General features: G+C 37.0%; 11 protein-coding genes, 1 long non-coding RNA gene and 2 pseudogenes across 16 annotated transcripts; 4 read left to right on the top strand and 10 right to left on the bottom strand.

The window, feature by feature from the left end:
• Window positions 1-3,459: 3,459 nt before the first annotated feature.
• Window positions 3,460-5,101, bottom strand: LOC137749458 (putative 2-oxoglutarate-dependent dioxygenase AOP1.2). Its single transcript, XM_068489548.2, has 3 exons — window positions 4,652-5,101; window positions 4,101-4,425; window positions 3,460-3,916 (listed from the first exon to the last, which is right to left on the bottom strand). Exons 1-3 carry the CDS (start codon window positions 5,023-5,025, stop codon window positions 3,674-3,676), a joined length of 942 nt encoding a protein of 313 aa, XP_068345649.2. The 5' UTR covers window positions 5,026-5,101; the 3' UTR covers window positions 3,460-3,673.
• Window positions 5,102-25,650: 20,549 nt separating this feature from the next.
• Window positions 25,651-33,113, top strand: LOC137708245 (pleiotropic drug resistance protein 1-like). The gene is made up of 23 exons (XM_068447279.2): window positions 25,651-26,170; window positions 26,562-26,682; window positions 26,794-26,882; window positions 27,001-27,085; window positions 27,187-27,346; window positions 27,465-27,541; window positions 28,083-28,136; window positions 28,223-28,313; window positions 28,411-28,712; window positions 28,797-29,078; window positions 29,169-29,485; window positions 29,568-29,728; window positions 29,808-29,911; window positions 30,002-30,158; window positions 30,234-30,421; window positions 30,522-30,854; window positions 30,977-31,267; window positions 31,347-31,430; window positions 31,520-31,653; window positions 31,798-32,025; window positions 32,115-32,286; window positions 32,366-32,620; window positions 32,714-33,113. The coding sequence occupies exons 1-23, from the start codon at window positions 25,833-25,835 to the stop codon at window positions 32,969-32,971; spliced, it is 4,281 nt and encodes a 1,426-aa protein (XP_068303380.2). The 5' UTR covers window positions 25,651-25,832; the 3' UTR covers window positions 32,972-33,113.
• Window positions 33,114-35,078: 1,965 nt separating this feature from the next.
• Window positions 35,079-39,087, bottom strand: LOC137707601 (PII, uridylyltransferase (DUF2921)). Its single transcript, XM_068446507.2, has one exon. It carries the CDS (start codon window positions 38,448-38,450, stop codon window positions 35,229-35,231), a length of 3,222 nt encoding a protein of 1,073 aa, XP_068302608.2. The 5' UTR covers window positions 38,451-39,087; the 3' UTR covers window positions 35,079-35,228.
• A 972-nt stretch (window positions 39,088-40,059) lies between these two features.
• LOC137709417 (heat shock 70 kDa protein, mitochondrial) lies at window positions 40,060-43,490 on the bottom strand. Its single transcript, XM_068448508.2, has 6 exons — window positions 43,287-43,490; window positions 42,552-42,616; window positions 42,352-42,430; window positions 41,683-42,249; window positions 40,979-41,599; window positions 40,060-40,876 (listed from the first exon to the last, which is right to left on the bottom strand). The coding sequence occupies exons 1-6, from the start codon at window positions 43,359-43,361 to the stop codon at window positions 40,244-40,246; spliced, it is 2,040 nt and encodes a 679-aa protein (XP_068304609.1). The 5' UTR covers window positions 43,362-43,490; the 3' UTR covers window positions 40,060-40,243.
• A 9,115-nt stretch (window positions 43,491-52,605) lies between these two features.
• Window positions 52,606-53,472, top strand: LOC148689602 (uncharacterized; annotated as a pseudogene).
• Window positions 53,473-53,743: 271 nt separating this feature from the next.
• Window positions 53,744-55,658, bottom strand: LOC148689603 (uncharacterized). Its single transcript, XM_088688793.1, has 2 exons — window positions 55,285-55,658; window positions 53,744-55,178 (listed from the first exon to the last, which is right to left on the bottom strand). Exons 1-2 carry the CDS (start codon window positions 55,552-55,554, stop codon window positions 54,771-54,773), a joined length of 678 nt encoding a protein of 225 aa, XP_088544919.1. The 5' UTR covers window positions 55,555-55,658; the 3' UTR covers window positions 53,744-54,770.
• Window positions 55,659-57,189: 1,531 nt separating this feature from the next.
• LOC137707724 (ARM repeat superfamily protein) lies at window positions 57,190-74,982 on the bottom strand. 4 transcript variants are annotated; one of them, XM_088689192.1, is made up of 31 exons: window positions 74,601-74,982; window positions 74,366-74,488; window positions 74,090-74,247; window positions 73,926-73,970; window positions 73,657-73,735; window positions 73,477-73,550; window positions 73,021-73,127; window positions 72,322-72,504; window positions 71,560-71,763; window positions 71,075-71,276; window positions 70,900-70,974; window positions 70,468-70,814; window positions 69,911-70,103; window positions 69,537-69,789; window positions 69,112-69,451; window positions 68,240-68,420; window positions 67,981-68,121; window positions 67,628-67,889; window positions 66,779-67,255; window positions 65,458-65,921; window positions 64,366-64,502; window positions 64,099-64,280; window positions 63,614-64,000; window positions 63,149-63,274; window positions 62,896-62,961; window positions 60,975-62,776; window positions 60,618-60,897; window positions 59,689-59,973; window positions 58,450-58,971; window positions 58,124-58,256; window positions 57,190-57,707 (listed from the first exon to the last, which is right to left on the bottom strand). In XM_088689192.1, exons 1-31 carry the CDS (start codon window positions 74,667-74,669, stop codon window positions 57,439-57,441), a joined length of 8,166 nt encoding a protein of 2,721 aa, XP_088545318.1. In that variant the 5' UTR covers window positions 74,670-74,982; the 3' UTR covers window positions 57,190-57,438. The 4 variants fall into 4 exon arrangements, with proteins under 4 accessions (XP_088545318.1, XP_088545316.1, XP_088545317.1 ...); XM_088689190.1 differs by having other exon boundaries at window positions 67,981-68,127; XM_088689191.1 differs by having other exon boundaries at window positions 69,537-69,792.
• Window positions 74,983-75,257: 275 nt separating this feature from the next.
• Window positions 75,258-77,280, bottom strand: LOC148689604 (uncharacterized). Of its 2 annotated transcripts, XR_015958471.1 has the most exons (6): window positions 77,140-77,280; window positions 76,980-77,040; window positions 76,873-76,917; window positions 76,669-76,749; window positions 75,884-75,968; window positions 75,258-75,437 (listed from the first exon to the last, which is right to left on the bottom strand). It is a non-coding gene; the product is annotated as an uncharacterized LOC148689604 (long non-coding RNA). The 2 variants fall into 2 exon arrangements; XR_015958470.1 differs by lacking the exon at window positions 75,258-75,437 and having other exon boundaries at window positions 75,741-75,968.
• An 8,215-nt stretch (window positions 77,281-85,495) lies between these two features.
• LOC137708817 (trichohyalin) lies at window positions 85,496-88,694 on the top strand. The gene is made up of 7 exons (XM_068447969.2): window positions 85,496-85,742; window positions 85,880-85,995; window positions 86,095-86,213; window positions 86,309-86,471; window positions 86,565-86,791; window positions 86,895-87,216; window positions 87,327-88,694. The coding sequence occupies exons 1-7, from the start codon at window positions 85,584-85,586 to the stop codon at window positions 88,456-88,458; spliced, it is 2,238 nt and encodes a 745-aa protein (XP_068304070.2). The 5' UTR covers window positions 85,496-85,583; the 3' UTR covers window positions 88,459-88,694.
• Window positions 88,695-88,824: 130 nt separating this feature from the next.
• Window positions 88,825-92,361, bottom strand: ECB2 (Tetratricopeptide repeat (TPR)-like superfamily protein). The gene is made up of 2 exons (XM_088689193.1): window positions 89,457-92,361; window positions 88,825-88,964 (listed from the first exon to the last, which is right to left on the bottom strand). Exon 1 carries the CDS (start codon window positions 92,213-92,215, stop codon window positions 89,549-89,551), a length of 2,667 nt encoding a protein of 888 aa, XP_088545319.1. The 5' UTR covers window positions 92,216-92,361; the 3' UTR covers window positions 88,825-88,964; window positions 89,457-89,548.
• A 4,625-nt stretch (window positions 92,362-96,986) lies between these two features.
• LOC137708713 (root phototropism protein 3) lies at window positions 96,987-100,409 on the bottom strand. Its single transcript, XM_068447845.2, has 2 exons — window positions 99,101-100,409; window positions 96,987-97,720 (listed from the first exon to the last, which is right to left on the bottom strand). Exons 1-2 carry the CDS (start codon window positions 99,839-99,841, stop codon window positions 97,178-97,180), a joined length of 1,284 nt encoding a protein of 427 aa, XP_068303946.2. The 5' UTR covers window positions 99,842-100,409; the 3' UTR covers window positions 96,987-97,177.
• Window positions 100,410-105,298: 4,889 nt separating this feature from the next.
• On the top strand, window positions 105,299-109,968 carry LOC137708242 (U2 small nuclear ribonucleoprotein auxiliary factor-like protein). Its single transcript, XM_068447277.2, has 7 exons — window positions 105,299-105,966; window positions 106,062-106,158; window positions 107,931-108,092; window positions 108,315-108,361; window positions 108,865-108,991; window positions 109,579-109,642; window positions 109,775-109,968. Exons 1-7 carry the CDS (start codon window positions 105,763-105,765, stop codon window positions 109,824-109,826), a joined length of 753 nt encoding a protein of 250 aa, XP_068303378.2. The 5' UTR covers window positions 105,299-105,762; the 3' UTR covers window positions 109,827-109,968.
• A 2,587-nt stretch (window positions 109,969-112,555) lies between these two features.
• Window positions 112,556-116,268, bottom strand: LOC137707955 (plastidic ATP/ADP-transporter). Its single transcript, XM_068446906.2, has 5 exons — window positions 115,224-116,268; window positions 114,443-114,697; window positions 113,845-113,988; window positions 113,410-113,757; window positions 112,556-113,164 (listed from the first exon to the last, which is right to left on the bottom strand). The coding sequence occupies exons 1-5, from the start codon at window positions 115,989-115,991 to the stop codon at window positions 112,808-112,810; spliced, it is 1,872 nt and encodes a 623-aa protein (XP_068303007.2). The 5' UTR covers window positions 115,992-116,268; the 3' UTR covers window positions 112,556-112,807.
• Window positions 116,269-141,965: 25,697 nt separating this feature from the next.
• LOC137708958 (caffeoylshikimate esterase pseudogene) lies at window positions 141,966-143,152 on the bottom strand (annotated as a pseudogene).
• Window positions 143,153-143,215: the final 63 nt, after the last annotated feature.

Genomic DNA, 143,215 nt, shown 5'->3' on the forward strand with positions numbered 1-143,215 from the left:
ATAGGATATTTGTACTTTGTAGGCAGTATTAGAAATTTGTCAAGTAATAGGGAATATTAGAAATGTTTTGTAAATTTTTTGAAATAATGTCATTCAATAAAATATTTAGAAATCACTGTGATTTATTAGAATTAAGTTAATTTTTTGTAAGTTAGTACTTCTTTATTGTGATTATGTTCTATAGATGACATTGCAGTTGGTCGCCAATGGACGCCGCTTTGACTCTTATTAGAGAGGGTGGATATTCCACTGGCAGGGACCAGCAGTACCCAGGCGACCATAACTGAGTTGGTGACCGGGTCTACTTCATTAGCTTCATCAGTCTGGGAGCCCCGATCTGTCTGCCGTATTCATAGCCAGAAACGGCCCTGCTCTATGCCAGCCCCAACACCCACTTATGACGTTGCGGAGACGATGCCAATTCGGCGGCAATGCCCCCTAAGGGAAACGAAGAACTCCCAGCCGGAGGTGAGAAGAAGGTAAAAGCACATGAAATCTATAAAGGCTTGTCCTCAAACCGAACCACCGCATAATGCAAGCCAAGATCGTGATCATTTATGACCCATGACATCGGCGAGCGGACCTCAAAGTCAACAATATGTTGGCTCTGTTAGAAGATTTAGTGGTTTACCCAATTGGAGTGGTTTTCCCAATTGAACTTGTTTACCCAATTGAAGTTTGTTTACTGAATTTAAATTGTTTTCTCAATTGGACAAGGATTCATAACTAGATTCCAATTAGGATTAGTAATCCTTATTAAAGAACACCTTTATTATGTCTATATAAAGGGGTTATTGCACTAGTTTTGAATTTGGAGCAAAAAAATATTTTGTATAGCACTCAAGGGATTAGTGTGAGAGAAAATTGTAAGGCAAATTGTGTGGGAGAAAACAAAAGAGATAAGAGTGTATTTCTTGTTCTTGTTCTTTCAGGTTTTTTGTCAAGTCTTAATTATAGAGACTTGGCAAGATTATTCACTATACTCATTGTTGATATAGTGAAAGATTGTTGTTGATGTCCCATAGACGTAGGCACTTATAGGCAAACCATGTTCATTCTTGGTGTGATTTATCTTGGTTTTTTTTTTTTTTTTTTTTTTTTTCAAATTTCCGAGATTATTTTGTTTTTTCACAACAAGCTCATGACATGGGAGCCATCATTCGCATCAAGTGCCCCATGCTCCCCCTACATGGAGGAAGCTCGCCCTCGAGGTGCAGGGGGCAATGAAGAAAGAGACATGGGTAAGTGTTTTTTTTTTTTTTTTGTTATAATTATTATTTTTATACATAAACTTATTTAGTGTATTCTTAAACTAATACACTTGTTTCTTTTGTCTATTTCAGGTCAACTTCGAGATTGACATAGAAGTGTCGGGTATGTCTGAGTACACAAACCGGGTGTCGTCTGAGCAGTAAAAGGAGTGGAAGTACGAGCTACTCATATACTACCAGACTTGTGCACTTCTTGCTGAAGTTCTCACCGATCCACTTCTAGAGTTTGGGGAAATGAAAGACGAGTGCTACTAGCTCTACATCCATTTCAAAGCCTACAATTTTTGGTAAGTTTTAAATTTCATTTCTATTTTCAGTTTTTTAATTTAATTTTTTTTATTCTCAACAGAAATCGAAGGCAAATAAGGGTAATTGGGAAGCAAAGTAGTATCTCCATCACTTTGGTTCTCAGGCCCTCACATTTTAGGTCAAGGAACGGCGTGAGAAGGGTTCGTTTTTCACGGAAGTCGACGTTGGGGTGATACGCATGCCAATTCTGGCAACCAGGTAGCTGACAACATTTATGTAATTATTCCATTCAAATTTTAATTTCAAATTCATTACAATTCAGTTTTAAAAAATTATCGATTTTAAAAAATTATGATCGATAATTTTAATTGATTTCCTATTTTTGTAGGCATGTATGTTGCAAAAGAAGGACGAGTATTTCACTAACCTCTTCCAGCAACAACCGAATACGCCAATGGTGTAACTAACACCAGATCCAGATGTGTTTCTACAATTGCCAATGGACAAGGTTGGGTGACGGAAAGGCCGAGAGCTTTGTGGCCCTAAGAGCAGGTCAGGTCCAAGATCTCAGATGATTTTCTTCATCTAGCTCTCAACCTCCAAGTACGACGTCTTCCAGACTACAGCATGTGGAGATGGAGTTAGAGGCCATGCGCCAACGAGGAGAATAAGCATGCCAATGAGACAAGCTCGGGAAAAAGATGCACATGAGCGGGAGGAGGAGTTTATGTGGTACATTGCTGTGATGACGCTGGGAATGTAGCCTCTGGCATTCATCTCCCTGATCTTCCAAACGACCTTCAACCACCACCCTAAGAGTAGTTACTTTAGGATACTTTACTACTTTACATATACATTTGTACCAATATTTTAGTAGTAATATAACTAAATAATTTTTTTTTAATATTATGATTCCTTTTGAAATTAGTATAATTAAAACTAATTTATTTATTTAAAGTACATTTAAATTAAACTATGAATTTTAAAAAAATTTAAATGCTTGGCCGACGTATACTTTCGTCGAGCATGTATTTTGTACTTTTTATTTATATATTTTCTTTCAATTACTTACTTGATGAAATACTATCGTCAGGCAAGTTTTGGTTGTCGGCCTAAGTTGGTCGACGCATTTTGCTCGTTTCTTTGGATAAATGTTATTGCCCTACGAAATTTGAAAATACGTTGAGCAAACATTTGTGCAACGATTTTTACCTGACCAAAATTTTCTAAATGAATTTTTTGTCAAGCAAAGATTTAGGTGATGAAAGCCTTATTTTGCCCGACAAAACCTTTTCGTCTAGAAAGGGTGCTTTTTTATAGTGAAAGCTCAAGATTAGGGTTTTCCTATATCTTTTCCCTAAACTAAACCTATGCATCATTCATTACACAATTGTTGAAAACATGAAGGATTTAGGGAATAATAAGGCCCTTCTTGTCACGTGAATAACTAGTTCATTGTGATGGCTTGTTATGAGCCATGCTTAGATTATGCTCTCCTAATTTCAAGGTCAGTCCTTTCAAAATCGTTCCTAGATACGAAATATTCTATTCTCAAAATCTACTTCTACCCCACATTTGATAGACTTTGTTTCAATCTTCCAGAATCCTAGATACGAAATATGCTATTCTCCAAATCTAGTTCTACCCCACATTTGATGGACTTTGTTTCAATCTTCCAGTTTGTTCTGGTCATCATATTGTTTCATAAGGACTCTTGTTCTGGTCCTTAGTAATTAGTATATATATCCTCCTCTCTTTATTTAGTTCACAATTTGGAATCACTAGTAATGACCAACTAGCTCTTGGTCTGATTTAACTAGGAAAAATAAATAAATGTCCGTCTCTTGGTGTAATAGTATTTCTTTTCTCAATGTTTGGCAATGGCGCAAATGTATCTTGTTGATGACAATTAAGAAAAATGCTTTTTGCACACATATAATTAGCTTGCTCTTAGGAAATACAAATTTATTAATTTTCATATCCGTACGAAAAAAACAAATAAGAAATAGAGCCACACACAACCAAAAAGAAAAAAAAAAAAAATACAATTACAATAGTACTATTAGACAATCCAGCAAACCAACACTTGAAATGAGCACACAATAACAATATACCCACAGCTAGCAATATACTTCATAGCTGCAAGGTTTAGTTCAAATACCACAGTAGGCTTTTATAGCACTGTTTGAAATATAACCATCTTGAGAGCGAAAGAAACGTAGTAGTCCAGGATGATCAAATGACTTGTAGCGTAATGGGCGTTCTTCATTGCCAAGCTCTTCGGGTACATGTATCTCGCCATCGCTAAATGCAAACTGTGCCAACGAGTATCTTGTTTCATTCCCACTCATAATAACTCGATGATTAGGAGATAATATCCTGTCATTGCTCCATGCCTAATCAACGACAAAACCATAAATGTAAATTTATATATCTTCCTCAATTAAGAGTTAAGAATAACCTTAATAACATATAAACGATAATACATTAAAATCTCTTAATTCCAGAAATTGAGCATCCGTTAAGATTAGGGTGCTTGATATTTGATGTGTTATTTTGTCAGTATAATTAGTGACCTACCATTAGGGCATCACCCGCCATGACTATGAAGGATGAAGGTGGAAACTCTACTTTAATCCATTCGTGGTTCCTTGTTTCAACCTCCAGAGCATTGACCTGATTATTCTGATAAAGTACGGTTGTGAAGCTCTTGTCAGTATGAGCGACGAAGCCAAGATTGTGCTCATTTTCTTTGGGTGGTCTATTTTGCAAGATCCGAAGAAGGTAAGAGATCGATCCAACATATGAGTCATAATACTTCTCCACACCATAGCTCTCAAATATCATTCTAGCCACCATTTGATCCAACTCCTCCGCCACATTTGCAAACGCATATGCTCTTTCACTTAATTATAACCACCAAAAAAAAAAAAAAAAAAAAAAAAGAAGGTTAGGACCATGGTAAACAATTCAGGGAAATGATTTCTGCACACCTTTGTTGGAAAATGATTTCTGCAAAACCATGGTTGTGCGGGGAAAAATGGTATGAGGAAATTCTTTTTCCCACAATTTATAATGTAGAAGGATAAGAAAGGTAATCTCAGAAAAGCGAAAATTAGAAAAATAATTACCAAAATTTATCATTTCCAGCAGGCCACATAAGCTTTGTGAATTTTTGAGTCTCCTCAAAATTGGTTGCACAGTCGATGCCCATGCTTTCATGGAGAGGGAGTTTGGGAATTTGTCCCACATAGCCATTTAAGGGCTTTTCATATTTGTTTGTCATTTTGGTCTCGGTAGGGAGATTAAATAGTTCTTCAAGGGAACCAACGAAAGCATTGCGAAATTCATCGGAGATTTTGTCATACAACACTACAAAACACCCAAACTCTTCAAGTGCTCGTTGAACATCTTTGCATGCCAAGAACCATGAGTTGGTCCCTGGCTTCAGAGCTTCCTTGGAGAAATCTAGGACAGGAAGCTTTTGCTCAACTTCAGAACCCATATCTTGCTTTAGGGTTCTTCGGCTACCAGTATTTTTACTGAGAGAATATTAATTGTTGAGAAGGCCTGTTTTTTATGTTGTTATTTCTTGATCATAGTAATTTATTGGTGCAACTGTGATAACAAGACAAATGATTAGGTGATGAAAAGACAGAAACAAATGTCATTGGTTGCTTACACTTTAGTATATCCTCTTGGCATTATCTAGCTGATTAAGGTGGACGTCAGTAGTGCACAACCAATATATACATGCGTGTGTTTGTGTGTGCGCGACACATCTAATCACTATAATTAGAGTTAATTACAGAAATACTTTTCCATTATTTCTGTTCCATCATTGTCAATAAAATGTCAACATCAGTTTAAAACAATTTCAGAATTGACAAGGAATAGCAAATCTAAAAACAATTTTAGATCTGTACTTTTGTGTGGAGCTGCCTGATGTAGGATTTGCAAGGGGAATGGATTAGGGGGCTTAAAGGGAAGTTAAGTAATTTTGCTGTTTAATGTAGCATTTGCAACGACAATGGATTAGGGGATGTAAAGGCAGTCATACCTGTGCAGCTGTGCTGCCATGTGTGACAATGCTATTAGGCAGATAAGTTCAGTTAGGTAATGTATACTTATTACATTTTAGGGAGTGATTCAGAGTAGTTAATGGGACAATGATACCTACGCTGTTTAGGTATAGGAATAGGAAAAATATATTACGAGAGATTTTTTAATGTGATCGGAAAACAAGATGGTACATCATGTGTTATTATACAAATAATAGGATATATGTGTTAAAAAGTTAATAGCTTAAAAAATAAAAATTTCCACCATTTATATAAAAGCCTGTGATGTACTACCGGTATTCCAGTCACAATGAAAAATTTCTTTCAATTGAGGATTCACTGTATAATGGTTGGGGTTAGGGGTAGTTGAACAGTTCCTTCCTCTCTTCTCCTTCGACGGTTGCAATGATTGCAGCCGGACGTCTATGGCTACCGATTTCAAAGGGTTTCGAATCTTACTGCGGAAGGAGAGAGAGCAGCAATGGAGTGACCAAATTAAAGGGTCGTTTGACATGATCAAGCCGTTATAATTAATTTCGCCATTTTTCTCCTGAACTGGAATCTTACTCCCAATATGCTCTTTAAACTCTTAGCCAATTTTCTTTCCAAACTATTATATATGAAGTGTCAAAATTCTGAAAAACCCTACCATCATATATATTCATTCACATTCCGTCCAATTTTCCGTCCAGAAAGGCTACATGACAGTCATTAATTTTTTTTTTACTTTCCTATTGTTATTTTCAATGTAAAGTCGGATAAAGACTTGGTTTTTATTTTTTTATTTTTTTTCATTTTCAAAAAGTGAGTTTACTTTTAAATTAATCAATAAAAAATATTTCATGTAAATCCTAAAAGTAAAATATGCATCTTTTTTTTTTATATATATATAAAAAAATCTACTATCTTTAAAGCCAAAATTGTGAAACAGAAATACATACCTTTTTCATTCAAAAAACAATAATTATCGAAAAAGACTCTAATTTAAATTTTCGCCGTTAGCCATGAAAATTTTAGGACCGGCTTAGCTATCATTTCGTAGCTCCGAAGATATCCCTGTAGACCTAGAATAATAATTCTCATCACCCAAAGGTCCAAAACAATAATAATTCTTCTCTTTCCACCTAAAATATTTTGAACACAAGTGTATCGTCATTAATAGTCGATGCATACGTATGATTTAGATAAAATTTACCAATATCTATGACGTGATTAGATCATTATTCTTCTCATATATGGAGATGTCTCTCTCTTCATACGACTCACGATATAATAATTGGTTTTTTTTCTGTTTATTACGCTGCATTATTTAAATAGATTCAAAGATTCTAATGTCTGTTCGTATATGGCACATCAACTAGGAAAAAACTCAAATTACTAAGGCCACGGATTTGCTGCCCCCAACAAATTGTTTTCTTTATGTCTTCCATAATATTATTTTGACACATGGCCTTCAACTTAATCAATACTTAACATTGTTAAATTTTATTATTTTGTGTTAAAAAACAAATAAACAAACTCCAAACTCCAAAGCTCTCCACCACCAAATCAACCACAACAACCACTTTTCTCGTCGCCGCCGCTGCTGTCGACAAGTCTCCACTCTCTCCTCTATCTCTCCAGCTTCGTCAACAGAAAAGGAACATTTATATTCAATTGGATTCAAATCGTCGACTATTTACATCGAAGACAATTCGATTCACCGACTTCGATTTAGTACGATCAATTCAATTTGTCAACTCTGATTCAGTTCGATTAGATTCTTTTACTACAGTTCAATTTGATTCCTTGACCGTTAATTACTAAAATGAAAGAAATCAGTGTGTATTCCGGCCAACTACGACCATGATACCTAATCTGTTGGAGGAGTAAAAAGAGGCTTGGCGATGGCGAGGTGGGGTGGTTGTTGAGGCTGATGTCGTGAATTGTGGCTAAGGAGGTTATGGTATATGGAAAGGATGAAGGTCACGAGCAGTGGTGGTTGTTTTGCTGTTTTAATTTGTTGTTTTTTATTATACTTTCTATAAATTAAAGTTAACAGGTGTTAATTATTTGATTAAGTAGGTAGACACGTATCATGTAGTTTGAGATGAGACATAGAGAAATTTTTCAGTGTGAACTGAACATTGTCAACTTGAAGGAACCATTATTATTCAATTGGATTCCAAGCGTTGAATATTTGCATTGGAGACAATTCGTTTGTCGACTTCGATTTAGTATAATCGATTCGATTTGTCGACTCTAATTCATTTCAACTAGATTCTTCTACTCTGGTCCAATTTAATTCCTTGACCGTTAATTACTAAAATAGAAGAAATCAGTGTGTGGTCCCGCCAATGAAGACCATTATATTTATACCTAATCTAGTGTAGGAGAAAAAGAGGCTTGGTGATGGGGCATGGTGGGGTGGTTGTTGTGGCTGATGTGGAATTGTGGCTAAGGAAGGAAGTTATGGTATATGTGAGGGATGAAGAAGGTCATGAGTGGTGGTGGTTGTTTGCTGTATTATTTTGTTGTTTTTATTATATTCTTTATATATTAAGGGTAATGGTGTTAACTATTTCGTTAATGGGTGGACACTTATCAAGTTATTAGACAGCAGATATGGAGAATTTTTCAGTGTGCTCGGAACACTATTAACGATAAAAGAACATTTATTATTCAATTGGATTCCAATTTTTGACTTTTTGCATCGGAAACAATTCCATTCGCCGAAGCCGATTTAGTACGACAGATTCGATTTGTCAACTCTGATTCAGTTTGACTAGATTCTTTTACTCCGGTTTAATTTGATTCCTTGATCGTTAATTACCAAATAGAAAAAATCAGCGTGTATTCCCGCCAATGACGACCATGATACCTAATCTGATGTAGGAGAGTAAGAGGTTTGGTGATGGCGAGGTGGAGTGGTTGTTGTGGCCGATGTGATGAATAGTGGCTAAGGAAGAGGTTATGGTATATGGGAGGGATGAAGAAGGTCACGAGGAGTGGTGGTTGTTTTGCTATATTAATTTGTTGTTTTTATTATATTCTTTATATATTAAAGGTAACGGTGTTAATCATTTCGTTAGGTGGGTGGACACTTATCAAGTAATTAGAGATGAGACGTGAAAAAGATTTCAGTATATCTGGAACACTGTTAATGATAAAAGAACATTTATTATTCAATTGGATTCCAATTGTCAACTATTTGCATCGGAGACAATTCGATAATGATACCTTGAAGACCATGATACTTAATCTGGTGTAGGAGAAAAAGAGGCCATGGTTATGGCGAGGTGGGGTGATTGTTGTGGCTGATGTGATGAACTGTGGAAGGAAGGAGATTATGGTATATGAGAAAGATGAAGAGGTCACAAGTGGTGGTGGTGGTTGTTTTGTTATATTAATTTGATGTTTTTTTTATTATATTCTTTATATATTAAAGTTAGCAGTGTTAAATATTTGGTTAAGTGGATGTACACATATCAAGTAATTAGAGATGTGACATGAAGTGATTTTTAGTGTATCCAGGTCATGAGCACATATGTCATATATCATTATACAAGTGGAGGGACACCTGACAAAAAAAATAAAAAAAAATAAAAAAGGAAAAAAGGAAAAGAAAAAACCTTCCCTCCACTTGTATAATAACATTGGTGTACCATCCTGCATTCCAGCACATTAAAAAACCTCACCGAGACAAATGAGACACTAAAAATGGAGACAGCAGACCTACGGCCGCTTGGCCCTGCCTATGCATATAAACAAATAAATGGTTCCAATTTTTAACAAAAGAAAAAATATGAAAGCGAACGACTTTTTTTTGTTTTTAAAAAAAAAAAAAAAAAAGGAGAATTTACGACTTGGTGATTACAAAGGAACCAGATCTCCTCCTGAGCATGGGGACCAGAGCCTGCTGAGCAGCTCATCTGGGCCCTTGAAATTTGATCCAACGGCTACAAATAGAGGGACTCTCTAAAAGTTATAATAATTACAGTCGTTGAATCAAATTTTAAGGGTCCATATGGGTTGCTCAGCAGACTTTGGTCCCCATGCTCAGGAGGGGATCCGGTTTCGATTACAAAATTGCATGACAAGGTCCTGTCATCTGTGACAAATAGTGTTGTCATCGTTGATTAACTTGAAGTTTGTTTAATAATATATCAAGAATTTTATCAGATTGTATACACTGAAAGAAACAATACATCAAGATTTTTTATCAGATTGTATACATTGAAAGAAACAATACATCAAGAATTTTATCAGATTGTATACACTGAAAGAAACAATACATCAAGAATTTTTATCAGATTGTATACATTGAAAGAAACAATATATCAAGAATTTTATCAGATTGTATACACTGAAAGAAACAATACATCAAGAATTTTTATCAGATTGTATATATTGAAAGAAACAATATATCAAGAATTTTATCAGATTGTATACACTGAAAGAAACAATACATCAAGAATTTTATCAGATTGTATACACTGAAAGAAACAATACATCAAGAATTTTATCAGATTGTATACACTAAAAGAAACAATACTTGTTAATATTCCCTAACTTTTTCTCAAAAACTACATTCTAATTTATCCAGAAGAGAAAACATAATTGTCGTGGGGTCTCTTCATGTTCTAACCAACTTAGTTACACTAAATAAGATATTTTCCATAATTTTTAAAGTGAATAACTCCAACATATAACCATTATTCGTAGAACATATCGAAGTATCTAAAATTTAGTAGATAATATTTTCTAATGTACCGTAATTTTGATAACATAAACTAAAGCGAAATAGTACATTATAGGACCACTCTGAAGAAAAATTGTAATTTTCAAGGATGGGTAGGAATTAGGACCACCAATTAATTATAATTAAGTAAATCTTTCATTATTAAGGGCCAAGGATTTTTGTTATCTTTTTGTGCGGGCAATGAAAACAGTCCAGGGATTAGTTAGTTACTTGCAATGGCTTTCATAAGATATGAGCAATAAAAAATAGGATATATGTAATGATGTATTCAACGTCTCCTATATGCGAGTGGAGTATAACTTAGTACTTCTGTTGTGTATCGAAATATACATTGTATGATTAATGTTTGTGATTTCTTTTCCAACAAAACAAGTATATTAGATTTGGAGGAGTGGGGATAGGACCTCTAGTACATGATGCTTTTATTTATTTGAGATATAAATTTCTTGCGATTAATGGAAGTTCTGAAAATATGAAACAAAGGATCTATGGGATAATCATTCAGCTTTTAGTTTTTAGTTCTTGTTTTTGTTTTCTGTACCATTGCGGCATTGCCTGTACATTTTTTCGCATCCCTCTCATCATTATTCTTCCCTTCTTCACCGCCTCTCATATCTTCCATGCATTTGGCCTCTATCTCTAATAGCAAAACGAAACTAAAAGTAAATTAAAAAATAGTTATCAAACAAACCATAAGTATATTGTTTTATACAATATGCATGTCCCATTAGTAATATTACTACGTGATCTTGGATTGGCCGACCTATTTGCAAGTTGAACATATATATATATATATATATATATATATATATTATAGGGTTATGATCTGCGGATATACACTTTTGACATATATTTTGACAATCATTTTGTAGGGCCCACTTCATAAGGTATTTCAACGATATGAACCATCTATATTTTAGTACATTATTCATAGATCATCCTTTAAAAAAATTAAACAAATCCAAAATTATTATGACTTTCATTTGTAGTGAAGAAAATAGATGAATACAGTTCTACAAAAAAACACTAAATTTAATCCAACAATCATATGGTTTTGGGTGAATTTTGGTAGACGTGCATGATTTTTGAGATAAGACATAAAAGATAGATGATTAAATTGTCCACAAGAGCACATGTCCCCTGATCCTAACTCATGTGCATACATATCTATGTGTGTGTATATATATATATACATATATATATATATATGGGGGCGGATCCGTGGCACCACCTTTTTACACAACTTTTTACACACGTTTTTGTGGGACACACTCCATTATACTTTAATGATGCAAGCCGTCTATCTTTTAGAACAACATTCATAAATCATTCTTGTAAAACATTAGACAAATCTAAAACCATTAAGACATTCATTTGTTGTGAGGAAAAGAGACAAATATGGTCTTACAAAGAAACCATAAACCCTTAATCAACTGGTCATATGGTTTCATATTTGGATGATTTTTTGTATACATGACCTTTGAGGAAAGACCTAAATGATAAACCGTTAGGATCATTTTTGTAATATTGTGTTATGCCCAAAAGTAAATAAATGATAATAGAAACTACAGAGAGGAATGGAATGTGATGTTGTGTGTCAAGATTACAACGTTCATTAAGGTAAAATCAAGGCCAATGTGCCGATCTACATGTCTTGAAATGTAATTAATCAGAAATGTAAAGAAAGCAGTAAGACTAGAGCAAGATTCAAGCCATGAAAGGCAGGGTAATGCTAGAGAAGTCCATTGATCGTTGTCTTTAGACTAGATGGGTTACAGAACATTTTCCTCATAGAGGTTCTTGGGGGTGGTTGGAATTGTACATCAACAAAAAATCATACAACAAAGCAAAAACAGTTTAGATCTCAGAGATCGTATGCAGGGTTTTGCTTCGAAGCAAGGCTTTAGTGTTTGTAGCTGACAAGCTGAAAGCCTGGTTCCTGAAGAGCACTAAAGAATACTCAAAGGTTTTATGTTATCTAAAAAGATTGAATTCGATGAAGGTCCCAATCTTGAAGGTCTCTGCTCTTTTTTATAGGCAACGAAGAAGAAGAAACCTCGATCATCTCGTTGAGATGGAGCAAAAGTAGATCGGTCATCTAGGGCTGGTAATAATTGCAATTCCTAGTTGGTGGCCTTTAGTTGTCTTTTGAAGCAGTTCGCACGAGCCCGTTTGTAACATCAGCTTGTCGAATGATGTGTTCGCTAGCATTTAAGGGGGCGAAATATTTCTGGGCCTTAGTCGTCTGTGCACCTCGGATTGGAATATGTCCAAGAGAAGTGAGGTGATTGTCTAGGCCTAGTTTTGGGCTTTAAAGTTGGTGAGCTGAAATCATGCGACTTTTGAGTATTTAAGAATTTTGACTTTGAAGATGGTCAATATTATTTATTTCATTAATGTACCTAAATATATTCTCTAACATAAATTTTCATGCATTCATGTGCATATATATTACAATTAATTTAAAATTTGATCATAAATTTTATGTTTGTATATATTATACCGCCAGATGCAAAATCTGAAAGCCAGTTGGAAATTGTTTGGTCGAGGAATGCACTCAATCAAGCCGGTCATCAAAGCTTATGGGCTAAAGAATGGAAAAAACATGGCAACTATGGGTCTCTCACAACAAAGAATGAGAAGGGTTACCTTGAAGCAGTGATCAAAATGTACAACACAATCGAGAAACAAAACGTATCTGAAATCATGTCAAAGGCGAAGATTGAACCGGATGGGAAAATCAGGACATAGGCGGAAATTGAAAATGCCATACGCAAAGGTACAAACAATAAGGCACCAAAACTCAAGTGCCAGTTCAACAACGAATAATGCTACATTTACTATATTTTTCAGAGCACATTTGTACCACTTTTGTAATAAAGGTAAGATGCACCAACACATGTAAATCCTATATTTATTAGAAAGATGATATAAATATGATATAAAAAATATGATAACAGTAGCATTTTTGTTCAACAACTAAAATTGGAATGATTGAATTGGCTGAGGTCATTCTTTGCAGTGATCACAACAGAAAACAGTTGATAGACTGCCCCCACCCATTCAAACAATCATCACGACATTTATGCTCCGCCAAAGTGCCTAGTATTAACGCCTAGGTAGTACTCCTAGTTAGATATTTATGTTCTGCCAAAGAAGGTTATTGTATATCGGAGGGATGAAGGTCACGTGTGGTGGTGGTTGTTTCGCGGTTTAATATGTTGTTTTTTAATGGAATATTTTGGATGCGGTTTTTAATTATTAATATTCTTTGATTGAAATTTTATCTATTTTTAATTTTTGATCGAAATCTTTGACATTAATGTAATAATATAAGTTATATAGTTTTTAAATTAAAAAATGAAATGTGTATTTGTTTATATTAATGAGATTTTAAATGAAACCCATAATTTGTGGGATTAAAAATAATAAAATATAAATTATACTCTCTATTATATCGTGTGTTTATATATATATATATACAAGTACATTCATCAAATTAACAAAAAAAATTATTGTACCAAAACATGGGTACATTCTTCAAAAACCACAAGGAAAAAAAGAAGATATTAGGCTTAATATAATATTAGTAAATTTCTTTGATTAAATTTGACATGGATACATTCTCAAATCAACAAAAATGAATGTACCCATATAATTTTAAAAAATGGATTAAAAAAATTTGAATGGATTTTATATTGAAAAACTGGGTACATTTTATATTAAAAAAGGGTACATTTTACATATAACAAATTGGTTTATTTAATTAAGAATGGTTGTAAGATCCCACATCACTCAAGGGAGTGATCCTTATATGTATATTCTCATCCCTATCGAGCACGAGGCCTTTTGGGAGCTCACTAGCTTTGGGTTCCGTAGGAACTCCGAAGTTAAGCAAGAAGAGGGCTAGAGCAATCCCATGATGGGTGACTCACTGGGAAGTTGCTCGTGAGTTCCCAAAAATAAAACCGTGTGGGATGGTAAGCCCAAAGCGGACAATATCATGCTACGGTGGTGGAGCGGGCCCGGGAAGTGATCCACCCCGGGCCGGGATGTGACAATTTGGTATCAGAGCTTAACCTTGGCCATGGTGTGCCGACGAGGACGTCGGACCCCTAAGGGGGGTGGATTGTAAGATCCCACATCACCCAAGGGAGTGATCCTTATATGTATATTCCCATCCCTACCTAGCACGAGGCATTTTGGGAGCTCACTGGCTTCGGGTTCCGTAGGAACTCCGAAGTTAAGCGAGAAGAGGGCTAGAGCAATCCCATGATGGGTGACCCACTGGGAAGTTGCTCGTGAGTTCCCAAAAACAAAACCGTGAGGGATGGTAAGCCCAAAGCCGACAATATCGTGCTACGGTGGTGGAGCGGGCTCGGGAAGTGATCCGCCCCAGACCGGGATGTGACAATGGTACATTTAAGATTAAAAAAATTAAAAATTATATGAATGGGTACATTTAAGATTAAAAAATTGAGAATCTTTATATAAAAAATAGAAAAAATAAAAACTAATGGGTACAAACTTATTCTAATTTATTATTATTATTTTTTGGAAATGTTTGAATCGAAAATTAATTAGGAGTTTAATAGAGGTGTGAGTATTAAAACCCTAAATCAATTTCTAATTTTTATTTTAAAAAATTATTTAATTAACATGTAAATTCATTATCACATTAATGCTAGGGACTTCAATCAAAATTTGAAAACTAATAAGGTCTCAATCAATGAACATTAGTAACTAGGGACTGCATACTAATTTTTCCTTTTTTAATTATATTTTTTTATAAATTAAAGTTAATAGTGTTAATTATTTGGTTAAGGGGGTAGACACATATCAAGTAATTAGAAGGAGATATGGATGAGACACTAAAAACAAGGACATCACACCCACTACCGATTGACCGATGACGATCTTAAAAGATATTTAATAATAGTAGGTTGGACGCGAAAAAGTAAGAGGAGCCTTAGGATTACATTGGATTGTGAAACGAATAGACAATATGCAAAGAAAGATATTAAGGATGAGGATAAAAGAAATTCTGGAACGAAAAAGAGTAGATGCCCTTTCCAATAAAAGGATAAGCAGTTACCAACTAATGATGATTGGATATTGCTAGTAATTATTGGAGTATATAATCACACAACAGCATGGCATTTGGAGGGTTATTCATTTGTTGATAGATTATCGTCGAATGAGGCTTCGTTGTTAAGATAGTAGCATTTTAATTTTTTAGGAATATAGTAGGTGAAAAAAAAATAGCATATTAGAGGTTATTTTATGAATAATTGTGGATGGGGAAATAATATTTTAATTTTTTTTAACATTTTATGAAGGGTGAAATTATATTTTGTCGGGAAAATAAGACAATGTGGTAGATCTAGCAACTCTCTGAAAAATGGTCTCAATTTTTAACCAAAAAAAAAAAAAAAAAAATTGAATGAGAACGATTTTTTTTAGGAAAATTAATGAAAAAGGCTTGAAAACTTTGAGTTTTAACGATAAGGACAAAATAAAAGGTAAAGTGAATAGTACCAGCATTGACTTTTTAGTATAAAAATGTGATTTTTTATTAAAGCGAACAGTACGAGAAACTTTTCGTTAAAGTTTTCTTTTTTTTTTTAATAAGAGAACGTGTGACATCCCGTCCCGGGATTATTAAAACGTACGTGTGAAATTACAATTTTGCCCCTAGTTCGATTTTGTCACGTTGTGGGTTGTTTGGTGTGTTGGGGCATGTGTTTGGAACCTTACACACTCCCACACACACACTGACACTGCTCTCTCTCTCTCCCTCTGTCTTCTCCCTGTCTCCCTCTCCCCCGAGCTCCCATTGCCACTGTACACGTACGGACACACACCAAGAACCATTATCCCGTAGCAGATCGAGGAAACCAAGGGTGGAGTTGTGATCGTGAGGTCGAGGGGAGCACGAATATACCCTTTTCAGGTAAGAACATCGACGTTTTCACGTCGATTTCTTAAACTCCGTTTTGAGTACTGTTCATGCAACATTAATTTACTTAGTTTTTGGACATTTGAAGTTTGTAGATGTGTTGGTGAGGTTCCCAGGAGCTTGGGAGTGGCTCGTTGGTTGATTTTGGACGTCAGGATCGTTGGTGGTGAAATTGGCCGGTTTTGGAGAGCTTGCACAGGTATAATCTAGTGAGTTTTAGACCTTAAAACGTGTAGGGTTGTGTTCTACTAGTTTAGGGCTTTAAATTGGTGCAAGAAACGTGGAAAAAGGTGGAAAAACGAGAGAGTTATTTCGAATTGCAGGTTTTCCGGCGACGGCGACGGCGCCGGCGACGGCGACGGCGCCGGCGTCGGGGACTGGCCGGAGAAGAAGCAGGAATATTCCGTTAAGTTTAACGGAATATTCCTAACGGCAGGGGTTAACTTTAACGGAATATTCCGTCAGTTTAACGGAATATTCCTGACGGCGCCTGTTGACACCGTCAGTGTGCCTGGCACGTGACCGCGCGTGGGGGCGCGTGGGTCCGTGCCTGTTCTGGCGCGTGGGGGCGCGTGCGGGGTCCAAAAATTATTTTAAAAATATGGTTGTGATCCTGAGGTTGTGTAGAGCACGTTGGTATATTCATTTGTCCATTTTGAGCAATGTATGAGAAGTTATTACGAGAAACGGGTTATGTGCTTTAAAATTAACGTTTTTATAGTTGTTTCGCATTTAGGTGACACGTACCCCGAGGACGAGCGTGGTCACGCGAGGCAGGGGGGCTACGACCCTTCCACGTATCAGTGAGTGGGCTTTTGTTTTCCGTATATACCTATATACATTTATATTCCCAGAAATTGATTAAAATGGGTTATTTACATTATGCCATGCACTTTATTATTATCGTTTACGCATCATTGCATGCATTATTGTGGCATACATATACATATGCATATTGGGTGCTGTGGACGCACAGGTAAGTGCCAGGTAAGTGACATTCACGTTTATGTTTCAGTAGTGGTTTGAGATGCCTAGAGAGCTCATAACCTGCACCCCCGGTGTTAGTGCTCCCGCCCAGAGTAGGGCACAGTCCTTCACGTGATGTTCACCTCCCGCACCACACGCTCAGCTTGGATCCAAGTTAGGTGCATAGGCCTGTCGTACATACCACATTAGGTGGTTCCGACTCGTAGGTGACTCGCGATTATTCGCACAGTCTTCACGTGATCGTAGCACTAGAGCGTATATATATATATGTTACACCCAGGCCTGTCGTACAGACCACCTTGAGTGGTTCCGACTCGTGGGCAGGTTCAGTTATAGAGTTGAGATTTGAGCTCTAGATGCAGCCGTACAGGTTACGTTAGGTGACTCCGGCTGCCAGATGTTATGATGTTGATATGATTTATACCTGGGCACTTACATTCATTATGAGGCTTTGGCATGGCATATTCTCGAGCATGAATGGCATATCTTGAGCATGTTTGGCATGTTTATACATACGTTTATATGTTTATTTTCTGGGAAGTATACAGGTTTTACGGCGAGGGGTTAAAATGTATTTTGCTAAATGATTTTCAAAGAGCTTTGTTTTTGCCCACTCACGCTTTTGTTTTGCGCCCCTCCAGGTTCTAGTTGCTTAGCCGTTGCGGTGGTTTCCCTTGAGGGCTTTCCGGCGTTCTGACAGACACTCCACTTTGTAGGGTCGCCTTCGGGCATACTACTGTTGTTGTTTTTGTTGGGCTGCTATAGACCTGCTCTGGAATTGTACCTCACTTACTAGCACTTATTCTAGTACTTTGTATGCTAGTTTTTAATTATTCGTACCTTTTATTACTGTTCTATTAGCTTCCGCACGTGCACATGGCTACGTCACCTTCGTGTGACGGCCAGCACTCCCTGATCTCGGTCGGGGTGTGTCAGAACGTACGACTTGGTAATTACAAAATTGTACTATATATGTCCTGTCATCTCTGACAAATAATGGTTTCAACGTTCGATTATATTGAAATTTGTTTAATAATATATCAAGAATTTTGGCAGATTGTGTACACTAAAAGAAACAATACTAGTTAATATTTCCTGACTTTTTTGAGAAACAACATTCTAATTTATCGAGAAGAGAAAACTTAACTGTCGTAAGGTATCTTTATATTCTAGCCAACTTGGTTTACACTATAAAATATTTTTCATTATTTGTAAATTGATTATAGGACCACTCTAAAGAAAATTATAGGACAATTTTGATGGATGGGTTAGGAATTAGGACCACCAATTAATTATAAGTAAATCTTTTATTATTAAGAGCCAAGGATTGTTGTTATATTCTTGTGCGGGCAATGAAAACAGTCCAGGGATTAGTTAGTATAATTGCAATATGTAATAATGAAATTTTTTCTTGAAATGTCATATAAATGTATATGCTTTTATCAATTTCTTATATGAACTAAAATTTTAAACAATTTGTCATAGTAAATTGGCTTTTTAGCCAAAATACTTCTTAAGATTTGCATAACTTCTCACTTTGGTCTCTAAGATTTGAAATCCATAGAAGTGGTCCCTGAGATTGTCCACCATCAATCATTTTGATCCTTGGGTGAAAACTTTATGTTAAATAAGTATGAAAATGACAAAATTACCCTCAATTTAATAAACAATAGGCCAAAATGATTTGACCAAAATTGAGGGTATTTTTGTCATTTTATCCTTATTTTATGGAGATTTTTTATGAAAGAACCAAAATGATTGATTGTGCACAAACTCAGGGACCAATTCTATTGATTTCAAATCTCAGGAACCAAAATGAGGAGTTATGCAAATCTCATGGACCATTTTGGCTAAAAAGCCTACTAACTTTTTAAAATCATTAATTTGTCATCTCACTTTAACTCCATTAAGTTTTTCATCCAAAATAAATCATGTGGTTTGCACATGACTTGTGTTCAAGGTGATTTTAAACATTTCAACCTTAAAAATATCACTTAACTTTATCATAGATTAGAATGACTATATTTTTTAGGATCACAAATGGACCTGAAATTATTCCACATCATCACGATAGTCCCTAAAGTTAAAAATCTATTAGTCTAGTCCTTGAAAATAGATGTCGCATATAAATGTGGTCCTTCAATCACAATTCTACCCAAAAATCTATTATATACTAATGTGGCACATAAATGGGTCTCACAAGATTTACAGGTTTTGTATCACAAATGGTTCCTAAATTAACACACATCATCAAGATGGTCCATGAAATTGAAAATTGACCACTGTAATCCCTGAAAATAGGTGTCACAAATCAATATGATCCTGGCACAATTCTGTCAAAAATACTTTGTTATGTTTTGATGTGGGTTTAATAATTTAATAATTAATTAAAAATTGTCAAAATACCTTTGTGCACAATGAGATTATCTCAAGACAGAGTTTGTCGTTCTCCACATCACAAAGACCATCAGGAGAGCGCCCAACAAGCTTTCGAATATCTAAGGTTGTGAGGTTATCAATCACTCAAATGTCAAAGTTGATGTTACAAAAGTCGTCCCCAATCCAAGCCGTCACCAAGGGTGGTCTCAATCTTGTTCCAATTCGGTGAAAGGTGTTGAAGGATATAAGATGGGTGCCTTGAGAAATTTTTTTTTTTTTTCAAAGAAGAGACGGGGGAGTCGACCATAGATGGAGGTAGATGAGTGTGGATTGGGATCGGAGGTGATTGCAGGACTGGGATTCTAGGTTGAAAGCTTTTTTAATTAATCATTAAACCAATTTCGAACTTATTTTTAATTTAATTAGAATTGTGGAACCCATTTATAGGTCACGTCAGTACATAATAGATTTTTCGATAAAATTATGATGGAAAGACCCTATTTCTAAGACTATACTAATCGATTTTCAATTTTAGATATCATATAGGTCAATTTCAGTGTATGATTAATGTTTGCGATATGTTTTCCACCAAAACAAGTGTTTGTAATTTTTTTCATGTTTAATATAATATATTAGATTAGGAGGAGTGGGAAATGACATAGGACCTCTGGTAGATGATGCTTCTAATAAATTGAGATATAAATTTTTTGCGATTAACGGAAGTTTCGAAAATATGAAACAAATGATTTATTGGATAATTATACAATTCTTAGCTTTTACTTTTTGATTTTTCGTTTTTGTTTTGTGATACCATTGCCTTTACTTTCGCATCCCTCTCATCATTATTCCTCCACCCTTCACTGCCTCTCATATCTTCCACATGTTTGTCATCTATTTTTCACACATTTTGACACTCATTTTACAAGTTTTACTTTGTAAAGTATTTCAACGATATGATCTGCTTATATCTTAGAACATCATTGATAGATCATTCTTGCAAATATTAGACAAATCTAAAATCATTAACATATTCATTTGTAATGAAGAAAACGGACGAATACAGTTCTATAAGAAACACTGAATTTAATCATATGACTTCGGATATAAGTAATTTTTTATAGACATAATTTTTAAAGTAAGATATTAAAAAAAAGACGGTTGGATCATTGAAATATATTGAGAAATAAACTCCACAAAAACGTGTGTAAAAAATTATGTCCTCAAATAAAACCTTATACATGACATCAAAAGAACACTACAACTTTATGTAGATTCCATGCATCCGGCAGAAAAAACCTTATATGACCGATATTTGTGGTCCAAAAAAAGGTTAGGACCACTCTCATTTTCGTATTTCGTATTTGCATGCGTTTGTTTTGTTTTGCAAATCAAAGATTTAGCTTTTGGATGAATATGTAAGAGCAGGTGGAACATTATTGGATCCTAATCGAATCGTAAGTGCCTGATTTTCTTCTGCATTTAATGTTTTGTTGTCAATTATTATGATAAAAAAAAAATGTATCGTACGTCTAGGATTGGATGTAATGCCATAAATAGTAAATCTTAAAATCCTTTGAACAACATCTATAAAAAAATGTAAAATATTGATAGTACAAATAAATAATTAAATATAAGGGTCCTTCCGCCTTGTAATGCGCATAAGTATTTATATGACCCCTTATATTAATCTTATGATAGATTAAGTTATCAACTTAAATAATTCTTATTACATAGAAGCACAATAATTCTGCAAAGTGATTAAATTTAAAAAAAAAATTCTCGTGTGAAAAACCTTATGTCTTCTTCTCCTACCGTCTCAATCCTTCATATCCCCTTCCTCTCTCCATCTCCTGCTCTCTCAATCGTTCATCCCCCCTTCTCTCTTTTGAGTATTTTGTTTTTTCCTTTTCGTGTATGAAAATGGGAGAGGCAATTTTTTAACCATCGTCGGAAAATTTCATTATGAGAAAAGGGTTCATGTATTCAAGAAGAAGGGGATTTGGTGCTTTATAACTAACTGGGTTTGAATGTTAATAATAAAATATTGGATGAAATTTGATGTGTAAAGTTATGAGGGTTTTTTGCAATTGGATTACTGGGTTTAGATGTTCGATAAGGAGACTAGGTTTTGCAGATGGAAGGGATTCAACATGACGTGGAACCTTCTTCTCCTTTTTTTTTAATTAATTAGTACTTTATTTCTGTCTAACAAGAATTATTTAAGTTGATTGCTTAATCTACCATAAGATTAACATGATGGCTCATATAAAACGGACCTCACATGTCCTCAAAATGAGAACCTTAGGAGAGCAGCTCTCATGTGTGAAGTACTAGTGTAAGAGGTAATTGCTCCCACCAGATAATAGATTAATGTAAAGGAATTCTAATTCTTCTCTTACTAGAAAACCATAATACATAAAATTCCAAGAATAACCTAGCATAAGAAGTAATTAAATTGCTAGGTTACTAACATTTTCAACACCACCCTTTAAACTCACGACTATGCCGAAAAACTAAAAAAAATAAAAAAATCAATAAATAAAAATTGCTAGGTTACTAACATTTTCAACACCACCCTTTAAACGCATACGAGTTGTTGATGCCGGTTCCAATGTGATCCAAAATTTAATCCAAACCAATGCCTATGACAAATTCTAATGTTTCTAACGTTGATGCCGATGCCAATGTAATTGCAAATACCAGGCGAACTTCCAGTCCTTGTGCTAATGTGAACTCCTAACACTAATGTCAATGTGAACTTCCAATGCCAATACCAATGCACTAGGTGTTCTCATTATTCTAAAAATCTCTGCCTAGCACCGCCTAAGCGCTAGACGGTTGGCCAATGCCCCGATTAATGTCTAGGCATTTGAAAATTAAGAAAAGGCACCTAAACCTTCTGAGACGCCACCTAGGCACCCACCTAGCCCACCCAAACCCGTATAGGTTGCAATTCACTTAGACAGAAAATAGATAACTTTCATTTTGCATTTTTTTTTTTTGAATAAATTGTAAGAGACTTGTTGAATACTTAAATGAACACACATTATATGATTGTTCTCAATGTTTTCATTATGTTCCAATACTTCATAATATATTTTAAGTTTAGACAGACACTTATTTATATGAAATATAATAGATTTACTTAAATCCGCCTAGTCCGTCTAGGCGCATGCCTGGCCGCCTAGGAGCTATGTCCCAGCTCACCGTCCAACTAGCGCCTAGCATTCTTATTAGGTGAATTTAGGAAACCTTGGTGGTACGAGATGAATTTTATTGATGACGAACCAAAGAACTAGGGGTTGACAAAGGGCTTCTCTTAAAAATACAATATATATGAATTGAGTAAGATTATACCTATAGATTCTCTTTAGTTTATCTGTGTTTTTTTATTTTATTTGTTCATTTGTATATCGAACTAAGCCCATAACGTTTGGCCCAATCGACATGGGCTACACCGGAGTTGGATCCAATATCACTGTTTTGGCCCGGTGATATGTATGCTACACTAAAACAACTGCTATTCAACCCTAGTGTGTGTTGTTTTTTAACTCTTTTTATGGAGAGCAACTTCAATGAAAGGGGTCATGTGGTGATGAACCCTGTTCTATATAAGTCATTCTCCTTTTTATGGAGTTTGAGCACATGAATTATACAAAAGCTTAGGTCTAAACCGCTAGCATAACTAAGACATACTATTGCTTATTTATATGATTTTTTTTTTCTGGTATACTTAAAGAGAATGTGGCATGAACACTTTACAAGGTCACCTATCCTAAGAGTTTAAGACTATTTCTATCCAAATCTGCTTAACTACAAAGTTGTGATGAGATCTGATGCATATGAGTTTGGTACAAGACTTTAGTTCGAAAGAGCTTGAAATGTGTTCAAGTCTTCTGATCCTTCTTGTTTTGGTTATTCCAAGCCCAGAGTTCTTATTAGTTTGGTCTTGTTTGGACTTGAGCCCTCTGTTCACCAAAGAATACATTAATTATGGCCCATAAATGAAGTGCATGGTGGAACCGGACATGAAAGAAGAGTAAATTGTAGCAGTAGTTCCTCAACTTTAATCAAATTGGAGCAACAGTCCCTCAACTAAAAATCCATTACCATTGGTCCCTCAACTCATCAAAATGTGTAGCTATGGTCCTTTTCATCAACTTCATCAGAATTTTGTTAAAATGAGTTATGTTGGAAGGATCATTGCTACAATTGGGGTCCCTCAGCTCATCCAACTGTGTAGTTATGGTCATTTTCGTCAACATCGTCAGAATTTTGTTAAAATGAGTTATGTTGGAAGGACCATTGCTACAATTGGGTTAAAATTGAGGGATCATTGATCCAAATAGGTTAAAGTTGAGGGACTAATGATAATGAATTTTTAGTTGATGGGCCATAACTGCACGTTTTGATGAGTTGAGGGACCAATGGTAATGGATTTTTAGTTGAGGAATTATTGTTCCAATTGAGTTAAAGTTAAGGGATCATTGCTACAATTTACCCCATGAAAGAAAGAAATAGAAAGAGTGAGATGTAACCTCGGCTGCACGGTAGGGTTTCTTGCATACTACAGTTGGATATTCTTTTCATTTATAGTTGCACTTCAACCATTGGATAAAACCCAATGGCTAATAGATATATTGGGTATTGACCAAACAAAATAGATATATTGGGTGATAGATGTTCTCTTACAAGAGAGTCCGACAATGTAAAATGTTTGTGTTGCAACACCAAATTTAATTAAGAGAATTTTTATTTGGACCCAATTGTCTTATCTCTATACTCAATTAAAACATTTTCTCTATTAAACTTCCAAGTTTGCTCTTAAATAAATAACAATAAAAAAAATAAACATTGGTGTTTTTATCTCTGCACCCAATAACTCAAAACCTAGCACACCATTGCACTCCTCCATTATTTCCGGCGAAACCCACCAAAGTGACAGCAAAAAATTCTATCGAGATCACGAACGACCATGGGCTCCAAAATTTTCAATTGGGATTATTTATTGGAAATTTTAGGGGTAAATTATCAAGACCATATCCAGTAATATAATCGAAATTCAAGTCATGTAAAAGTAGTTTCATCCACGGCATGATTTGGAGAACCCAAAAAAGAAAATAAGCAGAAGCTGCAAATCAAAACCATTTTTGTGAAGGAGAAGCTGCGAGAAGCCATACCTGCCCCAGTGAAGGAGCTTCCGTGGAGAAAAGCAGGAGATGCAACACTGGAGCAGTTGCTTCTGCTTGGAAAAAAACATTCATATGGTCATATGTTAGTTTGGGCACCCTCAGCTTCTTATCAGACATCATATTTTCCATCTCCAGAAACTATAAATTGGTAATACCATTTGGTCTGTTTGTTGGGTGCTACTTGACTGATATTTTGAAGGAGACATTGTAGGAAGTGCTTTCCAGGTCGGAGGAGAATGCCAATGGGATAGCAGTTTGTTTCGCCAAAAATAATGGAGGGGTGGAGTAGTGCGCTAGGTTTTGGGTCATTGGGTGTCGAGATACAAACATCAATTTTTATTTTCTTATTTATTTATTTAAGGTTAAACTTGAAAGTTTAATGGATAAAACATTTTAGTTGGATGTAGAGATAAGATAACTGGATTCAAATAAAATTTCTCTTTAATTAATGATCGAGATTAATGTATTGTCTGACAAAAGAACATTTTATGCATCTCAACGCAATTTAAAGCATTGTATGTGTTTGATTAAATGCTAGAATTATATCCTCTCTCTTTTTTTCATCAAAAAGGAGGACGATGGTTTAATGGTTTTTAATTTATTTTTTATTTATTTCTGGTTTGAAATCATGCATCCACAAAAGAAGGTGGCACCATTTCTGAAAAAAAGCAAAAAGAATAGTTCCCTTTGTATATGGTCACCACATATATGTACAACGCGAGAGAAAGGGCGATGACATCTCGATCCCTCTAGTTTTGTTCCTATTCCCACCAACCGTGGAAACATATATATTCTAACAAGAAAATCTTCTGAAAGTCTTTGGTGTAAAAGCTTTTCTCTCTGCTGGATATAAATGAATCTCACATGCAAAAAAACTTCCTTCAATTATATCAGTTTATGTACACTTAATCGTCTTAGGGTTGTTGATACATTACATTAGAGTTTTAACCTTTTTCCTTACATATTAAAGAATAGATTATAGTTGAGGTTGCAATGGATACAAGAAATAATCTTTACGAAGCAAGTCAGAGTTTTCGAGCAAACAGTTCTTCGGTTTGGAGGGACACTGGTATGGAAGTTTTCTCGAGGCCCTCCATGACTTCCAACCATGAAGATGAAGAAGAAGACCTCAAGTGGGCTGCACTTGAAAGACTTCCCACATTCAACCGTTTAAAGAAAGGTTTGCTCACTTCTTCAAGCGGCGAGGCAAGTGAAGTTGATGTACGTAAACTTGGGTTTCAAGAAAGGAATAATTTAATTCAGAGGCTTGTGAAAGATACCGAAACCCAGAACGAGAAGTTCTTAATGAGGCTGAGAGAGCGACTCGATAGGTAATTAATATACTAACATATTTATATATCAGTCATTCTACAATGCGGTTAACTACAGTTTAAAAAGGTACACAGCGGAATTTTCCCCTTCAACTGTCGTATTACTAAAAAACCATTATTCAATGATTCCCTTTAGAATTACTCTTGTTATCAATTAGCGCTGAAGGAATCACATGAATAGAACCACATTATGGGGAAGTCAGCTGTTTTGAGAATATCACACATGTTAGATGGAATACTGCATCAAAAGTTCAAAATTTATTGAACTTCTCCACCCATTGTCAATTGCTTTTGGGTGGATGCTGACATTCTAATGAACCGACTAATTGGTTTTGTATTGTGTTGGATACTTGAACTTTTTAACACCTTTAACTTGTTGGAAATATGTCAGAGCTGGAGTGGAAATTCCAGCACTGGAGGTAAGATACGAGCATATCAAAGTCGAAGCAGAAGCTCATGTAGGAACAAGGGCATTGCCTTCATTCTTTAACTTTTACATTAATTTTTTCGAGGTAAACCTGCAATCGAATCAAGATTACTTCTTTCTTGCTGTTCTACTTAAACCTGGATTTTCTTAATTCTTCCCCCTGCTTATGTTGCCCTTCAATTTTTTTTTTCTTCAGGGCATCTTGTCTAGTCTCCACTTGCTTAAGAGTAGGAAGAAACACGTGTCTATCCTCCGTGATCTTAGTGGAATCATTAGGCCTAGCAGGTCAAAATGCAAAGACTCTGATCATCTATACCTGAAATTAATGACATGTTATAGCTATTACTTGGTTCCCAAATTTTGTTATTAACTTTTGTTTGGGGGGCTGATGCAAATTTTGCAGAATAACATTGCTTTTAGGTCCTCCAAGTTCTGGAAGGACCTCGTTATTGCTGGCTCTTGCCGGGAAGCTTTCACCAGATGTAGAGGTAAGTTAATATTGCTACATATAGAGCTTTAGCTGTTCATGCTGTATTCAGTTAAGTAGCTTCAGAACTAGAATCCATAAGTTTTCGAACTTTACTTACAGTTCTCAGGGAAGGTGACATACAATGGCCTTGACATGAATGAATCTGCACCTTGGAGAGCTTCTGCCTACATCAGTCAGCATGATATCCATAATCCTGAAATGACTGTAAGAGAAACCTTGTCCTTCTCTTCTAGATGCCAGGGGGTCGGACATCGTCATGGTTAGTTTTTTTTTTATGACTTATGAGTACATATTCTATTTATCAGAATTCAGATCACTATATCTACTATTTCTAACTTATTCGCAGGATGACTAATTGTTAATATGGCCATCTACAGAATGGTTAGCAGAATTGTCAAGGAGAGAGAAAGCAGCAAATATTCAGCCTGATCCTGATATTGATGTCTTCATGAAGGTAAAAAACTGAAGCTAGATATATTATGTGATTTTCGGGCTAATAAGGATGTCCTTTTATGGACATTCTATTTCCAGAATGTGATTCAACGATCGTTACCATTCAGTTTTTAGAGTCTCTTTCAAGGATTTGCCCATCCCAAAAAGGCTACATCGATCAGTAATTATTTAGCTGTTTGATTATCCGTAATTTCATTTCTGTAATCTAATAAACAATGTTTTCCGCACATTTTGGATGACAGTACAGTTTTTTTGGTACGGAGATACGCTTGAATAAGGACCTAAGATAAGATATAAACGCTCCGATGAAATGGATTATGTTGTGGCCCTAGGAAGGATGTCCATAACTTAGACTAATGGGACTGGTTGTGACAATCTCATGAGTCCATATTTAAAGCTAAAATATGTATGTCAAGATATGTAGCTTGTGTAAATATTCTCCATTCTTAAAGTCACCAAGATTAAAACCAACTTTTGGTGATTTTGCAATCTTAAGGTGGTATTACTAAATGCTAAGCTTGAGTTGGTTTCAAATATTTCAGGCATCAGCTATACAAGGCCAGAAGGCAAATGTTTTCACAGATTATGTTCTGAAGGTATCATCTCCACATCACAATCCATTATTATTCATTGGTTTCAAAAATTTATCAGATTAGTCATCAACTTCGCTTTCCACTCGCAGATTTTAGGACTAGACATATGTGCAGAAACCATGGTCGGGGATGGAATGCTAAGGGGTATTTCGGGTGGTCAAAAGAAGCGTGTCACGACAGGTGTTTAGGCACAAGCTTTTATTTCAAGTGATGTGTTGTACTTGTATGTCTCCTAGACCTAGTAATTGTCTGAATAACTCTACCGATTACATTGCAGGTGAGATGCTGGTTGGACCAGCAAAGGTTCTGTTCATGGATGAGATTTCTACTGGTTTGGACAGCTCAACAACTTATCAAATTGTGAACTCGCTTAGGCAATCCATGCACATTCTCAACGGAACTGCTGTTATTGCTCTCCTCCAGCCACCACCAGAAACTTATAACCTTTTTGATGACATTATACTCCTCTCCGATGGTCAAATTGTGTACCAGGGGCCCCGTGAACACGTGCTAGAGTTCTTTGAGTCCTTAGGCTTCAAATGTCCTGAAAGAAAAGGCGTGGCCGATTTTCTGCAGGAAGTAAGCTTAGATATACATGATTGATCTCTTACCTATGTAAGCCCTTCTCCTTTATGTTTTCGCAAAATTGAATTATTGTTGTAGGTGACTTCAGAGAAAGATCAGGAGCAATATTGGGCTCATAGGGATAAGGCTTACAAATTTGTCACGGTCAAGGAATTCACTGATACATTTCAGTCTTTCCATGTTGGGAAGAAAATAAAAGAGGACCTTTCGGTTCCATTTGACAAGAGTGACAAGGGTGCAGAACTTTTGGCTCCCCAAAAATATGGTGTTGGAAAGAAAGAACTCCTTAAAGCCTGCATGTCAAGAGAATACTTGCTAATGAAGAGGAACTCATTCGTCTATGTATTCAAGTTTGTTCAGGTTAATCAGAATTCTACTTTGTTATATTTAGTTTTAGTTATACATTTTTGTGCGTCTATAATATTCTCTTAATCTTATTTATTCTAATAGCTTATAGTGATGGCATTCATTACAATGACACTCTTCATACGGACAAGGATGCATCGAGATTCAATAACAGATGGAGGCATTTTCACTGGTGCCTTATTTTTCTGTATGATAATGGTCATGTTTAATGGAATGTCTGAGCTCAGTTTGACCATTGCCAAGCTTTCTGTTTTTTACAAGCAAAGGGACCTCATGTTTTTCCCTGCTTGGGCATATGCACTTCCCGGATGGTTGATCAAGGTTCCCCTCTCATTCGTGGAAGTTGGAATTTGGGTTTTCATGACCTACTACGTGATTGGTTTCGATCCAAATGTGCATAGGTAATGCTTGGATTTGTAACCGTGTTGGAAACTTTCGTTTACATTTTTTCACTTTCTGTTCTGTTAATCTATGTGTGTGCAGGTTGTTTAGACAGTACTTTGTATTCATACTTGTCCATCAAATGGCTTCTGGATTATTCCGACTTATTGCAGCACTTGGTAGGAATATGGTTATTGCTACCACAGGCGGATCATTTGCACTGCTAGTACTCTTTGTAAACGGTGGCTTTGTTCTTTCAAGAGGTATGATACATACAAGTTTGACACAAAAATAGACTTGCGAAGCAAGACAATCCTTGTAATGCACCTTTCTTTGCTGCAGTGGATATAAAGAAATGGTGGATATGGGCTTACTGGATATCGCCAATGATGTATGCGCAGAATGCAGTGGAAGTAAACGAGTTCCTGGGGAATAGCTGGAAACATGTAAACTATTGACTTAGCCATGTATAAAAATTAAAGGTTTTTTGTTTGTCTCGTAATCTCTCTGAAGTTTGAATTGCTTTCGTATGAAAGGTTCTTCCAAACACAGAACAGCCGTTGGGAATTTTGGTTTTGAAGTCTAGAGGATTCTTTACAGAACAACGCTGGTATTGGATAGGAGTTGGGGGTCTGATTGGATTTATAATACTATTCAACTTGGCTTATGTCTTGGCCCTCACTTATCTCGACTGTGAGTACCTTAATTTGAATTAATAACTTGAAATGTGAGAGCTCATGTTTTCACATTGTTCAAATAATTGTACAGCTTATGACAAGGCTCAGAGTAGTCAATTGGACGAATCTCAAGAAAATGAACAAGCTCAAAAAACTGCAAATGAAGGGAACAGAGCTAGCGCTGATATAAACTCCAGTAAGAAAAAAGGAATGACTCTTCCATTTCAACAACAATCTCTCACCTTTAATGACATTGTGTACTCTGTTGACATGCCACCGGTAATTAACAAATTTTAATGTTTACGATTCAGATAGCAAGTTGTTTTTACTTTTAAAACAGCACATTTACAAAACACAGTTGTTTTAATTGAACTTGCAGGAAATGAAGAATCAGGGTGTCAGTGAGGATAAGCTGGTGCTTTTGAAGGGTGTGAGCGGTGCTTTCAGGCCTGGTGTCCTCACCGCTTTGATGGGTGTCAGTGGTGCTGGTAAAACTACCCTCATGGATGTGCTAGCTGGTAGGAAAACTGGGGGTTATATTGACGGTGATATCAAAATTTCTGGATATCCCAAAAAGCAAGAAACCTTTGCTCGAATTTCAGGATACTGTGAACAAAATGACATCCATTCTCCTCATGTTACTGTCTATGAGTCTTTGCTTTTTTCTGCTTGGCTCCGCCTACCCTCTGAAGTCAATTCTACAACAAGAAAGGTTGCATTCCGGAAACCTCGTCCTTGCTCTTTTATCTGGCTAATAAAGGATAGTTTTATAACTTCGACTAAAAGTTTTAGTGTTCAAAAGCTATAGCAATTCTAAATTCTAACTGATGGCAGATGTTTGTGGAGGAGGTGATGGAGCTTGTGGAACTAAAACCTTTGCGGAAAGCGCTAGTTGGCTTGCCAGGTGTGAATGGTCTCTCAACTGAGCAACGGAAGAGGCTCACCATTGCTGTTGAACTAGTGGCAAACCCTTCCATAATATTCATGGACGAGCCAACTTCAGGGCTAGATGCTAGAGCTGCTGCAATTGTCATGAGAACAGTTAGGAACACTGTGGACACTGGAAGAACAGTTGTCTGCACCATTCATCAGCCAAGCATTGACATATTTGAATCTTTTGATGAGGTGAGAAATGTTGGTACATCACTAAAGCTATATGTTCGCAAAATTATCTGACAGTAATACATTCAACAAAATGTTCCAGTTATTGTTGATGAAGCGTGGAGGAGAAGAAATATATGTAGGGCCTTTAGGCCACCATTCTTGTGATTTGATCAAGTATTTTGAGGTATGTGATGATGATAATCTGCAATGGAACAACGCGTTTTAGTTTTAATCTAAATGCTTTTGGTGACGTAGATGTTGCATTATGTCTAGGACATTGAAGGAGTCAGTAAAATTAAAGGTGATTACAACCCTGCAACTTGGATGTTGGAAGTTAGCTCTTATGCACAAGAACAAGCTTTGGGAGTTGATTTTTCCAAAGTGTACAAAAATTCTGAACTGTATCGGTAGGTATTATCGTAAATGCATCATCAGACTTTATGGCATAAAACACATCTAACTGTTTGAAATTCTGTATTTATCTTAGCCTTCATGGTAATGCAATTGAAATATAGTAATGAAGTAGTACGACTGTCTGGCGTGTGTCTCAGGAGAAACAAAGAACTTATTAGGCAACTGAGCACACCTCCTGCCGATTCCAGAGATCTCCATTTCCCTTCTCAATACTCTCAATCATTTTATGCTCAATGCATAGCCTGCTTTTGGAAACAAAGATTGTCGTATTGGCGCAATCCACCATACACTGCTGTAAGATTTTTGTTCACAGCTATCATAGCCATCATGTTTGGCACAATGTTCTGGGACCTGGGCTCCAAAACGTAAGCTACATCTATCATTTATCAACAAAAGTTCAACCTTTAGTCATTCCAATCAACATATAAACACATTTCCATCCTCCCCATTGTAGGAAAAAGCAGCAAGACCTGTTTAATGCAATGGGCTGTATGTATTGTGCTGTTCAATTCATTGGAATCCAAAATGCTGGTAGTGTGCAGCCAGTCGTTTCAGTTGAACGAACGGTTTTCTACAGAGAAAAAGCTGCTGGAATGTATTCACCCTTAGCGTATGCCTTTGCACAGGTAGTCGATTTACACAAATTTCATGATTCGTCTACAACGAGGTAATATTTTATGTAAGCAACTTCAATGTTCTATGCAGATTATAATTGAGCTCCCGTACATTTTCATCCAAACTCTGGTTTACGCTGTCATCGTGTACTCCATGATGGGACATCAATGGACTGCTGCTAAATTCTTTTGGTATTTGTTCTTCATGTACTTCACATTGTTATATTTCACCTTTTATGGGATGATGGCTGTGGCTGTGACGCCAAATTTCCACATAGCTACTATAATTTCCTCCGCATTTTATGGAGTGTGGAACCTCTTTTCCGGATTTATTGTCCCGCGAACTGTAAGTATTGTTTTCAAATGCCACCTTTCTTTTGCTCATTTCGTGCATAGACACTAATGGAAGTGTTACTTTATACTTTCTTGTTCGTAACAGAGAATGCCCGTGTGGTGGAGATGGTACTATTATATATGTCCAGTTTCTTGGACCTTATATGGACTAGTTATATCACAGTACGGAGATATGGACGACATGCTTGACAATGGTGTAACAGTTAAACAGTTTTTGAAAAGTTATTTCGGCTTCGAACACAAGTTTCTAGGACCAGTTGCAGGTATTGTTACAGCGTTTGTTATTCTCTTCGGACTTATTTTTGCCGTTTCCATCAAGGTTTTCAATTTCCAGAAAAGATAGAAATTTATTTACGTTGGATGTCACGGGCTAGAACCATCACTGACCTCGTAGATACGATGAAAGTTATCATCAATCTGTAATTTTGCATACCATTTGTAGCAAGTACACCTTCAAAATATAAACGATATTATCAGTTTGTGCATCTTGTATTACCACTGATCCCATTCTTGTACGAAGTATTTACCAAAGCACGAGGTTTTGCAGTTCTTGGATTGGCTCGATTTCTTGCATTGCAAGATTTCTCTATACCCAGGGTTTACTGCAAATTATGAAACTTCAAACCATTTGGATTATCTTCGCGTATCTTCGCGGTTAAGATTGATTAAAGGAATTACGATGACTTGATATGTAACTTGTTTTAGTAATCTAAAATTGCTCTTCGCAAATAATACAAAGAAACATCTATCGATTTGAAAATTAAACGCCCGAATAGAGAAGGCAAAGATGAATCCAAAGAGCATTGTAACCCCAACACGCACTGCTGCAACAACTCCCACAAAATCATGTCTGAAACCAAAGTAATGTCTCAGGAATTGTTCACAGTTTGACGGCCATTACCGAGCACATCGTTCAGATCTCCAAAATGTGATGCAATCAATCCATACAAGGTCCAAGCCACCGGCCGTGGGATGATGAATCCTGAAAAGAGGTTCCACGTTGCATAAAATGCAGAGGAAACAATCGCAGCAATATGATCGTTTGGCGTCACAGCCACAGTCATCATGCCGTAAAATGTGAAGTACAGCATTTTGTATCCCGAGGAAGAGAACGGCAGCATACAGAGAACCCATTTCATTGAACAAAATCTTGTTGCCTTTTTCTGCATCAAATAACACAAAGAAAATTTGAACACAGGAAAAATGGAGAAAAATGAAAAATGAAAGAAGAAGAAAAGGCTAACGAGTTTCACCAACTTACGTTTTGGAGCCGAGGTTCCAGAACATTGACCCCAACATCAATGTTACGACAGTTGTGAAGAGAAATCTTACTGCATTGTATAAAGGTTGCTCCGATATGACCAATGTTGTTTCCATAAGCAAGCAATGGACTGGACGAGAAATGGTTGAGTATTGAGTAGGGACATACATGTCCTTTGAAGAAGGAGCAGGTGTGCTGAATTCAAGTGATTATTTCCTGCAGTGAACGAACCATATAGAGGGAATTGCATGTCCATCTGAATTGGTATTGAAACTGTTCAAAACCATACCACTTGGTTTATACCTCTTTATTAAGAGACACCACTTCATATGAAACATGTCTCTTCAATTTGAATTGATATTGGAACTACCAGAACATGTTTCTAATATAATAGAAAGGTTAGGGAGAAGAGCTTGCTGTCTGCTTCACAAGCCTTCACTGTCCCGTTCTGTAACTTCCCTTCTTTCGTCCATCCACGAGGTTGTAAAAAGAGAGAAAGGGGCGGCTATCCAACGGAAGTCATTTTGGTTGTATGCCACGAGGTCCCTATGGACAAGGGGACAAGTGAATCATTGCTTTTGGGCGCGGGCAGCCCTCTACCATCCATCCCATCACATTCCATCGTATCATATTGTACTTAAGTGTTTTATGAGTTAGATATGGAGTATCAACCTTTAATACCAAAAGGACACAACTCCACCTTCGAAAAGGAGTGAGAATTTGAAATCTACAGAATAGACCGACCGGTCGCCCTTGTTCAGGTGCACTGTTTTGTGCTTTGATGCCTAGGCCGACTCGTTAGCCAGAAAAGGCAGACCAGTCACCCGTGTCTGAAGTTCCAGACAGAGGCCACAGCCTTTATTTCACCGGTTGTTCGTTTTACCTCAAATGTAATCCAAAAACAAGTCACAAGGTAGGTTAGTAACAAGTAACAACCAAAGCCCTGAGTAATACAAATTAGGGTTTTGGTCTTGAGACAAAACGATGAACGCACATTTGATGTTAATTTACCACCAAAGTCCTGCGGCCGGCCTGGGTGATGAAAAAATCGAATACCAAACTTCGAGTGCAAGAATAGACGCTTTTAACAAAGAAAAAAAGGCACACAGAATCTAAAGTGCACAAAAAAAAAAAAAAAAAAAAACAGTACACAGAATCTAAAGCAGCAGCACAAGACAGAACAGGAAAATTGGAGAATTTGTGTCTTATCATTCTTTTAGAAGCCAACATGAACATGCCAAAGTGAGAACAAACTTCAAAGTAACACCAACCGTGCATATATTTTTACAACACCACCATTTTCTGTATGTAATCTTAAAGGGTTTTACACATTACGATTCTACTCTCCATCATCATTCTCTTTCTCTTTCTCGTGTCTAGCATTACCATTGACACCGGAAACAAGCTCAGCTTCAAATGCCATGGAACTTGAAGGCAACCTCTCATACATTCTCGAACCCAAAGGAAGAAGCCTATATTGCCCCACAGTAAGAGTCTGGCTGATCCTCTCGTAACTCCACCTCTGCTGAGCATAGACTATACCTGCAAGGATGATTGCTGTAACCGGTATGGCAATATCCCCAAACTTGGAGTAAAAATCCGTAGTCGGGTTGACAAGCTCGTAGTCCTCTGCAAAGTAAGGATTGAGAGCAGGAGCTCTAATATAATCATAAATGTGAGGGAAGATTCTGACCAATGTGATTGCAAAGAAATAGAACTTTCTGAGCGGTTTGCAATCAATCTGCCACACAACGTTGCCAATGATTTGTGGGATAAGGAAAAAATCTTGAACAAGACCGACATACTCCTCTAGCTCAGTTTCCCACTCCCACAGTGCATGAGAATTTGCTCTAGCTATTCTATAGCTTTTTGTCCGAATATATCTTCTGCTAGTCGTCATACTATGAATGATTAAGACAATGACATAGCCAATAAAATGTATTGCAAAGGTAGTCAGAAGCACCCGTTTATCACTCGGTACACGATGTGGCTCAAGAGGAGTTTGCGTAAGTAATCTGATTCGAGATTTCCACACCTTCTGACAGAGCCTTAAAGTCAGTAAAAGTGAAACCATCACCAGAAACTTTACTGTGTAATCAAGTATATGGTACCACTGATTGTTCTCAAGGTCATACGAAGATATTGCATTGGAGTCAGAAGATATTCTCTTGAAGAGCGCTTCAGCGTCAGTGACCAGAGGAATGCTGTACCCAATGGCTTGGATACCTAGCATGAACAGAGAGATGTAAGGAACAGAATCCACATTATGCCTGATGTAAAACAGTTGGCTTAAAATGCCAGAAATTGCCAGGGAAAGAGTCAAAATCCGGAGGATTCCCTCAATACCCCGACGAGAGAGTATGCTTTCCCGCTGTTTTCTGTACATAATAGGAAGAGTTCTGAGCTTGACTGTACTAAAGAAAAGGGGGTCATCTTCATTCCTTTGACTGGCTACGGAAATACTTGCTGTTGGATTGCCTAACCATAGAGATGTAGTGGGAGGATATGACACAACCACCTCAATTAAACAATCAAGCCCAGCCTCAAGATCCATGCTCTCATACAAGATCTTCCATGAGGCTCGAACATCCCTGCAGCCAACTAGATACATCTTTCCCACATGTGGGTCATAAAGACCCTCCAGAAAGAGAACTGAAAAATTGCTGAAACCTTTCCCAGTGATGGTGAGTTGTGCGGATACATTCATAAGGAGCTGCTTTTCAGTGTATTCAGCCTTCGTGTGGTAAGGAGTCTCCTCTTCTGCACTGGAACTGTTTTGTGGAGACCAAAAGCGCCCAAACAAGGGACCAACTGACAGAATCTCCATCTGAATATCTATTCTTGATGAGTAAAGATCTCGGATTGGATCGAGAAACGCAGACTCGTGAAGGGTTAGGTCTTCCGAGAGAAGAGAAAGACTGACTTGAAAAGATTCTGTATCTTCCAGTTTGGGAAAATTCAGCAGCGATTTTTTTATGACGGTTCCAACACTAAAGGCCTCATTTTTTTCCAGGATAACAGCAGCTGAATCAAGTTTTGTGTACCTGTAGTTTGGACTGGAGGTTCTGAAGTAATTCCACAGCTCTGTAGGCTGCACTAGCTTTTCAAAGGAGAGAGGAAAAAACGATGCACCACTGTCATTGATGCTGGATAAACTTCCATAAATAATGCTTCGTTGCTTTATGGAAAAAGAGACTGGTATGTACAGGCAGATTCGACTATTGCATTGACCTCCTTGAACATCAGCAAGTCCAAGGCAACCAGCCATGCAAAGCTGCCCGCTGGTAGACTTCCAAATTCCCTCTGCTGCAACGGTCATGTTGTTAAGCCCAGTTCTCTTTGCCGCAGTATAGTCATTCTCTAGCGGGGAAACAGCCCTAAACACAGCTGAAACCCTTGCTGAACTGGCATTTACTGCGGAATTTTTTTGTTCACACTTGATATCCTGCATAAAAATTTTCACACCTTTAAAGCTTCCATTTGATGCCCTAATCTCTTTATCTGCCACAAATGGACCCAGCTTGCTGCAAAAATCACCCGGGAAATTACATCTCCAGTTTGGCAAGACAGTGAAAGCTTGTTCCCGTGTAACTTCTTGGAGGATTTCACAAAACGAAGGACCTTTGTAAATGCTAATGCCACCATATATCAAGTTATCATTAGAAGGGTACGGATCACATGCTCTTGACACAATCTTTTCAGCTCCAAACTCATACGTTGCGGACTTTCCCAACTGCGATGAAATGTGAACCGTATCAAAGTACTTTGAGTTTGACTTTGGATTTAAGCTTCTTAATTCTCCTTGGATAACCCTATTTGTCAATGAGAAAGTCGCTGGATAATGAAGAACTAGTAGAATCTGATCATCTTCAGAAAGAGGAGGTTGGTCATAATTTACATCAGAAGCCTTCAACCACTCCCAGGGATTAGCAGAATCAGTCTCCCGGGACGGCAACATTGTACTCCCCAACAAACACATTACTCTTTCCCCACCATTTTTCTTGGATTCAGTGTAAATCCCTTGGAAGGAAACTGTGAGCTGAGAATGGCCGGGCCATATTTGAAATTTTGGATTTCCTTCATACCTATAATCCGCAAAGCTACCACCTTTAGTAATGCCCAAAACCATGACCCCACTAACACTCACTGACTTCTTGGATCGATGGGCACGATCAACATCCATAACCCAAAATGAAACCAAGTTCGATGATGTACGATTAATATCCTCCACCAAGCTCATTTCAAATTCTCTATCATCAAATGGGATAATTGGGGCATCACCCACCTCCTGCCTCCAGTCCCCATTGACAAAAAAAAGCTCAGTTTTTATGCTATAAATTCGATTATCTTCAGCTTTCAGTTCAGAAGCAGAAGAAAGAACAAAACGACATTCTTTCTTCACTTCATCGATCCGATCATAACTGTAAGTAACAGGGCTTCCACTTCTTCCATTTGTAAATTCGAATCCTGGTTCTGATTGCTCTGAATAAGTGAGCCCCAAATTAAACAGCAACCCATAAACGCTCCAAACCACAACAACCAAACATGCAAACTTCATCATCTCAAACCTTCTAAAATTCCTATCACTTTCTTCAAGGTTTCTCAGCTGCCCAGAACCTTAAACTACTCAAATTTGAAAACCCAATTCTTCAAATCTCAAATTTCTACTCAGTTTCCACAAATTTCATCCATCCACAGAGGTCAAGTCAATGAACAATATAACACAATATCCTTGAAAGGGTACTCAATCTTAAGCCTATACTTTCATGGGTAGTGTTTGAATCCAACCAAAATTTTAAAGTAAGGAACACAACCTGAATCTGTCCACTCTTGCATGGATTACCGTGAAGAAGATGAACCCCACTTGCTGAAATTTGGATCTAGAGAAAGAGAGAGAGAGCTAGCAGAGTTGATTGGATCTAGAGAGAGAGAGTGAGACGGTTGAGTGAATCTGTCCACTCTTGCATGGATTACTGTGAAGAAGATGAACCCCACTTGCTGAAACTTGGATCTAGAGAGAGAGAGAGAGAGAGAGCTAGCAGAGTTGATTGGATCTAGAGAGAGAGGAAGTGAGACGGTTGAGTGAATCTGAAGTTGAACTGGTTTCTGGTGGAACACCAAACAGTGAATGTTTTTCTCAAGTTTTTGGCTTTTCGTGATTATTTTTTTCTGCAAGAACTTGAAGATATTTCTTTCTCTCTTTCTAGAAATAACGGTCAACTCCTTTAAACAAACGATTGAACTCCAAACGCCCCCTAAATTTTTTAATTTTTTAATTTTTTAATTTTTTTGACAAAACGATAGCAATTTTAAATAGAATATTATTTTACATTTGTTACAAAATCTCTACTGGCATGTTATTATAGTGGTAAAAAGATATTGTGCTCTTTTATGACGGCATGTTAATTTATTAACGTTATCGCTCGATTAAAAAAAAATTGTTACAAAAATCTATTATCTCTCTCTTTCCATTTTCACACTACCATTTAAATTTGTTAAAAATGCATCTTCTATAATTCTATTGTTATTTTCTAAGTAAACTCATAGTTGCTATTCAAAATTCTAATTAAGATATTAATATTAGTGCACGGACTATAACAAAAATGGTTTATACCAAAAGAGTAAAATGACAGCTTGCTATCAAAAATTATTTATACCAAAATTACAAGTTTAGGAAGATTGTAGAATTAAATCTAAAAGACACTACAAGTGGTGGACTGCCTTTGTTGTTAATCTTAAAAACACTAAGTTATGAGTTCAAACCCGTAGTTTATAGCAAAATTATTATTGTTTTGCATTTTTTTAAGTGATGAAAAATGATTAGGAAAAATAAAATAAAAGATTAGCGCGCATGTGGCTCAAAACAAATTTTGAGTTGCGTGGATTGTTAGTTGAGAAAAAGTGCAAGTAAGATTGCAAGAGAAGCAAAAGTCACCATCCCTGGATTTATTCATCTACCTTGTTATTTTGCTAAATTCTTCTTCTCGTGTTGGAAAAGTTTATTGAGTTGTCTTTCTATTGGGTTAGTTTGTTCTGTTGTTTTAGATTGTATTCAATAAGTAACTAGATTGTATTGTTTAAAATTGTCACCAAACTAATCTATTTTTTCGTTCAACATACTGCTAAATCCAATCCAATCCAATCTTTGACAGCAAACGAAGCGTTAGAGATTTTTAGACAATGACTGAATAATTCCCACAAATCAGGGAATCATTCACTACCAAAAAATTTCAATTACTAATTTAAAATTAAATTCAACAAAATAATGTTTTGAAAGCATACTTGCTCAATAATCTAATTACATGAAAGACATCTTTTATCCCACTTTCATAACTAAGACAAGTGCTTCGCTACTCACTTCTTCATCTCTTGGTACTCTGCCACCGGAGCTTCGTCTCCTTCGTTCTGTGAGCCTCCAGACGATGAGCCACCACCGCCTCCAGAACCCTTCGACATATGCTCACCAATCTTTGACACAGCTTTGTTTGCAATGTCAAGCTTCGACTTAATCTCATCAGCATTGTCCCCTCCAATTGCCGTCCTCAAGTCAGCAACTGCATCCTCGATTTCTTTAGCGATTTCGCTCGGAACTTTGTCATGGTATTCGCTCAAACTCTTCTCAATGCTGTAGATGCTGGTGTCCGCACTGTTTTTTATATCAACGAGAGCTTTCCTCTGCTGATCCTTTTGAGCATGCAGCTCGGCATCCTTGATCATTCTCTGAATTTCCTCCTCCGTAGGCCCTGCGCTTGAGCGGATGGTAACCTGTTGCTCCTTACCAGTGGCCTTGTCCCTTGCAGAAACAGTTACTATACCGTTGGCATCAATGTCAAATGTAACTTCAATCTGAGGCATTCCCCTCGGTGCTGGAGGGATGCCTTGAAGGTCAAACTCTCCAAGAAGCTTGTTGTCAGCAGCCATTTCTCTCTCCCCTTGTAGCACCTTGATACCGACGTGAGTTTGGTTGTCAGCAGCTGTCGAAAATACCTGCACAATTCCATAACAAAAGGTAGGATAAGATGCAAACAGTTCAGCAACACGCACAGTTAAGTAATCAATGTAAGTTTAAACATTTTCTTGAGGACTGACCTGACTCTTCTTTGTTGGAATTGTAGTGTTTCTAGCAATCAGCTTGGCGAATATACCACCCAATGTTTCGATACCAAGTGATAGAGGAGTAACATCGAGAAGAAGCAACTCCTTAACATCACCACGAAGAATACCACCCTGGATGGCAGCTCCCAAAGCAACTGCCTCATCTGGATTGACTCCTTTGCTTGGGCTCTTTCCAAATATTTCTGCAACTACCTCTTGCACTTTAGGAACACGAGTCATTCCTCCAACAAGAAGGACCTCATCCACATCCTTAATAGACGTGTTGGCATCCCTCAAACAATTCTTGCACGGTACCTTTGTCCTCTCAATCAGGTGATTAACCAGGCTTTCAAACTTTGATCGGGTCAGCGTGATGTTCAGATGCTTAGCGCCCGAAGCATCAGCTGTGATGAACGGAAGGTTTATCTCAGTTTGAGATGAAGATGAAAGTTCAATCTTAGCTTTCTCGGCTGCCTCCCGAAGCCTCTGCAAGGCAAGTCTATCCTCTGTAAGTTCAATACCCTCAGTTCTCTTGAATTCACTCACTAAGAAGTCCAGCAAAGCATTGTCAAAATCCTCTCCCCCCAAGAATGTGTCACCATTTGTTGCTTTCACCTACATAAGAGAGAATTCTTACTAGGTCTTCCAAAATAAAGGACAAGAAGACAGGATCTAACAGTATAGCAAACTGTGCATACCTCAAAAACACCATTGGATATCTCCAGAATGGATACGTCAAATGTCCCACCACCAAGATCAAATACAGCAATTAGGCCTTCCTTGCTGGTCATACCATAGGAAAGAGCAGCAGCAGTTGGCTCATTTATGATTCTCTCTACGGTTAGCCCTGCAATTCTTCCAGCATCCTTTGTGGCCTGTCTCTGGGCATCATTGAAATAAGCTGGGACCGTGATCACAGCTCTAGAAACAGACTTTCCAAGGTAAGCCTCAGCAGTTTCTTTCATCTTTGTCAGAACAAAAGCTCCAATCTGGCCTGGAGCGTACTGCTGTCCATTGACTTCAACCCATGCTTCTCCATTTGGAGCTTTAACAATCTTGTATGGAACCATCTTCATTTCCTTTTGTGTTTGGGCATCGTTAAAGTGTCTCCCAATCAGACGCTTGGTTCCAGAAACTGTGTTCGTTGGGTTCGTCACAGCCTGACGTTTTGCTGGAGTACCAACAAGAAGTTCTCCTTTCTGGTTCATGGCAACTACTGATGGTGTGGTCCGAGCTCCTTCAGAGTTCTCGATAACTTTGGGATTCTGTGATAATCCACAATTAATCATCAAATACAAAAACACACAACCAAAAGAATACTTAAAGAATTCAACCATCACAAATATGAGAACATAATGAAGGGTTACCTTGCCCTCCATCACAGCAACACATGAGTTGGTTGTGCCCAAATCGATCCCAATTATATCGTTGCCAGCAGGTCTAGAACTGTTTCAAGCATAACATGTTATTAATAAGCTAAATCGACTAGGAAAAAATCCAAATTAAAAACCGAAAGAAAATCTGCTATAGTAAAACTAAAAATCGACTATCCAAAATTCCAAATTACCTGAAAGGTCTTGCTAAGCTTGCCCACTTCTGGCTCAAAGGTGATGGCTTGGCAATGCTAGTAAACTTTTGCACCGAAAAAGAAAACAAACAAACAAAAAAATAGATAATTAAGCTTCTTAATGCAATTGTTCAATTCATATTGCATTATCCTATAAAACTTCAAATCAATGAATTCCACAATGTAAAAAACACGAACCCCAAAATACTATCTTTTTTCTTTAGAACCTAACAATAACTAGCAACTTATGAAAACCCATTCATCAAAGTAGCACATATTTGTCAAAATGTAGTGTCAAGATACAATTAAGGTGAAGATCATACTAGTCTCTCGGCATGCGCTGACACACACGTAAAACCAAAACCACATCTTGAGCAACTGATCTTATTAACCAAACACCTTCAAACTATACAATAATTTGTACAAAACAAAAAGAAGAATTCCATCAAATGTTCAATTAAATAATAATTAAAAACCACTATTTTCAAACAGCCCTCTTTCACTGGAAAAATATCAATCATATCAGACAACAGTATGAATTCAGAAAAAGACAGAAAATCAAATATCTACCAAAAATTTAAGAGCTCATAGCTATCAAACAACCCGAAACAAAAACCAATTTACAATTAAATAACCACAAGCGACAGAGAGAGATGAAATACATAGATATTCATCGTCCCAGAAAACGAAGGAAAAACCAAAAGATTGAAAATTTAATGAGAATGTGCGACTTACGGAACGGTAGGCGGAGAGGGAGGCCGACGCGACGTCGCGGCGCCGGAAGTTACGGAGCAAAGCAACGGCGGCCATGGCTCTGCTTCGAGCAGCAACAGAGAAACAATGAGAGAGAGGGAGGGAGGGAGGGAGAGAGAGAGAGAGAGAGAGAGAGAGAGAGAGAGAGAGAGAACGAGAAGAACAGAGGGTTTGCAGTGAGTGTTGGGATTGAGTAGGGTTTAGGGTTTTGCGGTATTTATGAGGCGGAGAGATGGGCAGGGCCGGAAGGACGACGGCCCAAGAAAACTCGCCTTTCTTGCTGCGAAAGTTAATTGACTTGACGGAAAAGAAATTTAATTAATTAAATATTTTATATTGGTAATCAGTATTCCGATCTAGTGGTAATTCTCTTCACTTGTAAGTTAGATATTTTAAGTTTGATTCTTATCTAAGGCAAATTTGAACCACATTATTGCTAGTCCATTGTGAAACTAAGTCTACCTCCTAACGCTATTTCTTTACTAAAATTCATCAACTTTACATAGTTTTAGAGCTCGTTTGGATATGCTTTTAAAATGATTGAAAGCGTTTTTGGTGGAAATATTTTTAGAAACAATCCTTAGTAAAAATGTTAGTAAATCCTGCAAAAACACTTAAAATGCTTCCTGGAAAAAACACATAATTAGTGCTTCTTGTAGAAAGCACTGCTTTTGGAACCCCAAAACTTTTTCTATAAAAATGCTTTTAGTCATTTTAAAAGCACATTCAAATGAGCTCTTAAACTTTTAAGGAAGGCTCATTTTTCATGTATTCAACAAAAACAACTGAAGATTTTTGAAGATTTTCAATTACGAATTATGTAACCTTTAGATTCACTTTGACGACTACTAAATATTATGAGTAGCCAAACACAAATTGGAGCCCTGGCTTTTTTTCCCCCCTGCTTATAAAAAAAGTTATGCAGTCCCAAACTAATACTTAGTAAGTTTCCTTTTATGGTTTATTACTCTTATCTCTCCGTCTTCTTCGTTAATTTCGTCGACCAAATCATAAAACTCATCCACAGAATGCCTAAACTAGTATTCGACCTATTGCATTCTGCCGCAAAATCCAAAGTTTTAATTTGTTCCACTTTTCCCACTATTTGCATCTAAACCAGGAAACGTTTCTTAAATTCAAATAATTGTATAATATCTTTATAAAATCTAACTTCTCTTCAATATTAAATGTGATATGAGTTTCCAACATTGAAAGGAAGCAACAACTAAAATCTTGGGTCTTTCGCTTTGTTTTGAGTTGGGTTGTGAAAAGCGTGGTTCGCTAGAGAGACAGAGACAGGTAGGGCCTCCTACGTCACTTCAGTTCCCAAACAAAACACTTTCTTTACATTTTTCTTTTGTCCTTCTATGTAATTTTGTAGTAACATAAACTTTTCTTTAAAACTTTCATTAAAAAGTAGGTCGGATGATAAGACAATAGGGTGGACATAATAGCACTCTAAAATGAGGGTGACTGTAGAAGTTATAGAACAACACAAGAATTTGGAAGGAATGAGAGAGAAGAGAATACAAAACTATGAGGATTTTTATCACATAAAGTTCTTAAAATTAATCAAACTTTTCACTTTTCTGTCATTTATAAACAATTATTCAAAATAAGGGATGATAATTAGTTGAAGTGGTAGTGGGCAGTGGTAGATCCAGGATTCTAACATCGGGTAGTCCTAATCAAGGAACGTTAAGCGCTAGTCCAACAGCGAGCTGGGCTCCTATGTGCCTAGACAAGGTCTAGGCAAAGGCCTAGATGGATTTAATGAAACTTACCATGTGTCATACAAGTAATTGCCTGCCTATTTACACTTACAAAAAAAAACTATATTTGTATTTGAGAATTTGGGATTATTATTTTAATTAGGTTTATTATCCGACATATAACATACAAAAATATCACAATTATTGCTTTAGTATTTTAGTAAATTTGATGGTATGAGATTATCCACATTGTACTTCCGGTACGTCAATCCCCAGAAATCCCATATAATAAATAATCTACCTTTTTATTGTCTTCGATGAATTCTGCCTCTTGTATTTTGATCATTTTATTATTTTATAATTTTTAAAATCTTGGATTGTTTTTTTTATCATTTCTTCAAATGAGTTTGCTTTCTTTGCTTTGATTTGTATGTAAAGTCAAAGGGATTGGTGAAATTTTTTTTGTATGTATTGGGGATTTCATATCAATGAGAAAAGAAGAGTTTAAATATCATAATCCCACTCCAACTAATACCGAGGCCCTTTGTGATAAAAACCCACACCTGACGGATTGTGTAGGTGGTAATTACCATGTTGGGGACAATATCGATATTGTTGGAAGTGAGTTGTACAGCCCGTTTCTCTGATAATTCTACATGGTACCAGAGCAAGTTTTGACCTGACTCTTCTTCAAAAACCCTAAACACCGTACATGCCCTAGCCTTCGAAACTCTAGTTCTTCAAATCTTAAACCCAAAAATCAAATCTTGTAGCCTTTGGAAGCAACAAAGCTACATTCGGCAAACATGTCAGTGCAATGGCAGAAGAAAAAGCTAACGCCATAATCCCTATGCAACCCGTGGCTCTTCAGGGTGAGTCTACCAATATCAATGCCGTTCCATTCGGGTTTCGATTGAGCAACTCAAACTTCAAGGTTTGGTCCAAGATGATGGAGGTTCACGCTTCAGGTCTCAGGAAGCAAGGCTACCTAACGGGTAAAATCTCGGCTATTGATGGAGATGATCCAGGATATGTAAAATGGTCAACTGAAGATGCCATCGTGCACGGGTGGTTGCTCAAAACCATGGAACCACACCTACTTGGCCTCTTTATAGACTTGCCCACAGCCAAAGATATGTGGGAGAGTGTCACCCAGATGTTCTATAATGGTTCTGATGAGTCACAATATTATGAACTCTGGTGCAAGGCTACACAGATGAGACAAGACGGACGTCCTGTCATTCTATATTTCACCGAACTAAAGGGTGTTTGGCAGGACTTAGACAAGAGATGTCATCTCCGTATGATGTGTAGAGCGGACCTAAAAACTCGGAAATAAAAAGTTGCAAATGACAGGGTGTACGACTTTCTCGCTAGATTAGATAACGGTTTTGACCAAGTTCGAAGTGAGATTCTAAGGATGAAACCTATCCTTGGAATCGAATAATGCTTCAGTTTGGTACGACGAGAATCCCAGAGGAAGGCCACTATGATGGGAACAAAGACTACGATGGTAGTACCCCCTATGGCTATGGCAACCAAGGCGTCTAGTTCACGTCCACAGTCTAATGGAATCACTTGACCATCTCATACCCAGGAGGATATTGATAAAGATAAACTCCATTGCAATAACTGTAATCGAACATGCCATACTGAGGAAACCTATTTTGAAATCCATGGCTACCCAGATTAGTACTGGGAAAGAAAGAAGGAATTAAAGGCTTGGGGAACTAAAAGGACGGGTCAAGCCCGTGTAGCAGCTACTGGACCAGGAGCAGCGTCCAATGTACAAGAGGGCCAAACTGGGCTCAAAGCCCAACTTGAAAATTCTGATGAGATCTGAGGAACTGCTGCTGTTGCAGCGAGTCAGCACCGGCCCACTTCGTCCAACCCAATCACAACAGCCCAAGCTGCAAGGTCCACTTCGGAAGCATCGTCAACAGGAGATGAAACCAACCCACTTCTATCTTTAATTAGTCAAATTTCAATGCGTGACAACTCAGAAGATTCAGGTAAAATTGGTATTGTTTTAATAACATCCAGCAAAAAAGATATTGGTTGGATAATTGACTCTAGAGCTTCGAATCATATGACTTATGATGCATCATTATTCGATCACATGACTTCACCGTCTAAAGAAGAGGTCATTACTGCCAAAGGTGATGTTGCTCCTGTGACAGAAGCGGGTTCTATTTCCCTTACTCCATCTTTGTCCATTCACAACGCACTACTTGTTCTGTCTTTATCCAACCACCTAATTTCTGTTGGTCAAGTTACTGAGCAATTAGATTGCGTTGTGCTAATGTTTCCTACTTTTTGCCTATTTCAGGATATCCAGACTTGGGCGATAATTAGGCATGGTACTAAGAGGAGAAGGTTATATTATGTGGATCATGTATCGGCAAGTCGAGTAAATCAAGTACGCATCAGTCACTCAAACAAGAATAAGACAATCTGGTTATGGCATCGACGATTAGGGCATGCATCTTTTGGTTATTTGAAAAAATTGCTTCCATCTTTATTTTATGGTGTTTCAGACTCTAATTTCTAGTGTAATGATTGCATTCTTGCAAAAAGTCATCGTACTTCTTATAACTTGAGTTTCAATAAAAGAACATTTCCTTTTGAGTTAGTTCGTTCTGATGTGTGGGGGCTTTCTCCAGTAGCTACTAATTATGGGATTTGTTGGTTTGTTATTTTTGTGGATAACTGCACCAGAATGACATGGCTTTATACTATGAAACATAAATGTGATGTTGTTAAAAAATTTCACCAGTTTTACAGCATGCTTAAAAATCAATATTATCTTCCCCTCAAGGTTCTCAAGTCTGACAATGGTGGGGAATATCTCAATACCGAACTTTCTCAATATTTTCAGGAGAAAGGCATTCTTCATGAGACTACTTGTCCACAAACCCCACAACAAAATGGCGTTGCAGAACGCAAAAATAGACACATTTTGGAAACCACTCGAGCACTCCTTATTGGTGCCCACGCTCCTCATTCCTATTGGGCGGATGCCGTCAGATACTTTGTTTATCTCATAAACCGCATGCCCTCTTGAGTGTATAATTTTTGCACTCCTATGGAAGTTTTTGCCGACCATGTAACATTACCATCTTCACTTCATTTGCAACCACGTATCTTTGGCAATGTGGCCTATATGCACCTCCACAAAAATCAGCGCAGTAAGTTGGATCCATGTGCAGTTCGATGTATTTTTCTAGGATTTAATGGTTAGCAAAAAGGGTACCGGTGTTATCACCCACCTACCAAGCATATGTACGTCACCATCGATGTTACATTTTCCAAGCATGAGATGTTTTTTCTTACTGACCACACCTACTATAATTTTCAAGGGGAGATGAGCATAGAAGATTATAGTTGAATTGATCTTCCAACTGAACAGGTGGATGGCCACCGTGAGCTTAAAATCTACGGTGGTGGAATCTGCCAACCACATATGATTAGCCTCAACCCAATAGTGGGTTTGAGTGATTGTCGTGAGCCTAGCAACATGAGTCACCGAGAGCCCAGCAACATCAGTGAGCCTAATCTGGGCTTGCTAAGTTTAAATGATCAGGCAGGTGGGCCTGAAAGTCTAAGAGCCGAGGGCGCTACTAAGCCCAGCATGCTATATAAGCCCAATGCAAGTAATAGATCAAGCTGTAGCGAGCTGCACCCTTCGACTTAAAATTTGAACAGCCCAAACACTTCAAGAAATAACCCTTCTTTAGTTGTACCCGTTCAGGTCCCCGAGGATATCTGTGAGGTAAGTTTGTCCCAATCTGATGTAGCTCATAATTTGACTAACACTGAAAGTACTTATGCATTGCCTTCTAGACAAAATCGTGGGAAACTTTCTGATAGGTATTCTCCGAATGTAAAAGTGAGATATGCAATTACAAAGTATGTTTCTACACATCAGTTATCTCCCAAGTACCAAGCATTTGTGAATACAATGGATGGAATCAAAATTCCAACTAAAGTGGAAGAAGCTTTACAGGATCCTCGATGGACATAAGCAATGGAGGTTGAAATGAAAGCCTTACAAAAAAAAAAAGGAACTGGGAGCGTGGAGTCACTACCCCAAGGAAAAAAACCAGTAAGGTGCAAATGAGTGTTCACCATCAAACACAAGGCAGATGGAACCATTGACAGATACAAGGCAAGATTGGTTCCTGAGGGGTACACACAGACTTTCGGAGTAGATTATCAGGAAACATTTGCTCAAGTAGCAAAGATGAACACTATACAGGTTCTTTTGTCTTTAGTTGCTAATTTTGATTGGCTGTTGAAACAATTTGAAGTAAAAAATGCTCTTCTACACGGAGACCTGGAAGAAAAAGTATACATAGAGCTTCCACCTGGGTATGAAGTGCAGAATAGAACAGGTAAGGTGTGTAGACTACGAAAGGCTCTTTATGGACTCAAACAATCGCCAAGGGCCTAGTTTAGAAGATTCACTAATGTGATGAAGGAATATGGTTATCAACAAAGAAATGCATATCACACTTTGTTTATCAAACACATGGGTGAAAAGATTACCTTGTTAATAATATATGTGGATGATATGGTAGTCACAGGTGATGATACATAAGAGATGGAGTGACTACATGTGTATCTCTCTACGAAGTTTGAGATGAAAGATTTAGGAGGTTTGAAGTGCTTCTTGGGAATTGAAGTTGTTCGTTCCCATGATTGTATTTACTTATCTCAGTGGAAGTATGTTCTGGATCTTTTGTCTGAGACAGCGATGTTGGCATGTAAATCGACAAAAACACTTATAGTTCAAAATCATCATTTGGCGATATACCCGAACCAGATCCTAGCAAACAGGGAAAGATACCAAAGGTTAGTAGGAAGGTTGATTTACTTGTCTCTTACGAGACCAGATATTGCATTTGTTGTTATTGTAGTAAGTTAGTTTATGCACTCTCCTAGTGAGGATCACATGGCTGCAGTAATGCGAATGTTGAGTTATTTGAAAAGTGCTCCTAGAAAGGGATTGATTTTCAAGAAACATGGGCATTTGGAAGTTAAAGGGTACACTGATGCTGATTGGGCTGGGAATATTACTGATAGATGCTCTACATCAGGGTACTTTGCATTTGTTGGAGGAAATCTTGTGACTTGGAGGAGCAAGAAACATAACGTAGTTGCTAGGTCAATACCAGAGGCCGAATACCATGGTATGGCACATGGGATTTGTGAGTTATCATGGCTGAGGATTCTTACAGAGATTAGGTTCAAGCCACATGGAGCTATGCTATTGTATTGTGATAATCAGGATGCGTGGGAAATAGTTAATAATCTAGTTCAGCATGATCATACCAAACATGTTGAAGTGGAAAGACATTTTATCAAAGAAAAGTTGGATGTTAAGTTGGTGGAATTTCCGTATGTAAGATCTGAAGACCAGTTGGCAAATGTGTTAACTCATACAGTGTCAGCAAGAGTGTTTCAGGACTCACTTGACAAGTTGGGTCTAGTAGATATCCACACACCGACTTGAGGGGGAGTGTTGCGTGAGTCAACCTTGGAGAACAAGGAATGTACAGATATTTTGGGTATATTATTATTTAATTGGTATTCTTGTGTATTTAGACACTTGTTGTATGCAAAACGTACAATATTTGCCCAATGAAGAAATAATTCACTTAATAAAATTCATATTCCATACACATTGGCATTGGATAAGAAATAACAATTTAAAGGAACAGCTGTATTTAAAGTTTTAATGAATTTTAGCCAAAATTCACCAAACGCCACACGGCACCGAAAAGCTTAATTGAAAAGAAAACAATTACCAGAGGAATCTCAATTCAAGAAAACAGTGAAATTAATTTCCGCTGCACTACTCATAATTACTTTTATCATATGGAAAAGAAAAAAAAAGGTATTATGAATCCACATGATCATCAAAGACTAACCATATTACGCAACATTCAAAATGAATGGGAGTTATATCTACAAACAGGAGATATCACTCAACTATATTCAGCTGTAAAAACTTTCGAATTTAAACAAATATATCTGCCTTAATCTTTCGTGATCATGCAAAATTTCTAACAGGCTAGTTTGATAATTATTCTGCTTAAATATGGTTTTTGAAGATTCTGTGGCTTCTGGACAATCTTCTGGCCTAATGAATGTCTTATAAAAATTTGATGCTCTTCTGTTTTCAAGATGTTTGGCTGATTCTGTTGCTAATTGTGGCGGATTAATGCTTCCTGTAGGTATTAAGGCTAATTCATTCATATTTCTTATTTATCCTATTCTGCAGAGTCTTTCTATTTCTTTCAGTATAGCTTGCATCTGAATCATTTGATTTTCAAATTGAGCTGAATGTTGTTCTATTTAAGGGTAAATTAGAATCCCATGCACTTTTCTAACAGTCTTTAGATCAAACATTGGTTCTATTGTGAAATTTGATTAGGACGCCTAAACAATAGCTATGTTAGAATTTTTATATTTATTTAGATTACATGTCATTATTCTGTATTTTTAATTTAAAATGTTAATTATTAAATTCCATATATATCCTTTTAGGTTGATATATTTTTGTACGTGGCCTATTTTTGTAGGAAGTCGTATGGTTCCTTCTCCACGTTTGAGCCGTATGGTTCTTCTCCCACATTTGAATTTTGTGATCCTCAATTTTGAATTTTGAATGGACTTATCCATTTCAATTAGTGGTTGTTTTCACTATTTTATATTGATATCATGTGAGATAATTAGACGTATTCCCTATTTTCGGAGGCTTGAGGTTGATACGTTCAGAAGGTTTTATCGAGATTCTCTATAACGTCTACCTTGCTATCTATGGTACGTTATGATAAATACTTATACCTTATTTATAGTGATTGTGATATATTGTTGTTTAGACATAAATGTGCTTAATGGGGTTTCAGATAATTGTCATAAAGTTAATGCTTTTTGTAGTTTTGTCGTCTGGGTTCGAACGTCTGGGTTCGAAAAGAATTGGTTATTTTGTTGGGGGTTTCAGATAACTATTCAAATGCATTCTTTTTAGGTGCCAGGTACAATTGTTATGTTGAGTTTTAATGGAGCGGTGCTTGTGTACATGATTTGGTTTAAGACTTGCCGTCCTACCACTAATTCATTTTCCTCATTTTTATTCCTTCTCTTATTAATGCTTATTTATATTGATAAGATATAACACTGGAAGATGCACGCTGAAGAAGTTGAGTTGAGCTTTTTGAAGATTTGAAAGTTGCCTTACACATATTCGATGAAATGCCCTAATAAGCATTGGTGCTGCGTGCATTTTGCTTGGGTGTGTAAGACTTATGAAAGTCATGTTTTACACCAAGTTTTTAAAAAATAAATGAGAGAAAAATTAAGCAACTAATAAACTAATATATCTTCTTTGGTATAAATAAGTTGTTGTAGAATATGTTGTTTTTTGCTTTCTTCTCTACTACTTTGCTAAATAGGAATTCCATGATTCATTTAGTTTTTCAGTATTGATCGATATAATTTTACATTTTGCATTGGTAATCTCGTGTATAGCTCAGTTTCCAATTTATGTTTTTATGTAGGACTTCATGGAAGGAGCTATTGTTGGGAGATGTACCCATAATGATATTACTGCTTCCAATCCCATTTTTTAGCACACTTCATTTTCTTAATTGTGCAACTAGGTTAGCTCAAGGTTCAATGGTTTGGTAGTTGATTAATTTAACCTTACATATGCTATGAATGGATGCACATGTTGTCTTTTGGAATGTGACATGGATGTGCGTGTATTGCACATGTCTGTAACGAAGGAGAACACATATTTTGTTGATATATTGGTGAGCTTAAAAGAATCAAATGAAATTGGCAATGCTAGTCAAGATATTTGTAATTACAGAACCATTTTTGGCTGAAGGTATAATGCACACCGATGGGAATGAGTTTTTGGGGAAATTTAAAACACCTAATGCTAAGATGTATTTATTGCATCCTTGGAAAAGCTATATTAGTCATGTTGGTCAGGATTATGAGGGTGGAGCGGATGAGTTCAGGCTTAAACTATATGCAAGTATGCTGTTGAGATGGGTTTTGAATTTGAGTATGTCGCAAATGAGCATAAAAGGATACCAGCTTCTTGCATTAAGAAAGATATCGAAGGTTGTCTGTGGCGTGTTCAATCATCTATATGCAGTGCTAATGATCATTTTGTTAACCGAACATTAAATAATTAGCACACATGCACCGGTCGCATTTGAGAACGTAAAAGTGGGATGATGACCTCAAAGATTGTGTGTTCCATAATGGTTGAGCAAATTCGGTCCAATCCACACATTAAACCAATTCAGATAGTCGATGATTTCAAAAAGAATTATGGTTTGGATATTTCCTATTACAATGCATGGTACGGAAAAGAGATGGCAGACCAAGGGTTAAGAGGATTAAGTTTAATGGGGAAAGACAAATCAAATAATTGATACATTTGGATTAACACACCAACACTTCGCCAAATCCTTGTGTTTCAAAAATTAAAAAAATTTACGTACCTTGAATGATCTAATTTAATATTATATCATGAACCAAACAATTATTATGAGTCAGTGTAACATTAAGTAACGTACCAAACTCCTGGTACATTACAAACACACTGTATAACGTTTTTCCAGACAAATACATTTCAAAAATAAAAAAACTTTACGTACCAAACGCCTGGAATGATCTAATTTAATATTATATCATGAACCAAACGATCATTATGAGTCAGTGTAACATTAAGTAACGTACCAAACTCCTGTTACATTACAAACACACTGTATAACGTTTTTCCTGACAAATACGTTTCAGAAATAAAAAACTTTACGTACCAAACGCCCTGAATGATCTAATTTAATATTATTTCATGAACCAAACAATCAATATGAGTCAGCGTAACATTAAGTAACATACCATGCTGAGACAAAGTTGATTTGTGGAAATTGTTTTTGGACTGTAGACTGGTCGAAGTGAAATAGGGCTACTTTGAGGTGGTACTAAATTTCTGGAATTCATTGAACTGCTAGGCGACATTCGCCTTGCTCCTGCATTTCTTGGTGTAAAACCCTGCATCTGTTAGCAATTTTAAATAATGTGGCTGCATGGTCTTTCTAATTCCTATGACAAAATCAGCATCAATATTGAGCTTCTTAAAATCCCTTAACTGTCTCATAACTGTCTCATATCTGTCTCATAGCATTTTCTTATATCTTGGTTTGTCCTATATTTGGGTCTGCACTTGTTAACATTTCTGAAACTGCATTTACAAAATTGAGTGGGTCTGCACCCATTCCCATTAAATTTTGATATTTCTGCCTAGTATCTGGATGTACCTTATATGTTTCCCATAAACTTTTGACTGAGGGACCTAAATATCCTTCCATTATTCCAAAGCAATCTTCTCCTGTACCTTGTCCAAATTGTCGCTTCATTAAGTATGCTTGACATGCTTGATTTTTCCAACGATCTATGGTGTCTGTCCATAATTGTCGATCGTGACTTGGTAAAAATAATATGGGTCTTAATTGAGTTTCTCCAATTCCTTGTTCTAATGGTATAACTCTATTAGAACCTTGAGGCTGATTATAGGCTACTCTAGTTCTAGGCATTTGGGTATGGTCCTATGGTTCCATGTGTTCCTATGGTTCCTGAGCTTTCTAATTCTGGCATTTTATCCATTTTCTAATTCTGAATGGCTTGCCTTTCTCTGAAAGTCTGCATTATCTTCTCATGCTCTACATCGTTAAAGTAGCTGAGTAGGATCAAGATTCGTTGGTGAGTTTGGCTGATGAGGACGTTTGAGCGGGAAAAATGTGGCAAGAAGCTGACTGGCTGTGGCTTGAGAATGAATCTTTGTCAGAACAAAAGCTCCAATCTGGCGTGGAGCGTACTGCTGTCCATCGACTTCAACCCATGCTTCTCCATTTGGAGCTTTAACAATCTTGTATGGAACCATCTTCATTTCCTTTTGTGTTTGGGCATCGTTAAAGTGTCTCCCAATCAGACGCTTGGTTCCAGAAACTGTGTTCGTTGGGTTCGTCACAGCCTGACGTTTTGCTGGAGTACCAACAAGAAGTTCTCCCTTCTGGTTCATGGCAACTACTGATGGTGTGGTCCGAGCTCCTTCAGAGTTCTTGATAACCTTGGGATTCTGTGATAATCCACAATTAATCATCAAATACAAAAACACACAACCAAAAGAATACTTAAACAAAGAATGCAACCATCACAAATACGAGAACATAATGAAGGGTTACCTTGCCCTCCATCACAGCAATACATGAGTTATAGTTGACTTTCTCCATTTGGAGCTTAGCAACACATGAGTTGACTTCAACCCATGCTTCTCCATTTGGAGCTTTAACAATCTTGTATGGAACTATCTTCTTCATTATCTTGCCCTCCATCACAGCAATACATGAGTTATAGTTGACTTTCTCCATTTGGAGCTTAGCAACACATGAGTTGACTTCAACCCATGCTTCTCCATTTGGAGCTTTAACAATCTTGTATGGAACCATCTTCATTTCCTTTTGTGTTTGGGCAAAATTCTTCGCTCTTCTTCATCATCTCTTGGTATTCTGCTGCTTTGACATCTTCATAAGTATCTTCAAGATTAACTAATGGTGCTGAATCTGGTTGAACTTGCTTCAAGATTAATTAATTGCACCTTTTCTTTGCGTGGGCACTAAGATAACTAAAAAAAGCTTTTCTTTGCGCGGGCACTAAGATAACTAAAAATATTCGTTTTTGAGATATTTTGGGAATTAATTAATTGCAGCTTTTCTTTGCGTGGGCGCAAAGTAGTGAGTGAAGCTAGACGCTACATGATGTGACCAAGATTTGTTGATGAGTTTGGCTGATGAGGACGTTTGAGCGGGAAAAATGTGGCAAAATCTGGAAAGTCTATAATGAGGTCTTGGGCTAGAGCGTCATTGGACTTCTTGGATTGAATTTGCTGAAGCTGACTGGCTGTTCAAAAACAAATCTCTCAGGCCATAGTGGTCCCAAAGAGAACTAAAAATATTCGTTTTTGAGATATTTTGGGAATTAATTAATTGCAGCTTTTCTTTGTGTGGGCACTAAGATAACTAAAAAAGCTTCTTTGCGTTGCGTGGGCACTAAGATAACTAAAAATATTCGTTTTTGAGATATTTTGGGAATTAATTAATTGCAACTTTTCTTTGCGTGGGCGCAAAGTAGGAATGAAGCTAGACGCTACATGATGTGACCAAGATTCGTTGATGAGTTTGGCTGATGAGGACGTTTGAGTGGAAAAAATGTGGCAAAATCTGGAAAGTCTGTAATGAGGTCTTGGGCTAGAGCATCATTGGGCTTCTTAGATTGAATTTGCTGAAGCTGACTAGTTGTGGATTGAGAATGAATCAACTGCTTAACCTTGAGCATATTTTCTGTGAATGAGGCTTCTGCTTTTAATGGGCCTTCAACTTTCTTGGAGACTGGAAAGTCTGTAATGAGGTCTTGGGCTAGAGCGTCAATGGGCTTCTTGGATTGAATTTGCTGAAGCTGACTGGCTGTGAATTAAGAATGAACCAACTGCTTAACCTTAAGCATATTTTCTATGAATGAGGATTTTGCTTGTAATGGGGCTTCAACTTTCTTGGAGACTTAAAATTATGTAATTATTGGAGTTCTTTGTTGTTGTAACTTCTCAGATTTTGGGGGTTTTTTTTTAATTTTTTCCAAGCTCAAACGTTTTTCGTCATGTTTCAAATCCCTCTCTAAACTCAAGGTAAGCAATGGGCGTTGAATTTAGTATTCTTATATTCTAAAGTTACTGAATTTGAATAACTGTTGACATTATGTCAATTCAATAGAATCTAGATGCAAACTAAAAGACTTATTTTAGCATATGGATTCACTTACTTTGATTCATTTATGAATTATTTAGAAATGAGTGTTAAATTGTGGTTACAATTTCAAAACCCACAACGAAGCAAAGCGCAGGTATTCTTACTAGTTCGTACAAAAACAATAAGAACTATTTTATTTGTTACTATTCTTTTCCTTATTTTTTCATAAAATTAGATTTTTTTTAAAAATAAATAATGATTTACTTCATAAATCACCTGGCGCTATATTATTAGACTTGCGACGGCACTTTTAGGGACTATTTGTAATAAAAAGTAAAAACTCAAAACTATAAATACTGCCAGTTCATCATGTCTCCTCATCTTAAAATGTTATTTACATCAAGTTCTGACTTGACAAAAAATAACGAGGGAAAAAGGAAACAAAACTAAGTGCCACCAAGCCTCTCAACATTTCTCATGAAATCTACCTTAAGCAAAACTGTTAATACGTAACCGCCTAACCACCGAAGCCGACAGTCACCGGAGTTGGGGCCGCCTACGTGCTCGTCCAAGAAGTGCATCGGTTTTTTGCAACATTTACTTTGGCTTCGAATGTGTCCACCTCCCCATTTTCATCGACATTATTTTCCTTTTCTTGTTGGCCCGATGCTTCTCTGCTATCCTCAGTTTCCTCTTAGCATTCCGCATGGGATCAACGACAGCCATGCGCTTTTCTTCGTTTTTCCTCTTATCCCTTTTCGCCTTGAGATTCTTCCTGATGCCACCGTAAACTAGTACAAACTTTTGGGTGCCTAGTTTCTTTCGTATGCTGTCAGTAACTTCTTGTGCTAACTGCTTCGTATTTTCTGGTACACAAAGGAAAGCAACTTGTCAGATAGCAATTGAAAAACAATAGGAACATGGGATTCAGCCAATATGCCGTAAACAAAACTAACTTCGGGTTTCCATGACACTAAACCCCTCGAGGATTCGACCAGAAAACTACTTGAAACAATGGGGTAATTTGGTTTAGGTCACAGAATATTTTCAATGTTAAGATTGGGCCAATCAACATTTTGTGTTTTCCAAAGGTAAATGAAGATAAATTTTAGCAAGTGGTATAGGGGAAATGACCATCGCAGATATGACATGCAAAGAGCATGAGTGCAAGCTATTTACTGAGGCAACGGAGCCAAAAGCTTTTGGGATATGCAGGAGCAACTTTCTACTCATATGCAACAAAACTGGGCATTGGGAAATAGCATGAGACAAAAAAACTCACCATGAATCACTCTCCCAGAAAATCCTTCGCAAACTTTATACAACGGTAGCAAGATTTCATAGGCATAAAGCCGGCAGTCTTCCTCACTTAAATAGGATGAAACTTTTTGAAAACTATCAAAGACAATTTTCATCTGCATAGACCAAATCACAATTACATTATAAAAAAATTGATCGGAACAGAAAATACAGGCAAATGACAATATTAACCTTAGTAATAGCTGTTGTAGAAAATATAGACAAATAAAAAATGCTTGGTATGCCTATGCTAATAAACATTCCCAAATATCACCAAAAATTTTAGGAAATCAGTCCTTTTGTACAAACCTGAATTGCCTCCATTTGAAGGGCAGTCTTGCCCATTTTTTTGAGCAGGTTAGAGACGAGCAAGTATCGGATATTCTTAGAGGCGCTTTCATCATTTGGGTCGCATATACCAGACGTAAGGGATAAAAACATGCTCCTTCCTTTTCTAGCATCGAGCAACTCAAAAGCTCGAAGAAAATGGGCTTGCTCATGCTGTTCAAGCTTGGACCAGAATTGATGTGGATCAGCACACTCTGTTTGTCCAATCAATGAATGCACATGACAAACACTGAACGCAAGATTTTCAGTAATCAGATTGCTGGCAGCATCATCATTGAGTTGTGTCTTCATTTGGCAGCAGAGAGACGCAGCTATCATGAAAAGTCTACTTGGTCTAATAAGATAGTAAATTCCTAATGGTTTTCCATCGTCTTTAGAGGCGGCTTTGGCAGCATCAAAGTACAAAGCTACAAGGCGACTGGAAATGCAGCGTAACCACATGTGTGGATGCAGAAGTAATTCACAAATTGCTGCCCATATATCCTAAATTTTTGCAAAAGAATGGACTTGTGAGAGAAAAAGATTACAACAACTTCAATGTCCAGAGAATAAGTTAAGATTTATCGACCATTAGCATCTTTTATGATAATTTACAATGAATGATAGTATGACAGACTTGAACCCTCCTGTTTCTGATTACCATAATATGAATTTGCACTTTGTTTGAGGGACTTTTGATAAACCATATTAGATACCAACATTAATCACATGGAATATGACAGAAAATTAACACTTTCATGGTAAAAAATATCCGTAGACATCAAAACCGTATTCTGAGATGGTTATATATGTATGAGAGATTATGTAGGATTTTATTTTTTTCTTTCTTTCGAACTAACTAGATTCTTAGATTTCTAAGTGACACTGACAAGATCCACAGGCAGCATAGACAGTCCAAGATTTCTCCTACATCTAGAAACTAAAAGTAATAGGATTATGATTGCTCCCACTATAGAATCTCTTTCTAGAAATGAAACTTAAGTGAATCTTGCTTTCTTTATGTAAAGTCAAAAACATGGAAATGAAACTTATCAATTCACAGATCACCTTCCCCCGCCCCCCTTTCTAACTAAAAAAGAAAACAAAAAATAACATGCAAGAACCTTGTGCAACAGTGTATCACATACAACTATACCATATGAAATATTTAGGGAAAAAAAAATAAAATGAAATGTTTATGATGTTTGTCTAATAACATACCTCAAGATCCCTATCAAAGCATAAACTACGAAACTGATGCAGCATTTTCTCCAGCATAACTAACGAATAATATGCCTCCTTCCACAAAGGAATGCTAGTTTCATTAGAAAAGTCTAGTTGCTCATCAGTGACTGTATCAATGGCAGACAGTAAAATACTCTTTGTCGCTGGCAATATTCTGTTGATATGCTTAAGAAATTCTTTCTCCATGTCTTCAACTGGCAATAATTTATTGACATGCTTCTGAAATTCTTTATCCATGACTTCAACCAGAAGTCCCAAAACCTGCCAAATACACAAGGGCATTAAGCAAGAGCAATGCGGCACACCCCACCAAAAGTAGACTTACTACTATCAGGATTGGGAATACAACTATGACAATCTCCTCAACTACAGGATTATAATGTTTGACACTATAACATGAGATAGCACAGACAGATATAAGGACGATGCAGATCAAATTTTTGTACACAGTAATGAGTCCCTTACCTCAGCAAAACACATGCAGTCTTCATACAAAACCTCAATCAAATTGACGGTCATTTCTACATTCTTTTCTTACTCAACAAATTCCAGAAGGAAAAGTTTAAGCGAGCTTTGGGGTATAGGACAGAGAATTGGGCATATTGTATCAGTTAGGCTCCCCCCACACACCAACCACTTTCTTATAAAAGTTCTAGTAACATTAACATACTGAAATCTTGCTAGAGAAATATATCTGAAACAATAGTGTTTCAAGGTTTCTATTCTAGATAACACCATTGCATATACCTATTCTGCGGTAATTAATTCAATAAACTAATTGTTCTCTACAATTGGCGGGGAATTAATATGACAAGACAGTTCACAGAAGAAGAGCCAGAAATCATAGCATTCAAATGAGAAGACTAAACAACTTTAAATTTGAAAAGTTAATGTGAAAACTTTACCTGTGCTGCAGCGCTCCATAATTGCTGCTTCCCACCCAAATACCAAGATAGGCTGTACTCAAGAATGGAACGAAATGAATGTGAGCTTATATAGCCAATGAGACATTTTATAGCAACTCCAGCCAAGGAACGAACTTCATTATCTTGATCATTAGCCAAGCAAATCACCAAATGGACAAAAAAGGTCTGTGACTGCTCATCTACAACGTTTTGTGGAAATTTAACAATAATTGTGTGGAGCATCTCAAGCACAGTTTTCCTTCCACTTGAATGCTCATACCTGCAACAAGAGTCAAGCCATCATCAAAACACAAAAATAAGGAAAGACAGTCTTCCAAGTCACTATTAGGCACTCACCTCAGATTTGACAGCAGAAAATCCAAATGTTGTTGCAAACGTTTTGTAGAGAGACGATATTCAAGTAAGAATTGCAATAAAATCTTGCTACACTTGTGACGAATTGGTTCTACTTGACTTGTTACCATCAAATTTGCAACTCTTGTTACAAGATCATATATCTCAGGAACAACTAGCCTGCGGTTAACAATTGCCTTTAGAAGTGAAAGAGCAACAAAGGAGGGATTGCTTTCAAGATCAACAAACAATGGAAGCTGAATTAGCAGATGTAACTGATCGGAGGAAAGAGTGATTTTGGTGCCGCGCAGAAGTTCTGTTAACAACCTCAGGCATGACTCCATTTGAGAACCTCCAGTATTACCCGTACTTCCAGCAATACCAAACAGCGCGGCCTTAATACTATCTGCCTGAGATCCGATGGCAGGTAAAGGCAACCTGACCAGTCGGGTGAGGCATCTAAGTGATGCAGATACAACATCTTCATACTTGGATTTCAAGCACTTCCCTAACAGTAAGACAAAAGGATCCAACATCGACAACATTTGTTCATCAGCTTTTCCCAATTTCACATTCTTTATGCGTTTCAGAAATATCCCAAGAGCAAAAACTGAAATAAGATGAGAACATACTGATTTACCACCTGAGACACCCCCCGAGGAAATATCTTTTCCACTCATAAAATTTCGCCGACGTCCATTTACCCATGTAATAAACAAATTCTCACTCTGACCATTTTCTTCTTTTATTCCATCTTCGATCAGGCCATGTACGAATATAAATAGGTCTGTCTGGTTAACAGTTGGATTGCATTCAATACCAGCACCTATGTGAGTTAACATACTTTCCAATTTTGTCTTGGTTTTTGGTGTCAAATGTTTCTCGAATTGAGCTGTAACAGGTGACAGAAGCTTCAACGCGTGGCTTTTGAATGTTATGCTTTGAGAAATCAATTTCAGGGTTTCAAAGGACTTCTGTTTCTTAGTTTCTTTCATCTTGGAAGCAATCTTTTCAACATCTTTTTCCTCAGCAACATCTCCAAGAATATCATTCGTTGCAATACAAAGGAGATCTTCCAAACAGTAGTCCAATTTTCCACTAATTGGAGTAACAAGAAACTTCGACAAAATAAAGTTTAGTGTGTATCCCAGCACATGTAACTCATATCCCCGTTTCAAGGTAGCTCGCAAAACCTTGACTATAAAATGCAAGTATTCCAGCCCCAACTCCTTCAAACAAGCAGCCAAAGCGGACCTAGCTTCATCACGGATGCTTTCCAATCGATTCTTCAAAAAATTTGAAACTCGATGAACAATGCTAGGCAGCTGTGAGTCCATTACATCTCCAGGAAGCAACCTTAATACTCTTAGTGTAGCAAGACTGATGTTAGCATTGACCTTTTCAGAATCACTCAGTAACTTTTGTATCTTAGGCAGCACGACTTTTTGAAGGCAAGTCTGTATTTCATTTATCGAAACAGAATTGCTACACTTACGCAAGATTGTAGACCCAGTATCAGCGGTCCCTGTGTTGGAATCATTGTCCAAGGAGTCTTTGGCATCTGAAAAGTGAAACTTGTCCAAGATGGAACAAATTAGCCGCAGAAGGAGCTTTTGTTTATTAGGATTCTTGTTCATCTCATTAAAGCATCTCATCAACAACGAGTAGTATGAATTCCATTCCATGTGACTCGAAATCGAAGCAAGGGCCTCTATGCACATATTTTTGACATGTTCTCCTTTTCCTTCATGCTCCTCCAACAACATATTGAAAAAAAGGGGTACAAACACTTTCTTTGTGATGCCCTGGGAGAGAGATCAGGAGAGTAGACTTTAGGGACTGAGTTGAAAAAAATTATGAGAAGTGAAACAAATCGAGAAATTCTATTTTGAGAAGAAAAAAAGAGGGAGAGGAAGAGAGAGACCTCTGGCATATAGCTGGTACTGATAACATTCCTAAAGCGTGTCAATGCCCTTGCTCTCCTATGTTTCTGCAGAAGCAAAAGTAAATATGTGAGAACAATTTTGTCACTCCTTTTCCGAACAATTGCTCTCTCTGAAATGATCAACGATTGGTTTACAAAAAGAATATTGCAAGTAAAGATCACTTTTAACAGTAATTTTTGTTTAAAAAGATGACCCAGAAAGAGCCATGGTAGATATAATAAAAAACTCAACCTGTAGGTGAACGATATTGTTGAAAAAATCTATTTCAGCATCATCATCACAAAGATCCTTCAATGAACCCAGATTTGCCACTTCTGGTAGATTTTTCACCATTTGTCTTAGTAAATCAACCCATTCCTGAAACACACCAAATAACCATAAATAGTGCGAAATTTATTAAGCCATGTAGCTTGGAGTTGCAATAAATCATTATTCCTTTCTTTTGATTTTTTCACCCCATTTTTGCCAGTAATTGGGCATTTCTATGAAATTTGAACACATTTTGTAAGATTTCTTAAAGATTCCATTGGCAGCGACTCTCTGCTTAGCTGTAGTTAGAGATGCATGTGCATAAGCAGGTATATGCAGATTCTGTTAGTGTATTTACAAGATTGTGTGATAGTGCAGATTTGACGTTGTGTTTCGTTGCCATTTATATACCGTCAGACCTGAAGGAACACAAAAACAACTTAATACCTTTCTGACAGAAGTTCCTCTCTTCAAAGCATTGCCCATATGCTTCAAAAGAAACTTGTTTGTTATTCTCTGAATGCACGCTCTGGTCCAACAATGATCATCAGATGCTGACATCTTGTCAGGCATTTCACAGTGGTCTACTTGGCCAAGAATTAGGGCAGCAAATTCAACAAATGAGCGCAATGAATTGTAAGCACTGTGCCTCAAGATTAATTCTTCAGACGACATGTCATAGACACAATGAGACAAAATGACTAATGCATGATCCTCTGGGACTGTATAGAAGATATCAACACTGATCTTTTCATAAGCATTGACAACTTTGTCATAATCAAGGCTACCCAGTTCAGTAACAGAGGTTGCATTCAAGTCCTGTAACAGTTTTGCCTGCATTTGTTTGAAGAGTTACGAGAAAATAAGGACAACATAAAAAAATAACAAAGCCAATGCAATACTACTAAAAGAGAAAAAGGGCCACACGATACCACAAATTGAACAGAAGGGTCTGCTCTAGCAACAGCCTCAAGAAGATCACAAATAAAAACACGTTTATCTAGATCAGTAGAAGTAAGTAGTGGAGATACTGCATTAAGAATTTTATTTGTAATCGCATTCCCCAGTATTGGAACCATATCACGAATTACTTGCACTGCTTCAAAACAGAAATCTGCAAGATAAATAGAAGATTTTAAGTTTTGCAGGTGGAAAATTTTCACTAAGTACAAAAGCTGAGATTTCCAAGATAGTACTACCTGAATTCTGAGCTCCATTCGCTAAAACCGGAAGCAAGATATCCAAAAATTTCCTGGCTGGCAAAGCATGTTCTATATACTTAGGTAAGAACTGAAAAATTCTTTTCTCTGTCTCTCCTGGGTGTTTATATAATTTCCTGGCACAATAGTAAGTGATGGAGACAACATATCAGATGACATCCTTTCCTTTCCACAAAATTCAACTGGAAAATGACCAGTGCAGAATATAAATGAAAGATGAGGTACAAGGGTAATGCAGAAATCCAAATAGGGGCAAGGCTATCAATTCCTAAACACTATATGGGATCTTTAAAAAGGGAGACGATTTGAATCAACTTGAAGCATTGACTAGGCCACAAATGTATTCTAAATTATAAGATCAAGGACGCAATCACACTTAACAGCAAGAGATAATCAACTGAGTTTATCTCGTGAAAGTTAAACAAATATTCCAAATGACTCACTGTCTGTACTATCGTTTATCTAACTTCATTTTAGTACTAATAGATAATACATGGTGGTAGCCAACTCAGCATCAACTAGGCAGCAAGACAGTAAATATGCCTGCTTCAGACAAGGATCCCAAGTCCAGTCAACAAAAGTGCAACAAACCATTTGAATAGATAGAACCTTTTGATTATGACAAAAGAGCATCCCAAAGGTATTATGCATATTTGATATGTAAAAAGCTTTGGGCACACCTTACAATGGGACTCACTGACTGTACTCAACCCACAATATATTTCTTGGGCATTTAACAACCGAACAATGTCATTCAAGTTTCCATGTTGATTTTAATCATCTTAACTGAATTCTGATTTCTGAAGCAAAAATACCTATAGAGTCAATGTGATAAGGGTCATAACTCTTAAGATGATATAAGCATCAATAAAAAAATAGCAAATCAGCTGCCTATGAACTAGCATCCGTCCTAGTTCCAAACTAAGGTGACTTTAGAAAATGGATTCGCACAAGCCACAAAGAAAATGCGTCATTGCAAGCATATCAAGAAGGCGGCAAGTCTGTTTTATACTTTCGTATGTATGTGTGTGTGTGTGTTTTTCCATGTACACATGAAATGAACCATATTACCTCTTGGCAGCATTATTACTTTGAAAAAGACAATGCAGGCTATCGATGAGTGCTTCAAGGTTTGGGAGTATAACTCCTTTCACAGCACTATCTTCATCACCCCACTCGTGATCAAGAGTCAACAGGTTATCAACAAACTTGAGAACACAAGATACAATAGCTTCAGACGTTGATGTGACCGTTAGAATTGAGAGTATATCAGGAACAAGTTTTTGTTCCCTGCAAAGTAGTGGTACAAGTTTTTGGCTTCTAGACAGCGCAAGAAAACAAGAGAAGAGCGAACTAGGTTTCTGACCGCTAGATCCTTCCTGCTTGAAACGATCAATTAAAGGCTTGACTGACACAAAGAATAGGTCCCAGAACTCACTACTAAAATCACGATCTTCATACTTGTTGAGAACGAAGGAGATAATTTTCAGGCATAAAGACCTGAGATCCCTAAGCTGCCCCAAAGCTGGGGAGATCTGCAGATAGACCATAAATTTCTCAGTAAATTGCAATAAATTTGTTGACTCAATTTGCAGAAAGAAAACAAAAGTAAGTTTCATGCGCCAAGTAACATAAAATTAACTTCCTGGAAAATGGAACAAAACCAAGAAGGCAACCAGCAAAAAAAAATTTCATATATCTTGCCATAAGAAAAACTAGTACATTGTGGTAACAAAAGATGTTTCTTTCGTGTTTTGATCAAATCTAAGCACATGCATGTACGTACAAACACTACAGAAAAAGCAAGGACTACAAAAGGACAAATATGAACCAACCAAAATGCTCTTAGAAGTGTTATAAGTGTTCACAAGGCAGTACTTTTTCACTCTACAATTTGTTGATAAAATCGAATATAGATAGACTTCTATATATGATATGAAATTTAACAAAACCGCAAACAGCATCTCAGCATAACTGGAATTTTGGAAGTCAAAACGCTTGAGCCTCATTATGACAAATATCAGATCACTTTACTTACAGCCCTGAAGAACATACTAATAAAAAATATTATCTTGTCACAAACATGGTATGAGTATTAGGCATATATACAATTTTAATAACATTGAGTAATTTTCTGTGGTTTCAGACTAAAATAATGGAAGCATATATCTATTAACTATACAACACAGTAAACATTCCACTCAAGACTTGGCATCCAGTAAAGTAATACCAGTTTGTGCATCATTGGACAATATTGTGTCACAAAATAAAATAAAATAAAATTGTAGTAGTATCAAGATAGTGGACATCATCTGCACGACCTGACACAAATCATAATTCACAAACTATAGCTTTGTCTTATCTGAAAATAGATGGACACATGAAGTATTACCGAAACATTAGTCTCCACTGCACTATCTTTTCCAAGCAAAGTACGGTTCACATCCAGATTATTTTCCAATGAAGATCCCTTGGCCTTCCCCGCCTCTTTGGCCTTTGCCACCTCAATACTTAAACTGCAGCTTTCTAATAACCGGGCGACACATCCCAGAAGAAAATCAAGAAAGGGACCAACACGCAATATATCAAAAACTCCAATGATATCTTCGATCACATGCAGAAAACCAGATCTTTTCTTCCAAGACAGGGCTGATATACTGCTAACAGTGAAATATTTTAAGAAATGCGATGCCTGAAATTCGGCCAGAGAAACATTTGGCAAAGTCCAAAACCAGTTTGCAGCACCATCACTTCCCATTGGAACAATTTGCAAAGGCTTTACCAACAATGCAAAGAAAAGAGGAAGTTCTTCAACATCAACTTGAGATATGAAACCAAGAACTGACTTCCGATGATTTACTCCTGAATGCTGACACAAACAATAAAGAAAGAAAGCAAGTCATACATGGTAATATAAACTGCAATAATGATGCAAATGAAAAAAGAAATACAATGATGCAGCACATACAAACTCGCACACGTGCATTGATCTGCTGGAAATATTCACACTCCAACTACATAGAATTGACAAAAGAAATATGGAGCTTTCGGAATTGTTATATCATACATAATACCAGTCCACACAAAGCCCCTTCTATGCATATCCTCTATTTTATAGAGGAATCCTACATTTAAAAACTATAACTATATGAAAATATACATGCAAGCAATCTACAGACAATGTTGAGAACTACAGGTCCAGAATGATTAAGAATAAATCATATTGAAAGTTCAAACATACCTTCTGATTAGCATGTTTCTTCAACTTGCGGACTTTGGGCATCAGAAGACGGATAACTATAGGCACCAGGTAAGCTCTGTGATGTTCCTCAATTAGATTGGACTCTCTGGATAAACTCCACGTTGTTAATTCCTCTCTCAAATTATGAAAGCTGGCTAGGTTTTTCAATTGTTGACAGTATGGAAGCAGGAAATCATCTTTCCATATGAACAGACAATCAAGAACCTTTGTTTGTATTTCATCATCATTTTCATCTAAAAGTCTGACAAACAGGAAAATATATAAATAAATAACCAATAGGCAAACCAAAGGACAACAAATGGAGAGTCTATATATCTGGAATTTGTACCAACCTAATTTGTAAAACGTCTTTAAGGAACTGATTTTGATAGAAGGACTTAAGGTTGTGCATCAGTTTCAGCAGGTTTAACCATTCTTTAAGGACACCTTTCCACTCTTTGCCTCTACAAACACTTGCATTGAAAGACCCGATGCTGCAGCTACAAGATAAAGACAAATGAGCACACAAAATATTTTGACTAAAGCCTGTTCAAGTTCACAATATCCAAGAGCAAGTATTCACTAACAAACACAAATCCAAGTAAGAATTACCTTCTAAAGTCTTCGCAACTGTAGCCCACAAACTTCAAAAACAAAGGTAAAATCTGGCGAGACTTAGATTCAATTAGGGTCGGAATTCTTTGTAAAGACTGGAGCAATGAAGATAACACGGCCGCAGAAGGTGTACTAGTAGATGTGGAATTAACACACAAATCAAAGTGTCCGAGCAGGCCTGCAAAACAAAAAGAGGATAAAGCTGAGCATACAAGAGAACAACTCGATTGCCATTCAGAGTTGAATATACATGATAAACTGATGGGTATAAGTCATCCTTGAAAACCGGGTTACTAAAGAGTGTCCATGTGTTTATACTCTACACAATAAACAGCTTAAAGATACCTAGGGGATGTATATTCCAACACACCCCCTAAGCGGCAAGGCTAGTCAGCTCTCCCCATCCGAACAGGGCGAGTGCCACCAAACACAATTCATCCTTCCTGTCTACCTATGATAATACAATGTCAAACCCATGGGTAGAACTGCTCCATGAAATCCAGCTTATAAAGAAAGGGTTCTCGTGTGTTTGTACACCATACATCCCAAATGTACCCTTGCAATATTACAAAGGAATCATGTCCAACCAATACAATGAAAACTTAAAGGTTGGATATTGGTCACAAAAGAAAAACAGAGAAAAACTGAAGCAACTTATTACCAATATTGCACAACCTGCTTATGAGTACCATAAACCTTCCAGACATATTTTTTTTAATTACCTGGACAATGAGAATTTCTTAAATTTATAAAGGTTGTCTGGAACACACAAAAATTAAGAAACATAACTAAATGACCATAGGATAATTAGAGTCTGGATATTCATTCTGGATATAAAATATAATAGGAAATATCAAGTTGTTACATACCAATTGACTTGTTGGTCGTCCTAGAATTTACTTTGTCAATTTGATCGAAGGATGCTTGAAATCTCGATTGGCATTGTTCAAAATAACTAACAAAATTTTCCCACACAAGTCCAATGTTTTGGCTAATCAGAACTGCAAGGCACTCTGATGCAGGATTCCAAAGGTAACTAAACCGGTTATGGAAGATACCAATCATCCCATTCAAAACAAGGGGCAGATAAGCTTCAGCTATTCTACCAGCAGAGAGGGCCATCTGTATTCTAGAAATCAAGAGAGTAACTTTCCTGCTGGTAGAAATTGAAAGAGGAGTTGACTCAATGGAGAGAAGGAGAGCAAGAACCTGACATTTGAAGCGAAATCAATATGGAAGTTCATAAACAGAATATTGATTCCAACACGAATAGCATGAAGAAAGAGAAGCATACATTTAAGCTGTGTTTATCCACATGACAAGTTGGAGAAACTTCAGTTCTCATTTTCTTTGCAACTGGGTAATCCTCTGTGAAAGTATTGCAATTTAGAGTTTCAAAGTGGCACAATATTCGAAGAGTTGAAGCGCGAATCTCTCTGTCTGACTGGCATAAATTATCAGCAAATATGTCTAAAGCCTCTACAGCCATATCTGCTTTTAATTCTGGATGATATGTTCTAGACTCGGTGTCTCCTTCCATCATAGACCTACTATTTGTAATAGCAAGAGGTCATGTAATGCATGATTTTATACAGAACTGATTTATAACTCAATACCATACTTAACTTTTAAAAAGGGGAAAAATCTACATTACAGAAATAGTCATACCCGTACTCCGAATCCAAAAAATCAGCAACAGCAACCAACACTTGTGCACATGATTTGTGTCTTTTTCCAAGATGCAAAAATCTGCTTGTTTCGTCAAGCTCAGATTTTTTACCATGTATCATTTTGTAATAGGAATTCAGGGTAGCACCAATTAGGCTCTCCCAAGTGTGCTTAGGAAAACCTGCAACATTGTCTGCAAGAGTAGCACATGAACAAAATGTCAAGGGCTAGAAATGGTCCAGGCATATCTGTAAACATTCCCTAAATACATCACAAACATACTTAACTCAACCAAACCAACAGATCAAACCATCATAGTCATTCAGACAAAGAATATGCGGTGAAAATAATAAAATAGTAAAATACTGATAAAAATAACAGTGCATTCTAATACACCATCTAAACACAGATTCTCCTTCTACTCAAGTTTAAAAAAACGATATATAAATAAATATATATATATATCTATGTATATATATTACACTTGAAACAGAAAGGGACAGGGCATCAAAGAATTATCAAGCAACAAACTAATAATAAAAGATGAGGTAGTGTACCAGCTTCAATCATCAGAATTTGATCATATGCATTTATTAAATCCTTTAACAAGGATAAATCATTTTCAGATTCTACTACTTGGGGAAAGCAGTTGATGGTTCCCCACAGCAGAGCCAAGTCAACTTCAAGAATTATTGTGGATGATGAGTCCCCATTTCCAATACCCTTTAAAACCCCAACCCAGTTGTTGATAGTCCCACGCAGAAAATCTTGAATCCTTGAAACTCTTTCAGGTGTTTCATCTAAGAAGGTCAAGCTTTGGATTTCCGTTTGCTGTTTTTCACAGAAGGTGAGTAACAAATAAATAACATCTTCCTGGGAAGTTTCTATTAAATCATTCATCGCCCTGAAAATTCAATTAAAAATGTTAAAAGCCAGATAATAGATATAATACAGAAACACTCTAGAGAAAGTTAAAATATCGATCTTACCTTAAAATGTTAGCTCTGAAGATATTTACAATGCAAACATCCTCTTTTAATAATTCTCGAACAAAACCCAACAAGCTGTAGCACCAAGCTTCATATGTCAAACAAACTAATCCAATAAAAAGAGAAAAACAGAAAAGCAACTCCAGAAACCCAAAGACTTTGTTCGAGGCAGTACCTTGGGTTCTTTAGATCAAATACAGGAGCCCACTGCAATGAACAGCTAGAGATGGTTGACATATCACTTAAATTGTGCAGTCCCCTAAGAATACAGAGCATTAACTCTAAAAGCTTATCAACAACATCAGATGAAGACTCCTCTGTCATTGGAATGCCCTTAGGCATGACCAACCCCACAATTTCAATCATTTGTTGGTAATCTGTCAAATGTGGCAGTACAAAGAACAGACAAACACATCATTACTTTCTTCTCTTTTTTTTTTTTTTTTTGGCTAAAGGGAATTATATTAGGAGAGGGAAAAAGCAAACAGAGAGGCTGGTCCAGCATACCAGACCAAACACCCCAGCCACAACAAGGAACAGAAAACCAACTAACGAAAACAATCGACAGCCTAAAACACAAACACATCATTACTAAAGAGCAAGGAATGCTTGACAGTAAAATAAAGGACTCAGGCAAACAAAAACATTCTTATCACTCACCAGAAACCCTTTGGCCATTCTTAACTTGCACAGTAGAAACAAGCAACGACAACAGGCGGCTTAAACGTTCAACACCTCCATTAATCACAGAGTCAGTTATTTCCCGATATAAGCAATTGAACATTAAGTTCAATTCCTTGGAGTCCAAATCCACACATAAACTTTCTAACGCAGACTTTAAGACTTCAAGAACAGTCTCTGAACCTGCAGGAGAAAGAGAGAGGGTCAAAGACAAGCAAAACCAATATAACTCCCAAATATATAGTTTATGGTCCAATAATATTTTATAAACATACTGCTGCATTACACATAACATACAAATTGAAGAGAGAACAACAAAGTCAATGTACAAATGAACAATTAAACCCAAAAAAACATATAATTTAGATTTTACTACCAACATCATTTTTCCCCTAAACCACACAATCATTCTCACATAACACTTTAGCAAGCCATAATTGCTAACATACTCGGGTAGTCTTGGATTAGTATCAGATGAACCTTGACCGACAACAAAGTATTCATGCATCAACTGTGAATATAGAAACAAAAAATACACTTTTACCATAAACAATAATTAATAGCAATATGATATAAAAATAGGTAAAAGCATAGTGAACAAGCTTTCCACTGACTCTACATGAGTGAGCTTTAAAATCCAGCTACCCTAGACATTCAATAACATCCAAAAATACATCTAATCAATTTTTCAAGACATCTAAAATAAACGTACATAAAGCCTTTGTTTAGAGAAAAACTTGCCTTCGTTGAATTGTTCACCAATGCAAAGTATCAAGTCGTCCATCAGGAAATGCAACACTCTCTCAGCTCTAGAATGGAACCTTGATGAGGTTCCTCTCATGACAAAATACAGTAATTTACTGACTCCCTCTTTTCTAGTATCAGTTGATTTCTTCACAACTTCAAACATGATCTTTCTGACACCTGTGCCAATTCAATGAGGACAAAAATTTATCAATTCCCATTAAAGGAACTTACTTCAAGTCTTCAACAGAACACTAGAATATACGGCAATATGGCCAACAATTTACTGTTATCTAAACTAAAATTACATATCCAGCTACAAGTGCTTAGAATCATAAAATATTAATTAAGACATAAAGGAAGTCAGTTTTCCATCAGATGTATGTAGTGCATATCAAGTTAGAAACTACAGATTATTATTCATTAATCACAGTATATCACAAATTTGATTGTATCATGGGAAAAACACAAACATCTAGATGATAATTGTCACCACATTAAACATGAGATGAAGAGTCAGTTAAAACACATAGAATTGCATTGTTTTGAAGTAAAAAAAAAGGTCCCTCAATCATTCAAAATAAATAAGCTATAAAGCATGCTTCAAGGGGACCTGTATAGAGATAATCCTACATTTCCCATCAAAAAAAAATCCAACAGGCTAAAAGTGAAAACATAAAATATGCAAGGTTGTACCTTCTTTAAGTTGTTCAAAAGGTGCATTTCTCAGCAAGAATGAGACCGCTTCTGCCATAAATTTTTGGATGTGATATTTTGGATAGTACCTCAATTTTACAGTAACCCTGCAAAATGCATGTATATATATTATATACATATATTTATATATATCATAAGAACTGAGATTATGAGAGGAAAGAGAGTAAAAATGCATCCTCACATGAAATTGCAATGTAACAATCACTTATTCGTACAAATTGGACCAAAGGGAACTCAATACCAAAATTTTCAAAACTCAAAGAAAACACTAACTAAGCCTGATTAACATATTTTTCAAATAATCTGATATTTCTCAAAGAAATATTTTCACCATCAAATTCTGAAAGTTAAAATAGACATATTTTTGTCTACAATAAATGCACATGGTTTGCTTCAACGTAATAATCAAAATAACTAAGTGATACAGGAACTTACTTTAGTATATGCTTAATCTTTTGTACAAGATATTTTTGTAAGTACATCATAATAGATGACCAAGATGTAAAGATCTGCACAAAACCACCGTACACTATGAGTTCATGTCGAAATTAAAATGCCAACCTGTAAACCTAATAAAAATTAAAATTAAATAACAATCCTTAAAATAAATTGGACCTGCTCAATGATCTCTGGCTCCCTATCTGTACCACTTTCTAGAAGAGACACTAGAGAATCAGCAATCCTCGGCAAGAAACTGGAAGAAGAAGAAGAAAAACCACGTAGAGTGACCATAAATACATGCATCAAAAGCAAAAGGGCATGATGGGATTCTACAGTACACTGGAGCAAGTCGCCTTGAATATTCAATACCAATTAAGGAAGTAAAAGCAACAAACAACAAGCAGCTACAAGTTAAATTCATTCTAAAGGATGACGAAACTCACGGGATAAAGTCCTCCAGGAGATCTCTTGACAGAGCGGCGATTAACCTGCCCAAGAACACAGCTTATTGAGAAAGAAAACAAAAATCTCCAATCTCGGAAAACATTAAATTCCAACTAAACAATCAAATATCTCAAAAGGGTTGGCGTCAAATAAGCTAACATACGTGAGAATGGGCTCAAGCGACAGCCTTGCATCGATCTGTAATCTCGAAACGAGTTCTGAGATTATGGTTTCCTTGTGCAACAGAATCAAAGGCAACGTTTGGACCAACGGCGTCATTTGCTCATAGAAAGAGATGAAATCCTCAGCCGTGTTCAGTTCCTACACCCGAATCAGCAAAACAATCATGAAACCAAAAACCCAGAAGAAAAAAAATACATATACATATACACACATATATACATATGGAGAAAAATCTTAAGCAAACTTGAAGAATTACCCTCCATTCGATGAGGCAGTCCCGGAAAAAAGTAGAGCCCTCATGCGGCTCCGACTTAACTTTATCGAGGCTTCGGAAAACATCGATTTCGACATCATCAAGTCTCTCAGAGAAATTCTTGAACTGCAAATACAAAAGCCAGCAAATAAAATTACCAAAAAAATAATTTGAAGCATGAAATAAGACGAACAAAGAGCTGGAAGCTTCAAACGGCGGCGTGAGAAAGAGGGCTTACAACGAAACGGCGGCGTCCGGGGGATTTGTTGAGGGACTTGACGGCCTGAGCTTGGGAGAGAGTGGCCATCTACGATGCACAGACACGGCACATCGGCCGCGTATCGCGTGTCAGATACGCAAATGGACACGATACGCTTCTGGTACGGTCGGATACGCGTTGGATACGTATCTGGATCAACAGATACGGCGTTTGACAGATGGATACGGGTATCCGACGGTTTAGATACAGGTATCCGACTGTCTAGATACGGATATCTGCACCAAGACGCAATCTGGTGGAAGGACACCTCGCAAAGAAGATGACGCAATTTGATGGAGGAAGGCGTCGCACGGAGACGACCCGATCTAGTGGAGGAGGCTTCGCAAAGAAGATGACTGCTAGGTCAATATGCCGTTTGTTTGTTTATGTAGTAAAAAACGACACCACATTATTATTATTATTTTATTATTTTAGGGTTTAAATGAGACTAAAGCCCAAAACTACATAGCCCACCGAATTTACACCACTACCATCCTTTCTTTTTAAGAGTTTGAATAATATAAATTAAACTAGAAAACATTGTCCGCGCGTTGCTGCGGGATTAAGAATCATATGAAAAATTATGTTTCCAAGGTATAAAAGACTGTTAGAAAAGACTAAATATAGGAAAAGATATTATTTAGTCGGGTGTAACCTTTTTTTGCCACTGATAAAAAGAGGTCTTATGTAGGGTGTAACCTTTTTTTGCCACTGATAAAAAGAGGTCTTATGATTTTTTTTTTTTTTTCTTTTTTGTGAGACATTGTAGTTGCCTCATTATCGGTCTCATCTTCAAGAAAGAAGGTTACATTGTACCTGTGTTTAAATGTAATTTAGAATGTTAAATATCAAATAAAGTAAAAATAACTTGCAATTTGCATAAAAGACTTCAAATTATCCATAAAAAAGAGTAAAAGTTCCTGTGATTTGGCCTCCACATAAAAGAAAGATTAATGAAGGATTTGTACAGTCAAACTCACAATTTAATAACAAAAGTTAAGTAATAAATATAATATGTCAACTTATTCATCACTTGACAAATGACGTAAACATTGATAATTGATTTTATCACTGAAAAAATAATTTAAGAACCAAGTTAAAACCCATAGGCTTATTCCATGCATTTTGAAGGGGACCTAGTTTCCTTTTTAATTTTACTTGGAATAAATAACACTTTACATTTCATCTACAACCTAAAACAACAAAACAATGTAGGAAATGGTATAAAACAAACATTAAAATACAGATGGTAAGGCCCAAACCTATGACTGAAGATATTTGATTGCTAAATGATTAGAGCTTGAACTGGTTCTAAGCAACTTCTACCCTTCATACTCATCAAATGATCTGTAATTGCAGCAACAATAAAAAAATCCATAAAAATCACTTTAAAATGTCTGCCAAATACCAAAAAAAAATTCAAATTTTCTCAAGATTTAGCCTAACCATTTTGCTAATTCCCATCAATAACATTTTTACTGCATTTGACGCCAGTGGACTAAGTTCCTCATTTGTAAGCAAAACCAATTCTTTTTTTACACTGTAAATATCATCAAGTTTAATCTTTTTATCTCCTTTTATTCCTACCAACTACAACCTCTTTTTATCTCCTTTTATTCCTACCAACTGCGACCTCTCTCCCAAATTACACACTTTCTAATATCATTTTCTCACCAATTATTACAACAAAATTTCTAACTTGTTTTCTTTTCTTCTCAATATTTACATGGGAAATAATTTGAAATGGTGGAGCTTTTGACTCAATCTCATGGACATTACAACAGGACATCCAATCTCAAGATGGAATAAGATTAATCAGGCGGGAATTATAATGGAAGACCTTTTTAACACCACTTGGTCAGCACCTTCAGCAACTTAAACAGTTTGGCTCTTAAATAAGCAAGTGTGTTTGTTCCTCATAAACGAAAAGGTCAGAACGACATGTGCTTTAAACACAATATTCATCCCCAAATTGAAAACCACCAATCCAAAAAAATAAATTAGATGCACTGACAAAGCTAAAAAATATGGCCAATATCAAACTCACCTTGATGCCCTGTGGATCAGCAACCATGGTCGGAGAAGAAGAGAGAATGAAGCTGCTCTAAAGGTCACCGAGTATCAGGTTCTGAGTGGGAGGAGAAATAAAAATAAAAAAATAAAAATTTCAATCCATTTATAAATCCAAAATCACAAAACCCCATATTTGAACAAAACAAAACCCCCAAGATGTAAGACTTGAAAAACTTACCAGAAAACCCTAGCTTTTCTGGGCAAAAAATTCCTTCAAATCAATCTGAAACACTGAAGAAGCTTACCTGAGTTCAATAAAGATCAAAATTTAAGCAACTTTCTCACCTGGAAATGTTGGATTAGATGAGCCCAGAAATTCCAATCGAAACCAAATTGGTACAAATTTCTGAAACCAAAAACTAAACCACATCAGATATTCTAAAAAACCATCTAAGAAAACGTAGAAAATTGAAACCTAGTTCGGTGAGAAACATACAACACTTACTTGCAAACAGTGATCAAATCAGCCAAAAAATAATTCCAATCGAACCAAAAAAAGGCCGAAATTAACAATTCTGATAAGTAATCGAAGAACAACAAAATCAACGAAGCAGCACAACGACAGAAAATAGAATCCCAGGCGAAGAGAAATAGGCGGCGACAAACGAACCAACTCGAGGTATGCAAGAGAGGAAAACGGAAAGAAATATCTAGAACAACCGAAGCCAAAGCACCCAGTGATGAAAGACACGTAGAACCATAAGGGCAAAACGGTCTTGTTACTGTAGAAAGGCAACACCAAAATGGAGAGGACGAAAAATTTTGAGGGGCTGTTTCGCCATTTTACTGCTCTAGAACAGTACCGGGGAGTTTGAGTTTTAGTATATATTAATTTTGAGTAATTATTTTTTTTATTGTTATTTAAAATATATATTTTAAATATATATGTATTATATAAATTCTGAAAGTTATTCGTACAAATTGGACCAAAGGGAACTCAATACCAAAATTTTCAAAACTCAAAGAAAACACTAACTAAGCCTGATTAACATATTTTTCAAATAATCTGATATTTCTCAAAGAAATATTTTCACCATCAAATTCTGAAAGTTAAAATAGACATATTTTTGTCTACAATAAATGCACATGGTTTGCTTCAACGTAATAATCAAAATAACTAAGTGATACAGGAACTTACTTTAGTATATGCTTAATCTTTTGTACAAGATATTTTTGTAAGTACATCATAATAGATGACCAAGATGTAAAGATCTGCACAAAACCACCGTACACTATGAGTTCATGTCGAAATTAAAATGCCAACCTGTAAACCTAATAAAAATTAAAATTAAATAACAATCCTTAAAATAAATTGGACCTGCTCAATGATCTCTGGCTCCCTATCTGCACCACTTTCTAGAAGAGACACTAGAGAATCAGCAATCCTCGGCAAGAAACTGGAAGAAGAAGAAGAAGAAGAAGAAAAACCACGTAGAGTGACCATAAATACATGCATCAAAAGCAAAAGGGCATGATGGGATTCTACAGTACACTGGAGCAAGTCGCCTTGAATATTCAATACCAATTAAGGAAGTAAAAGCAACAAACAACAAGCAGCCACAAGTTAAATTCATTCCAAAGGATGACGAAACTCACGGGATAAAGTCCTCCAGGAGATCTCTCGACAGAGCGGCGATTAACCTGCCCAAGAACACAGCTTATTGAGAAAGAAAACAAAAATCTCCAATCTCGGAAAACATTAAATTCCAGCTAAACAATCAAATATCTCAAAAGGGTTGGCGTCAAATAAGCTAACATACGTGAGAATGGGCTCAAGCGACAGCCTTGCATCCATCTGTAATCTCGAAACGAGTTCTGAGATTATGGTTTCCTTGTGCAACAGAATCAAAGGCAATGTTTGGACCAACGGCGTCATTCGCTCATAGAAAGAGATGAAATCCTCAGCCGTGTTCAGTTCCTACACCCGAATCAGCAAAACAATCATGAAACCAAAAACCCAGAAGAAAAAAAATACATATACATATACACACATATATACATATGGAGAAAAATCTTAAGCAAACTTGAAGAATTACCCTCCATTCGATGAGGCAGTCCCGGAAAAAAGTAGAGCCCTCATGCGGCTCCGACTTAACTTTATCGAGGCTTCGGAAAACATCGATTTCGACATCATCAAGTCTCTCAGAGAAATTCTTGAACTGCAAATACAAAAGCCAGCAAATAAAATTACCAAAAAAATAATTTGAAGCATGAAATAAGACGAACAAAGAGCTGGAAGCTTCAAACGGCGGCGTGAGAAAGAGGGCTTACAACGAAACGGCGGCGTCCGGGGGATTTGTTGAGGGACTTGACGGCCTGAGCTTGGGAGAGGGTGGCCATGGTGGACTGAGAAAGCGGGTGGAGAAGAAGGGGGAGGGTTTTGGTTCGGGGAGGATGCTCGCCTCTCTTCTTCTTGGAGTTCAGCAGCGCTGCTGGTGAAACCGACCTTCGACTTTTGGAATGGGGTTTAACAACCCGAGAAGGAGGCTATTGGGTTTTGGGTCGGGGCAGGTCGGTTTTTGAATTTTTGTTTTTAATTTTTTACTGGATCGGCTTCAAAATGTAAGTCGGGCAATTGGGCTCAAGAATTGCAAAACTCATTTTCAGCCCACACCTAAAAGTGGGGCGATCGCTGAGCCCCAGTTTGAGGATCAATCTTAGATTTTGTTGTTCTTTAGCTCCTTGGTATGCGAATTTTGTGGAAATCTTGTGGCCAAACTAAACTCAAGTCCAAACGAGTTATTCTATCAGTTGCAGTTAATATATCTTGACCACTGCATCAGCTCGATGTTAAAAGTATTCTCTTTGTGTGGAGAATAGAGTTAAAGAAAAAGTATTTGGAAATTCGAATGATGCTCATTCTGAGACTTTGGTAGCACAAGGCAAAGATAAAGAATATGGTTTAAATAGTAATAGAGGAAATTCGAGATCTAAATCTAAAACCAGAAACAATACATGCAATTATTGTCGCAAGGAAGAGCATTGGAAAGTTGATTGCCTTAAACTCGAAGATAAATATTATAGTTCCTCCAATTTTGGTACTAGCGCGAACGTCGTTGACAACGCCGTCAAATTTGTTCTATGATGAATGTTCGACTGCACCAAAATTGAAACAAGGAATCTTGTGTTTTAGGTACTCTTGAATCTCTCTGCTACACTTGGAGATTTAAGAATTTGTAACAATTGTTTCTTATGATTTGAAAAATAATTATTGGTAGCCTCTATGTATAGTGGAGTAACAAAATTATTAGGGTTGTTAGTTGCCTCTTCATCAATTTTTATTTTTGGATATTGGTATAGTTCTGTCTTTTGGTAAAGTTGTATTCGATGAAGGCCAATTTTTCAAGTTCTATGAAGTTGTGATAGTGAGACACCACATTATTTTGGAGACACAACATGTAATTACGGAATAATTGTGTAGAACCCTCTTATAAAAGGCAAGTTGTATGTACCATTAGCATTAGTAGTTTTTAAATGATGAAAAAATAGCTTTAGTATATGAACGGCAATTCTTCGAGAAATAATTGTATATCAATCATCGATTAGATAAAATTACATATCAATTAAGCATACAACAAACCATGCGGAGGCAAGCACTGCACAATAGTCCATTAAGACATTCTGTCAAACATTTGGAGAGCAGTGTTCAAGGGATGCATAGAAACTCAAAGTGGTAACTCTCAAGGCCTTCAATGGTGAATTCACTCAATAATTCAAAATTTTCATGTCAAATTACAGTATGTTTGTCAATTGTATTTGATATTTCTTTGTGAAAGACAATCATTTTGTTATAGAAGTGAAAGATAAAGAAAGCTCTAAAGAATTGGAAAAGCAAAAATGTCGATGAAGTAGTTGGAGTCGTCATTCGATTTGCAACCACATTTAAAAAAATTGATTAGCTTATTCACTTTCCTTTTGTTTATGGGTGATTTTTTTTTTATCAATAAATGTTTAGTGTTAACAATAATTTCAACAATATTTATAATCATGTATTGAGATATATTAAGATCAACTCAACCTTGGCCAAGGCCAGTACTTTTAGGCCTTTGCCATTTGACCTTGGCAAAAAAATTGCCCCGAGCAAAAGAAAAGAAAAAAAAAAGAAAAATGAAAAAACAAGATCTAGGCCACGACCAAAACGAATAGGAGCCACCTTTGCAAGTAAGAGCACTTCCACCGGAGAACAAATAGGCCGGCACCCAGCCAAATTATTGGCCCGGCACCTAGCCATTCCACTCCAGCCCAGCAGATAGGCTGGCACCCAGCCCAAGCTGGTCTCCAGGCCAGCCTAAAATCAACAGAGCCATGGACCGGCCCATATGACGTCATGCGGACGCCAGCGTGGCGTCAGATGATTAGAAAACAAAATTTTCTGGAGATACAAAATTTTACTTCCTATTATTTTTTGTGTAATTAGATTTGTAGGTATTGGAAATGGAAAACTCAATAATAATAAAAAAGGAATTAAATCAAGGAGCCGGCGTGTATTACCTTGAAAGCGTGGATTTAAAGGTTTGGGGATGAACAGGGAGTAGGGATTTTCCCACCAACCAAACAGAATAGTTGGATTGGACACGAAAGCCAACTCGATCGATCTCGTCCGCTGCTGGTCTTGCTGCAGCAGGCAGTACCAGAAGCAGCATCTCAGAGAGAGGGAGAGAGAGGAGAGGGTGAGGGGGTGGAGAGAGGGAGAGGATTTCGCTTTTGTTGTTTGTAAAAGGTTCCAGAGGTGGAGTTAATGGTAGGAGGGAGAAAGGGTTTATTCATGGGTTCGAGAAGGAAAGGGAAAGAAAATAATAATTAAAAAAAAATATATATATATATATATATATATATTTTATGAAAAAATAACTGTGGGCCCACAAAGAATAGAGAGAAAGAGAAGAACATGGCGTGGCGTGACGAGATTGATTAAAAATATTATCCGAAATTAAAACTATAAAATATTTTAAATGTGTTGGACAAAAAAAGAGAAGATGAGGTTCTGGACAATGCCACGTGGCACTACGTGATTGGTTGAAAATTTTATCGAAATCTTGGCTAAATTATTGTAAACAGGAAGTGACACGTGGCGTGTCGGGATTGGTTGAAAATATTATCAGAAATCTATCTACAAAATAGTACGTTCGGATAATGACACGTGGCGTGACAAGATTGGTTAAAAATCTTATCGAAATCTTGCCTAAATTATTGTAAACAGGAAGTGACACGTGGGTTGTCGGGATTGGTTGAAAATCTTAGCGGAAATCTATTCACAAAATAGTACGTTCGAATAATGACACGTGGCGTGACGAGATTGGTTAAAAATCCTATCCGAAATTAAAACTATTTTTTTTTATTATTTTATAAAAAAATTATTTAATATTTTAAATGGACTGGGTGCCAGCGCATTTTGTAGGAGTGGAGATCGTTTGTGCCAGCGCATTTTTAGACTGGGTGCCAGCACATTTTTTTTGGGGTGGAGATGCTTTGGCCTATTACTGTTTATTAGGGTCTATTACTGTTCACTGAAGTGGATAAATGGGCTGAGTGCTGGCGCAAAGTCTTTAGGGGTGGAGTTGCTCTAAGTTCCATGTTTTGCCCAGCACAATGACGCACCAAATGGCTCACCACTGACAGGCCCGTCACCCACCATTAACTGCTTTGCATATCGTCCAGCTAAAATCAATGATCGTCAGTTGATCAACAGTCATATTTCAAAAAATAAAAAACGTTTATTTACTTTTACTTGTAATCCAGCAGCTGTGATCAAATGAGTTAAAATATAATGGTAAAAAATGATCCAACGACCCAAATTAAAATCTAAAGGTTGTGATAATTTAAAAAAAAATATTATTTAACTCAAATTTCACCCCCAAAACACTATAAATACCCATCCATTTGTTCATACATCCACTTGTTCCACACAAAATATGTGAAAGTGTGGTTCGTATGTGTCTATTGTGTGATTTTTCATACTTTATTTGTCACATTCTAGTCTCGGCTCCGCCGTAGCACGATATTGTCCGCTTTGGGCTCCGGTCACGCCCTCACGGTTTTGTTTTTGGGAACTCACTGGCTTCAAGTTCCATCGAAACTCCGAAGTTAAGCAAGTTCAAGCGAGAGCATTCCCAGGATGGGTAACCCACTGGGAAGTTCTCATGTGGGCAAAAACAAAGCTTTTGAAAACATAGTTGTCCTTATGAACATACTAACCCCTCATGATAAAACCCGTATAATTTCCTAGAAAATGATAACACGTAAGTATATAAAAACAATGCTTAGAAGCAGTGAAAGCAGAGGTATGCCATGTCAAGAAAGCATCACTATAAATCTCAAAGTTCGCACTCACGTTTTTTGTTTTGCGCCCCTCCTGGTTCTAGGTAGCTGATCATCCTTAGCAGCTCACGAGGACTTCACGGCGGTTCTGACACCTCTATAAATAAGTAGGGATTTTCTCTCTGTTTGTATAATTAGTACTCATTCAGTTTGATTGCACTTGTGATACCTATGCTCTAAACGTTTGTAGCATGACTAGGTCACTTCTACACACACTTCATATTATCTTTAGCATAGATAAGTTTTAGTTAGTTTTTTATTTATTTATTCACAATTTCTTATTATCATTTTCACTTCTGTTGCACACTTGGCTACGTCACCCTCTCGCGATGGCCAGCACGTCTCAACTTTGGTCGAGGCGTGTCAGTTTGTGATCCTTATCCACACTACTGTACTTTATTTATGCTTTGACGTCGCGTATGGAATGAGTTCATTCCCGCTCACTGCGCACTCTTGTCTTTAGGCACTTTTAGGTTTAAATTTATTCACATTTTCCACATCACTATACTCTATGACTTCGTCACCTTCCAGGTGTCGGCCAGTACAGCTCGATTCGGAGTCCTAGTAAACATTTCGGATCAAGGTGTGTCATTCTTGGAATTTAAATATTTTAAGGTTAAAATGCTTATAAAATTAAGCTAAGTTAATCTTAATAAATATTATTTTTCAAAAAGTTCACGGAAAAAAAAAATGCTAAAACGATATTTAAAATTTTTTTGTAGCATAAAATTTAGGCCATACTATTAGTCGCAAAGCATAGTTTTCTGGCCAAAGGCCTAAAATGAAAAGCCTAAATTTGTTTTGGCCTTAGGTCAAAGATTGGAGTTGGTCTAATGCATTTTTTATTTTTAAGAAGTACGATATTCATTAAAGGGGAGAAAATGTACAAAGCAAGAGGATAGAGTGCATAAAAGGCTCTCGATAAAAGACATTGCCGAGAATTTTAACCCGGTCGAAGGAAAGAGACACTGCACAAAACAACTTAACTATAGTTAACTATCCTTAGAAAGCATTAAAGTTACATCAACATCAACTAAGGTTGCGATGAGAACTCTCCTCAATTAGGACATCAACAAGCATATCAGGAGGGTTGATATCAGTAAGGACAAAAACGTTACTTTGTATTTAATTATCTTGGGACTTCCTTATTGACCTATACAATAGAAATTTCTCATTATTATATGGCTAATGAAAATATTTAATTGATTTTGAACTAAATTCCGTTCTTTGTTTTGTTAAACAATAACCCCAAACTAAAGAAGTCCAAGAACAATGATGATGTTTGGACGGACTGGACAACACTAGCCGGCCCTCTTTCTTGTAGGCCCTGAGGGCAAAGTGAATATTGGATTCGACTTGAGCTAAAAGGAACTTTCTGCCGCTTTTACAGATGTGTTTATTTTTTGTTCAAACATCAAATGATGAAGAAATCATTGCTTCATTATCGCTTTTGACTTGAACAAATGTCGATTTTTTTTTTCCCTTCAAGCGAACGGTATTCTTGCGGGTACTCGTAAATAAGTTGAGGGATATATAAAAATAGGAAATCTTTAAGGAAGTGATCTTCATTTTTTTTTATAAAAATGGGGATTAGTCATGAGATTTACATTACATCGAACTTTAACGATCCGAACCGTCTATTTTTCAAGTTGTACCTCATAAATCAGCTTTGCAAAATATTAGTCAAATCAGAAATGTTTAAGACACCTAATTGAGTTCAAAGAAATTAACGAATATTTTGTTATATAAGAAACAATAAAATTTTATTTTGATAATTAAATAGGCAAATGGTTTCGGATTGAATTGAATTTTTGCAAAGATGATCCATCAATTGAGATTGAGAAAATAGACAATTCGCATTGTGAAGTTCTATATGGAGTGAGCCCCACACACCTAGTCCCTATTTTACTTCCTCTACTTATATTATGAAACACCCTTTAAATACGCGTTACTTAATAAAATCTCTTTAAAATTTCCCATCAAACATATTCCACCTAATATCATGATGACATGTTCATGATTAACAAACAATGTCTTCTAACAAATAATTTACAGTGTGATATGCGTGTAAACAATATTATCTTTTTTACTGTTTTAGTAAATCATTTCATCGTGTTGCAATCTAAATTTACAGATAACTAAAATTAACTATACCGTAAAAAGTCAAATAAACTTATCTCTCCTCTTCTTTTTCTTTTTTTGTAAAATCTACCCCTTCTCAAAGTCCTGACAAAACCCTTTTCCTATCAAATTTAAATGAAGGAGGGGGAAGAAATGTAAAATCAAACAACCAGGTTCCAAATTTTAATTATATAAAAATCCAAGATGTATGGAAGTGGTCAACACTTCGTTACAAAAATTTAATTATCATAACCACTGTGGACCATCCCCCCTATTCTAGCCGTTACACCATCGCCTTACCGTTTGCTGATGTGTCAACCAAATCTTCAACCCTCCAACCTTTTTAAAAGAAAAAAGAAGACAACCAATGTGACCGTTAACTTGAATCTCAGCCAAAACAAAACGCCTCTGCTACCCCTGTTTTTCTTTCGTGCACCCAATCGAAGTACAATGGCTTTCGATTACGCATTCACCGGAGGCGAAATGGAAATCGATGACGGCCTCGGGTACCCAAAAGCCTATGCGAAGCTCTGCCGTGACCGCAGCGTTGGACCTTACAGCCATGGCCCTCCTTTCACTTTCATGCCTTACTGTCTGCAGCAAGAGGAGGTATGAGAAGTGAAACTTTTAACTTTCTGTTTGTTTCCCAGGAAAGTGAGAGAAATGTAGGAAGGAAATTGGAAATTGGGTTGTTTTCTTTCTTTGATTCTGGGAATGCTAGGTTTATGATGTGATGTGTTTTTCAGGATCTGAGAGCAAGAGATTTAGAGCAGATGTTTCCGGTTATTGACCCGAAAGCGAAACCTACTGCCAGGCCAAAGATTTTCGTCAGTCTTTTGTGGAAGCAGCTCAACCACCTTGGGTAAATCTCTTGATTTTGCTCCATAAACCTTCAAAATTAGAAAACTTGCAGAATTCAACAATGATATTCTTTTACCTGACTTTATACTTCCAATTTCAGGAATGCCGGCTTCGATCCTGCGGTAATTCGAGTAGACTCGCATGGCAACGTTCTGTATTTCCATGCTGATTCTGCTTCTCCTCTTGCTTGGGACATAGATCACTGGTTTCCTTGCTCAAGTATATATCTCTATCTTCTCTCTCTCTCTCTCTCTCTCTCTCTCTCTCTCTCTCTACATATTTGTAATCTCCGGTCATTTTTGCTGAAAATTTAGGGGGAGGATTGACTGTCCCAAGCAATTTGAGGATACTGCAATGGCAAGCCTGCAAGAAGAAGCATGACATGCTTGAATTTCTCATTCCATGGTGGGATTTTCAGTTGGGTATATCCGTCAACCAGTTCTTATCGATATTTGCTTCTACCAATGCCGATTTCAGGTGGAAGTCTACTTCATATTTCTCTTCATACACGCTTCTTGTTTCAAGAACATTGACTTGTGACATATTTGTGTCCCTTCACAACATTGGCAGGCACAGGGCATTCTCGTTTCTCTTCGCTGAAGGTGAATGCGAGGAGCTCAATTCTTCACAGACGGTAGAGTCCCATGCTTTTCCGCAACATTATGTGGAATCGAAAGAGCACTTGGGCCTAGCTCCGGCTGCCATTGTTGTATCTCGAAGAGAGTCATATGGTTCTTCATCTGCTTTGAAATCCCTGGACTACAATAAGCAGATAAGGCCACAATCTCCTGCAATTGGTTAGTGCTTAAGTAACAACTACTCAACGGTTTTTATTGTCTGTTTAGTAATAATGAGTATCGTAATTCATAATCTTTTTTTTTTTGTTTTGGATTGTGTTAGCTGCAAGGAATGGGAAACATGCTGTTTTGAAGGAAAATGAGAACCCGGAGTACGGTAGAAACCCATACCAAGCGATTGTCATGGCAAGAGATTCCCTAAAACAAAGAGAACAAACTGCAAAGATGCAGGCTGAGGTACAAAATTTGGATGATGAAGTGAATGAATTGAGGCGAAAAAATGAAGATGAGAAGCTCACCATTCAAAACTTGGAACTGACGTTGATAAAGCGAAGGAGAAGAGCAGAGAAGTGCCGGCGGCTAGCAGAGGCACAATCATCATATAGGACCACACTCGAAAAGATGATTCGAGATGCTATGCACCAGTAAGATTAATAAACAATGTTCTGAGTAGAGGATTATCATTTTCGACCTTTATAAAATGTGTTTTACAGACTGATTCATTAACCCGTTTCCCTTTTTGTTTTTGCTTAAGGTCTGTCATTTACAAGGAGCAACTGAGACTGAACCAAGCCGCAAGTAGTGCGCTCATGGCAAGACTTGAGGCACAAAAGGCAATATGTGATGCATCGGAGAAAGAACTTCATAAGAAATACAAACAAAGAGATGAGCTTGAGACACAGATACGGCCTGAATGGGAACAAGCAAGGAAAAGGTCGAGAATGGATGATGCATTAGCTGAGGAGAGAGACAGCAAGATGGTCCTTTGTCTACCAGCAACCAAGCCAACAACGCCTTTACGTAAGGAACTAAGGGTGTTTCTAGAGGAAGAACAGAAGGCATGTGATGCTGCTTTATCACAGAATGAAGACGATAGAAGAATTCAACTGTATGAGGAACTGGAAAGACCGAAAAAACGTTTGTCTATTGACAACCTCAGAGAGCAGGCCAGATACAGTGTTGCATTAGAGGATGAGAGCTTGTTAGAGAATCAAATGCGGACACTGGAAATAGAAGGGAAGCACAAATTCCAATTCCCTGTCATTCGAGAACCAGAGATTGTGGAAGATGAAGAAAGCAGAAAAGAACGTGGCAAGGGGAATGTAGAGAAGTGGCTTCAGATTCTGTTGGATAGTTCTCCAGAAGAGTTGGATCCTGAGAACAAAAGTGCAAATGAAGAGCACAAGACTGGTGATATAATCAGTCAAGTTGAAGAAGGTGCAAATGAAAAACACAGGACCAGTGATATAATCAGTCAAATGAATTTGAAGTACCCACAGGAAGTCAAGAATCTTAAGTGTCCAGAGGCTAATGCTAAAGTAGGTGTACCGAAGCAGCAGTTAATTGTCCAAGAGAAGAATGAAAATGCAAATCAAGTGCATACTCCTGTTAAGGCCCTTAAGGGAGTTGTTAGCAGGAAGAGTTTTGAAGGGAGGGAAAGAAGGGACCATAGTAACGGAAAGGAAAGAAAACTTACAAGGTCTGAGAGTGCTAGAGTCTTTCGACGAATCCCATCTTCTCCGTCTATAATTTTGGGCATGAAAAAGGGTGTTGACTGCATACGAAAGAAGCCCATGGTAACCAGTGATGATGAAGAGAGCTATGCTACGGGAAACAAATTTATGAAGTCATCTATAAAAACAATCAAGAAAGGATTGAAAATATGAACAGAAGTTCAGTTGCCCGTCTATTTTTCAACTGTATTCATTCTTTTTCTTCTCCATTGTTTTTCTTAGGTATGGTTTTCTTCAGTAAAGAGTGCAAGCAAGGCGATGACGCCATAAGCTTAGAATAATTGTGTCCAGCTTAAGTATTCTTTTATAATGTTATTTGTGTATAAGATTGATTTGCGATAAAAGCTAGTTGTACTTTTACTAAATAAATTCAGCTTCCGTTTCCTTCATCAGCTAAAATATGCATTCTCTATTTTACCTATATAAGGATCCTATTCAAGTTCCTTGTAAGATTTCGGTTGCCAGAATCATCTCAAATGTTCAGCTAGAAAGTCTACAACAATGCAGAAGAAGAAAATCTGATAAGGAAGACATTGATATTACCATGAGCTCCGTTAAATGGAATAGATGCAGACTCATACAAATGTATGTCATGCGTGATAATGAAAGTCGAATTACATTTTAGGCCTTACGTGAAAGTCGAACAGAAGCGTCCATATCTGCAGCAAACAAATCACACATTTAGAAGCATTAGTGCATAAGAGATAGACAGCTCTCTACAATATACCGATAAGTTCACTGCATATCCAGTCCAGCATTCTTATCCATTGGTGGTGGAGAAAGTTTGTGGTTTAATAATGCTGTATTGCATAAACAACCACATTACCGAAGGCCACATGTGTATTTCGAGCTTATAAGGTTGCCCCAGAGTGTAGTGGTAAAGCATAAATGGTATTGGGAAAACAGTTAGACAGATAAATCCGACATGATATCGTATCTATACAATTTTCTAAACCATTACCCCCTTTACAGGGTAATTATGTATATAAAAAACTCAAAAGCAGAAAAGATAAAGGTACAACATATTAACTGTTCTGAGATAACAATTACCCCCGAGAAGGGTAGCATTGAAAAAATTTCAATTTAAAGTGCACTCACAGTGTCCCTATTTTTTTTTTCCTAGTGCTAGTGTACTATAACAAGCAGCTTACTTCCTCTCCTGAGATCTCTGTTGCACATCTTCTTTGAGCCCAAATTATCTGCTGCCCCACATTTATCTAAGATTAAATATTCCTCCAACAGCTCATTTGTCGAAGTTTCTCCAGTAACCTTCATCCCCACAAGTGCAGGAGCCGTCCTTAAAATGGTGAAACTTTTCTGTATCCCTTACAGAAATCTCCCGACGCACAACCTTAGAGATAAACTTGATAGTACTGTGACAGCTTCGGCACATGTACAGGTTCTTAGTCACCCATATAGGCATCCCAGGTGGCGTGTTAATGAGCCCAAATGTAACTGCAAGTCTTTCGCTGTGTCCACAGAAGATCTCAGCTTTTGAAGCTTCAAATTCATCTGTTGGACGGGTTTCGGGCTCTTTGACACCCGCAAATCTCATTTTCTCATAAAATCCGTCCATAACTGCATTTATTTCCTTAAATTGAGGATGCAAATTATCACCACTTAGGAAAGCATGAACTTTTCCCTTTACCTCCACCCAACTGCATCCAGGATCTACAGTTAGGCCCCTTTTCCTCATCATCTTTCTTATTAGTGCCACTTCTTCCCATTTTCCACTGTCAGCATAGAGATTACACATAAGTACGTAATACCCAACACTTTCTGTATCCATCTTAAAAATTTGCTCAGCTGCAAGCTCACCAAGTTCAACCTTCTTGTTGATCATGCATGCATTTAACAAGGCTCCCCATATAGCTGGATCTGGATTTATAGGCATCTTCTGTATAAACTCGTGCGCATTATCCAATTGACCATCACGACCAAGTAGATCAACAACACACGCATAGTGCTTCAGATTAGGTGTGATAAAATAATCAAGTTTCATGCTTCTGAAATACTCCAACCCTTCACTAACCATACCAGACCTACTGCAAGCACATAATAGTGAAATAAATGTGATCTCATCTGGATCTAACCCGGACTCAACCATACTGTGAAATAGCTCAACTGCTTCCCTTCCTTGCCCCCTCTGTGCATACCCAGTTAGTAGGATATTCCAAGCTGCAACATCCTTTTTGTTATAGTTAAACTGGTTCCATGCAGATCCAATCCTCCCACACCTTACGTACAAGTCTAAAAGTGCATTGGGTAAATGACCGTCAAATGCTACACCAGTCCTTAATGCATGGGCATGAATTTCTTTTCCACACATCAAAGCTCCTATTCTTGCACAAGCAGATAGGACAGAAACCAAGGTAACAGAATTTGGTTTGAGCCTGAGTTTCATTTGCCGAAAGAAAATCAAAGCCTCAAAGCACCGATTGTTGATCCGAAGGCCGAGTATGATAGAACTCCATGATATGACATTCTTGCTGGGGATGCCATGGAACACTTCCAAAGCCTTATCGACGCATTTACACTTAGAATACATATCAATGAGTGTATTGGCAACTATCACATATGATATGTACCCAGTCCGGTAAGCAAGCTCATGAAGCTTCATACCCATATCCAAATTTCCTAAACATGCACAAGCAGATAGAACACAGGCTATGGTTATTTCATCTGGCATGATTTCCTCTCGCTCCATCAGTCTGTAGGTTTCCACCGCCTTGTCAGGCAGTGCATTATTGCCATAACATGAGATCATCGATGTCCATGACACCACATCTTTATATTCCATTCTAGAAAAAACTTTTTCAGCCTCCGTGAAATGGCCAATGATTGAATACATCTGAATTAAAGAATTACAAACCGAAACATCCTCCACAAACTCCGTCCTCAAAACGTAACCATGGATTTCCCTCCCTAATTTATCATCCCCAAGAAGCTCACAAGCAGATACCAAGCTAGTCATTGTCATCAAATCCGGATAAATTGAAGACTCGCGCATCATGAGAAACAATTTCAACCCTTCCAAAAACTCTCCATTCTCAAAATATCCCGAAATCATTGCGTTCCACGAGATCCTGTCCCTCCTAGGCATTTTATCAAACAACTTCCGTGCAGTACCAACAGCACCGCATTTCACATACATTGTGATCAACGCATTAACCACATCAACATCGGACTCAAACCCGAATCTAATCACATGTAAATGAATCTCCCTTCCCCTCGCCAAGTCCGGCACGCCCCCACAAGTCCTAAGAACACAAGGAAATGTATAAATATCAGGAACAATCCCAACCCACAACATTCTATGATACAAATTCAAAGCCTCATCGAAAAACCCCGCTTTCGCATACCCGCCAACCAAAACATTCCAAGAAAACACATCCCTCTCACCCATTCTTCCAAACACATACCAAGCATCAACCAAATTACCAAACCTCACAAACATGCTCAGCAATGCATTCCCAAGCCGTACACTCAAAAGGGTCGTCGAATTCGATATGTACGAGTACACGCGAGCTCCTTCCTCATGCGTTCGCTTCCACTCACACAGCCTAACCAAAGCAACGTAAGCATCTTCATCCACTTTAACCTGAACCTCCTGCATCGAATCCAAGAGCTTCAAAGCTTGTTCAAGGTTCCCATGGCGGCAAAGCTCGTTCAAATCAGAGTTTGGGTTCTGTGTGGAAACAGAGGAGGTGCTGCAGACTCTGATTTCTTGGGTTTTTCGGTAGGAAATTTGGTGGGTTTGGAGCTTGTGAGAGAAATCGATGGTTTCGAGCTTATTGGTCTTGGGGAATTGAGGATTGGGAAGATGCGGAGAGTGAGGTATTCGAGTGGTTTTAGCTGAAACCGCCATTTTTGGACACTCAGAGCATCGTCTTCCCAGAGGGTTTTGCATGAGGTTTAACGGCTAAAGGATAAATGTTTTTATTTCTGGAGAAGAAGTATTATCTAAAGTCGTCTGTTTAACCAACTTAAACGGCCATTCTATTTGGTCATCGTGTCTGAATCTTTGTTTTCTCATCCAAACCCGCTCCAATTATGGACAAGGAAAACGAAAAGGAAAGGATAATGCAAGTGTTATCCGTGAATCTACTTGTTCTTTTATTTATAACTAGTATATACTCACACACAAAATGTAAAATTTTTTATTTTCGTTTTTAAAATTGAAGGAGAAGGAAGAGAGTAAGAATGAATGTGAGATTGGGAGAGAGGAAGAGAGGAAGAGAGGGAAGAGGTTTATGTTTTTATATATTTTTATTTTTTTAACTTAGAGATGTTAAAATCACTTGTAGCCTGTAGGTGAGGTTTAAACAAAAAGCAACAAAATTTGTTCTATGAAATTATGTTATTGCCCTTAACTTTTTTGTTTTGATAGAAAACTAAATAGTATTTTCATCCTCTTTTGGTTGACAAAAAAAGTTCTATTAATATGTAGTTTAGATTAATGTATCTTCATCGTAAGAACATCATAATTAGAACCGTTCATTTTCTTTACCATCATTCAAATATCATATTTGCAAAAAGTCATTCAAAATGGAAATAGTTTAGCTATCCGTGTGTGTCAAACCAACCGAAGGTTTTGGTTACAAGCATCATCATGATAAACAGTTTATTTGTTTGGCGCATATGAATGGCTAAAAGATCATAATACAAGTTATTACAACTTTCAAGTTAAAAGCTTGCACACTCAGCTCAGCATATATCCCCATGCTTGTATTAAGTGGAGGGAGATTTGACTAAGTGTGCAAAAAGATAGCACAATGCTCTAATCAAGTTGATCAAATTGTGCTCTAGTCTATTTTCCATGTTTGAACTATATGTTGAAAAGTGCTTAACTATGATTTATTGTCTTGAGTTTTATTCACACGAGCCTCATAACTTATCCGATTTTTCATGTGTATGAAGCTTCATAGCTTACCTGGGGGTGGGTCTTCATAGGCAATTTTGTCACTGCTTATGAAACCGAATCTTGGTGATCTCTCCATGACCAGGATGAAGCTTGGGTGAAACTATAATACCCTGAAAAAATTTAAATATATGAATTGGATATTCATAATTATGAATATGTGAAAAGAATTGAGAATTTATATTAATTCATAAAAGTTTAGTTTTAAATTAAACTAGTTACGAGTTTTAAAGTTTGGACATTAATTATTTAAAATACGTAGACCTTTCGAGGTCAAAATTTATATTTTTGAATAGAGCTCGATCTCACGAACGCGTAGGCGCAAACTGTTCGTGAAACGGAGTTAGAATGGAGAAGTTATTAACTTTTAAAGTCGGGGATAAATTGGTAATTTTAAACATCCTTAGAAGGCTCCAGAAAATCTGGAGCCATGTGACATGCCACATATGTGGCTGAGATGAAAGGAAGAAACAAAAATGGGCGGTGGGGATTGAAAGAAAAGCATAGAAAGAAGAGAAGGGGGAAGGAGTCAAGGGGGGATGGCCAATGGGGGTAGAGAAGAAGGAGAGAAGGGAGAATGAGGGAATCCTTCGACCCAGCTATACCCACAACCCGACCAAGTCGAATCTTTTGATTCATCCTTACTTCAAACCCAATCTTTCCCTCTTCCTAGTACACCCCAAAATAATAAATTTGGCCTTAAAATTAGGAAAACCGCACCGGTGGGTGCGGTGGTCATTGCTCTCAGGATTCCCCAAATTTTGATATGTTTCCATCAAATTACTACCACCAGTAGACTCCCCTTGAGGCCTGAAACAAAGCTCATGCATTGGTTAGGGCGTCGGAGTTGTTTTGGAGTCGAATTAAGAACACCCAAATTCAAGGGTTTTAGGTGGGTTCGAGGCAAATTGGAGCCTTTCCAGGCCAAATTGGACTTGGCCGCAGGTATGAAGTTTGCTCTACTCTTTGAGATCTTCATTTCTATAATTTTGAGAACTTGTAGAAACAGTTGAATTTTCCGACGAGCCAGGACAGCCGACCGCCACCTGCGGCGGCGGGTGCAACAACGCACAGCCAGGGAGGTGACATTGTGTTTTTATGTGAATTTTGTTATTCTCATTATACTTTTGAGTAGACCTGGCAATGTCTTACACGACCCGTTACACATGACATGTAAACGACACGAAAATAACGGGTTTCGGGTCAACACGATAACTAATCGGGTCATTATCGGATCACACGATAATAACCTGTTAATAACGGGTCCTTAACATGTTTACACAAGAGTGACACACGGGTAACCTGTTTCGACACGATAAGAAAAATGCTATTTTGATGATTTTAATTTTTTTAACTACTAAAAAAGACTTACTATAAAATACAATAGATATAATGAATATGTATATATTGTTTATTAATTATTATTCTATTATTATTCTACATAAAATTTAAAATTTAAGTTTTATTTATTTATTTATTTTTATAGTATATTATAGGCAAAGATTGAGATTAAAAATCATAAAACACATTAAAAAATAAAAATATCAAGTAATTCAAAAATACCAAACACATAAAAAAATTATAATAATTAATTTCTTGCCTAATATTTCAAGAGTTTCATCCATTTCCCGCCTAATGTTTGGGAAATTTTGCAGCCTATATCCATCCATTTCCCGCCTAATATTTAACCCAAAGAAACTCTAAGTGTTAGTTAATGTATGTTTTGATGGGATTCACATCCTATGAATCTAATTTCAATGATCCAACCGTCAAACTTTTTTATATATGCTTTGAGATCGCATACTCCAAAATTTGCAAAAAAAAAAACATTCAGAGATCAAGTAACGAGACAAAACTTTTCAACGGTTATAAACGAAAAATCACGATTTAACAGTTATTTTTAACTCTGATTTTGATGATTTTTTACAGCTACACTCCTTGACCCTATATGAATACAATGAATGAATTCGATCTTCAATTTAAAATATTTACACTAGTGGATACCACAAAATCTTATGTTATACTTGATGAAAGTATAAATAAACTCTTAAGTGTTAGTGAATGTATCGTTTTGATAGGATACGCATCCTACGAAACTAATTTCAACGATCCAACCGTCAAACTTGTTATATATGCTTCGAGATCACATACACCAAAAATTGCAAAAAATAAACATTAAGAAATTAAGTAACAAAACAAAACTTTTCGACGGTTATAAACAAAAAAATCACGATTTAATGGTTATTTTAACTCCGATTTTGATGATTTTTTACAGCTATACTCCTTGACCTTATATGAATACAATGAATGAATTCGATCTTCAATTTAAAATATTTACACTAGTGGATATACCACAAAATCTTATGTTATACTTAATGAAAGTATAAATAAACTCGAAGTGTTAGTTAATGTATCGTTTTGATGGGATACGCATCCTATGAAATTAATTTCAATGATCCAACCGTCAAACTTGTTTCTATATGCTTCGAGATCGCATACGCCAAAAATTGCAAAAAACAAACATTTAGAGATCAAGTAACAAGATAAAACTTTTCGATGGTTATAAACGAAAAATCACGATTTAACGGTTATTTTAACTCCGATTTTGATGATTTTTTATGGCTACACTCCCTGATCCTATATGAATACAATGAACTAATTTGATCGTCAATTTAAAATATTTACAGAAGTGGATACCACAAAATCTTATGTCATGATGATCTATGAAAATTGAGGATTTTGTAAAATGAATAACATGTCAGCTTTGAGTTCCATTGGCGAGGTTACGTGGTCGTTTAGGTTTTTAAAACCCTCCAAATCTCATGAACAATGTTATTTATTTGAGTGAAAAATTAATAAAAGTAATAATAATTATTGTAGAAGTGTGAAAAATGTAATCACACGTAATGAAAAGCTTTACAAGTTTCATTAAGGGGTCATCTCTGAAATTTAGTATGTATATACTAATTTAGTATTATGTTTTACATTTTTTTGGGTCAAATTATGTTTTTCATTTTCATTTTTATTGATTTAAAATATATTTTTCTTAACGGGTAACGGGTCGGGTCATATTACCTGAAAATATTAACGGGTTGATTTCGGGTCAGGTCATATTACCCGTTTACTTTAACGGGTATTACACGACACGACCCGTTAAGCTATCGGGTATGACACGAACACGACACGAACACGAGAAACACGACACGAATGCCAGGTCTACTTTTGAGATCTAACTGCTAAGGTTTGAATATTTATACCACTGTGGTATACGTTGGATTAAATGAATATATTTGGATTTGGTTTGAATTTTTGGAAATGTGAACTACGAACGGTTTGATCCCTGTTTAGAATCCGTAGGCAGTCTAACGTGACGTTAGATGCAGCCATACAATAAGTGAGATTAAATAAACGAGACAAAGCTTTGCTTGCGAAATTGAACTAAGTAAGGAGTTTGGAATTTTATTATAAAAGGAAATCTTATGTTTTGTATATATAAATTGAATTGGGCCTATCATTGGAACTATTTCCCGAAAATAAATTTTTTCGGGCCCGAGGTGTGACAGAAACTAAGTGAAGGTCTGAACCGACTGATGTTGAAGAATTAGCGGATGAGTTGTGGTTAGGGGTGAAATGCCACTCGAACCCAAAGTTGGTGGGAAGGGGGGTGTTCTGATGTATCATCCCTTCTAAACTTAGACAAAATAAACTATATGTACGAAACTTCTTTTTTCAGATGATCATACGAAGTCTAACAAGATCCTTGACTTAGAGGGTTCCAAATTGATTTTATGTAAATTTGTACGTGAACATATTGTGCAGAACTAACGGTTATCATCACCCTTATTACTTCTAATGTCACAACACACAATAAAAAAACATACAACATAAAAGGTACGTAAAACAAATAAATACAAAAAAAAACCCATTAACCCCCAACTCTTTCTCTCACATTCAAGATACAGATTTCCTCCACTTTGGAGTAGCCCTAGCTCTAACAAGCATGGTCTTCATATCAACTGGCGTTTGTTTCCCATACCCAACCTCCCCATCTCCAGCCTCATTAATCTTCACGACGCCCACATGACCCCTAAAAGAAGGCATAATCCCCAAATTCCTAGTCCACTTAAATAACCCTTTCTTTTTGTCTTTCCTCTCTGCCTGTACTTGCATGGAGTTGCACTGGTTTTGAAGCCTAAGCACATCTTCCTTCAAGTTCATTATCTCCATCTGCATTGTTCTCATTTCACGCTTCGAAAAGCACCGTGCTGGCTGGTCAAGAAAGGGGTTCGGGCTTCTGGCGCTACCGCTGAATGAGCCACTCCAGTCAATGTTCCTGTGAAGCTTGCTCTGCTCTGAGAAGAGGACTTGGATTACTGCTCGGACAGGCAGGCGATCGTTTTGTGCTGCATGGAGAGATGCCTCTGGGGAGAGTTTTCGACTGTCGATTAGTCTACAAAGATTCTTTCGATCTTGCTTGGAGACTCCAGGATGTGCCTGTCATAATGGGAATTATATATGGTTGCATATTGATATGTCACTAAGAAAAAAAGGGCAACAATCACTGAGCAAGAGTAGCTGCTGTTGTGATAGCTTAATACGAAAACATAAAAAAAAAAAAAAGTCAAAAAGTGGCTGGAAAAGCGTGACCAAATACAAAGAATCTCACTTTTTGTATTAGCCACCCAAATAACATCAACCCCTTTTATATTAACTACTGTATAACATATAAATTCTCAAGTTTACTTATTTTGGATTGAGTTGCATGCAGGATCAGTTGAGTTTGTGAAGGAAATAATAATGTCATTTAATCTACAGGTACACTAGAATTGGGTTCACTTGAAATATGCAATGTCTGAGTGATTTTATTTTTAGAGATTTTACATTTTATGTCATCAGATTGTCGAAACACCTCATATCAATTAAACAACTATAATATTTCTACATAAACCCTACAAATATAATATTTCTCAGCTAAACACCTACAAGTCCATCTCTTTAAAGCCAAAAAACTTTTGAGAGATTTTTCAGTGTGCCTATATGCCATATGTAAATATACAAATGAAGGGAAATTTTTTTTTTTTAAGTGTCCCTCCACTACTTATATAATAACATATAACGTATATGTTCGTGCCAGACACACTAAAAAACCTCTGTAAAATTTCAATGATAATTTTCTACGTAATAAAAACCCATTTGGCTCATTGCTCACAATTGAACAACAGAAAAAACCGAAGTCAGAAAACTCTGGGACCGGCCACTATCTATCCCGAAACAAAGGGCATTTTCATTAATTTACTAGTTGTATGGGAATATATCCACCTAAAGCCTAAAACCCTTTCACATGACTCACTTGATTGTGACAACACAGCCATGTATTATACATTTAGAACGCAGAGATAAGATTCCTTGTTCATGTCATGTCTTCACCCTTCATTTCTTTCGTTACAGTCTTTTCAATAAAACACATATATGTATTCACACTCATTCATACTGTCTTAGTTAATAGCCAAAAATTGGAGTCATTTAAAACTACGGTCTATATTTAGGTTCTATTTTCGCCGAAGTTGAATTAAAACCACATTACTTGTAGTCCATTGTGAATCTAAGTTCACCCACTCCTCCTAGTGTGATAATATAGTTTGCTAAAAAAAAAAAAAAAAAACCCAAAAATTGGAAACCAATAATTGATTTTTTTTTCATTGAACACAAACCTATTATTTATCAATTAGTCTAACCAAATTAAGTAATTAATAGTTGAATTATGGGATGTTGTTGTTCGCATTCCACGTTTAAAAAAACACACTGGAAATTATTTGTTGGAACAAAGTGCAGAAACAACTGAACCCTAATCAATCAAATACTATAAGAACTTACTTTGAGATATGTATCAATTGCTCGGTACAAGCCATCGTCAGTGGCACGCGAATGGCTAGGCAGAGCCCCAGCAAGCGCTCCAAACTCATTCAAACTCAAATTCGCATCCAGGGCGGCCTCGGCGAGATAACAATCCACGAGCTTCGACACCTTCACCATGGCGGCTCCGCTCTTAGCCGCCTCATCCAAGTTCACAAACCTCTTAACTAACCTAGTCACAAGCTCGACATCCAACAAAGTCCCACATGTGTGACTAAAAGACGGTATCATGATCTCTTTCAGCGAGGCTTGGTCCAGCTGCCACGATATCCTCTTCTCCAGCTCCGCTCGGTACGCGGGCTCCACAGCCACCATGTTGGCGGTGCGGAGCAAGCGGAGGAGGAAGTTGCATGGGATGGAGTCCTTCTCGGGAGGGAGGACTCCCACTAGGGTTTCGACGAAGAAGCGTTTTCTCATCCACAAGCCGGTGATGCTTTCAGGAGAGGATGAGAAGTTGGTTAGGTTCTTTTGGTCGGAAATGTTGCTGTCGCCGGAGAGGTCCGGGAGCCATTTGGATGCGTAGTGGGTGATTATGGAACCGATGAGGTCTGGACGTACACCTTTGGCTTGAATTCCGGCTAGGGTTTTGACAAAGTAGTCCATGTCGAGTATGCATGCATCATCGAACCAGCATTCCGCCGCGAATTGGGAGGGTTTTCCCGGGAAACTGATGGATTCTTCCAAGTCTGGGTTCTTCATCATTTTTTGATGCAGTGGTAAATAGAATGTCTGGTTAATGGGATATATATACTTGATGTATTTACACTTGACATGATAGAGTAGTAAAAGTGATTTTTGGTGTTTCGTATGGATGAATTTATGTGTACCTCAAACACGGATAATGATGGATTTTTTTTTACGTGTTATCAATACATGTATTACAATCTAAGAATTGTAACATCAATAACAATATAATTTTTGTTAACAAACATATTATCTATACTAAGGAGATAGTGGAGTGAGCTCTCAATTAACTAGCAATAATGTGGTCCAAATTCGTCTTTGACGAAAATTGAACCTTAAGACCTTTGACTTACAAATAAAAAAAATTCTACTAGAACATAATATTAAGTGACAATAGTGTTGTAAGTACAGAGAAAAATCTTTTACTAACACAAAGCTAAATTGGCAAGAATGCCCTTAGATTAGTTAATGTGAACACGAGAAAAGGACATGGGTGGCTTCAGATTTAAGTAATAACGTATGGTATAACTGTCCGAGAGAGCTAGAAGGATGGATGGGTGAGGAGGAAGATGCATGGATAGAAGAGTGGGGGTGTGGGGTGGGGTGGGGTGGGGTGGGGTGGGGGAGAGGAGAGAGAGAGGACAAATGTTATAATTGCAAAATAGTGAAATATTCCTTCCTATGACACACAACGCTTTACTCTCTCGCATGGAGAACAAAATTCATTATAACACCACCCAAGATGAAAGGGACTCCTAACAGAAAATTCTCTCTCCCTCTAAAAGTTTGGGCATGGTAAAACTAGGAGAAATATATATGGGTAATAATAGGAAGACTAAATTTGTAAACTAAATGATATGTCACCGATAAGAATAAGCATGTTTATCAACGCTTAAGTAGTAAATCAATCATCAACTTTCATGTCCTTTAATTTTCAAAATTTTGTTTACAAATTTAATTTCGCTAGCATTACCCATGCTTAAGGCCATCTTCTATATATGCAATACTCAAATTTGCAATATTTAAGGTCCAAAAGTGGTAAGGGAGGTTTATTATTAACCAAGAGTTTGAGCTATCGAGTTATAGCCACTAAAGTCATCTCCAGCCCAGGACTATAGGCTAGTAATAGTGTATAAGTGGAATATTTATCGAGTTATTAGCAGTCGATAGATATTTTACCTAGTTCATTTTATATGACTAATATTAGTTCCCATTGTAAATTTTCTTTGTAGTGAGTTATGATAAAAATCAAATTTGAGTTTTGAGTTTCTGAGGCATTATTATTCAAGAACGAAAAAAAAAAATCCTAATGCATTAGAGAGGCCCTAACTTATATTTGAGTCTGAGCATTGAAGACGGCGTTCAACAAGAAAAATATTTCATGTGAAATATAAATATGCACCACCATTTTCAAAGAGGTATATCAGAAAAACATGATCAACAATATGGTTCGTAATCGTAAATGTAGTACATGCCTCATTTTTTGGGAAAAAAAAGGTACAATGCCATTCGGTGATAATCGTACTTGCATGATTATACACAAATCTAGAACCTCAATCAACCGGACAAGGATTGTCTGCCTTTCCACTTCCGGTGTCTTTCTGTGTTCTCCTATTTGTGTGGTTAAACCACGACAATATTTTATATTACTATTCATTTTTGTCTTATTATCTCTATAAAAAAACAATATAAAATATTGACGTGGCTTAACCGTGACCACACAAAACAGGAGGGCACCAGAAGTGGGAGGGCAGACAATCCTTGTCCCAATCAACCCTAGCCTTACCAAACAGACAGAAATTGGGGGATTGAACAATTAGATTACCGGCCATTCAGTATTATGATCTGGTGGTATTCCTCTTTATTTGGAAGTGAGAGGTCTTAGGTGTGAATCTCGTGGATGGAAAATTCGATGCCAAATTAGGTTGTCCATTGTGTGGTTTCGCCGAACTCCGCCTTCCTATAGTGTAAAATATCGATGTACTAAAAAAAACGATTAGATTACCTAAATTGATAACCACAACAAGTGGCCTAGTGGTAAGGCCGCATATTGTGGCTTCCTAATAAACAAACAAATGTGGAGGTCCTGAGTTCGATGCTCTAAGCTGGTAGGTCTCACTATGGTCACGGGCATGGTAAAATTCTCCATAGCCTCTTCAGATCCGGAAGAAGTAGATAACTTCTCCATAGCGTCTCCAGATCCGGAAAAGGTGGATAACCATAATTTGCCACTAGTTATCCCCTTTTTGCACCTTAAAATAAATTGATGAAAAGAAGAACGGTAAAATAGCTTGAAAAAGGAAAGATAAAAAAGGAAAGAATCACCATCTTGGGAAAGTTGACAAATGCAGATACATACAATACAAGAAGGTGATGGGATATTGCCGAGAAGGTGATGGGATATTGCCGATTCTTGATCCAATTAATGCTTGTATTCTTTTGTCCATAGATCGCTGTTTGTTGTATTTTGCATAACAAACAGCACGTGAACTTCCTTTGTTCCAAACTCTGGCTGGTATCTTAGCTGTTATACATCAAGCAACGTATAAAAGCATGCTCTGGTGTTTGGAAGGAGGCGGGCTTTTCTTGGGATCATTTTGAGCCGATGTGGTTGTTTAACATCTTAGCTGCCGACGCTAATGTAAGATTTACTTTAATTTTTGGAGTAAAACTTAAATTTTAGGTTTTAACTTAAGGAAACTAATGAAAATAGTTTGAAAATTTTGAGTTTAACAATAAAAACAAAATAAAGGGTAAAGTGAATAGTACCAGGATTGACTTTTTAGTGTAAAAATATGGTTTTTTGTTAAAATGTTTATAAAATTAAATTATGATAGTCTGCATAATTTTTTTTCTTTTCAAATGTTACTTTAAGAAAAAAAAATATCCTAAATTCATTCTTTAATAATCTTTGACTAAAAATTTAAGCCAGAAGGTTTGTAGGAGAAAAACTATTTTTTGTAGGAGAAAAACTATTTCTGAGTTAAAACCTAAATTTTTTGGGTTAAAAATTGTAAGTTTTAATCCAATAATTGAAGATGATCTAACTATTTGATTACGCGTAATTTTCAATAAAATTTATCCTTCGATAAAAAAAATGCTCTGTTGTTTGGAAGAAGGCTCAATAAGCATATGTATAAGCTAGCCCAAGGCATACATATTGTTACAGATTTTACCTAGAGTGCTTGACATGGGATTCCCTCGGCGTACGTCCCTGTTGTTGGTTGATTAGGGTTTAGGAGACCACAAGAAAATGAGACGTGCTGTAAAACTATTTCGAGGTAATTGTAGTAATGATCCTCAACTTTAACTTAATTGGAGCCTTGATTCCTGAACTAAAAATCCGTGAGTATTGGTTCTTGAACTTGTTATAATGTGGAACAATGTTCCTTTTAACAAACTCTATTAGAACTTCCATTCAAAATAAAAGGTTTAAAACCAAAAAAAAATTGAATGGAAGTTCTAACATAGTTATAACAAGTTTAAGGACCAATACCTACGAATATTTAGCTTAGAGACTAAAGCTGTAATTGCGCCAAAGTTCATAGACTTTTGCTCTAATTTTCTCAAAATTCTTTTTTGATTCTTTGAAAACATGCATGGAAAAGATATTGAGTGGTGAAAAGTTGTAACTAGTCAATGTGAAGACACTGGATTTTCTTGGGCGGGACGAGAAAGATAAGGAGACAGTTGTTGAATATGCCACAAGGAAACGACGATTTCTAATGCTCCTATAGATTTGTTGTCAAACGCGTTGATAGACCCTGAAACATGACAAGTCAGTAGTCACTTGATTGAGTAGGGATTTAAATTACAATAATGATTGATGAATGTGAAATTTGTATGAACACTTATTTGTTTGTCAACCCTAGCAAGCTTATCAAATTATTGTGTTGAAATTGAATTTTAAAGTTCATTTTTTTTTTAATTTTTCATTTATGATAAAATACAATATGATTTCATTAAAAACCATGAATAAGCTACTCAGTACAAGGGATGAAGAGATCCTCCTCAATCAATTATATCACAAATCAATGAGGGGGTTTTCATCAAACCAAGTACTATCACCTCCTTAGAGGGCAAAACGAGCAAGCCTATGGGCAACATAGTTAGTTTGACGACGAACATGAGACACAGTAGCTTCAATGACCAAGTGCAATAAGGATTTGGCATCTTCAATGATAGGTCCGGTAGTAGACATATTCATAGAAGACTCCTTTAATGCATAAGTGATCTGAAGCGAATCACTTTCCAACAAAATATTTTGGAAATCCCTTTCGATCGCCATCAAAAGACCCTCTCTAGTTGCAAGTGCTTCAATGTGAATAGAAGAGAAGATATCCCCAAATCTTCTACTCGCAGCAGCCACACAAGTTCCATGTGCATCCCGAAATATCAACCCCACACCACCCAGATTAGTCTTCTCGCACCAGGCTCCATCCACATTAAGTTTGAGCCTCCCGGGTGGAGGACAAGACCATTTAGGATCAAAGCCTACACAGCAACATGGGAGTTGGTGTTGTTACGCACTTAATGTTTTGTTTTGGTGTTTATTTTATAAGTTAGGACTCAAAAACACACACATATACCCACTCAATAGTACAAAGATTGCAACCACAAAGGTTATGTAGCTATTGAATGGTAAAAAAACAGATCGAGGGTAGGAGGTTTCAGTCGGTATAATTGAAGAGATTAAAAGAAAGAAACAGTTTTTTTTTTGTGTGGAAGGAAATGGTAATTTATTGTCGTAAACAAAGGTATATCAATTGGTCCATTTACAAAGTGAAGTACAAATCAAAGATATGAACCAGCTAAGCAACAAATAAAGAGCCAATACAAGGATTTAAGCCCAAAACAAAAGAACAAACTCTAGAAATCCTAACTACTCCTTTATCACAAGAACCGCTGCCACCATTATAGCAAGTAAGGAATAGCAAAGAACAAGCCTCGACAAGACATCTGTAGAAGATGGGATTGGAGTTTCATACTTGAGCCAACCTATGTCATTCTCAATCGATCAAGGAAAAGAACCACCATAGACTTGAATCCACAAATGTGGTAAGGACTGGGATGAGAATCAACAACAATATAAGGCAAAGAGAGAGTAAAATTTGATAAATCTAGGGCTTGATATCTGAGGTAAGAAGCAAAACAAGTGCTAAGGAGATGAGGTGGATGTGGCAAGGATGAAAGAAAGTGGTGGAGGAAGATGAAAATCTATAGATCAAGAAAGAGAGAAAGGAAAAACATAAACTAGAAGAAAATACAAGACGCGCATACCACCTAAATTTGAGACAACTGCTCAGAAAACTAAGATAGAAGCTCAGATAGCCTAGACAAAATGCTCAAGAAAAAGAGGAATTGCCGCTGACCCCAACTGAAGCAAACAACGAGTCTGAGGCGAAGTGAAGCAGGTGTTGGAGACGGGATTAACAATCCTCTCCTTTTGGAGGAGGGGGGTCTCGCTAAGGCTGCGTAGCAAAGGATTTAGTCTACTAGAGTTCGACTTAATCCCATTAAAGTCGGTCCCTTTCTCATACCAAAATGAACTAGTAACCCACTCCAGTCTAGTAAAACTTAGTAAGGCCAAACAAACGTGCCCATATATTTTGAATGAAACTTCAAAACAAAAACAAAAACAAAAAAACGGAAAAAGAAATCAAAACGCCGTCGTTCATTCTTCTTCCTCTCCCAAACGAACCTTCTCTCCCTCATTCATTCCACACAACGATTCCCAAGGCCAACCGGCAAAATCAATTTCCCTCGCCGTCCATCCCCTCCCCCAACAATTGTAACAGCGGATTAACATCTGCAGATTGAGATCGACAACTCCATATTCGACGCTACAGTTGCCAATCGACCCGACGAGGTCAGATCTTCGAAGCCACTAACGCAAATTGGTAAAGATGAGCTTGGGATGGAGGATTTGAAGCCAAAAAATGGAGGGGTTAGAAGTAGATTTGAAGCCCATATTCGGGCAGCCCAGGGTGGAGGGGCCGGCTAATGCTTTGACTCCGCCGCGGCAGTTCCTGTTCCACGTCCATGGCTCCACCGCTGGTCCTGCGCACCTCAGAATCCATGTCACCGATTTCCACTCCAATCACTGGGAGGCCGTGCGCTCCGTCTCCCAGCTCGACGATCTGGTATTTCTTCTCCCAAAATTTTCTAATTTATTTATTGATTTTGTTTAAATGTGTTCATGTATGTATGTATGTAAATTGTAATTGGTGAGTTGCAGAGGGACAGCATTGGCATAGGGGGGTCTTGGTCAGAGTTCATAGAATATCTTGTTGCTTCCCTAAAGTCTCAAGACGTAAAGCTTGCTTTCGATGATGGTACATACTATATACCCTTTTCTTTTTTAATAATGAAATGAATCATTCACCATTCCATTCCTGCAATACTACTGCTGCTACTACTACTAGAGGCCGGTGTCATTTTTGTTTCCTTTTTCCAATCATTTGGAATCATCAAATTACTAGAGTGAATTATGAGTTTTTCTACCTTTATATGCGGTGCCGTATTTTATGTGTTCCTAATTTAATAGCAAAGAATGGTGAGGCTTTAGGAGCATGCTGTTGTTTTACCAGGGCCGGGATTTTACGCAAATCTCTAATTGGTTTATGACATTTCTTGGTCCTGACTGTGCTTGAGTAGTCGTAACTTTTATAGACATGATAACGGTTTATTCTTCAACTTCAATGTATTTGAAAGAAGTCTGAACAAATAGTTTTTTCACCTGGTTTTGCTTGAAAATGAGGAAGCTTGAGAGTGGAATTCAGACTTCCATTTAGCTTGAGGGGAATTAGTCATTCTCAATGTGAAAAAAGGGAAAACCCCTAATTTCATATTTTGACTTAGAAATACTTGATATTCCCTTCAAGTCTCTTCAGATGCGGAAAAGTCAGAAATTTGATTATTGAGTGTTCAAAGTCTAATTTAAGACGACTTAACACATGTATGGCATAATTATTCACAACTCAGCAGTAACTCTCTTGAACTCGCATGTTTTACTTGTTAGTTGTTACTCGTATTAACCCTAGTGCAATTACGTAGCTCTTTGAATGATAATTATTCTTGTAATGTTTTGGAGTCTCTACCAAAAGCTCTTCTTTATTGGTATTAAGCTCAATATGGCGACCATACGTGTATCCCTTTCCCCTTCCGTTATTCAAATATGTTCAATTGATTAAAAGTATTTTTGTTGGAACGTTGATATAACTAATGGAATGTTTAGAGTAGCCCCATTACCCCACCAAGCACCCAAGGGGCAACCAGAAAACGCCTCCCGTCCAAAAAACAACACCCCCCCCCCCCACCCCCCCCCAAATCTCTCTCATTTGTACATTTAATGTTGACTACATCTCTCACAAAGATGAGGTGAGTCCCATCTCTATGAAAGATTTGTTCAGTAAATGTGGTCCATGTAGTCGTACTCGGTTTGTTAGCTGTACAAATTTTATTTTTTACCATTGAATTGTATAATCATTTGAGTTGTGCTAGCAACAGATTCTAGCTCAGGCGCTCCATCAGTCCAAAGCTTTTGGTCAAGTCACGTGTCCAACTTCGTCCAACTTCTTAGTTTCCTTTTGTTTGCTTGTTTTGAAGACTGCCTTTTCTATGTAATTAGGATGTTGCCACTGAACTTCATATTTATTTTCGACAATTAAATAAATTAAAAATTCAAATAAAAAGGGAAAGGCATACCACTGACTCACAGAATTTTAGCCCACCATCACCCCCACCCCCACCACCCCACCATACCAACCACCCCAAAAACTGAATCCTTCGAATAGTTAATCATCCATCACCATCAAATTAATCACTTCTAGCACCGCTCTAATTATATATGCTGACTGAACCATCCAGCCTTAAAAAAATGATGCTAACTTGAACAAGCTATAAAAAATTCTTGACACTTTGAAAAGTTTTTTATTTTAATGTTTTGGATGGACGAGTAAAATTTTGAGCTGTTTTTTCTTAGGAATAAAAGCTGTGTATGTTAACAACATACACAATCTTATATCTGCAACAGCATGTAGATGTATAAACTTTGATAAGGGAAATATGCTCAATGCTTACGTAGACTCTGTTATGTGTATTTCAGGTTGTGCACATGCAAAATTAGTTGCTCAAAAATCAAAAGGAATGCCTCGAATTTCCATTTCTCTCACAAAACTTGTGGGTACTGCTGCTAGTGAGGCTATTGCAAATCTATCTCTTCGGCTTTTCGGAGAATTTAAAAACCTCCATGAGTCTTACGTGGAAGGTCAATATCCTACAGCAGAAGGCTGCATTCTCATTTTCTTGCCTACTTTGAGTTTTTCTTAATTGGCTATTACACCTTCTATACTTACTGCATCACGTTTATTTTTTCAGACATTATTGTGTATCTTAAATCCCTTGTTTGTGCATCTCTGCTTGATTTGTTCACTTGTTATTTCTCTTCTTCTTGTGCTGGAATTGATTGTACTTTCTCATTGTGCTTCAGAACAACAGCGCTCTGTTGAATTGTCAAAAGTGATATCAGCAGAAAAGGTAGGCCTCCCTGCTGCACTCTATTATTATTTAAAGCATTTATTCTGTGTCTTCACACATTCTGGGACACGGAAAAATGTCAATACTATACTGAATTATGTGTCTACGTATTCCTACACGGAAGAATATTTGGCATGTTCCCGGTGTTGGAGCCAAGATTTTATCTTAATGGGAGCATGACAATAAAGCTCTCAAATATTGATTGTTCTCGTATACTTTCAGCATGGTTCTCTCCTTAGAGTTGCTCCTCTTCCTGACTATACAGTTTCATAGGTGAAATACTGAGTGACACTGTAGCAAACCAGCCAATAATGAATAGTTCGTTTTTCCAGTTGGAGTTTGTGGTTACTCTATGGTTTCAGGATTACGTTTATGTACCGTACATCATTTTTATTCATTGTTGATGTGCACTTTATCCAGATTTTTTATTCTCTGTCCACTAATTTATCTTTTAGTTATCACCAGTCCATTATTTACCTAAATTTGTTTCTTATATCTGTTAGGAAAAAAATGCTAGTATTCAGAGTCAACTGGAACAGTATACAAGAAGGCAAAAGTTACAAAGGATTAATTCCTCAGATAGAGCAGATGCTTCTGGACTATTCAGCAATGGTGTAAATAATTCTCCAGGTGTGATTTAATTGTTTCTGCCTAAAGCATTTGCCGTTTTGGTAAAGTGAGAAGTTCCGAGTTTCCCAAACAATGCAATTTGTGCGTGCGCATTTTCATATTAGTCAGATAATAGAAAAGAAAAATTAAATTGTTGATCATGTTGCTGGTTCTTGATAAATATGTAGGTCAGCTTCCAAATATCTTCTTCTGTGCTTGTTTGCATTGTTGATTGCTTTCCATGTAGCCATGAGTTCAGGTTTTATTATGTTCAGTCTTAGAGCAAAATATGCAAGAAGAAATGAAAAAGATAAGTAAGTTTAAAAGTTAAGCTGCGTCTGTGTGCGACATCATTCAGAGTGCATGGTAACTATGTGGGATTTAGTACATTTCTTAACTATGTTAGCCAATATTATTCAGTAATCGACAGAGCTCATCCGAGTCTCAAATTTTTACTTTTGAGCATATATTCTTGTTGAGTAACTATATTTATTTTGTTGTCTTTGTTCTTTTTCCTCTATTCCCTGCTTACAGTTATTGGGATTCATCTCACGCAATTTTGTATTATCATCGTGTATCAACTGAACATCTCTATGTTATTGTGGCAGAGAAACGAGCAGCTCGTGATACCAACTCAGCAACTGCCAATCGGGTTGTGCCTGCATATCGTAGGTAAGTTTGTCTCTCGAACACACATCAATCCCTTCTTTCTAAATTTACTGTTATATATTTACCATATATACGAGAACAATCAAGTGAGTGCTCCGGTTCGCTTCACATGAATAACAAATTTATTCTTAACAGGGCAAAAGTAAGAGGTGCTGTTCTGCAGGACACAGAAGATGAACACAAGTGAGTGCTCCGGTTAGCTGACAATTTGTTGAGCGCCCGGTTCTGTAAAAATGCATATTAAGAGTGAGTCTGTTTGTTTGTTTTCTACTTGTAAATTCAACAGTTGAGAGTTAAATAGTTTCAAGGAAAGGTTATGTTTTGTAGCATTCAGTTTAATTGATTTATTGTTTAAGTCATAACATCACGTCGGGTGGCATGGCAGAACAATCACGCACACTATCCCTCAAGTCCATTTTAATTGATCACAACCTATCTCATTTAACCCACCAAAAGGGGCCAGGGTTAAGGGAGTGGTTAAGTTTCACAATAGGTTAGTCATAATAATTTGGTTTAAATTTGTTTTTGGCGATAATCGAATCTAAAATATCGGTAAAATGAAATGGAACCAGATGGGTTTATGTTCATGGACAACCCAAATCATACTGTCACTGTTGACGAAATAGAACAAGTGCAAGAAGTAGAATTTTCCAAGGCTTGTTCGGAAGAAGGCTCAATAAGCACGAGGATTTTGCTCCATACCACGGAAGTGAGACAAAGAATGAGATAAGAGTTATGCTTCTTGCGATGGCTGGTTGTCTCCACCAACTCTATGCTGGTGGTGGCGGTGGCAGTGGCCGCGGCTGCGGGTGACCGTTATAGTAGGTTTCTTCGCTTTTTGCTTGTGGCCATTTTGGTTGCATGGGCCTCCTCTTTACTTGGGTTGAGATTAATGGTTAGGCTTAAAGTAAGCAGTATTGTCTACTTCAGTATGGAAAAGGATCATCGCCGAATCATTTTTCTGGAGATCTTATGATCGTGATCGTTCATTGTATATTGTGCGGTTAGAAATTATTTAAAATTTAAAATTAAATATAAATAGTACCTAACGAAAACTAACCGTACGATATACGATGAATGGTCAAGATCACGGGATCCACAGAAAAGGGATTCGGCCATGATCCTTTTCTTTAGTATGAATAGACAAATTGGACCCTACGTCTTTTTTTTCAATAAAATACTCTTATGTGATCCAGTCCTTCAATGAATTATGAATAATGCTAGGCAAGCACACAAAACCAAATGATGTGATACCAATCAAATTTGTATTTAAATTTAAGTAAGCAAAATTATGAATAATGCTAGGTAAGCTTCATTTGGGGCTGATAGTTATGCTTATCACTGATGGTCTATAGTTCCAGGATTTTTTGCCTCAACACAGGCTTGTGACATTTTATTTTGCCTGTATTATCGGTTTCGTTGATCATTTGATCATGGCAAGTATTGGCTTAGTCCCCCTAGTTGTATTGTTTCTTTTACTTTCCTTTATATTTCTTAATAAAAATGGTGGAGAAGGGACGCCGGGGGGGTGGTGGTATTTCTAGGTCTAATGGTCCTCACCCCTATGGTGGAGGGTAGGCGCCTTGCACTCGACCATTGCCGAATAGCTAATCTCGCTTAATCTTTTTCCAGTGAACTTTAAAAAAAGTATGAGAAATGCTAAGAAGACTCTCAAAGTGAGACTCTCCATGGACTATTCCAGCTCATACTTTAACGTTATTTCTCGTGCCAATATAATATAACATTGTTCCAAAAACATGAGGTGGCAGAAAGTCCATGGAGAGTCTCAATTTTAAGAGTCTCCTAAAGATTTCTCTACAAGTAAATATAATTACGAGGATCCCTACAACATAGCTGATTGGTACAAAATAAGTAGTAATCAACCCATCATACCTTTCCTTATTAACGTTGATTGAAGGCCAACGAAGGAAAAATATCATAGGAATCTCAACACTCTCACTTAAATTCCAAGGCAAATTTGGATGGATCCAAGACCACCCAAATGTCCCGCAAGAGGGAACACTCTTTTGGTGGAGTCATCGCCATTCCCTTTTATCAAAACAAGTTTCGATAATGGCTATAAAATATGCAACCCGACTAGGCCGCCGGTTCAATTAATAAACGATATAAGTTTGGCTTCTTAAGATTGTCAAGGAGTTCTTTCTTGATATACTTTTGTGAAAGATTTATGAAACTTCGTCTTTATGATCAACACAATCCATGTTATAATTACTATGTAAAGATCATAACTATAAAAAAAAAAATTTAATTTAAAATCAACTATTGCAACTCTCCGACCATTTGTTTTTATATCATTCGATCAGTAAACGATTTCTTATTGATTTTTTGCATAAATAATATGTAAAAAGCGATATAATAAATATGAACAATTCCGATCATACACATAAAAAATCATGAATCGATAACAAAGTATCTTGAAGAGAATTCATCATCCATTAATGAGACAAGTGAGTTTGTTAAAAAAGCATGACCATGTTGTCATTTTCCATCTTGTTCTTCCCACCATGAAAGGCACTGGCAAGTGTGAGCCATATTTTATGCGAATTCAACGAAGTTGAACCATATTGGAATAAAAATTGTCAGCCCACTGTGTATTCAATTCTAGTTCATAAACAATTTAACTCAGAACTTCCGTTGCAGTGTAGTGGTGGGTTGTAATTGTCCTTATGATTAAGATTTTTCTTTTCAACTCACTGTGTTTAACAAATTCTAGAAAATAAAACTCCGTCATTTCAATTTCCGTCATTTTAAAATTTCTTAGTAATCATAAACTTCCTCGACCAAACAAAGTGTTAAAAAATAATATAAAACTGAATGGATCCAGTTAGTCCTTAAATAACCCAGAAAGAAAACAAAAATAATAATCTGAGAAAATAATAATGATACCACATAAGATTAGAAATCAACCAAGTTTATTTCATCGACGTAAAAATTCAATCAAATATTTCTACAAAATATTAGTAGCAACTTCAACTAAACAGATAATGTAATTTCAGTATCTATGGAAAACTGGACTTTGAAGAAGTCATAAGCTGCTTATTTTCAAAGCAAACTAAGATCCTACCAACCAATAACTTCACCAAATATTTGCTTCTAGATCTCATCAACCCCACTGATTCTTTCTGTTTGGAAATCAAACACGACACGTTACATGTTGCGCGGAGGTTTAGTTCCACCGGTTGAGTCTCCGGCTGTTGGGTTCAGCACCGAGTCGCTCGCAAGAGAACTGTTCCCGCCTCCCTCTTGAGCCACAACTGGGATCTTAACTGCCGCTCTTTCCATCTCCTTCTCGAGCTCTTCCTCCTGTCGCAGTGCAGTGAACTGTTTGTCTAGGGAACTGGCTGCTGCCAGCCATGCAAGAACAATCACCAGTAGTACTCCCCCGAGGTAAGGTGTTGAGTTGGCGAGTGATCCGAAGGTTAAAATCATAAACTGCTGAATCAGAGCACCACCAGACTTCCCCAATGGGTTGCAGACAACATCAATGGCCGCCTTTCCTTTAACCTACAGCAAGAATTTAACAAGGAATGTAAACACAAAAGGCCTCAAAAGGAAACTCAAATTAGAAAACTCGAACTTTTCCCGGATTAATGTCATTAACAAATGACAGAAACCTCGCCTCTACAAAGAAAAGATCCATAATTCAATTCGCCCGTCTTAACTGATAGGTGAAACAAATAAATAGAAACAGCAATAGATGACACCATTTGCAAAGCCAAATTCTAAACCGCAAGAGTAAGAGTCCAAACCTTGGTGTCCTCATCCAAGGGAATGTATGCCATTTCTTTGCATGGGTCAAACAAGCTGTACTTGGCACTCTTGCTGAAAATGTTTTGCAGAGCACCCACATATACTGCTGCAAGAAGAGGAGTCATCCCGAGGCTTGCAATAGCCGGTGAAAGTGGGCCACCGAACAATATCAAAGAGAAGAAACCAACTCCAGTGAGAAGTAGCACTGTAGGTGTGATCTTTGCAGCAACTCCCCATCCATACTTTTCAAATATAACTTGGCTGAGCAACATCATTGTGAACGTTGCTATTCCGGTGGCAGTTGAGAAGTCGCCCATGAAAGAAGAGTACTCATTTGGGCTTGGAAACTGCACGAGTAGAGTAGCAGGAGAGAGAGAGGCCAATTAGTAAACAATAAAATAGGCAAAGATCATGTCAATTGGGTTACAGTATACCTGAGCTTTGAGCTTCGATTTCCATGTAACCTCCACAACGTTGATACTGATACCATATGCAACCACCAAAGTCGCAAGATCACGGATGTATGGTGAAGACACCAAAAATTTCAAACTCTCCATTGTCCCCATCTTTGGCTTCTCCTGCGAAGTAAATGAGAGTTAAAAAAGATGCATCAGGTCCAAATATAGGGTTTTGAATTCACGGATATATTCACATTTTCGGAATTCCTTCCGAATAGTTTAGAAAAATTAAAACTGGGGACAATGGTGTCCCTTCATAACAAATGAGGCGTCATTCAACTAATATAAAACTTCCATCCATGCCATAAGAGTTATTACCAATACAATGAGAAACAAACATAGCTTCATGAAGATTTAAAAGAAAAAAAAAATGGCTCTAATAAATTTCGGAATCATTCAAGCACTTAATAACCAAAATTAAGAAAATAGAAAACAACTAAACAAGTGACCGGAATATGTACAAGATAGTAAACAATAAGATGTTACTTTTTCAACATGGTGCTCATAAACAGAAGAGACCTAATGTCAGGACCAAAAATAACAGATTCATGTAGATGCGACAAAAAGATATTACCTTCTTCTTCTTGCTACGGGTGGGAAGAGGAACGTAAGCGTTTACCCACCAGTATAGGCCACAGATAGCGAACCCCAACATCACCACAATGCTCATCATCCCCCTTAAGGACATAGCCCAGCCATCAACTCCAGGACCCAAATTTTGCCTCAGTTTAGAGAAATACTTCACCGTTCTGCCTGAGAAAATTAAAGCAACATTCGCTCCCAATCCAAAAAGAGGGTAGAACCTCTTTGCTTCCTCAACAGTAGTTATCTGCACAAAATGCATGTAATATTTAGTTATTTACAGTTCCCGTCAATAACAGTGATGCAGACCTCAAATTTTGACCAAGGAAAACTTCGACAGTATCCCATAAGCATCCATATCTTGTTATACAACTCAAACAGGGTTGTTGCAAAATAAAATGTAAGATGAAAAAACAAATTCCGATACAAATCACAGGATATAAACATGCTTTGAAAGCCAGAACCCTTGAGCAGAAAGTTAGTTCTTGTTCAATATGCTGTGCCAAATAGCAGATAAAGACATCCAAAAAGGAATCTAGCATATTTTGCCTGCTTATTAAATAAAACAAGCTTCCAATTCCAATCTTAAAAAACATTTCAGAGCAACTGACACATCGTACAGACATATATCATAGATTGTGCTCACATAATTCCCCAATCCTATACAAATATATACAAAACTATGATGTACAGCAGAAAATAATCATCAAACAATCATCAATTCATCCCAGAATTATATTCTTGGTAAGATAAGATTATGTCAGCGAAATTACCTGATTGGCAAAACCCCAGAAAAGCACAGAAATCACCACACTCCCCCACAATTCAGCCATGACATAGAACAAACAAAAGCTCCAAATCCTCAAAATTGCAAGAGGGCCGAGGAATCTCGGGCCGAGAACGTTGAGAAGACTATCAGCAAGGGCTTCAGGGTGGATATAGCCGCTGAGCGGATACAGGACGAATCCAAACGCCCCGAAAAAGGCGATAAAGGGAAGAATAACAGAGTAGAAGAGAGCCTTTTTGGACAAAACATTAGAGAGTTTTGTGTAGAGCAGCATAAACCCAACAGCCATAGGAAGATTCACCCAAGTCTTCAAAAATGGTATAATTTCTGCACTGCTCCCTTTGGCTGTCACAACCAACACATCCTTTGTGTCCCTGAGGATTGTGTAATTGAACAAAATACAAAAGAACATCAACCCAAGTGGGATGATTTTCTTGAAAGTCACAGTCTCAATCCCAAAGACCTTGGGCTTCTCAGGTTCCCCAAATGCTGGCTGCCCATCACCTGGTGAAGCAGCAGCTGCAGCCTCAGCCCTGCAGATGAACAAGTTCCTCTCTTTTGGGACAACCCCATGATTTTTTGGGACAAAGCTTGGAAATTTCTGGAACCCATTGGAGGATAGAGAAAACCCAGCTGGGGTTTTGGGTTTTGTGGAGAAAAATCTCTGCTTTAATCCCAAAGAAGATTGAAAAACCCTGGTTCTGGGGTTTGAGGGAAGAGAGAGAAGCCCTTTGGTTTGTAGGACACCCTCCATGTCTCCCTTCTCTTAGGCTCCTACAGGAAAATACACGGGTATGGTTTCTCAGGAGAAGAACATGAAGAGAGAGAGATAAGGGGAGGAAGAGGGGGGAGAGAATCGAGAGATAATGCGGCTGGCTCAAGGAAAAAGATTTTCAGAGAAGTGTTAAAGGGCAGATATATATATATATATTTTTTTTATGAAAAATGAAAAATGAAAAAAAATACAAATTTAAGTGCAGATTTTTTTTTTCTTCAAGTTTGGAAGATTAAATTAAAAAATTGGGCTTTGTAACCTGTGAATCATAACCAGAAAGATAAATCTCCCTCGATGAAGAAGAAGACAGAAAATTAAATTAAAATGTAAGTGACGTTTAACTCTTGAATTATAATGTCAGTTGAAATTTACTATTCAACTTTTTTTTTTTTTTTTTTTTTTTTTTTGTAAATTAATTCTCTAAACTTTCAAAAATTGGCCAATTAAATCTCTTGCCATCAAATTTTAACTGATCATTCATGTCAAATTGAAGGACAAATCATCCAGACAATTAGACACCAACTTGTCTTTGCGGGTGGGGAGGGGAGTTAGGAATCGTTGTTATCAATTTTTTTTCTTTTATTACTTATGATTCTTTAATTTTATTAATTTGGGAATTAGATTTAAGAAAAGTTAATAAAAAAAATTAGATAAAATCTCGTCAAATCTGAAGTGAATTGCCAACTTTGAAAAGTTTAAATCTTTAATTTATGAATAAGTCAATTTTAATTGACATTAAAGTTCAAGGTGTCAAACGACATTTTACTCAAATTAAATTAAGCAGAGATGAGTGAGAATGGTCAAATGAGACTGCGAGAGGAGGCTAATTCGGAAAATTGAATTGGTAAGAGACACAATCGGGGGTTGATGGAAAGCCAACAGGATTCTCAATGGATCCTTTTGGTGAAGATCTTGACGATTCGTAAATCGTGTTCGTTCATCATATATCATGCAATTAATCTTTGTCAGGTACTATTTGTATTTAATTTTAAATAAAATTATTAAAAATCTCTAATCGTACGATAAACGAATATGATTTACAGATCCCTAAAATCCTCACAAAAACATCTAACCTGAATTCGGATTCTGACGGAAGGGAATCCCCAAAAGAGGCAAAAGAATGATTCTTGTGGCAAAGTGCATTGACCAAAATGCACCCATCTTGTGGCTAACAAAAACCCCCCTTGAATGGGACAAGATAAAGATGAGCACTTTGCCCTTGAGATATTTTTTTTACTTTTTGATACTTGGAGTTGGAGTTGAGGGACTCAGGCTTCATGGCATGTGAAAGTTACATGTGGGGTTGAAAATTTGTCATTCAATTGGACTTCTGACATTACTAGGGTTTTTGCTTTGGCATAGACCATTTTTTCTAATAATATGACCGTATTTTGTGTCAGAATATTCATACTCATTGTATGTTATTTATACGGCAGATGCTTAACTGTTGGATCTTCGTTGATTAATTAAAAAAAGTTTTAACGAAAAACATGCAGTACTGTTTATTTTAACGAAAAATCATATTTTTATACTAAAAAGTCAATCATGGTACTATTCATTTTACCCTTTATTTTGTCCTTATTGTTAAAACTCAAAGTTTTCAAATATTTTTCATTAGTTTTTCTTTAATTAAATGGTTAAAATTTTGAAGCAGAGGATGCACAGGAGCATAGTAGAAAGTTTTGTGTTAGAGCTGATAGGTTCAATTACAAAGGACATTACTAATCAAAGTTATATTAAGGTCACATTTGTTATGCAAGAATACTAACATGAAAAGTGAATTGGTTTCCATTCCATCCAAATTTGTTGTTCGGTTTTTTTTTTCTTTTTTTCTTTTTCTTTTTTAATATTTCTATTGGTTGGAGTCAATTATGTTACAGTTGAATTGCACTACATACAGGTAAATAGAAGGTTTGAACTCAAGACGCACTTTATTAAAGAAGAAGATCATATTTATTAAAGCAATACACCACTTGTAGATAAGTTCACTTGTAACATTTTTTTATTTACTTGTTACATGTATCTTGGGAGCAATAATTCAGTGCCAAAAACAATAGATTTGTCCAAGTAGGGATAGAGGAAAGAGCTCACCAAGATCGGACAAGGATTGTCTGCCCTCCCACTTCCGGTGCCCTCTCGTGCCCTCCTGTTTTGTGTGGTCACGGTTAAGCCACGTCAACATTTTATATTGTTTTTTTTTATAGAGATAATAAGACAAAAATAAATAGTAATACAAAATGTTGATGTGGTTTAACCGTGACTACACAAACAGTAGGGCACGGGAAGGCACCAGAAGTGGGAGGGCAGACAATCCTTGTCCAACAGGATCAACTCTTAGAAGGGTGTATTCAATTAGGAGTTTAAAGAATTTTAAAAGAGTTTACAAATTTATATTTATTCAATCAAGATCTTAAATGAATCCATAGAGGTTCATGAGTATTCGATCAAGATCTAAAAATGTTTATAAACTTCGTAGCAATCTGAGTGTATTCATTTCGAATTTTAGAGTAGTTCATAAAACTCTGTATGTATTCAATTAGAATTCAATTTTAAAGCTTTTTAAAAAATGAAGAATTTTAATGAATTTGAAGAGATGTTATAATGCTTTTTAAGCTTTAGGAAATCGGGCTCCAACCTTCCTTCATTGATAATTAAAATAATCCATTATAACCCATAAAACTGACATTTCCTTGTTTTCCCACTATTACAAAACACACGAAATAAAATTTTCCTTTCTCATCCTCTAAGAAAAGCCAAAAATTCAAATTTATTGAGAGAAAAAAAACAAAAACCGAAGAGGGAAAAGAAAGAACTAAAACACTGGCAATTCAAAAGGATATGCGAACAACTACAACACGAGTCGAGGAAACACCTAAGAAGAAAAGCATGCTAGCTTCAAGGAAGGACATTCAATCCAAGAAGTGTCCACTTCATAAAAATATGCAAGTTATTTGGAGAAGGCTTTTGGTCCATGGAAATCAATTTACTTCTAATAATACCTCTGTGGAGAAGGCTTATGTTATTCTTCTCCTTCCACAGATGATAAATAACAACAGCCAGACAAGTCGTAGGGACCATTGAGAAGAAGCCAATCCAATGAAATTATGCCAAGGTAGCCTAAGCCAAATGATACTATAATTTTAATGTGTGATTTTTCATCCCATTGTGCTTCTATTTATAGTAGTAGGAAAGTAAATTCCTTATCCTTTAGGTATATTACAATATAATCATGGTACTATCTAAAAGATATGGTAGAATCTCACAAAGATTCACTTCCCAACTAACGGTAACTAGCAAGTAATAAGAACAAGTCTTTTTCATATTACGTGAAAGACCCCCAACATCCTTTTATGTTGATACGATAACTAAAGAGGATGCGACTTTTACATGTTTTATTCTCCTTCTACACACTTTTATTTTTTAATTGCTACTTGAGTTGAATATATAAAAGAAGAATCAAACGACATAAATAAACAAGAGTCAGTAAATGTATAATAATAAAAAACAAAAACAAAAAAAATGTGTGTGAACATCATTTTGTAGTCATATCATTTTCGCACAACTTGTTTAGTTTGAATCACATTCCTTTCGGCGGTCAAGACTCGTGTTTGTGTTTCTTGCAAGCTTCTAATTAAGAGAAGCAAAACACAAAGGAATGAACTCCCACAAACAACCGGAAGTCTCAAATTCATGAAAACGAAGGGGCTTATGCTTCAAATACTTATATTTCTTGGCTAATTATTTAGATACCATCGATTTTTTCTCACACCAAAATAATGGTTACATATGAAGACAATCAAGTCATTCGGTAGTTGCACGTTTGCACCAACGACACAAGAACATATACCCCACAAGACATAAAAACAATCGTTGTAAAGTACAGTTTGAACCAACATGGGAACTATGGTTTTGCTCTCCTGGTTCCAATGGACTGACAAATTCACGCCAAAAATCGTTAACTACTAATTTAGAACGATTTGAATCTTTCTTAAGAGGGAAATGCTAAGGAGACTATCTTAAAGTAGAATTCTTTATGGAGTCTTTATAGATTCTCCATCACCTTATATTTTCGACATAATGTTTTATAATGTTGGTACGAAAATTGTGCCAAAAACATGAGATGACAAAAAATCTATGAAAAATTATACTTTCGAGAGAGTTTTCTTAACATTTTTCTTCTTAATATTCATAAGAGCAATATTTTTGACAATCGCACACGTACGCATGCTTAAGTCCTAACAATGATGCGTATACATAAAGGGGACAAAATAACTTGATACGACGTCTGGAAGCATAACACCGCATAATGTATTAACAATTAATTAAGGTCATTTTGTTTCTAATTGTCACTATTTGTGCTTGAGATAAGAGAAAATGTATGAAGAAGAGAGAATTTAAGAAGTGGTGGGTAAAAGGAGAAGAAATCAAGAATGATGAAAATACTTAAAAGTATTTTTAATTTTGTGTATCTTATGGATTAGTTATACTATATAAATAATATTTGGCTACTCAAAGAATGAATAGGAGTTCCTACTCAAAATTATTAGTTGCATTCATAGAACTTCGTATTTATGATCAAAACATTTCACATTATAAATCACTTTATAAAGATCGTATTTGCAAAAAAACCAATTAAAATTAAGGTTTAAGACATCGAATTGTATAAAAACAAATGAACGAAATTGGTAAAAGCAATACGAACCGCCTATGTATTTACTACAATAGATTGACTAAACAACCTTAATTTTAATTCATTTTTTGCAGAGTTGATCTTTACAGAGTGATTAATAATATGAACGGTTCTAATCATAAACACAAAGCTCTCTGATTCGAACACAGAGAATTTTGAGTAGAAGGTTCTACTCATTCTTGAGTTGTCAAGTATTGTTCATACTATTCCACATTTTTCTATCTATCTCTAATACAAAATAAAAACTAAAAATAATATTATCATCAAATAGACCGATAGTTTTTGTTTTCTAGTTTCAGTTTTTCATTTTACGTATGTTTTCTAATATATCTCAAGACAATTCTTCGTCAACTCTTATAGATCTTCATTTCTTCTATGTATTTCTCTTCTATCTCTAGAACAATATGAAAAAATCTAAATGGTTATCAAATGAATGCTTTGTAAATAGAAATTGGTTACTACTTTGACACAAACTTGATCTATTTGTTAGTATGCATGAACTTTCTGAAATTCAAAAACAAAGTGGTCAAATCCAAAAAGCCATGTGTATACTAGTTGGTGCTACATATTTCACATGTGCTTTAATTATTAAGCTTGACTTTCTCATTACCATGAGTAAGCAGTCTTGAATTATTATTTGTACTTTTATTTCCTAAGCAAAATGCATGCCTCAATTTCTAATATTCCATGAATGACTATGACTGTGCCAGCTGGAAATTTAGGATTCTAGAACCCAATTTTTTCTTTTTTTTATTTGGGTCAACATGACGGTCCTAGAAAAAGATTTTTAACTTTCATAATTTTTGGTTGTATCTTAGCCAGTGTTTAAATTTTATTCGATATAGTCGTTATATTTATGGAAATATTCAAAAATCAGAGAAATATGTGAAAATGTGGGGTGAAGTCCAAACTTTACCTTATACCGGAGAAATTTTTTTAGTGTAAGCTAAAATCAATAGACATTGTAGATATTTTTGACATATTTGTTAAATATCGAATAAATTCTTATATTTCGTCCAAACCAATTTTTGTTTTTGTTTTTTGTTTTTGTCAAACGATAGGTTTTGTAAGATTAGATATTAGATTAGTCACCGATGAGGTTTGAACCACGCCGTCATGCAATAACTCAACTCATTTCCACCACTATGGTAAGGGGCCACTTGCAACCAAACCAAAGTTTGAAAATGCCTAAAATTTCATTTTAAATTTCCATAATTTCAATCAACAGCAATCGATATTGACATTGGTATTCGATAAATTCCATAAATTTGCATATCGATATTTCCATCGATACCAATATTTTAAACACCTCTATCTTTATAATGGGCAGATTTCGGTCCAATCCAATAATCTAAATAGCGAACCAGAAGAAATTCTTGTAGTTTAATAGACGACCTAATCAGATAAATGGTCCATGTGACAGCCCGTTCTGGAAATTTTAAAACGTATGCGTGAAAAGATGATTTTGCCCCTAGTGTGATTTTTTTTCGTCGTGTGGTTGTTTTGAGTTGGTGTGGCTGGTTGTGGACCACACACACACTCCCATAATTTCCATCACCCTTCCCCCTATCCTTGCACTTATCCCATGCCATTTCCCTTCCTATTTTCATATCCCTTGTACGGACACCCCAAAACCCATGTAATCTTCACAGATCGAAGAAACAAAGTACATATCCATGCTCGTGAGGTCCATTGGAGTTCAACCATACCCATTTCAGGTAAGGATACCTTCGTTTTCACGTCGAACTCGGGATACCTGATTTTTGGTACTGTTCTTGCACACGTAAATTCTTATGTTTTTGGGAATTTCAAGCTTGTAGGAAGCTTGATGAGGTCCTTAGGAGGCTCGGGGTGGTTCGTTTGAAGGTTTTGGACATCGGGATCGCGAGTTTCGAGGTTGGCGGGAGTTGGGGGTATTTTCCCAGCGAGATTTCATGGATTTTAGCACTTGAAAGTGGTATGATTTTGTTCCTCTTGTTGTAAGCTTCAATTTGGTACCAATTTTGTGAAATTTGGTTGAAAAACGAAGAAGATAGGACGATTTGAAGTTTTCCCAATTTTCCGGCACCGGAGCCTCGCCGGAGAAGACGACGGAATATTCCGTCAGTTTGGACGGAATATTCCTAACGCCATTGCCGGAATTCGTTAAAGTTAACGGAATATTCCTAACGGCGTTAACTGACACCGTCAGCGTGCCAGGCACGTGTGGCCGTGCCTTGGCCGGCACGTAGGGGTGATAGGAGCATATTTATGCGACTTAAATGGCTTGTTCTCGTACATTTACGTTATGTTTCTTTAGTTATTTTAGTACTTTAAGCTATTTTCGTGTGTTTGTAGGTCCAAAGGGCTAAAGGAGCAAAAAGATGCATTTTGGAGACTTTTGGAGCACTTTTGGGGTAAGGACGGATAGCTTATGCTTGAAGCCAAAGTGTTGGACGAAATTGAAGACCTAATTGGAGCCAAAGTGTTGGAACCTTGTTCTCTTTAGTTTTAGGACATTTAAACCTTTCCTAATCCCAATCATGCCATGCATAACACACATCCATTCTAACACATTGTCATTGCACATGCATTTCCTTCATTAGTTAACCCACATGCACTTATCACTTATCATCACCACATATCATATCACTTAATCACTTATCACTTATCATCACCACTTAACCACTTATCATATCATAACCACATATCATATCACTTATCACTTATCACTTAACATAACATCCATCCACTTCACCTACAACATCCACCTACTTCACCTACAACATCCACTTCACCTACAACATCCACCTACTTCACCTACAAATGACATAGCCATATGTTCCCTCCACTACTCCTATAAATACCCTTGCATTCATTCATTCATGGAGATCTCATCTCATTTCATACACAACACACCACAAACACTTCCATTCCTTCTCTTTGCCGTGAGCTCCCCTTATAATCCAAACACCATTTTTCCATTCCACACTTCCATCCCCCAAACCAATTATCCCTAGACCTTATGCTACAATAAAGAGGAAGAGAAGAGGGCCTAAACGTTCATACAATTCAAGTTTGAGTTGTTGGAATGTTTAGGCGTTTCTTTGATTTCAATGTTTAATTTCAATTCTCTTTGTTTTGTATGAGGAACTAAACCCCCCTTTAGCTTGGGGGTGATTCGAAATTATGTTTATGTTTGTAATATGATTTGATTACTTTTAATTACGTTTCATAAATTGTGAATTCAATTTGTTTAACTGTTTGATTGATAACCTATTTATGTATGTTTATTAAGAATGAACGCTTAATTTTCATGCATGAATTTGACGCTAGAATATAAGTGAGTTTCACGTAATAGTTATGAACTTATATTCACAAGTAGTGGAGGTTGCTTATAAACAATCGCGTTAAACAAATTCTTGGCATAAGTTTCATGCAATCATAGTAACGAATGCCTCGTCAACACTTATAGTTTTCATGATGCTTAATGATTCTTGCTTGTATCTCTATTATGCAATTCATGTAGGGAACTTGTGAGGAATGCTTTGGGTTGTCGTATGCAATCATCCAATTCATTAACTTAAGGAAAACTTGACGGTTAATTTAAGCGGACCTAATTAACCCGGGGTGTTGAGAATTCATGGTTTATTGAAATACAATTAGAAATCATTTTATTATGCAAGTGTAACATGTATGGAGATGAACCCCTTAGCTAGCCATACCATCCATTCATTTCCGTAAATTTCATATTTACGTTCTGTCTAGTTTATTAACTTGTTTCGTTATTTCAATTTTTGTAAAAACCTCAATCCCCCTTTTGCTTTAATGTTCATTTTAGTTAGAATTCAATTTAGTTTGTGTTTTTAAAGCATTTTGAGTTTTTGGTTTGTCTTAGTGTTTTAAACTTTAATTTTGCATTCTTTGAGTCTAGTTTAGTGTTTTAAACTTTATTTTACGTTTTTGAGTCAGTTTCCAAGAGATTTGCAATCCCTCCTAATCCCCGGTCCAGAACGATCCCTACTTGCACCTATACTACAATTTGACAAAAAGAGGGTTTAATTTGTGCGCGTATAAAACTCGCATCAAATTTTGGCGCCGTTGCCGGGGATTAGCAACTTTGCTAATCTCTTGGATTGTTTTATTTTCGTTTGTGTGTATATATTTTTAGTTTTATTTTAGACGCAAGACATGGCACTTGATAGTGCTTCTCTTTTGTCACAGCTTATGGAAGAGTACCAAACGCAAAGAGTTGGTACATTTGATCATAATCAATCAAGGAACGACGTGTTTTCCAATACTTACAATTCCGATTGGAGTGATCATTCAAACTCTATATGGTGGGAACCTCAACATGTTCAAGAAAATTGGCAGCCATATGAGGAGTTCTATTCAAGACCTATGCACCCACCACAACCTCATATTCAATATGCCCAACCAAATTTAAGTTCGTCAATAGATTATAATCAAAAGCTTGATGAATTAATTTGTTTGGTGCAGGGCTTACAAAATCAAGACAATGAGGCTCAACAAGAAGGATATTGGCAGCCGTATGAGGAGTTCTATTCAACGCCTATGCAGCCACCACAACCTGCCCAAAGTAATGTAGGTAATTCAAATGATAATGATACGATTTTTCAATTACTTACTACTCTGGAAAAGCAAATTGGGCAGATAGCGGAGTTCGAAGGACAATTTTGCGACCAAGGCGAACTCCCTAGTTCAACCATTGCAAATCAGAAGGGAGAATTTGAAACCACCAATGCTATCATGTTGAGAAGTGACAAGGAGGTTGGAACGGACCCTCAACCATCAAAATCAAATCACAAGGAAGAGGAATACACCCAACCCACGGCAAGGGTGGAAACACCTTTGCCGCAAGCACCTATCGCTCCTACGCCATCCAATTCAGGTAAGGTTGTTCCAAAGTTAATTATTTCTAACCCCGTTCCACTGAATGTCCCTATTTCTTGCAGGATTATGCAATCCAAGGAAGAAGAGGGTGAGAAAGGCATCTTCGAATCCTTTCCAAAGAATCAAGAGCAAGATGTGACTGGGGAATGTCTAGAAGAGGATATACTTGAGGCAAACAACCCCAAAGAAATTGAATTTTATGACACAAGACAAGGACCAATACTCACATGCAATCTGGCCAAGTCCAATATCCCTGAAACTTTCCAGGGAGTGGTGTTTATTCTTGAGTTTATGTCGGAGCACACAGGTAAGCCGCCTCCCCGAATTTCAATTTTCTTTTATACTAATATGTTGTTAATGATCCAGGCACCCACTTTAGAATTTGAACCAATGCCGGTTCACTTCAAGTATCACCTTCCATTCAAGGACCAATTCCATGCCGTTTGATTTTATTTATGTAAAAAAAAAAAAAAAAAAAAAAAAAAAAAAAAAAAAAAAGATACTAAACATGGAGAAAGATGGAGCCTTCACAGAGGTTGTTTGCTTGAAGCCCCACTACTGGGCAAAACTCTAGAAGCGGAAGGCATAGATGCGGGAGTCATAGAAGCGGGAGGCATCGGGGCGGAAGGTATCGGAGCGGGAGGCATCAAAGAAGAGGCCTCAATACTTGGCCAAACGCTGGATGAGCCCGGAAAAATGTGCCTTTGGAAGTAAGCCGCAAGCCTTTGACGGTCAGTTTGACGGTCACTTTGCATCCGACCATTGGATTCTTGTAGCTCATCAAGCTTCCTCTTCATACCCGTCGAATAGTTGTTGGCAAGCACGTGCAAACTTCTATTCTCGTACTTAAGCAGTTTGATCTCCTGCTTGAGACTTTCCACCTCTGCCATCAATGATTCCACCTGACGGGAGCGGGCAAGCAGGCGTTGGCCCATGTTGGACACAGAACTCGCACACTGAACACTAAGTGCGAGGGACTCTTGAACGGCCAACTCATCGGACCGTCCTGACAGCAGCCTACTATCTTTTGGAGTGAGGAGGTTTTTAGCTACTATTGTAGCTGTTGTGGCGTCCTGCATCACAGAGTCTTCACCTGAAAGAGGACCGTTAGAAGATAAAAAAGAAGGGCGCCATACATTACCTTGACGGGGCGCAACCGGATCGCTGCTGAGACTCAAATCTAAGCTAAGGTTCGATGAGTTTGCCATTTTTTTTTCAAAAGTGTTCAAAGAGAAGGGGTGGATGGAGTTAAAAATTTCACAAAGGGCCGGAGTCGAGTTTCAGGAATGGGAAATCTTCAGAGTGTGTATGTTGGCGGTGATCGATAGCTCTATAAAATGCCAAGGCGACGCGTCCACCGATTCAAAGAGCCGGATTTTCCGGCGTAAGTTAGGCGACGCTCCCTCGGCTTTTCAGAAAACGCGTTCAACTTTGTCAAAAGATTTCTGACAAAGCTGAAAACACGTGGAGGCCATCATCGCAACTACACATCTTTAGCCGACAAGCGCAAAGTTCGGCTCGCTTTCTCTGCTTTTCAGAAGACGCGTGCAGCTTTGTCAAAAGGAGCCGCATCTGCACTACCACGTGTCGTTCAGAAAGCGAAGGGGCGTCGTTCAGAAATCGAAGGGGCGCCTGCTCAGAAATCGAAGAGGCGCCACTATTTCAAAGAGCCGGATTTGCGGGATCAAAACGTTTGTCGACAAGGGTAAAAAGTACCACCACTTGATATTATCTCTATATATGTCGACCTTCGTCTTTTATGGCAGGGCAAATCTGAAGAAAATGCCCAACTCTCCCTCACCTCTGAGGGCGCACTCCCAGCAAAGCCTTTCAAAATACTCAATTCTTTCTTCTTCCCCAAAGATGATACCAGATGCCTGGAGTACATATGACCCAGGAGGAAACGGCGGATTGAAGCATGTGCTGATTCATTCACCGCTTCTTCAAAGCAAAGGTATCTCATATCATCAAGGTCAAAAGCAAAAGTATCTCATATCATGCTCTTTCCCTGTCTTTTTCTTTGTCCTTGTTCTTACTTGCATGGCAAAGTAAAAGAAGCAATCAGCCGGCACTTGGAGTCAGTCTTCCGATCTGGAGCCAACTGCCTGGAATCTATTCCTGATTGCTTACCTAGCGTTGCTCTCGAGTAGTCATCTTCAACGGTTGTTACACTTCCAGAGAAGGGACCACTCCTGCAAAGATTGAACAAAGAAACAGATAACAGGAGGAAGCTCAGACCTTCGGGGGAAACCAAAAGAACCATCCTGCTGCCCAGTTCAAGAAGTAGCACAAAGGAAAATCAACGATGAGCAGAAACCAGTTCAAGAGTAAGCCTGTGGAATCACAAAGATCAAAGCCTCAATGCAATCACCAAGGAGAAGAGGGAATTTACACTCCATAACCAGATTTGCGTCCCTAAACTCTTCTCTTTGTTAATTACATTATGCCATGTTTAATATGTTTAGTTGCTTTTTGTGTGTTTACTTATGTTTTGTGTGAATCTATGCTTAAAACATTGAGGACAATGTTTGATTTAAGTGTGGGGGGGTAACTAAAGTGTTTTGATGCAAATTCGTAGGGTTTTATCCACCATAACTTCTAATGTTGTTCCTTGCTGTTTTAAGGTGTTTTTAAGTTGTTTTAGAGTGTTTTAGTGTGTTTTGTTTTATAATTCGAAAATCCCATAAAAATTTGAAAAATTGTTTTGAAAAACCCAAAAAGAGTTGTTTTAAAAGTCGTTTTTGTGTGTTTGTGTCGTAGGTCACCTTCCAACACAATGATAAGGATTTGGTTTCTAATTGCATGACTGTTAAAAAGAGTTATAAACATAGAGAAAAGTTTGATTTACTCTTGGTATATGCTTGGTTATGGTTATAATGTATGACTTCACATGCAATCATAAAAGAAAAAAATTAGTTATGTAACATGCTTGAAGGAAGGAACTCAAACAAATGCTACAACCCTGAGAGACTTGAGCCTATAACGTTCTTTGGAGAGTATAATCTGTGATTTCTTGTTTTCTAAAGTCGTTGCATGATCTCATTATTCTTTGCTTGGTTACTACTTAGAAGGCGTTTCATCATATAGTTCCAAATGCTAGAACTCATGCCCATTTCATTCAAAGCATGTTATTGATTTGCATAACACATATTCAAGAAGAAGTTGCATAGTGACCACCACCATAGCCAAATAGCCTTACTTCCCATACTTCGTATATGTTGTAAGTTTTAACCCCGTTGAGCCTTGTTTAGCCTTTATTCTTTGTTTACCCACATTTTCCTCACCTAGCCTAGTTTAGGACAATCCCCACCCTTGTTCTTAAAAGATAGTGAGCATGACTTAATTGAATTCCTTTTGAGTTACATTATGAAAGAAAATAAGTGTGGGGGAGAGAATGTTTAAGTGTTGATGTTTTGAGATTCAAAAGAAAAGAAAAAAAAAAAAAAAAAAAAAAAAAAAAAAAAAAAGAGAAAAGAAAAAAAATGAAAGAATAAGTGATTGAAGAAAGGTTCCAAAACACCAATTCTGGGTGTAAATTGTATAAACTCTCCCTTTTTGTTCAAAAGTTGAGTTTTCATTCAAAAGTGAATTCTAAGTTGATTCAAATGCTTTGCTCACTATTTCTTTAAAAACCTTTGTTTTCCATATCCCTTCTTTGTTATCCACATACCCCAAGCCCCGTTACAACCATTGACTTCTATCTTGAGTGTTGTGTATTTCAATTTGTGGAGTTTGAACTTGGTATGAGCATATGGTATCACTGGTCCTCGCGTCTAAGTAGTAGCATTCCATTCATGAGATCATATCTAAACATGCTTATTAACTCCAGAAATTGCTTCCTTTGAAATACATATATGTGAGTGTTCGTTTTTATGATTACATCAATCTTCTCACATATACCTAGTGTAGGGTGTGTAGTCAGAAAATCTGTGTGAAAAACGAGAGTACATCTAGTAAGAAATTGAGGGAATTCTCTAAGACATGTTACTACATTCAAAACATGGTTTTAAATGCTTAATTGTGAACTAGTATGTGGTGACTATGAGTAAGAATGTACTTAAGTGTAAAGATGGCTCAAATCTGTGAGAATAATGATTTTTAACTTGTCATGTGCATTGGAAGTCCCTGATACGATTGTTGGAAGGTGTAGGTTGTGTTTTGTTCTTTTTGTTTTGTTTTTCTGTTTTGCTCGAGGACTAGCAAAAGCTAAGTGTGGGGGTATTTGATAGGAGCATATTTATGCGACTTAAATGGCTTGTTCTCGTACATTTACGTTATGTTTCTTTAGTTATTTTAGTACTTTAAGCTATTTTCGTGTGTTTGTAGGTCCAAAGGGCTAAAGGAGCAAAAAGATGCATTTTGGAGACTTTTGGAGCACTTTTGGGGTAAGGACGGATAGCTTATGCTTGAAGCCAAAGTGTTGGACGAAATTGAAGACCTAATTGGAGCCAAAGTGTTGGAACCTTGTTCTCTTTAGTTTTAGGACATTTAAACCTTTCCTAATCCCAATCATGCCATGCATAACACACATCCATTCTAACACATTGTCATTGCACATGCATTTCCTTCATTAGTTAACCCACATGCACTTATCACTTATCATCACCACATATCATATCACTTAATCACTTATCACTTATCATCACCACTTAACCACTTATCATATCATAACCACATATCATATCACTTATCACTTATCACTTAACATAACATCCATCCACTTCACCTACAACATCCACCTACTTCACCTACAACATCCACTTCACCTACAACATCCACCTACTTCACCTACAACATCCACCTACTTCACCTACAAATGACATAGCCATATGTTCCCTCCACTACTCCTATAAATACCCTTGCATTCATTCATTCATGGAGATCTCATCTCATTTCATACACAACACACCACAAACACTTCCATTCCTTCTCTTTGCCGTGAGCTCCCCTTATAATCCAAACACCATTTTTCCATTCCACACTTCCATCCCCCAAACCAATTATCCCTAGACCTTATGCTACAATAAAGAGGAAGAGAAGAGGGCCTAAACGTTCATACAATTCAAGTTTGAGTTGTTGGAATGTTTAGGCGTTTCTTTGATTTCAATGTTTAATTTCAATTCTCTTTGTTTTGTATGAGGAACTAAACCCCCCTTTAGCTTGGGGGTGATTCGAAATTATGTTTATGTTTGTAATATGATTTGATTACTTTTAATTACGTTTCATAAATTGTGAATTCAATTTGTTTAACTGTTTGATTGATAACCTATTTATGTATGTTTATTAAGAATGAACGCTTAATTTTCATGCATGAATTTGACGCTAGAATATAAGTGAGTTTCACGTAATAGTTATGAACTTATATTCACAAGTAGTGGAGGTTGCTTATAAACAATCGCGTTAAACAAATTCTTGGCATAAGTTTCATGCAATCATAGTAACGAATGCCTCGTCAACACTTATAGTTTTCATGATGCTTAATGATTCTTGCTTGTATCTCTATTATGCAATTCATGTAGGGAACTTGTGAGGAATGCTTTGGGTTGTCGTATGCAATCATCCAATTCATTAACTTAAGGAAAACTTGACGGTTAATTTAAGCGGACCTAATTAACCCGGGGTGTTGAGAATTCATGGTTTATTGAAATACAATTAGAAATCATTTTATTATGCAAGTGTAACATGTATGGAGATGAACCCCTTAGCTAGCCATACCATCCATTCATTTCCGTAAATTTCATATTTACGTTCTGTCTAGTTTATTAACTTGTTTCGTTATTTCAATTTTTGTAAAAACCTCAATCCCCCTTTTGCTTTAATGTTCATTTTAGTTAGAATTCAATTTAGTTTGTGTTTTTAAAGCATTTTGAGTTTTTGGTTTGTCTTAGTGTTTTAAACTTTAATTTTGCATTCTTTGAGTCTAGTTTAGTGTTTTAAACTTTATTTTACGTTTTTGAGTCAGTTTCCAAGAGATTTGCAATCCCTCCTAATCCCCGGTCCAGAACGATCCCTACTTGCACCTATACTACAATTTGACAAAAAGAGGGTTTAATTTGTGCGCGTATAAAACTCGCATCAAGGGGCACGTGCGGCGGTGAAAATTTTTTCTAAAAATATGGGGATGTTCCTGAGGTTGAGTAGATCACGTTGGTGTATTCATACACCCCATTTGAGCATTGTATGAGAAGTTATTTCTTAAGATTGGTTATGTGCTTTAAAATTAACATTTTTATAGTTGTTTCGCATATAGGTGATACCTATCCCAAGGACGAGCGTGGTCACTCGAGGCAGGGGGGTTACAACCCTTCCACATACCAGTGAGTGGGCTTTTGGTTTTCCGTATATACCTATATACTTATACTTTTCCCAGAAATTGATTTAGAACGTTTATTCATTTATATGCCATGCCTATAGTTTGCCATTGTTTATGCATTGTTAATTGTTTATATATATGTATGTTTGGTGCTGTGGGCACATTGGTAAGTGCCAGGTGAGTTGTGACTTATGTTTACATTCAGTAGTGATTTGAGATGCATAGAAAGCTCATAACCTGCACCCCCGGTGTCAGTGCTCTCGCCCAGAGTTGGGCACAGTCCTTCACGTGATGTTCACCTCCCGCACCACACGCTCAGCTTGGATCCAAGTTAGGTGCACAGTCCTGTCGTACAGACCACTTTAGGTGGTTCCGACTCGTAAGTGACTCGCGATTATTCGCCTAGCCTTCACGTGATCGTAGCACTTGAGCGTATATATATATGTTACACCCAGACTTGTCGTACAGACCACTTTAGGTGGTTCCGACTCGTGTGCAGGTCTAGTTAGTGAGATAGAGATTTGAGCTCTAGATTCAGCCGTACAGGTCACGTTAGGTGATTCCGGCCGACAGATTATATGACATTGATGTGTTAGTACCTGAGCACTTGCACTTTACTTCGAGGTTTTGGCATAGCATATTTCTGAGCATGACTTATATATATATATATATATATATTATATTTTATGGGAGGTATACAGGTTTTACGGCGAGGGGTTAGAACTTATTTACTAAATGGTTTTCGAAAAGCTTTGTTTTTGCCCACTCACGCTCTTGTTTTGCGCCCCTCCAGGTTCTAGTTGGCTAGCACATTTGGTGGTTTCCCTGAGGATTTCCCCGGCATATCTGACGGACGATCACCAGTGTAGGACCACCTTCGGGTGTGCTTTTGTTGTGTCGTTTTCTCCTGGACTGCATTAGGCTTTCATGCTCTGAACTTAGTGTCGCACTTACGTTTGCACTTGTTCGTTGTTACCTTGTGTAAAGCTAGTTTTATTTATTCGTACTACTTATATTATTATTTTATTAGCTTCCGCATTGTGCACATGGTTACGTCACTTCCACGTGACGGCCAACATGCCCTGATTTCGATTGGGGTGTGTCAGTCCATATGGTGCTAATGTAATCGGAAGATGGTCCCCGTGGTAAAAAAAAATTAGGATTTAAACCTTCGTGGTATTAGTCCGTTAGCAAATTTATTCCATAAGTGATTTTTCTATTAAATGTCCATTAAATAAAGGGGTAAAAATGTACACCTTCTTCCTTGTCTCTCTGCTTTCTCTCTACAATTTGTATTTTCTTGCCTGAGGTCATCATTGGCAGCAGCCAAAACTTGAGGTTCTTTGAACAATTGTGAGCACGTGAGCTTCTTCTGAATTCTTTATGTAATATCAATAATAAATTGGGAAAACATCTAATTTAAATAGCAAGAGAACCCAATTATTTTAAGAGCGGGCAAGCAACTAAATAAATAAATATGAAAAAGGAAAGGAAAATCTGAGAGAGATAGGGAGGGTGATTACCCTTGTAACCTTGACGTACTGTCCGTCAATGGCACCTCTGAGCTTAGCATTTGGGTACCTCCTCACAAACCCTAGAAGCCATTTTCTTCCCCAAACACAATTCCAAACAACAACCACCAACACTAGCACCAGAAAGAGCGCCACTGCCACCAACATCACCCATTTCTTGATGGCCACCATCAGAAACCCACCCACCAGCAATCCCATCGCCGCTACCACCATGAACACCCAAACCGCCACTTTCGACACCCGAAACTCCATTTTCACCTCCTCGCTCAAAGTGGTCACGGACGAACCATACAACACTTTGCTCGTCGAGCCAATGTGTTCCAGTTGATTGGACGACCTTCTGGCCCCGAAACTTAGTGGGCCTGAGCCCAATGGCCTAGAGGTGATAAGGCCAGTTACCTAGAGCTGTGGAGTCAAGGGGCCTGAGGATCTCTTAGAAACCTGACCAGAGTTGGGTCCCGATCGAACGGATCCGCTGTTGTGTTGGGAGTAGGAAGAAAGGCGTGAGCCTAAGAGCTTGGAAAGAGGTGGAGGTCTACTGGATGGGGCAATGGTTGCTGTCAAATTCCGAAGAAGCTCACGTGCTCACAATCATTCGAAGAACCTCAAGTTCTGGTCCTGATGACCTCAAGCAAGAAAATACAAATTGTAGAGAGAGAGAGCAGAGAGACAAGGAAGAAAGTGTACATTTTTACCCCTGTATTTAACGGACATTTAACAGAAAAATCACTTATAGACTAAATTTGTTAACAAACTAACACCACGAGGGCTTAAATCCTAATTTTTTTTACCACGGGGACCATCTTCCGATTACATTAACACCACATGGACCATTTATCTGATTAGGTTTTAATAGATTGATACTAGCTAATCACTTGTAATTAGTTTCTTATTAATTCGAATTAAACGAACGGTCTAAAACGATTTGAACGGCCATGGAATATAATATAAATAATTAATAGCGGCCCCAAACTTTGCACTGGAAAAGTCCAAAATTATGAAACTTTAATTTGATTGAGCAAGCATGATTAAGGGTATTGTGCTCTCCTAACAATTTGCTTCATCGGTGGGTCCAGCGTATCCGATTAAGGTGGAGGGAACACGGGTTAAACGTGGGCTCCACTGTGATCGGCGGTCAAGGTAGAGTCACGTGGTTAATAAGTATTAGAGGTGTACATCATCCACCCACCTCGACAGGTGAAGGCGCGCACTCCAACACGTACCCTCCCAAATCCCATGACTCACTCCCATCATACAAAAAAATAAAAACAAAAAACAAAGAGAAATAAAATAAAGCGTGTATTGTTAGGACACGTCATTCTGTCTTCTGAATTTTGGGCCACTACCTAGGAAGGAGAATCCTCTCCGGATTCCTTTGTAAGAATCCCTCACATAAGTTTATCGTATATCGTGCTATCAGAAATTATTGTAAATTTTTTATTTAAATTAATTATAAACAGTATTTGATGAAAACTAATCACACGATATACGATGAACGGATTTGATTGAAGAATATCCAGAATCCTCACAAAAATGATCAGTAGAGGATCCTCATTCACTACGTACCAATCACACATATTATTGTACTTTTGCTTCGATATTTCAATAAAGAAAGTTTAATCTTCCCTTGAATTCAACTAAACTAATTAGTGAAATCGAAAAATATTAACAGTACGGTTTTATGCAGTGCGGTTTCACTTAATTTATTATTAAAACTGTATGATTCAGTTTACGCTAGTTTTAGTTTGGTTCATGCCAGTTTATGGTTTGATATTTCTTATGTATTTTGCTTCGATATTTCAATTAACAAACTACAATCTTCTGTGGAATTCAACTAAACTAACTAGTGAAAAGTAAATGTGGACACGATTCATTCGGTCCAGTTTCACTTTTAAATTAGAATTGGAACTGAAAAATATCAACAGTTCGATTCGGTGCGGTTTGGCTTAATTTATTAGTAAAACCATATAGTTCGATTCACGCCAATTTTGACTCGAATTTTATCGATTTATGGTTCTAACGAAAATTATATATATTTCTTGAATATCTGCATCATCTCGATTATCATAAACTTATGACATAATGCACTTTCTTTTGTTCATTTGGAATCAAGTTTGCTTTTTAGAATGTAAAAAGTGCTTGGTCTCTCAGTGTGAAGTAATATTTGTTGCTTGGTTTGTGTTTCGGGAGCTCCTGTCATTTCGGTACGATGAAAAGGATTATGAAGGCCTTGCTTTGAATTTCATGGTGGATGTATTGGCTACATAACTTGGGAAGAGGATCCTTCCCGGATTCACATTTTTTAGCCGTTTATCGTACATTATGTGATCGGTTTTCGTCAAATACTATTAAAGTTTAATTTTAAATAAAAAAATCAAATAATTTCTGATCGCATAATATAAATGACTGAGATGTAAGAATCCCTAGGATCCCCACAAAGTAGATCCGGATGGGATCCAAATTCCATAACTTGGTCTCGTTCGAACTCTACCAAAGATAGTATAAGATGGGTTTAGTTAACGGATTGTGGGCCGAGTTTTATTTGGTACTGGGCTTAAAATGATGGCATAAGATGGGTTTAAATTAATTGAATATTAAAATAAAAACAAAGAATTAATACACGGTTCGGTTTGCTTTATAGGGTTTTCAAAATGCACGAATTGGAATTGGAACGGGATTGGAATCGATTTGAACGGTTTGGTTTAATTCTTGAACTTAAGTTGATTTTTTTGGGGAATAGTTTTTTAGGGTTTATTCTGTCAAGGTTCAATTCGATTTCGTGGTTTCGCGGTTCCATGGTTTTATGCCCACCCACCCCTAGCGGAAAGTGAGCAAACGTTGAAACTTCTAATTTGATTTCAAATTCTTATATATGTGTTTTTTGAGGTATTAGGTTTTACTTCAACGTACCTTTTGATCCAAGTGTTAAAAGTACGTTATCGACTTATGTGATACTGGATTTGTATTGATGGTGAGATACTTCTTGTATTAAAAATAATAATAAATAAATAAATAAACCAACAGATTAATTTAGTGACACTCAATTATCCTTTCTTTGAAAGAATTCTAAATTCAGCTCATATAAATACAAAAGCGATATGTAGAAAAGTTAATATTAAGTTTTTTTTTTTTTTTTTTTTTTTTTTTTTCCAAATAAGGGGACCAACTGGTGACTTTGCCACGATAATCCACTCTTGAGCTGGTGAGTCTGCTTGATTTTGGCCACGGGCAGGATGAAATTCTTCATAGCCTCTTCAGGGCCGAAATGAGTAAATAATCATGACTTACTATCAATTCTCCATCTTTTCACAAAAAAGTAGATTGTAACCTAATGTTAACTTATCGTAAATAGATAAATCGATTATTTATAATTTTTTTTTTATATAAATGTCTTCTTTTTTTTTAATTAAAAAAAAAAATGAACTAACCTCTATAGATTTTAATGTTCGAATATTAGTTGAGATTTTAATATTCGGCCTGAGGCCCAAGCTGAACTAGGGTATTGTAAAAACAGACATCTCTACTAATTGGCCCAACATGCGGCAAAATTTCATCATCAAGTCCCTTCGGATCCATGCATATATATTTATATGTATATTTGCTCAAAAGAGGTATTAAATTTGAGCTAAGTCACATAATGAACAACTATAATAATTTATTTTGAACTCTCTATAGATGAGAATTAAACCTAAAAACTCTAACTTATGTCACTTATTACCATCGTCTAGTAGTGTTCATCTCCACATAGGCCTTTCACCGTGGGTCGAAAAATTGAGAGATACCAATTATCAAACTCCTACATTGGGTCAAAAAACTTGAGTGCAACGAGAGAGATTCTTCTTTTTGAGTTCAATATGTTGAACTCATGAGTGTGATGCTTCTAAAACTCAATCCTATCAAACTCACACCAATGTACCAATAGTTTAATACGAATCAAACTCACGGTGCCAAATTCTTTCATATAAACATTAAACTCGCCTAAACCACTGTGGAATGCTTAAATAGAAATCTTATGTTCAAGTCTCGTGTATGAAGAGTTTGATACAAATTTGTTATTATTAGCCCATTGTGTGCTTCAGCCCAAATTCATGACCTTTTTGGTGTACATAATATCTTTGTATTCCCAAAAAAAACAAAAAAAAAAAAATACTCACCTACAAGTTACAAGTGATAATGAATTCTATTAGACCATAGTGTCAGCTTCTTATATTTCTTTTTTTTAATAAAAGGCTTTAGTTATTTTCTAGGTTTTTTATACAACGATATATTACACTAAGAGGTGCGTGGATAAATTGGCATTCAACTCAACATTCGTAATAATATAATCTAAGACATATTACTTATAAGTGAAGATAATGCAACGAATACTGTTAGACCGTAACACTAAGTGACTATTATTTTTCTAAGCTTTAAAATCCCCTTGCTAAAATTAGGGTTTCAAATTCTCATATTCGAAAAGCTAAATCAAAGAAGTGAAAAGCAAATGGATGCTTTGAAATGATATTATATTAAATTACTATTCTTGCTGAACTACTCCAGGTACCGTCTTTATTAGAGGGGATATTTTGAACCCAAATAAAAACCCTAAAATCCATGTCTTTTACACATAAATGCACCGGCCTCCGTCCCAACCCAGTGGATGAATGCCAAGCATTACTCCTCTCGGTTTCGGGTTCGAAGGTTGGTGACCTTTCGGATGGTGTGTACGTGAAAGCAAACATGCACCCATATCTTAACCCTTTCGGTGTAATGAGGTATTTCAAAATACCTCTGTTTTTATGACAGATTGATTGTTTTCTTCCCGTCGAGTTTTATTTTTATTTTTAGGCAAATAACAACAACAATCATACCTGTAATCAGGAGAATGTTAACTAGAAGTATGAACACATGAATGGTTCATGATTTGATTCTTACATGAGAATCCCATCGAAGGTGCCAAGTAAATGTTTACACTAAATCTCTTGGTCATTGACGTAGGCAGAATATGCAAATCAATTGCTAGTGTGTCACAACTAGGTATTGCTATTACACAAGATTGTCGAGGAGAAGGGGAGAAGTTAAAACGATAAAAGGTATCAGAAAAATGTAGATGTTAATGCAGGGCACTTTTAGACCCATATAGTGGTTTAGATTGGGCAAGAATCCATGAAAAGCCCAAAGAAGTTCAAGAATCCCAAAGTTTACGGGGCTTAGAGACGAATGCTCCCGAGTGCTAAAGCCGACCGCTTATAATCCCAGACTAACCAGGATATATAAAGAACTTTCTGACCGCCATGGCACGTAGGCAGGCTGAAAACTTTACGGCACAGGTCTCCAAGGACAGGTTTGTCAGTAAACAATCAAGCCACATGGCGAATCGCAATTAATGACATAGACCCAAGATAGGACGTAAAGGTGCTTGGGGAAACGCTCGAAGAGACACCATTCTGAAAAGGAGAACCTTCTCGGCTGATCGTCTATCACTTCACTGTCGAGTGTCTGGTTGATAGGTGAAAATATGTCAGTATGCCATTCTACATAGGTGGCGCATTAAATGCCAGCATCTTGTATTGAGGTTTGACAATTGAGGAGAAAGGGTTAATGTATTAGTTAACTGCTATTTTTAGTCTTACAATCAATAAAATCCGAAGAACACAATGGATGTAAACTCTCCACATATAAATTGTATATTAATTTTGTATTTCTCAGACGCGGGACTATTCTCCAACAACTGTGTCTTTTGTTGGACAACATTTTGTACAACATAAGTGGTTGAGCCCAAATCAAATGGTTGAAAGAAAGGCCTTGTCAAATACATTTCTTTTACACATAAATGTACCTATCTTCATTCTTGTCAAATAACATTCATCTCTACATAGGCTTTCCATAGTGGGTCGAAAAATTAAGTATAGTACCAGTAATCAAAATCCGACAGTATGTTGAAAAATCTAAGTACAATGAGCGTGATTCTTAAATTAAATTACTATTCTTGATGAACTACTTTAAGTACTGTGTCTTATTTTGTACAGACCAGAGAGAACATCTTGAACCCAAATGATTGAAAGGTTTATTAAATTCATTTCTTGTACACATAGAAGTACCAGCCTTCTTCCTAACTCAGTCTATAAATGGCAAGCTTTATTCCTCTGGGTTTCGGGTTCAAAGGTTGGTGTCCGTGGCAAACTGCATCCATGATTCCAATTTCCATATAACCTTTCAACGAAATGAGGTATTTCAAAAGGAAATTGTTATTGACACTTCAAATTTCTCATTCTACATTCCAAACTTTTTAAAATCTCATTCTACACTCCTAACAAGTGTATTTTTCTTTCTAAATATATAAAGTTTGGAGTGTAGAATGAAAAATTTAGAGTGCTAATAACAATTTCCTTTCAAAATACCTCTATTTTTCTGGCCAGATTGTTTGTTTTCTCCCTGTCGAGTTTATTTTATATTTCAGGTTAACAAATAGGGTAAATTACACACAATTATCTCAACCATTAGGTCAATCATACCCCATCTTTAAAAAATGTCAATGTCATATCTTATATACGAATTTATTACAATTTCATACCTTCCGTCAGTTGTCTGTCAATTCGTCTGTTTGTCCCCATCGAGTTTATTTTATATTTCAAGTTAACAAATAGGGTAAATTACACAAAAGTATCTCAACTATTGGGTCAATCACAGTTTTATACCCTATCTTTAAAAAATGTTAATGTCATACCTCATCTATTAATTTATTTACAATTTCATACTTTCTGTCAGTTGTCTATCAATTCCTCTATAAATGCTGACGTGGCTTGAGATGAGACTAATTTTTATTAAAAAATTAATTAAATATTAACTAAATATTAAAAAAAAAAAAAAAAAAAAAAAACCAAACTCACCTTCTTCCTATCCCACCGGTCCCCCTACCATTCCTCCCTTCACTCCAGAACCCCACTACCGCCTCTCGTCCTCCATCTCCTCCTCCACTAACCTCCCCACACCTCTCCCCCTTTCTTTCTCGGTCTCTCCCCCTTCTCTTCTAGTTTTCTCTGTCCTCTTTGACTCTCCACACCCAGAGCAAAGAATGGAAGAGCGAGAGGCCAATGCGAACGCGACCAGATTCGGGTTCGAGGAGGGCGATGCAGAAGGCGTCGGCGTTGACGACCCAGAACGCAATTTGTTTTGTTGACAATGGATGCGATTTGATTCTTGATGGGTTTAGAGGTGATGAAATTTTGGTTTTGGATTTGATTTTTGGGGGTTCTGGGGGTGGGATTATGAGATTTGATTTTGGATTGGGTTTGATTTTTTGTTTGAGGTCTGATGGCATCGGAGCCATCAAACGGCTGATGAACGGGGAAGGAGGTAGTTTGGTTCTGATGGTGGGATGGAGTGGTTTGGTTCTAATGGTGGTTTTGAGGTCTGACGGCTGGAGGAGGATGAGGAGGAGATGGAGGAAGAGAGGCGGCGGTGGGGTTCTAGAGTGAAGGGAGGAAGTGTGGGGGGGTGACGGGTGGGATAGGAAAAAGGTCGGTTTGGGTTTTTTTTATTTATTTTATTTTAAATATTGAGTTAATATTTAATTATTTTTTTATAAAAAAATGGTCTTACCTCAAGCCACGTCAGCATTTAACGTAGCAATTGACAGACAACTGACGGAAGGTATGAAATTGTAATAAATTCGTAGATGAGGTATGACATTGACATTTTTTAAAGATAGGGTATGAAACTGTAACTGGTACAATAATTAAGGTAGTTTTATGTAATTTACCCTAACAAATAACAACAATCATACCTCTTTTGGTCAGGAGCATGTTAATTACAAGTATGAACACGTTAATTGTTCATGATTTAATTCTTACATAAGAATCCCATCGAAGGTGCCAAATAAATTGAATCTCTTGGTCATTGACATAGGCATCATATGTAAATCAGTCGCTTGCACGCCACAACTAGGTAATGCTATTACACAAGACTGAGAGAAATTGCGCTTTTGACTTCTAATTAAGCTATTGTATGTACGTCGGATGAAAATTTCTCAATATGATTATTTTTACACATTATTTCAATTTGATTGTCTTCTTTCCCTCGAGTTTATTTTATTTTTTGTCAGAAGCCTGTTAATTACAAGTATTAACATGAGTAATCATGACTTAGTTCATACATAAAAATTTGATGGGATGTTCCAAAAAATGGTTACATTGAATTTCCAAGCCATTGGCATAGCCAACAAAATAGTATAAATCGCTAGTGTTGCTGTTAGCATTCATATTCGATAAATCTTTTGACTACGAATCAAGTTGTTGTACTTATACATGGCAAGAAAATTATTCTTGTTGGAATGACCATTAAAATACATATGATGTATTGTTTTTAGAGAGTTTGAAACTCGTTATCTCCCATCAAATCAATTAGCTATTTAATTGACAATTAAAATATATTTGAAATACTAAGAAGACTCTCAAAGTGATCATGAACTTCACTTCATGATTTAATGTCAATTTTAATGTTAATATTATAATATTGTACTAAAAATATAAAATGACAAATCTCACTTTTAAAAAATTCTCCTATCATTTCTCTGAAGTACTAATGGTGTACATATATGGTGTATTTTGTTGGATCAGAATGATATCGTTCTTTTGATTCAAATATTGGGCCCACCATTCCTCCCAACTCTTTCGTCAATCCACTCTCTCATATCCCTCAATACAATCTCAGCGTTCTCGTCCGCCTTCCCTTGTATCAACGAATGGTACATCCCATCGTACATCTTCAAAGTCTTGTCCGCACTCGATCCCTTCTCGTACAGCAGCTGCGACGACGTCGGACACGTCACCCCGTCCGCCGTCCCGCGCACTGTCAAAAACGGCGCCGTCACTCGTGAGAAATTGTCCTGCACGTACTTGCACATCCTAACCGTTTCCCTCACTGTCCCCACCCTCGGTGGGGCCGTGTACCTCCTCGGATTCGACGCTATGATCTTCACCTTCGCGGGGTCCTTGATCGCCTTCCCCACCATATTGTTGTCCGGCATCGCCGCCCACGTGTCGGCGATTCCAAAGAGGAGGCCGTACAGGAAGAGATGGACTTTGCTGGGCTTCATGTTTTCCGATTTGACGAAGAGCGGGGCGGAGAAGATCAAGCCCGTCCACGTATCGGGAGGGGATTGGAAGTACATGAGCATGGTGGCTAAGCCGCCCAGGGACTCGCCGAACAGGAAGGCCGGGAGGCAGACGTAGGGTTCGGACTGGCGGACGTGGAGGAAGTAGGAGAGGGAGCTGGCGGCGACTTTTTCCATGTCGCCGAGGTAGCAGCGGATGCCATCGGACCGGCTGTGGCCGAGGAGGTCGGCGGCGAAGATGGCGTAGCCCAGGTGGCGTAGTGGATGCAGATTTTCTGGAAGAGCCAGCCGGTGTCGGATCCGTAGCCGTGGGTCATGAAGACGGTGGCTTTGACTTTTTGATCCAAGGGCAGGAAGGACTGGGTGAAGATCCGGCCGTTGGAGGTTTGGAAGAAGGATTTGGTGTTGCGCACTCCTTGGGAGGTGTAGTACTCCTCCTCCGGCATGTCGCCTCAGAAATTCGGTGGCGTCTCGGTCGACATTTCGTTATGTGGTTCAGGTTTTGGAATTTTTGGCGCTAAGGAAGAAATGGAAGCGGATTTTTAGAGAGAGAGGAAATTGCGTACACGTGGTGCACCTATATTTCAGTTACAATAAAACTTTTTTGGTGTATGTGGGTGGTAATTTTTCAATATGTCTAAAATACGAATGATATAATAAGTATTTTTATATAAATAATAA

The sequence above is a fragment of the Pyrus communis genome, chromosome 17, assembly GCF_041283825.1.
Source record: "Pyrus communis isolate YQ-2024b chromosome 17, ASM4128382v1, whole genome shotgun sequence".
Lineage (NCBI taxonomy): Eukaryota > Viridiplantae > Streptophyta > Magnoliopsida > Rosales > Rosaceae > Pyrus > Pyrus communis.

Coding starts and splice junctions, on each gene's coding strand:
- LOC137749458 (XM_068489548.2), bottom strand. CDS start 5,025: ATGGGTTCTGAAGTTGAGCAAAAGCTTCCTGTCCTAGATTTCTCCAAG. Junction 4,426..4,651: donor GCTGGAAATGATAAATTTTG/GTAATTATTTTT, acceptor GTTATAATTAAG/TGAAAGAGCATATGCGTTTG. Junction 3,917..4,100: donor TGGCGGGTGATGCCCTAATG/GTAGGTCACTAA, acceptor GTCGTTGATTAG/GCATGGAGCAATGACAGGAT.
- LOC137708245 (XM_068447279.2), top strand. CDS start 25,833: ATGGATACAAGAAATAATCTTTACGAAGCAAGTCAGAGTTTTCGAGCA. Junction 26,683..26,793: donor TTTACATTAATTTTTTCGAG/GTAAACCTGCAA, acceptor TTTTTTCTTCAG/GGCATCTTGTCTAGTCTCCA. Junction 31,431..31,519: donor ATTTGATCAAGTATTTTGAG/GTATGTGATGAT, acceptor CATTATGTCTAG/GACATTGAAGGAGTCAGTAA.
- LOC137707601 (XM_068446507.2), bottom strand. CDS start 38,450: ATGATGAAGTTTGCATGTTTGGTTGTTGTGGTTTGGAGCGTTTATGGG.
- LOC137709417 (XM_068448508.2), bottom strand. CDS start 43,361: ATGGCCGCCGTTGCTTTGCTCCGTAACTTCCGGCGCCGCGACGTCGCG. Junction 42,617..43,286: donor CCCTCTCCGCCTACCGTTCC/GTAAGTCGCACA, acceptor TCGGTGCAAAAG/TTTACTAGCATTGCCAAGCC. Junction 42,250..42,351: donor TTGCTGTGATGGAGGGCAAG/GTAACCCTTCAT, acceptor GGATTATCACAG/AATCCCAAAGTTATCGAGAA.
- LOC148689603 (XM_088688793.1), bottom strand. CDS start 55,554: ATGAAGATGGTTCCATACAAGATTGTTAAAGCTCCAAATGGAGAAGCA. Junction 55,179..55,284: donor TTGCTGTGATGGAGGGCAAG/GTAACCCTTCAT, acceptor GGATTATCACAG/AATCCCAAGGTTATCAAGAA.
- LOC137707724 (XM_088689188.1), bottom strand. CDS start 74,669: ATGGCCACTCTCTCCCAAGCTCAGGCCGTCAAGTCCCTCAACAAATCC. Junction 72,505..73,020: donor TTTTGAACAACTTAAAGAAG/GTACAACCTTGC, acceptor GAATTGGCACAG/GTGTCAGAAAGATCATGTTT. Junction 64,503..65,457: donor AGTAATAATGCTGCCAAGAG/GTAATATGGTTC, acceptor CTATTGTGCCAG/GAAATTATATAAACACCCAG.
- LOC137708817 (XM_068447969.2), top strand. CDS start 85,584: ATGGCTTTCGATTACGCATTCACCGGAGGCGAAATGGAAATCGATGAC. Junction 85,743..85,879: donor ACTGTCTGCAGCAAGAGGAG/GTATGAGAAGTG, acceptor TGTGTTTTTCAG/GATCTGAGAGCAAGAGATTT. Junction 87,217..87,326: donor ATTCGAGATGCTATGCACCA/GTAAGATTAATA, acceptor TTTTTGCTTAAG/GTCTGTCATTTACAAGGAGC.
- ECB2 (XM_088689193.1), bottom strand. CDS start 92,215: ATGCAAAACCCTCTGGGAAGACGATGCTCTGAGTGTCCAAAAATGGCG.
- LOC137708713 (XM_068447845.2), bottom strand. CDS start 99,841: ATGATGAAGAACCCAGACTTGGAAGAATCCATCAGTTTCCCGGGAAAA. Junction 97,721..99,100: donor CAATTGATACATATCTCAAA/GTAAGTTCTTAT, acceptor CCATTATGACAG/GCACATCCTGGAGTCTCCAA.
- LOC137708242 (XM_068447277.2), top strand. CDS start 105,763: ATGGAGGGGTTAGAAGTAGATTTGAAGCCCATATTCGGGCAGCCCAGG. Junction 106,159..107,930: donor AAAGCTTGCTTTCGATGATG/GTACATACTATA, acceptor TGTGTATTTCAG/GTTGTGCACATGCAAAATTA. Junction 109,643..109,774: donor GTTGTGCCTGCATATCGTAG/GTAAGTTTGTCT, acceptor TATTCTTAACAG/GGCAAAAGTAAGAGGTGCTG.
- LOC137707955 (XM_068446906.2), bottom strand. CDS start 115,991: ATGGAGGGTGTCCTACAAACCAAAGGGCTTCTCTCTCTTCCCTCAAAC. Junction 113,989..114,442: donor CCCGTAGCAAGAAGAAGAAG/GTAATATCTTTT, acceptor TTTACTTCGCAG/GAGAAGCCAAAGATGGGGAC. Junction 113,165..113,409: donor CCTTGGATGAGGACACCAAG/GTTTGGACTCTT, acceptor TTCTTGCTGTAG/GTTAAAGGAAAGGCGGCCAT.